This window comes from Ascaphus truei, chromosome 8, assembly GCF_040206685.1.
Source record: "Ascaphus truei isolate aAscTru1 chromosome 8, aAscTru1.hap1, whole genome shotgun sequence".
NCBI classification, from domain to species: Eukaryota; Metazoa; Chordata; class Amphibia; order Anura; family Ascaphidae; genus Ascaphus; species Ascaphus truei.
Genome location: NC_134490.1, coordinates 42,928,245 through 43,040,246, shown reverse-complemented (window position 1 = coordinate 43,040,246; position 112,002 = coordinate 42,928,245). Strand labels below are relative to the sequence as shown.

The 112,002-nt window shown below is 43.3% G+C and overlaps 3 protein-coding genes across 5 annotated transcripts; all 3 read right to left on the bottom strand.

Annotated features, from left to right (window-relative positions):
* Window positions 1-55,586: 55,586 nt before the first annotated feature.
* On the bottom strand, window positions 55,587-89,752 carry LOC142501612 (uncharacterized). The gene is made up of 9 exons (XM_075611704.1): window positions 89,708-89,752; window positions 88,538-88,622; window positions 79,160-80,027; window positions 65,740-65,835; window positions 64,955-65,097; window positions 61,402-61,669; window positions 60,007-60,185; window positions 57,962-58,020; window positions 55,587-57,264 (listed from the first exon to the last, which is right to left on the bottom strand). Exons 3-9 carry the CDS (start codon window positions 79,203-79,205, stop codon window positions 57,114-57,116), a joined length of 942 nt encoding a protein of 313 aa, XP_075467819.1. The 5' UTR covers window positions 79,206-80,027; window positions 88,538-88,622; window positions 89,708-89,752; the 3' UTR covers window positions 55,587-57,113.
* On the bottom strand, window positions 80,014-89,935 carry POLE4 (DNA polymerase epsilon 4, accessory subunit). The gene is made up of 4 exons (XM_075613039.1): window positions 89,708-89,935; window positions 88,538-88,622; window positions 82,505-82,546; window positions 80,014-80,027 (listed from the first exon to the last, which is right to left on the bottom strand). The coding sequence occupies exons 1-4, from the start codon at window positions 89,933-89,935 to the stop codon at window positions 80,014-80,016; spliced, it is 369 nt and encodes a 122-aa protein (XP_075469154.1).
* A 5,074-nt stretch (window positions 89,936-95,009) lies between these two features.
* On the bottom strand, window positions 95,010-111,717 carry CCL25 (C-C motif chemokine ligand 25). 3 transcript variants are annotated; one of them, XM_075611706.1, is made up of 6 exons: window positions 111,617-111,690; window positions 110,103-110,139; window positions 105,212-105,302; window positions 102,699-102,819; window positions 99,821-99,926; window positions 95,010-96,591 (listed from the first exon to the last, which is right to left on the bottom strand). In XM_075611706.1, the coding sequence occupies exons 3-6, from the start codon at window positions 105,276-105,278 to the stop codon at window positions 96,574-96,576; spliced, it is 312 nt and encodes a 103-aa protein (XP_075467821.1). In that variant the 5' UTR covers window positions 105,279-105,302; window positions 110,103-110,139; window positions 111,617-111,690; the 3' UTR covers window positions 95,010-96,573. The 3 variants fall into 3 exon arrangements, with proteins under 3 accessions (XP_075467821.1, XP_075467822.1, XP_075467823.1); XM_075611707.1 differs by lacking the exon at window positions 110,103-110,139 and having other exon boundaries at window positions 111,617-111,717; XM_075611708.1 differs by lacking the exons at window positions 110,103-110,139; window positions 111,617-111,690 and adding an exon at window positions 107,621-107,643.
* Window positions 111,718-112,002: the final 285 nt, after the last annotated feature.

The window sequence follows — 112,002 nt, the reverse complement described above, 5'->3', positions numbered from 1 at the left end:
CTTAAAGGGATGAAATATGTCTGTTTGGAGAAACGATCAATAATGACAAGAATGGTGTTCATTCCCTTGGAAACAGGCAGCTCTACAATAAAGTCCATAGACAAATGGTTCCACAGATGATCCGGAATGGGGCGAGGGTGTAATAGACAAGGTGGCTTGCTCCGAGGAGTTTTTTTGCGAGCACAAGTGGAACATGCTTTGAAAAATTCCTTAATATCTCCTTGAATGCCGGGCCACCAGAAGGTTCGTTCGATGAGATTGGTGGTTCTTCTGGTACCGGGATGTCCAGCAGACTTGGATGAATGATCCCACTCCAAGACCTTCCTCCGGTAACGTGGGGAGGCGAAGAGGCAGCCCTCTGGGACCTCGAGACCCACTGCAATATGGGATTTGTCCTAAAGGATGTTGTCCATTACGTCAAATGTGTTGGCGGATAAAATGTACTTAGAAGAACTGTCTCCATATGGTCCTCGGACTTGTCTTCGGTTAAGAACTGATGAGAAAGGGCATCGGCTTTCAGGTTTTTGGAACCTGGTATGAAGGATATGATGTAATGGAAACGGGGGGAAAAAAGTGACCAACGAGCTTGACGAGCACATAGACGATGAACACCTTCTATGTAGAGTAAATTCTTGTGGTCCGTTAAGATGGTGATTGGACTCTCCGTACCCTCCAACAGGTGCCTCCATTCTTCAAGAGCAAGCTTGATAGCCAGAAGTTCCCGGTTACCGATGTCATAATTCTGTTCAACCGAAGAATTTTTTTTCGAAAAAAAGGTGCAGGGGTGGAGCCTGGCCAGAGGTGACCTCCTTTGAGACATGATGGCTCCGGCCCCAACATCAGATGCGTCCACCTCCAATGTAAACGGCAACTTGGGATCCGGATGAATGAGGATGGGTGCTGATACGAAGGCTTTTTTCAGGAGATCAAAGGCTTGAGTAGCGCTGGTGGCCAGGAAGCAGCATCTGCCCCTTTTTTGGTCAAGGCTGTGATGGGGGCTACCATGGAAGAAAATTTCTGAATAAACCTGTAGTAATAATTCGTGAAGCCCAAGAAACATTGTATACACTGGCGACACACTTTATTCGAGCTCGGCTAGTCCCACGAATTCGGGTATACCTGGGTGTAATGAGGTTTGTGACTGTTTTCTGCCCGAGTGCATTGAGTTATTTTCCAGGCAGGGATTGAAGCATTTTATTCCTGCTGGCTGCAATACTGCACAGTATATATATATATACTGCATTACAATTCATGAATTTATGCCATCTGGTAGACACGCGAAGCATTGCAGCCTATTAAATCCTAATCATTATCATTTAACAGATCAGCCGCCCATCAGCCAGGCATGAACCCAGGCTGGGAAGGCAAATGCAACGGGGCTTGTCAGAGGTGAGGAGCGGCGCATTCCAGGTATCTGCCAGGTACATACTGGGTATTTGCTCGAATAAAGTGTGTCGCAGCAGTAGCTTTGAGAGTGGTGGGGCGTGGCCAGTCCATACCTGCCTTTAGTTTAGCTGGATACATGGAGAACCCGGAGTCAGAGATGATATACCCCAAAAATGCAGTGCAAGTTTGATGAAATTGGCATTTCTCCAATTTGGAGTAGCGATGGTTCTCGCGAAGGCGTAATAGTACCTGTTTCACATGACTGATGTATTCTGGAAGAGACTTGGAAAAAATCATTATGTCGTCAAGGTAGACGATGAGAAACTGATTGAGAAGATCTGGGAAGATCTCATTGACAAAGTCCTGAAAAACAGCCGGAGCGTTGCAGAGATCAAAGGGCATGACTAAGTACTCATAATGGCCATCTCGTGTGTTGAAGGCCATCTTCCATTCGTCCCCCTGGCGAATCCTTACCAAACTATAGGCACCACACAAATCTAACTTGGTGAAGATAGTTGAGCCTTGAAGACGATCAAAAAGTTCTGAGATCAGTGGTAATGGGTTTCCGTTCTTGAGGGTGATCTTGTTAAGCCCTCTATAGTCAATGCATGGGCGAAAAGATCTGTCTTTTTTCTTGACAAAAAAGACCCTGCCCCGGCTGGAGACGAGAATTTTCGTATGAACCCTGTAACAGGGGACTTATCCCTGTTCACAAATGTGCCTCTAATCCAGCAGTGTGGTGGTTAACTGCTGGTAGGCAATTAACGAACACCACCTGCCTGATTAGATGGCTTAGAAAAGCCTGTCTTTTGAGACAGGAAGAGAGACCTCACACCTGAGCTGAACTTGGAGACAGAGGAGAGATTCCTTAGTCCACAACTGGGCTGGACGAAGGAAAAACAGATGTCTTGAGCAACAAGCTGACCACAAGACAAAGAGGACAAGATTCTAAACTTGGAGCCTGACATTTCCTGTGCACACAAGGGTGCGGTTCCAAGAGAGCAGAGAAGCTTCCCCTACAGCAGCCCAGCTAACAGATAAGACTTTTTCGTATAAGACTATTATCTATGTCTGTGTATTGATAAATGTCTCCATGATTTGGGGCTGGTAAAGAGCCTAGCTAACCAACCCAGTCAAAGAGGGCTGAACTACATGTGTAGATAGTCTCCAAAGCAGAGATAGGTTTTCTTTGTTTGGCTCACTATTTTGCTTATGTTTTTTTTGCTGTGTTTTAAGCGACAGGCACAATAAAGCTTTGTTATAATTTCACCTTACAACAGTCTCCATTGTGTACCTCTGCACATGTCCTCCTACATATGGTGTCAGAAATTTGGGATGAGAGGTGGCCTTTGAAGTTTAAAGGGCCGGAGATTGCCTGTGGAATTTTTTTTTGTGCTTTTGCCTGCATACAGTCTTGCAAACAAACCTGAGCAACAAAAACAAAGATTCACCTGCAACAGAGATCAGAATTAAAGGGATACACACCCAGGCAGGAAACTTACACTGCACTGAAACCTACAAAACCACAGATGGACTCTTTCCCCAATCCCAAGAGGAGAGAGAGAAAGACTGCTGAAGCAGGTAAACCTTATTTGCCTATCACAAAGTGTAATATGGTCATTGAAATAGGGGTTTTGCCTTCCAGCCATAGTCAGGGTTCAAGAAGTGAATCAGCCTTAAAAAGGGATAGGTGTTTGTTGTTTTCAAAAAGTTTCGCTGAAGCAGTTACAGAAGGTGATCCACGAGCGGTACTGATTTTGCAAATAAAGGTTGCCACACCGCATAGGACTACCAGCTGTGAATGGAGTATATGCAGAAAAGTGTGAAAATTGATACAAGACTGTGCTGAAGCAGGGGAATTTTTAGCAAACAAATGCCGAGTGTAAAATTGCCCTACCAGGGAAAAAGGAATTGCTGAACTGTGTAAAAAGTATTCCAAAGCCAATTGCTGAGTGTTGAGTCACCCTGCCGGGAGTGAAAGAAATATTTCACTGCAAAGGATGTTTTTTTTTTCTGCAAGTATTAAAGTCTGTCTATGTATCTTGGGAGCAAAACAGACACCCAAAGTGTGAAGTGTGAATGCCATAATACCCAAAGATGAGACTGAAAATGACTGAACTCAAGCAGAAAACCAAATTCTGTTGCTGAAGCGGAGGGATTTCACCTAGCAAGTAAATGGTGTAAAGCAAACAGAAGTTTTTACCTAGCAACTACACATCCAGCATACTTAATGAGAGATTACACCTAGCAAGTAAATGGTGTAAAGCAAATAGACGTTTTTACCTAGCAACTGCACATCCTGTATACCTGATGAGAGAAAATGCGTGCACAGCACTGCTGATATTGTAAAACTTATCCAAGAAAGAAAAAGTCTACAGAGATGCCTGTGAGAGCTACGACCTCTACAAGCAAAATATGCCCACCTGTAGGACTACCACAATTGGGGGTTCTAGCAAGTACAGTGGCAACAGCGCCTCCTGAGGTCAGGAAGAAAACTACACCTGAGAGCCCCAAAATGGAGGACAAGATGCAGCGTTCCTGTAATGAACCCTACCCCACGGAAGAGTGGCCCTTCCAGTCCAATAAAGAGGAAGACATCCCTTACGGGGAACCCGAACCGAGTCACACCCACTAAACACCCCAAGAATGGTGGGGGTGCCTGAACTCGGCACGAACCGAAAAGACCGCTCTCTATGATGACGAATATGGTCGACAAGAGAAAGAGCGGGAGCAGCAGATCACCCAATATTTCTATCAGCTAAAGCAACTGCAAGAAAAGCCTGGCGTATATAATGAAGCTGCTAAAGTATCAAATAAAGAAGGAGACCCCAGTATTCCTGATGGGACGGAGTCATCCAAAACAAAAAAACGGAAAAAGAAAAGCGGTTCTTCACTTACCGTGGAAGGAACAGACACGTCCGCAGATCCTGTGGAGGAAAAGGGGGACAGAGTTGCCCTGCAGCCTAGAGAAAATGGAGAATTCGTCCCGCGGTTAACCGAATATCCAGAGGGCCCAAGGCAGAAGTCGTGTACCCCAAAGAAGTGTCTGTCTGGTGCCAACAGTGAGGAACCCTCAACCAACCATCCCAGGGAAGTGGAGCCGGAACCAGTGAGTGACGATCCCTTGACCAGCCCTGAAGATGCCCTGAAAAATGCCAGACATGACTGTGATATGCTCCGTGAACAATTGAAACAAAAGAAAGATGGTTACACAGAGCTACAGAAAAATAACGTGAGGCTACAAAAAGATGTGCTCACAATTTACTCTTTAGCCAGGACAGATTTGGACGATCTCAAGACTGAGCTAAACTGCAAACGCTACTATTTCTGCCATGGATGAAAAGCAAAGCCAATCTGATAAAATGAAGACTAAGCTGAAGCGGAAGTATGAGGAGGCACTGAAGCAGATGACAGTCTTCCAGCAAGAGGTTCAAACTCTTCGCATAGAGCTAAATGCCTCACAACAGGAGGTCAACAGTGTCCGAACAGAGGTGGACGTATCTCAGAAAGAGGTTCAGACACTCCGCAGAGCACTGGATGCCTCACATCATGAGACCAACAGCTGCCGCATAGACCTGGAAGTTTCCATAAAGGAACTACACAGTCTCACGGAGGAGCTGGACATATCTAAAGAAACTATTGTCAATCTTAAGACAGATCTCAAAGTCTCTCAGAAGGAGTTTCAGACCCTCAACCTAGAGAAGAAAATCTCATGCCAGGAGACTGTCATTCTCAAAGCAGATGTGCGTAAATGGAAGGAGGACTGCAAGGAGGCCCTGAATAGTACAGAGACTGAAAAAGGAGAAAATTTAAGATTACAAAGAAAAAAATTAAAACTCAAAGAAGAAAATTTTAATTTGACAAACAACGTCAAGAAAAAAAATGAAAAGCTGCACGAGCTTAAAGAAATAAATAGACTTTTGGAAGGTGAGAAGTTTGAAGCAGAGCACCGACTGCAGAACCAACTGCAAGGTCTGCGTACGCACCTCGAGAAGGCCGAGGAGAAGCAGCGAACTCTGCAGGAAGACAATCTGCAGGCTGTTAAAGAAATTCAAGTGCTGCAGGAACGTCTGATTACCCAGTATGTCCCCGCAAAGCAGCATGAGAAACTGAAGGCTACCCTGAGCGTCACCAAAGCAACGCTAAAGGCCAAGCTTAGAACCCAGGTGATGCGGCACAAAAGGGAGCACAAGAAGGTCCAGAAACTGAAACAAGTAACTGTGGCCCAAGCAAAGAAGTTCATAGTGCTTCACAATGCAATAAAAATGTGGAAGCAAGCTCAGAGAAAGCAAAGTACGCAGATAAATTCCCTGAGAAGAGACTTGCAAGACGCACTCAAACAGGTTGAGACTCTGCAGACCAGTAACTTACAGATTCCTCCAATACGGAAAAAGGTATTGGCTCTGCCCAAGCACCAGTATCCCACAGTAACTAATGCCCGTGAGGACAAGGGTACAGTGAGAGTTGGGGACTCCACGCACCTTCAAAACAAGATTACGAAGTTTGAGCCACCTAAGAAAGCACTAGCCAAACTTACAGCTGCCCAACAGACAACAAACAGAGGTAGGAGTGCAGAATCAAAGCCAGAAGAATCTTTAGCTGAGGAAGCTGAAAAGATAGGACGTTCTCTGGAAAGGGCGGTGGAGGTGCAACTCAGTTCCAAAGAAGCTGAACTGGCGACTCCGTTGTGTGGAGGAGGTGCAGAAAGACCGCTTCAAAAGCGGAAAACTCTAAGGGCTAGTCCTAACTGCTCTACAACTGTTGCCATACAGTTTGTCTACTAAAAGAGGAGTGCCCGACGCAACGGAAATCTCATGACCGCGCACTCTGTAAAAAGACTTTACTTGGAAAAAGTCCTCCTCGAGCGACTGAGGAGTGCTGATCTCAAGCACCTTCGGGAGGAGACAAAAATAAACTGGAGAAAGGGCTTCAATCCCAGCGGGACAGAGGGTTCTCTTCCTCCATCCACTCTCATTCAAGTCACAAAGATCTCGAATGAGAGTGGAAGGATGGGCTTTGGCCGTGGTAAGCCCGAGCTTCCCACAAACAGGGGAGGTATGTAACAGGGGACTTATCCCTGTTCACAAATGTGCCTCTAATCCAGCAGTGTGGTGGTTAACTGCTGGTAGGCAATTAACTAACACCACCTGCCTGATTAGATGGCTTAGAAAAGCCTGTCTTTTTAGACTGGAAGAGAGACTCCTTAGCTCACACCTGAGCTGAACTTGGAGACAGAGGAGAGATTCCTTAGTCCACAACTGGGCTGAACCAAGGAAAAACAGATGTCTTGAGTGACAAGCTGACCACAAGACAAAGAGGACAAGATTCTAAACTTGGAGCCCGACATTTCCTGTGCACACAAGGGTGAGGTTCCAAGAGAGCAGAGAAGCTTCCCCTACAGCAGACCAGTTAACAGATAAGATTTTTTCGTATAAGACTATTATCTATGTCTGTGTATTGATAAATGTCTTCATGATTTGGGGCTGGTAAAGAGCCTAGCTAACCAACCCAGTCAGAGAGGGCTGAGCTACATGTGTAGATAGTCTCCAAAGCAGAGATAGGTTTTCTTTGTTTGGCTCACTATTTCGCTTATGTTTTTTTTTTGCTGTGTTTTAAGCGACAGGCACAATAAAGCCTTATTATAATTTCACCTTACAACAGTCTCCATTGTGTACCTCTGCACATGTCCTCCTACAAACCCCCTTTTAAAAATTTCCTGGATGTAATCGTTCATGGCTTTAGTCTTTGGAAGGGAGAGTGGATAAGACCTTCCTCTGTGAAGAACAGAACCTGGAAAAAGATCAATCGGACAATCGAAAGGGCGATGAGGTGGTAAAACTTCGGATCGTGCCTTATCAAAAACGTCCCGGAAGTCCGCGTATATCTCGGGTAGGATATTTGTCTCCTCCCGAGGGGTGACCAACCCACAAATCTTCTGAATAGGAACCGCACAGCTGTCAGCACAATGAGTGTTCCATTAGATAGGTACATTGTTAGTCCAGTCGATGCGGGGATTATGGCGTTGAAGCCATGAAAGGCCCAGGATCATTTAGAAGGAAGGAGTGTGAATCACATCCAGGTAGATTTCTTCCTCTCCTACTAAAGAGAGAGGAAAGCCGGCTGTAATGGCCGACCATCGATGGCTTTCAATCCTACCGGGACCCTCTTGCGAGAACGTTCAGATCTCCTTTCTTGCAGGCGTTGGTCCACGCGGATGCAGGCAGCGATGAATTCTTCCAGATCCGTTGGACGCTTGAGTGGTGAGTTCATCCTTTAGTGACTGCGAAAGACCCTGCCAAAAAGCTGACGACAATGCCTCATTATTCCATCCCATCTCTGCAGCAGTGGTACGAAACTCTAAGGCGTATCTGGTGACCGGGCGATTTCCTTGGGAAATATGAAATAGAGAAGAAGCAGCTGTTACCTTGCGGCCAGGTGTGTCAAAAACTCTTCGGAATTCTTTGGCAAATTTTCCGATATCCTACATTAGATCTGACCTCTGTTCCCAGATGGGGGCAGCCCAAGCCAGAGCGTCGTCTGTGAATAAAGTTTGTGATGTATGCCACTTTGGATCTTTGGGAAGGTAAACAAGAAGGCATGATTTCAAATTGTATAAAACATTGGTTCAAAAACTCTCGGCATCCATGGGGATCTCCCACATAGCGGTTAGGAGTCAGGAGTCTAGGCTCAGAAGAAATAGCGTTAACCAGGGGAGTAGGTGGAGGACCGATGAGATCAGATGGAGTGGAAGTGGAGTAAAGTGGAAAAAATGGTAATAATCCAATTGATTGGCACAGTTGTACATCATGCCCATATAATATGGGCATGGTTAGCCACTATGGCAATGAATGGGCAAGCTTAAAAAAAATTAGGCACAAAATAAAATATATGACATTTAAATAAAACAAGCATTTCATTATAAAACCATTGACTGTGACTGTGGTAAACCATTCCCACAATATATCGGCATGGATTGCCACACTGACAATAAATGGGCAAACTAAAAAAAAAAAAATCACAAAATACAATACATAACAATTATATAGAAACAAGCCCTAAAAATAAAAATCAATTCCATAAAAACAAGCACCAAAAATACAAAACCATTAAATTAAACAAAGCCCTACAAATACAAAACAAATAAAAACAAGAACCAAAAATACAAAACATAACAATTAAATAAGAACAAGCATATACCAAAAAAATGCATTGCTTGTCACTGTGCTAATTTATAGCCCAAACGGGGCATAGATAAACACATTGGCAGTCAATGGGCAACCTAAAAAAAAAACATAATTAAATAAAATACGTTCAATGTTTTTCTTACCATTGATGTCGTCACCCCGTTCTATGTGAGCACCAACTTTTGACCCTTGATGCACTTATCCTCAACAGCTAATGCGAAGAAGTCTGTGATCAAATCTCGATTGAACAGATGTCTCCCGGTGAGCTCTTTATTCTTTTATTTTTTCTTCATTCTTTTCTTCAGGCAAAAACAGGCAAACACCACTGCCCACCAGCTCATGAGCGGCGACGTTGAGATGAGCGGTGCCGAGGGACAGAGGCAGAAGTCAGGCAAGGACTATCTTCCCACGCTTTGGAAGACCAGCGGTACCTGCTGTGCCGCTCAATGACAGAGCTGCCAGACCAGGTGCTGAGGGGGGAGACCAATAGTGCAGGCTGGGGAGAAGTATACAAGAAGGTAAAAACACATTGACAGCACCAATATATGCACCCGAGATCCCAAGAAAGCCATAACACAAATGGCTGACATTGTAGGCACACACGCAGTCGCTCTCCTGTTTTCCCACCATATACCTTGGCTTGCCTCCATCTTGTTTTCTCAAACAGTAGGGGAGCCAGATAGGTGCCATGAAATAAAGAAAAATCACATAGTGCAATATAGCTATGAATTGTGATAACAAAAATTACGTGGTCTATAAGTAATCTACTCACAAGTGGAGCAGAATAGTAGGCAAAATTCAACACAGTGTCAAATTCTTCCAGGGGTAATGCACAGGATCCTTCAGGAGCTCAAACAGAACAAGAGAACCAATAGTGCAGACAATAAACAAATTTATCAGCACACAAATACAAATGGAAGCTTACATGGTATCAGCATATATCGAGCATTTGGATAGACAGGGCAACACAGCCTGCAGTTCATCTCGACCTCACTGCGGCTGTTCCCTGCGTCCGCGGCTTCGATTGACATCACTTCCCCTTCCCGGATTGGACATCCACGCTGACACGCACACTGCTTCCGGGTTCCCTCTCCTCTCTCCTCTACAAATCCTACGATGGTCCAAAACTCAACGCGTTTCGCTGCGCTTGATTGGCAGCTTCATTAGGAGCTCTGGAAGAATTAGTGTCAGATAGAACAATAGTGATCAAACAGGCAGATGAAGGGGTGGTTATCATGGACCACATCTATTATATGGAAAAAGCATTGAGAATATTTGGGGATAGCACTACTTATAAAAAATTAGAACACAACCCCACAGAGATCTTTAGAAAACAGCTGAAACTTCTTCTAACAGCGGATAAAAATAAGGGGATCTTGGAAGAAGGGGAATTTAATTATTTAAATATAGAATACCCTAAATTCACTATATTCTATTTTTTGCCTAAATTGCACAAAAACAAACACCCACCCGGCTGGCCTATAATATCAGGCATAGGTGCTGTGACGTCCAGTCTGTCAGAATTTATAGATCATTTTCTCCAGAGCCTAGTAAAAGAACAAAGATCTCATCTTAAAGATACAAATGATGTTATATTATTATTAGATCAAATCCAATGGCAGGAAGGTTTCTTTTTAGTCACTACGGATGTGAATGCTCTGTATACATCTATCAGACACTGTGATGGATGTAGAGCAGTCTCCAGATTTTTGGAAAAGGGTACTATGCCAAAATCTCAAATACAGTTCCTTATAGAGTACATAAAATTTATTTTGAATAGGAAATTTTTTTGGTTCGATGAGTATTTTTATATTCAACTGTGCGGTACGGCCATGGGAACTAGGTTAGCGCCGAGGTACGCCAACCTCTTCATGAGTGCATGGGAGGATGACCACATTTGGTCATGGGCGGAATTCGACGCGAACCTAGTCACATGGCGCAGATATATAGATGATATTGTCTTCATCTGGAAGGGTTCTAGAGAAGATCTGGACCATTTCCTTGTATATCTGGATTCAAATACTGTGAATCTTAAATTTACATCAATGGTGAGCAACACAGAGATCAATTTCTTGGATCTGACCATATATATAGAAGACAATATGATCAAGACTAGAAATTATTTTAAAGATGTTGATAGTAACAATTTCATTCTACCTACGAGTTGCCACCAAAAAAACTGGATTGAGAACATACCGTATGGTCAATACCGACGTTTGAAACGTAACTGCGGAGAAGAAGATATTTTTATACAGCAATCAAAAATTCTGACTGAGAAATTCAAAGAAAGGAAATATAAAAAGACCAATATAGACGAGGCTTTAAATAGAACCCAGTCTTTATCCAGAGCCTTGATTCTTACTCCTCGTATTAGACCTATTGGCAAGAAGTTTATAAATGTTCCTTTCATTACACAGTTCAATAGAGAATCTACTAATATTATGCGTATTTTTTTTTTTTTTTTATAACTTTCATTTTTATTTGGTTTTACAATGCATACATTACATCACCACCCATTAGCATGTACTAATGAATAACCATATGCGTCAAAAAGAAAACAACATTTAGACAGAACAAAAGACTAACTAAACATACGACATATACAGACGAACCGGGACAAACGTGACTTACAGGACGTGTACGGGACACATAAGGGGCACCTGGTCGGGCAGGCGGGGGGAGGGAGGCACCGAAGGTTACTTCTGCAGAGGGCGGGGCTTCACCATGGTATGTATACCGTCTTTTCGAGCCTTGGCTAACCAACCTATTCTGCTCGGCTGAATCATTTGACCTGCTCTACCATATTATGCGTATTTTATTACGCCATTGGCATGTGTTAAAAAATTACCCCATTTTAGGAGTACATATATCAGATTACCCTCAAGTTCTTTTCAGAAAAGCTTCAAATGTGAAGAATAAAATTGCTTCTAGCGCATTAAAGAAAAATAGTGAACCTTCTACTTCAAATTGGCTAATGGTCCCAAAAGGTTTTTTCAGTTGTAAAAACTGACAGCATGTGGATTTAGTTCAAACTCAGGGAATACGTTTAAATCTAATAAGACTAACAAGATATATAAAATAGACTGACATATTAATTGTCAGTCAAAATATGTAATTTATCTGTTAGAGTGCACCTGCGGTTTACAATATATTGGTAAAACCATCCGTCCGGTACGCACTAGAATATTAGAGCATATTAACAATATCAAACGTAAAATATTAACCCATAGTGTACCAAAGAATTTCTTGAAATTCCACAATGCTGATCCAAAAGACCTACATTATATGGGCATAGAACAAGTCATGCCCTACTGGCGAGGGGGTGACAGAGATAAAGAACGAGTCCTACTGGATTTTCCAGTTAAAAACTCTGTCCCCTTTAGGTCTGAATGCTGATTTTGATTTGAATGTTTTTCTTTAATCACTAACATTTGTCTCTTTTCTGTCCTTGCAGACTGTATACCATTCACATAGGTTTAGAAATTAGTTTAAGTTTAGGTTCCTTTATCTATTAGATTGCTAATATGTTTTAATGTTATATTTTTTGGACTCTATGTATGTTTACATAGAGTTAACGATCACATATTCATGTTTTTTATGCCGTAATCATTTAGATTAAGCTTGTTTAATGGTGGCATTTGAAGAGAGGGGTCATCGGGAAGCGCATACCGTGTTGAAACAAAAGACAAATGCTTATAGTGCAATATTGTAAAGTCAATGGTGTGATAATAAACTGCTAGCTAGAATGAATATACAGAATACTCACAAACGTGAGGTAGAACAAAGGCACATAAAGGTATCTTTAGGTAGTGGTTGTAATCCGTGCAGACAGGATATCACCAGACCGGTACCCACCACACAGGACCTTAAGGTAAGACGATACTGGACATAGTGTAGACTGTATAACACATTTAATACAGATAAAAACAAATCCAATCAACTCACATGATGTGTAAGGTAAAAAAGCATATAGATCACAACATGGATCTCTGCAAACTCTGCAACCGGATGGGTCTTCTCTCAAGTTCCCTCTGTGCTGGCGTGCGTGTCATGAATGCGTATCACCGGCAGCCGGAAGTGACGACATCCGCATCCAGAGGTTCCGGTTGGGGCAAACAGCGTCACTCTACGCGTTTCATCTTCTCGGTTTCTTCAGGAGTGACGTTGTTTAGATGTGGGGAGCTTATATATTGTAAGCTCATCTCTCATAGGTGGATAATTTAAACAGGGATCGTACGGTGAAGGCTTAACTGAGATAGCCAAAGCAGATTGAATAATGGGCCAATTAGATATCATAGGCGCACCATAGGTAATGTGCAAAATGCAATTGTAAACAAATAATGTATTAGCTAGTGGACACATAAATTGTGTTAATCTTCTACATCAGACATATGTAGAATTCAAAAAGATTACAAACTAATTAAAAACTAATTAAAACTCATTGAACTAAAAAACTCATTAAAATTCATTTTAAAATTGGACCATAAAAGATCTATAGTATCACACATCAAATGAAAACAGTAGTGGGTAGTATCTATAGGGGAGATAGAAACGGAACGTTAAAAACATAGGTTAGCAGATTATAAAAATGGTTTGATATCAAATTCTAAGTTCAGACCAGAGGGGGACATGGTTTGCAACTCAAACATCCAAAATGATTCTCTCTTAAGGAGAGCTGAATGTCTATTACCACCCCTCCAGTGTGACATGACTTGCTCTATAGCTTTAAAAGTTAACCCCTTAGGGTCTGAGTTGTGCACTAATAAAAAATGGTTAGAAACACTATGTGTTGTGAGTTTCTTTTTTATGTTGCCAATATGTTCCAAAATGTGTGTCTTTAGGGGGCGGATGGTTTTCCCTATATATTGAAGACCGCACTCGCACTCAATGAGATAGATCACATAGCTAGATCTACAGTTGAGATGCTGTTTTATATTGTAAGTTTTTTGTGTAGCATGCGATTTAAAACTGTTAGTAGTTTTAGAACTAAAGTGGCAAGCAGTGCACATTTTGCAACTAAAAAATCCTTTCAAGGGGTTTAACCAGCCAGTGTATTTAGATGTATTTTGTCATCGTAAGGCACTAGGGGCCACAAAGTTTTTGATATTAGGAGCTTTTCTATACAACATTTTAACTCTATCTGGTAGATGTTTTCCAATAATGGGATCATTCTTTAGTATAGACCAGTGTGAGTTGAGGATGTTATTGATCTTATATGCATCCCTGTTGTATTGTGTAATGAATGGCACATGAACACTATTACTGGGTGGGTTTTTAACTGAAGGTTTCAACATTGATTCCCTTGTAGTATTTACAGTTTTTTCCAAAGCATTTTTGATGACAACCTCTTTATATCGTCTTTCCCTGAACTTCCTTGATAACACCACCGATTGTTCTTTAAACACATTATTGTCTGAACAATTACGTTTAAGACGTCTATATTGGCCATATGGAATATTTGTAATCCACCTATTGAGATGGCAGCTTGACTGTTAGATGTAATTATTGGCATCCACATCTTTAAAATAGTTTTTAGTTTTAATGATTTTGTCCTCTAAATAAATGGTTAGGTCAAGGAAGTTCACGGAAGAGGCACTAAAGGTGGATGTAAACCTTAGATTGAGTTCATTATTATTTAGGTACAGAAGAAATGTGTTAAGATCCTCTACGGTACCTTTCCACACGAAGAGGATGTCATCTATATATCTCCGCCATGTGACCAAATTTGCGTCCAGACCCATCCAAGACCATATGTATTGGTCTTCCCACATTGCCATAAGGAGATTGGCGTAACTGGGCGCAAATTTGGTCCCCATGGCGGTCCCACACAGTTGTAAAAAGAAGTCATCACAGAACCAGAAGAAGTTCCTATTTAGAACAAATTCAATGCATTTAATTAGAAATTCTATTTGTGTGTTGGGAATATTTCCCTCTTTTTCCAGAAATAGCCTGACAGCTCTGCATCCATCTACATGTTTGATTGATGTGTACAGAGCTGTCACATCAGTGGTGACCAGTATATAGTTGTCTTGCCATTGGATGTCACTTAACAGTAGAATTACATCAGTAGTATCTTTTAGATATGATTTCTGTTTTTTAACAATCTCTTGTAGATAGCTATCTACAAACTCTGATAAATTCGCCGTCAGAGATCCTATACCGGAGATTATTGGTCTTCCAGGGGGATGCATAAGATCTTTGTGTATCTTAGGTAGGAAATAGAAGACGGGGAATATTGGGTCCTCCACATTTAGGAATTGAAATTCATATTCTTCCAATATTCCCCGTCTTCTCCCATCCTCCAACAGAGATTGTAATTCTTTTTTGTAAAGGGTAGTGGGGTTATTTTTGAGTTTTTGATAAGTATTAGTGTCACCCAAGATTCTATTGGCCTCCAGAATATAGTAGCTGTGGTCCATGATAACTACACCCCCTCCCTTGTCTGCTGGTTTTATTACAATTGTTGTATCCAATGACAATTCATCTAACGCTATTTTTTCATCTTTTGTGAGGTTTGTATGTTCTCCACTCTTTTTATAAGAAAGGGCTTCCAAATCTTTGGTCACTAATTGAAAGAAAACATCCAGATGGTTCCCCTTGGCAAATTTAGGGAAAAACTGAGATTTCGGTCTAAATTTTGAATGTACATATTCTGGACCTCTCAATTCTGAAGTTGTAGGACTATCTGTACTGTTGTTATGTGTCTCATTCCAATTTCTGGTTTATGCTTCCTTACTCATGAAAAATCTCTTTAGGGTAAGTGACCTTAGGAATTTATGTGTATCTACATAAAGACCAAATTTATTTGGTCCAATAGTGGGGGCAAAGGTAAGTCCCTTACTAATAACTTTATTTTGACTGGCTGTAAGGATTTTCTTGCTGATATTAAAAATATTTTTATTTAATAAAGTTTTCGTGTTTTTCCGTGTTCTACCCCCTCGTCTCCCTCTGACATGCGTCTTTTGTTTCTTGGTTTTGTGCTTGTGCTGGGAGTCGTTAGGGGGTGAAATGGGTTCCTGGTCTCCCATGAACTCATACACCCCCTGGGTGCTAAAAAGGTGGTTGTTCCTTCTGTTGTCCAGTTTTCAAATTTTCCTTCTCTGAGGTATTAATAATGTCATTTATTTCTAAATGTTTGTTTTTTTCTTTAGCTTTACCCCCCACTGGTGGATTTTTTAGTTCCACTTTTTTAAGTAAAATCTGGGGTAGGAAGCCAGCATGATTTTTTGGGTAATTGTCAGTAAATTTCCCTCTGTACGAGGTATCCATAGCAGAGGTAGATACAGGGTGTTTTTCAGGAGGATCAGGACTAGACTGTGATTTACGACCATTTTTGGAACCCTTGTTCCACGTCCTCTCAATGCCTTTTGCATAATCATCCTGATCCCTCCTGAATTTCTGTAATTTAATTTCAATTACCTCTTTTTTAAAAACATCTATATTTTTCTGCATCTTGGCATCTCTCTCAGTATAGTCTTTAATGTTCTCAAGAGAACCTAGTTCTAATCTAAGGTCTTCTATTTCTTTGTCTAGTGTTATTAGATGCTTCTCTTGCTGTGACATGATTAATTGAATCAAGTTGAAGGAACAATCATCTTGAGCACTGTTCCATTTAGTTATAAAGTCATCGTCGCTAAGGTCCATGGATGGATTTTTTTGGACTCTAAGTCCTCTGGGTATTATTTTATACTCCACATATTTCCTTAAAAATAAAAGATCAAGCCACTTTTTGGTGTCGCGTATCAATGTGCGCTCAAGTTTGATGCAAGTGGCATTGATCTTATCCTGATCCTCTCTGAATGACAAATTTGCATCCTTAAAATAGGTATCAAGGTTTAAATTTCTGTTTGTCCTATTCTGAAAAACATTGGGGCTAGCCATAATAAAGTGCTAAAATAACTAAAATATAATGGTGCAGCCTTGGTGAGAAAGATAAACTGTGTATGTGGAAAAAGGGAGTTAACCAAGTGTGGCGCTCATATATATAGTGATCCTTAGCATAAACATGTGAAACACATAATATAATAAAAATGGTGATACTTATACAAACATCGGATGCAGCTATAACCCGGTGTAGGATTGCTTTCTCAATCCTTGTGGCAAGTGAAGAGAGGGGTCATCGGGAAGCGCATACCGTGTTGAAACAAAAGATAAATGCTTATAGTACAATATTGTAAAGTCAATGGTGTGATAATAAACTGCTAGCTAGAATGAATATACAGAATACTCACAAACATGAGGTAGAACAAAGGCACATAAAGGTATCTTTAGGTAGTGGTTGTAATCCGTGCAGACAGGATATCACCAGACCGGTACCCACCACACAGGACCTTAAGGTAAGACGATACTGGACATAGTGTAGACTGTATAACACATTTAATACAGATAAAAACAAATCCAATCAACTCACATGATGTGTAAGGTAAAAAAGCATACAGTATAGATCACAACATGGATCTCTGCAAACTCTGCAACCGGATGGGTCTTCTCTCAAGTTTCCCTCTGTGCTGGCGTGCGTGTCACGAATGTGTATCACCGGCAGCCGGAAGTGACGACATCCGCATCCAGAGGTTCCGGTTGGGGCAAACAGCGTCACTCTACGCGTTTCACCTTCTCGCTTTCTTCAGGAGTGACGTTGTTTAGATGTGGGGAGCTTATATATTGTAAGCTCATCTCTCATAGGTGGATAATTTAAACAGGGATCGTACGGTGAAGGCTTAACTGAGATAGCCAAGGCAGATTGAATAATGGGCCAATTAGATATCATAGGCGCACCATAGGTAATGTGCAAAATGCAATTGTAAACACATAATGTATTAGCTAGTGGACGCATAAATTGTGTTAATCTTCTACATCAGACATATGTAGAATTCAAAAAGATTACAAACTAATTAAAAACTAATTAAAACTCATTGAACTAAAAAACTCATTAAAATTCATTTTAAAATTGGACCATAAAAGATCTATAGTATCACACATCAAATGAAAACAGTAGTGGGTAGTATCTATAGGGGAGATAGAAACGGAACGTTAAAACCATAGGTTAGAAGATTATAAAAATGGTTTGATATCAAATTCTAAGTTCAGACCAGAGGGGGACATGGTTTGCAACTCAAACATCCAAAATGATTCTCTCTTAAGGAGAGCTGAATGTCTATTACCACCCCTCCAGTGTGACATGACTTGCTCTATAGCTTAATGGTGGCATTAACATGTGAGCACTTGCAACGCCCACAAGTGTTTACATTTGCATTGATAATTGTGTAATCAATCAGAGAGCTAGACATAGGTATATATGCCCAGGGCTAGCTACAAAAATCACTCCTGATGAAACCTCAGCAGAGGAGAAACGCGTGGAGTGTATCCTGTACCAAGAGGAAGGCTGATTACAGCGCGACCTGTTTTTGTCCAATTGCGGCACCCGTCGTCTGATGTCCTCCGGGGATTCCGCTGGAACGGAAGTAGACGGAAAGCGGGACCAGCTGGGAGAGAGGACAGGGTGTACTGCTCCAGCCACCAGGCTCCTGTTTGTCGGCGTGGATCATTTTATAATCAAATTGCTGTTTCATCAACTGACACCATGTGAGTGTGTTTTTACCATACTTTTAATATAAAGTCTTTATTGAAGTGAAACTTCTTTAGTGGCACCTCTGATGGGATAAAACTGGATGATGTGGGGCGAAATGTGAAACGGAAGTGACGTCACGTAATGGACACCACTCCGCTCACACCGCCCCTGTCACAGGTTGCGGCGGCGGCAGCGATAGCCGCCGGCGCCGCTCCTAATCACCACCGCACCCCCCCAGCCCCCTCCTCCCGAGCCCCACCCCCCCCCCGAGCCCCACACACTGACCCACCCACACCTCCCCACACACTGACCCACCCACCCACACCTCCCCCCACACTGACCCACCCACTGACCCACCCACACCTCCACCGACCCACCCACACCTCCCCACACACTGAACCACCCACACCTCCCCACACACTGACCCACCCACACCTCCCCACACACTGACCCACCCACACCTCCCCACACACTGACCCACCCACACCTCCCCACACACTGACCAACCCACACCTCCCCACACACTGACTGACCCACCCACCCACACCTCCCCACACACTGACTGACCCACCCACCCACACCTCCCCACACACTGACTGACCCACCCACCCACACCTCCCCACACACTGACTGACCCACCCACCCACACCTCCCCACACACTGACTGACCAACCCACCTACACCTCCCCACACTGACTGACCCACCCACACACACCTCCCCACACACTGACTGAGCCACCCACCCACACCTCCCCACACACTGACAGACCCACCCACCCACACCTCCCCACACACCCACCCACACCTCCCCACACACCCACCCACACCTCCCCACACACCCACCCACACCTCCCCACACACTGACTGACCCACACACCCACCCACACCTCCCCACACACTGACTGACCCACACACCCACCCACACCTCCCCACACACTGACTGACCCACCCACCCACCCACACCTCCCCACACACTGCCTGACCCACCCACCCACACCTCCCCACACACTGACTGACCCACCCACCCACACCTCCCCACACACTGACTGAACACCTCCCCACACACTAACTGAACCCACCCACCCACACCTCCCCACACACTGACTGACCCACCCACCAACCCACACCTCCCCACACACTGACTGAAACCCACACCTCCCACCCACCCACCCACACCTCCCCACACACCCACCCACACCTCCCCACACTGACTGAAACCCACACCTCCCCACACACTGACTGACCCAACCACCCACCCACACCTCCTCACACACTGACTGACCCACCCACCCACCCACCCACACCTCCCCACACACTGACTGACCCAACACCTCCCCACACACTTACTGTCCCAAACACCTCCCCACACACTGACTGACCCACCCACCCACCAACACCTCCCCACACACTGACTGACCCAACCACCCACCCACACCTCCCCACACACTGACTGACCCACCCACCCACCCAACCCACACCTCCCCACACACTGACTGAACACCTCCCCACACACTGACTGACCCACCCACACCTCCCCACACACTGACTGAAACACCTCCCCACACACTGACTGACCCACCCACCCACCCACACCTCCCCACACACTGACCCACCCACCCACCCACACCTCCCCACACACTGACTGACCCACCCACCCACACCTCCACACACACTGACTGACCCACCCACCCTCCCACACCTCCCCACACACTGACTGACCCACCCTTCCTCCCACACCTCCCCACACAGTGACTGAACCCACCCACCCACCCACACCTCCCCACACACTGACTGACCCAAACCACCTCCCCACACACTGACTGAACCCACTCCTCCACCACACACTGACTGACCCACCCACACCTCCCCACACACTGACTGAACACCTCCCCACACACTGACTGAACACCTCCCCACACACTGACTGAACACCTCCCCACCCACTGACTGAACCCACCCATCCACCCACACCTCCCCACACACTGACTGACCCACTGACCTACCCTCCCACCCACACCTCCCCACACACTGACTGACCCACCCACCCACACCTCCCCACACACTGACTGACCCACCCACACCTCCCCACACACTGACTGACCCAACATACACTGACTGACCCACCCACCCACACCTCCCCACACACTGACTGACGCATCCACCCACCCACCCACACCTCCCCACACACTGACTGACCCACCCACCCACCCACACCTCCCCACACACTGACTGAAACCCACCCACACCTCCTCACACACTGACTGACCCACCCACCCACCCACCCACACCTCCCCACACACTGACTGACCCAACACCTCCCCACACACTTACTGTCCCAAACACCTCCCCACACACTGACTGACCCACCCACCCACCAACACCTCCCCACACACTGACTGACCCAACCACCCACCCACACCTCCCCACACACTGACTGACCCACCCACCCACCCAACCCACACCTCCCCACACACTGACTGAACACCTCCCCACACACTGACTGACCCACCCACACCTCCCCACACACTGACTGAAACACCTCCCCACACACTGACTGACCCACCCACCCACCCACACCTCCCCACACACTGTGCCACCCACCCACCCACCCACACCTCCCCACACACTGACTGACCCACCCACCCACACCTCCACACACACTGACTGACCCACCCACCCTCCCACACCTCCCCACACACTGACTGACCCACCCTTCCTCCCACACCTCCCCACACAGTGACTGAACCCACCCACCCACCCACACCTCCCCACACACTGACTGACCCAAACCACCTCCCCACACACTGACTGAACCCACTCCTCCACCACACACTGACTGACCCACCCACACCTCCCCACACACTGACTGAACACCTCCCAACACACTGACTGAACACCTCCCCACACACTGACTGAACACCTCCCCACCCACTGACTGAACCCACCCATCCACCCACACCTCCCCACACACTGACTGACCCACTGACCTACCCTCCCACCCACACCTCCCCACACACTGACTGACCCACCCACCCACACCTCCCCACACACTGACTGACCCACCCACACCTCCCCACACACTGACTGACCCAACATACACTGACTGACCCACCCACCCACACCTCCCCACACACTGACTGACGCATCCACCCACCCACCCACACCTCCCCACACACTGACTGACCCACCCACCCACCCACACCTCCCCACACACTGACTGAAACCCACCCACACCTCCTCACACACTGACTGACCCACCCACCCACCCACCCACACCTCCCCACACACTGACTGACCCAACACCTCCCCACACACTTACTGTCCCAAACACCTCCCCACACACTGACTGACCCACCCACCCACCAACACCTCCCCACACACTGACTGACCCAACCACCCACCCACACCTCCCCACACACTGACTGACCCACCCACCCACCCAACCCACACCTCCCCACACACTGACTGAACACCTCCCCACACACTGACTGACCCACCCACACCTCCCCACACACTGACTGAAACACCTCCCCACACACTGACTGACCCACCCACCCACCCACACCTCCCCACACACTGACCCACCCACCCACCCACACCTCCCCACACACTGACTGACCCACCCACCCACACCTCCACACACACTGACTGACCCACCCACCCTCCCACACCTCCCCACACACTGACTGACCCACCCTTCCTCCCACACCTCCCCACACAGTGACTGAACCCACCCACCCACACCTCCCCACACACTGACTGACCCAAACCACCTCCCCACACACTGACTGAACCCACTCCTCCACCACACACTGACTGACCCACCCACACCTCCCCACACACTGACTGAACACCTCCCCACACACTGACTGAACACCTCCCCACACACTGACTGAACACCTCCCCACCCACTGACTGAACCCACCCATCCACCCACACCTCCCCACACACTGACTGACCCACTGACCTACCCTCCCACCCACACCTCCCCACACACTGACTGACCCACCCACCCACACCTCCCCACACACTGACTGACCCACCCACACCTCCCCACACACTGACTGACCCAACATACACTGACTGACCCACCCACCCACACCTCCCCACACACTGACTGACGCATCCACCCACCCACCCACACCTCCCCACACACTGACTGACCCACCCACCCACCCACACCTCCCCACACACTGACTGAAACCCACCCACACCTCCCCGCACACTGACTGACTGACCCACCCACCCACACCTCCCCCGCACACTGACTGACTGACCCACTCACCCACACCTCCCCACACACTGACTGACTGACTGACCCACCCACCCACACCTCCCCGCACACTGACTGACTGACCCACCCACCCACACCCCCCCACACACTCTGACCCACCCACACACCCCCACACACTCTGACCCACCCACACCTCCCCCACACACTGACTGACACACACACTGACTTACACATACACACGGACTGACACAAATACACATACACACACACACACACACACGGACTGACACACACACTGACTTACACATACACACTGAGTGACACAGATTCACATACACACTGACTGACATACACACATACACACACACACACACACACACACTGACTGACATACACACACACACACACACACACACACTGACTGACACACATACACACACACTGACTGACACACATACACACACACTGACTGACACACATACACACACACTGACACACATACACACAAGGAATTCACACTTAGTGCAAATAGCTAATACAGGGGATGTGTGCTGAGCACGCGCATTCTAAGTCAAATTTATTTGCGTTTTGTCACTGAAATTGTATTTTGATTTTTAATTAAAACATCACCAACACAAATACAATTTCTGTGACAAAAGTCAAAGAAGTTTCACTTACTATGCGCGTGCACAGCACACACAGCTTTTTTTTCTGATCGCACTATGGTCGGCTCTCTTGCTTTATTATAGCAGTAAGGAAATTATCTGTATGGAGAAGCCAGGCACAACGCCATAAAGATACCTTTCTACACACCACACAAGAGAGAGACTTGTGAGTACACACTTCACCAGAATCTGAAGAAAAAAATCACTTTAATTGAAAACACAGACATATTGCACTATATTTTGTGTGTTCTTTGTCTTTTTATATATATATATATGAGTTCCCCAAAACACCTGGATTTCTACTTTGCAGTGAAGGGTATGAAATCATTCTTGATTACAACAGGAGCTGCTGAATAGTCAGTGAAGAATATGTTTGTTCCTGGAATGGTTGTCTGAGAAGCAGCAGTGGTCACATCAGGTACAGCCCAGGAATCAGAGAACGATATGCTGGTCTCTGATGTGGGTATTTGGGAAACAGCAGGAACTGGACTAGGTACTTCAATTGAATCAGAGGACATTGTGCTTGTCTCTAAAGTGGGTACTTGTGAAACAGTAAGTTTAATGCTCGTGCTGCCCGCAAACCTGACAAGACCCCGATACTGAGGTGGGGAAGGGGAATACCACACACCCACAGCCACGGGGGCATGCCCGGAGAGTGTTATTGAGCGTAGTTGGGACCTGGGCTGTAGAGAAGGGTTAGTCGGGTACTTGCCGGATCCTGGGTTGTAGAAGGTAGCATGGTCGAGTCCGTAAGCCAATGGTCTAGGAGTAGAGAGAGCCGCGTAGTGAGTATCCAATTGCCAAGTCCAGGGATTAGAGAAGAAGCGTAGTCAAGTCCGTAAGCCAATGTCGAGATCCAGAGGGGGTAATCAGACAGACCGGGTCAGGAACGAGGTAACTGGAAGACAAGAAAGAGCTAAACACAAGACCAGACAGCACAAGGCTGCAGAGGATTATGCTGAGCACTGACTGAACGCGGGGACAGGAACTAAATGCAGTGCATATGCCAATGGGAGAAGGGGAGGAGCGAAAGCGCGTCCTCAGAGCGGCAGGGATAGCGAGAAAGGGCCAAGGGGGAGGATCAGGGGCAGTTGCACTGCTTGAGCGCGTAGCGTGGTGTCCCGCGATGGCTGGGGCGGAGACAGGTGCAGGAGATTGCCGACAAGAAGTGTGGGTCCACACGCACCCTGCAATGCTGTTGGGCTGGCGTGCGCAGCCCAAGTGGGACTCGGCCGGCGTGGGGATGAAGGAGGGACCTGCTCACGCCGGAGCAGGAGGGAGGACCGAGGCAGTGATGGCTGCGGGGACCGGGGTGAGTGAGGAGGGAGCACGTTGTGCAGGACGTGCCCCCCGATCCCTTACAGTAAGGACCAGATTAGGTACTTCAATAGAGTCAGAGGTCATTGTGCTTGCCTCTGAAGTGGGTAATTGTGACACAGCAAGGGCTAGACTAGGTACTTCAATTAAATCAGAGAAAGTTGCGCTTGTCTCTGAAGTGGGAGCCAGAGGGTCAATAATAGGTATACCAGAACCTGTGGGGATTTTTATGGCAGAAATCTTAGAAACAGAGAAAGGTTTATCCAAAGCTGCATGGAACCCAGCAATAGGGGTACTGGTCATGGAAGAAACAGAACTAGGTAACTTTAAACATATGGGAACATTGGTGGAAGGTCTGCTAGTCACTGAAGTGGGTGTCTGGGAATCCATAGTATGAATACCAGTTACTATGGAAAATCTTGTGGCATGAGTCTTAGAATCAATTAAGGAAACTGCAGGCATTACAGGCATATCAGAGAAGGCACTTTTTAAAACAGGAGTTTTAGCATTAGTGATAGGCTTACCACATACTACAGGAGAGCCAGAGAAAGGGAAGCCTGCTTTTACATCAGGAGTTTTAGCAGTAGCACAGGTTAACACAGGAAGTGTTGGAGAATCCTTAGATGCAGTAAGGGGAGACTCTGACTTTATTACTAAGGTATCATAGACAGATAAGCTGATCTCTGAAGTGGGAGATTGAGAAACAACAAAAGGGGAACCAATTGCTGTGGGAGGCTCTAAGGAAAAATGGTTTAGAGTCAAAGGCAGGCATTTCAAATGTCTGAGAGGCAGAAGTGGTTATCCTAGGTGTGGCAAAGGTTTTAGCAACAGTGAATTTAGCGTACTGGCTCATAGCTATGGCGAGATATCTGTTAACACGGGGCTGCATTTGGGAAAGGGTCTCAGGAGCCCCAGTAGCAGAGGCCTTAGTGGGGGCCGGAATTTCAGATGTCTAAGAAACAGAAGTGATTGCCCTAAGTGTAGCAGAGGTTTTAGAGAAAGGGAAATTTGCGTACTGGCTCATGGCTAGGGCGAGGCCTCTTTCAACCGGGGCCTGCATCTGGGAAAAGGTCTCCGGAGCCCCAGTAGCAGGAGCCTTAGTGGGGGCAAAAGGTGCTAAGTCTGCCTTTAAACCTAGGGGTTGAGAACTAGCAAGGGTTAAAGCAGGCACAGCATTAGAGCCAGAGAAAGGAAAACTAGAGTTAGAAACTAGAGACATAGAAAGTTCATCCTTAGGCTTCAGACATGCAAAATCAGCTTGGTAGTTCCCAGGAGAGGGAGGTACCCCCAAGGGTTTAGCAACAGGAGTAGAAGCGCAGAGGGGCTGCTTCGCAACAGTATGGCTGGCAAGAAGGGGGTCCTGCTCATTTATGTATACATTTATGTAAAGGTCCATAGATAGGGACAGATTGAGGTGGGGATGTGAATACACTGACCTTAGGCCACGGAGTCAGGTCCGGAGTGTGGATTCCGTGGTCAAACGTAGCCGGGTCAGCATCAGAGAAGGCAGGGTAATCCGTGGACAAGCCGGGGTCAGGGTTGGAGAAGGCAGGGTTAACGATATCCATGCTGGGGTTCGGCAACAGGAAGCTTGAGCGAAGCTGCTTCAGCGTAGAAGAAAGTCCAGAATACAGAGAAATGAATCTCCCGATGGGTGCTACAAAAATCCTGAATAGATGGCTGCAATATATCATCTGGGTGGGACATATATTATATATAAACCCGCAATAACTGTGCATTTGAGGAAGACATGGCATTGGGCAAAATCCTGTGTGTCCTCAACAGTAAGGAATTTGATTTTCTTTCTTGTAGACATCCCATTGTCCCCATCTTTCACCATCTCCCAAAGATCCACAAGTAAATTACCTGCCCTCCAGGCAGGCCTATAGTGGCTAGCATTGGATCTTTGGGAGATGGTGTCTCCTGTTACATTGACAAATCTCTTCAACCTTTGGTTCAACAGTTACCTTCTTTTTTAAAAGACACAAATCAATTGTTACTTGATTTAAAGGATTTCAGGTGGGAGACATCGTATTGTTGGGTGACTATGGATGTCATGTCCCTCTATAGTATTATCCAGCACCAACAAGGTATGGATGCAGTTCAGCATTTTCTCCAATTATCCAATTTATCCACTTCACTAACCACTTTCCTATTGCAAGCTATTTCTTTTTTGTTAACACATAATTATTTCACTTTTGATTCACAGTTTTATCTACAATTAAAGGGCACTGCTATGGGTACTTCATTTGCACCGTCTTACGCAAATCTTTTTCTGGGCTTCTGGGAATCTATTTTTATTTTTGGTGATCAGAATTTATTTAGGGAACATATTAAATTTTATAGGCGTTATATTGATGATTTGTTTTTTATTTGGGATGGTGATTTTTCTTCATTTCACTCTTTCTTTAACACTATTAATATTAATGATTACAATCTCACTTTCACCTATGAAATCAATTATCAACACATTTGTTACTTGGATATTATGCTGAACATTGATATTAATAAGACCATTCAGACGGACTTCTACAGGAAGCCCAACTCCCGCAATGCTTTTCTTATGTATGATAGTGAGCATTCTAGGCCTCTCAAACGAGGCATCATCAAGGGTCAGTTTATGAGACTTAAAAGACTCTGTTCAACTCAAGAGTCTTTTGAGATACAATCTAGAGACCTAGAGCAATGTTTCTTGATGAGGGGATATAGTCAGTCACACATGACAGAAGCACTGGATGGGGTTAAGTCACTTAATCGGGGAGATCTTTTCTCTCGTGTTGGTACACAACGTTCACAAGGGAATTCAAATGTCCCTTATTTTGTCACTAATCAATCTAGACAGGCTGATCTCATTAGGAATATCATCCACAAACATTGGGATACCCTTAGTTTGGATAAGGACTTGGCCAATTATGTACTAGAAAGACCGAAAATGGTTTTTAAAAAAGCTAAATCATTAGCTGGCTTCTTATCACCGAGTTTATTTGACTCACGCCATCAGAGACCAATTTCCAATATCCCAAAGGGTTTTTACAAATGCAGCCATTGCAGTATTTGTCAATATGCCATTCATCTCAATAACATTAATATAGTTGCACCTAAGCGGAACATCAAGATTAATACCTTCATTAATTGCAATACAACCTATGTTATTTATATTTTGAACTGTGGTTGTGGCAAACACTACATCGGCCGCACGATAAGAAATCTAAAGATCAGAATTATGGAACATGTCAGGGCTATTAAAAAACATACGGCTCTACACCCGGTCTCGAGACATTTTTCACAGTGCCCTATGGGGGGTATCCAGGGCTTCTATTTCTCGGCTGTTGAGCATGTTTCACCCCTCATCAAGGGGGGTGATAGGTTAAACATGCTCAATAGACGTGAGATGTTCTGGATATATAGCATGGATTCATTATTTCCTGCTGGAATCAATCAAGATTGGGAGCTCATTCATTTTTTGTAAAATGGTTATATTTTTTAATTCATTATAATGTTTCATATATTGAGCTTCTTTACTGTTTTGATTTTCTTTGTAATGATTTTTTTCATTTTTTCCTTATTTGTCATGTCATTATTTCTCTACACTATCAAGTATTTATTTGTGTATTCATATGTTATATTATATTTTATAGAGTTTTGCACAGTTTGGTTATTATTTTTTCTTAATATTTATACATGCACATTATTTATCTTCATTTTCATTTTTATATTTGCTTAATGCATATTTTTTCAAACAACTATTCAGAATTAGCAATGGTTTAAATATATATGTGCATATCTTCATATAATAGGAGTTTCTCTATTAGATATTCTTTAATTGTTATGTCTGTATAAAGTTGTTGTTTTAACTTTTTTTCACTTGTTTATTATTGGTCACCATGGTTACTAGAGGTTCCGTTTTTTATTTATTTTTTTGTTTTGTATAATTTTTGGTAAGGATCTTTTATTTTATTGTTTGATCATTCTTTCTTTTTCTTGTTTTAATATATGATGTTCTGTCCCTTTAGATAATCTAATAGTTATCAGTATTCTATGTATGCTCATGACTTCCTTGTTTTGCACTCGAACATGGAGGTATTTTTACCCTCCAGAGCTTCCATAGCTCCTCCATCACAGTCTCTTACCATCTGACGTCATGATGGTTTTGGCACGAATTTACTTCCGTGTTCGAGCTGCTACATAAGGTAAGCAAAGCGCACAACACTCATCGTGAAAAATGTAATAAACAGTGTTTTATATATAAGGTGTTTCAAGGTTATGCGTACATCAAGATTGATTTAATCAGGCATAGAGCCACAGTGTGGCAGTTACCGACAGCTGCAACCAGGAACTGCCGAGATTTCTCTCCCCCTTCCACGCACTAACGTCAGGTGCAGATCAGGTGGAGTACCGGAATACTGATGTCTCGGCCACAGTCTCATTGTCCAGCATATGGCGCTAATACGTCCGATGGATCCTCAGGGAAGAGATGTCTTTCTCTCGCAGATATCCTCCAGGTTCCTTGCTGCAGACCTCACTACACATCCGCACGGGTCAAACAGCGTGGTGGCGTGGTCCCGTGGTCCCGTCTATGACGTATGGACGCTCAATGCGGCTCGTAAGGTGTTCAGATCTACTCTGTGTAGGAGTATTTGCCAGTCCTACTTCAGACCTCACTGCGCAACCTCAGGGGCAGGCGACGGCACATGCGCAGAGGATTAGAAATCCACTCGGTACTCAGATAAATCGAGTGACTTCACAAAATAAAATATACCTTGGAATATAGATATTAAAAAATATATAGGTTGGACCTATATATTTTTTAATATCTATATTCCAAGGTATGCGTTCATCAAGATTGATTTAATCAGGCATAGAGCCACAGTGTGGACCTATATATTTTTTAATATCTATATTCCAAGGTATATTTTATTTTGTGAAGTCACTCGATTTATCTGAGTACCGAGTGGATTTCTAATCCTCTGCGCATGTGCCGTCGCCTGCCCCTGAGGTTGCGCAGTGAGGTCTGAGGTAGGACTGGCAAATACTCCTACACAGAGTAGATCTGAACACCTTACGAGCCGCATTGAGCGTCCATACGTCATAGACGGGACCACGGGACCACGCCACCACGCTGTTTGACCCGTGCGGATGTGTAGTGAGGTCTGTAGCAAGGAACCTGGAGGATATCTGCGAGAGAAAGACATCTCTTCCCTGAGGATCCATCGGACGTATTAGCGCCATATGCTGGACACTGAGACTGTGGCCGAGACATCAGTATTCCGGTACTCCACCTGATCTGCACCTGACGTTAGTGCGTGGAAGGGGGAGAGAAATCTCGGCGGTTCCTGGTTGCAGCTGTCGGTAACTGCCACCCTGTGGCTCTATGCCTGATTAAATCAATCTTGATGTACGCATAACCTTGAAACACCTTATATATAAAACACTGTTTATTAAATTTTTCACGATGAGTGTTGTGCGCTTTGTTTGTTTTTGTTGTTACTAGATTCTAGGGTCTTGGGCTACCCTTTTGCACAGCAGCAGACGCTCATCTACATTGGTATACATTTATTTACCTATTGCACTTCTATCACGAGGTTGGGTGTATTTGATTTAATTACTATCACAATTAACACTTTCTATTAAGTTAGAATTCTTGTGCGCACTTATCTGTTTTCTCTATTTGTTCACATAAGGTAAGCACTTGCTAACGGATAATACCCATTGATAAAGCGCCCCACGGCGTGAAACGCGTTAGGGATACCTACTTCTTTTTTGTTCACCTTAGCTTAGGCTATTATGCATCTTAATTAAAGCATTTTTATATTTTTCTACTTTTTGCCTCCAGCCCCTCATTATTTTGCAGTGCGCTATCTTTTCTCTCTATTTTGTCAGCGTAGAAGAACTTCAGAAAGGAAGGAACAGGAACAGGGGATCCAGTGCTTCAGCACAGAACACCTCTCCCTTGCCGGGTACAGCTGTGAGTAGCGGAGGCAACTGGAAGCAGTAAGATTGCAGAAGGTATAGCACAGAGGATCCAGCACTTCAGCACAGAACAGCTCTCCCTAGCCGGGTACAGCTGTGAGTAGTGGAGGCCACTGGGAGGTCACTGGGAACAGGAAATGCAGACAGGCAACAGTAACACTGATGCAGGCCTCTGCACGAGGGATATGCAGACAAGTAACAGGAACAATGATGCAGGCCTCTGCAAGGAGAATGTGCAGACAGCTAACAGGAACACCGATGCAGGCCTCTGCACAAGGAATATTCTGACAGGCAACAGGAACAATGAAGCTCTAGTACTGGGGACTTCAGCGCTTCTGCACGGGAAACAGGAAAGGCTAAGGCAGAGGTGTTTGTGGCAAACACCGTTACATCCATGGAGAACTTGGTTTATGCTCAGCAACTTCCTGGAGGGAAGTGCTGACTCTAAATAGTATAGCTAGCGAATAGGCACAGAGCTGCACAGGAGGCATGCAGCCTGCAGTGATTGTAAGCACAGGTGATGCTGATTGTCAGTTCAAGGAGAAGTTTGTCTGAAAGCTCCATAGCTCTGTAAGATTGAGTTCCAGCCAAACCCAGGAGCGGATTCCTTAGAAATAGTTCACATCAAAATTGGGACATGGCAGGGATGCCCCTATCACCTCTACGGTTTGCCCTAACGATCTTGCAAGTGCTCACAAAGCTGACCCAAACATATCTGGGGTGGTGGTGGGGAAGAAGGAATATAAAGTGATGCTATTTGCGGGTGACATAATCCTGACCCTAACACATCCCCCTGACATCCCTTCCAAAGTTCGGGTCACTTTCAGGGTATAAAGTCAATACCAAAAATCGGAAGCTCTGAATTTATGACTCGCATCCTGTCTGAGCTCAGCCTTATACTGCATTCGTTCAGAATAAGCAATAGACACATTTTATACAATGCATATATACATCCAATGCGAGGATTCTTTCATAGGGATTAATGCCATTATATGTTCATTATGTCTAATTACTTTTAGATGTTACCAATTTCGTAGGAGGGGCTATATTACTTACCTTTGTACCTGCTCCTATAGACTCCTTGAGAAAGCGCTGTATAGCGTGAAACACGTGGGAGGAGAGTTTTTTTCCCCCCTGTTCTGTCACTAGTATGTTTTTTGTTTTTTAATATGCAACCCAATAAATCTTTTTTATTTTTATATAACTCAGTGAGCTGTTTGGTTGGACAACTGAACAGACAAAAAAGCACCAATCTACAGTTTTTTATTGTGCAACTCTTCCGATTGGAGTGGCGCTTCAACAGTTGATGCAGGTTCCGGTGTCTGATTACACACATTAGCTGACCCTTGAGGAGTCAGTGATTGGATTCATAGCAGCAACACACCTGACCGCAACGCAACACCACAGAGGCTCCGGTATACTGGGAGTGTTTGAATCAGCTCCAGAGGTGACGGTGGTTGCATCCCGACGAATTGGGACTGAACGGAGATGGAGGTAGGACCTCCTATTTGGTTTAGGGGCTCCAGAGGTAATTAATCTTTCCCCTGTTGTGCATATACCCCTACCAGTCGTCTAGTAATACCCTGTTGTTAACTCCGTTAGTCCTTATCACAATCAAGTTTATTGCCGTGATGATACCGGATACTATACTATACCTGCTCGTGTAACTGGTGAATATACCCAGACCACAGTACTCTATATATTGCAACAGCAACACTATACAGGACTTTAAGAGTCTAAATATATTCCTCAGGCAGTTGTTGGAGCTATAAGTGATTCATTTCGATCTATCCAATCGGATTTGAGCTGTACCATCTGACCCTAAAATGTAATGTCACAGGCTCTATATAATGCCTGTTCCGTCTCATTGTAGCTCAAGCAGACGACGAGGCAACTTCCGTTGCTGGATTTACCATCGGATACTTTGGATTACAACTAAAGAAGATAGAACATTAAAGAAAAGAAGAAAATAATGACAGAAAAAGATAGAAGAAGGAGAAAGATAAAATAAAAAAGATTTTTGTACCTGATGCTGATCTTCAAGGAGGATGGAGTCGGATTGCAGTGGATGACGTCGCGGGTCTAGAGCTTCCTGATATGCCGGGATTCAGAGGGTGAAGACTTCTAAAAGGGAAGATAAATATTAAGTGTATGTAATTGTCTTTTTTTCAGGTTTTTTTATTGTATTTATTTCTTTTTATGTTTTTCATTGCCCGTTGACTGCTAATGTATTAATCTGAGGGTAGAGATAAATACAGTGACATTTATACTTTACTACTATTAGTCCTTGTTACGTGTGTGTGTGTGTGTGTAAATGTCGGATTACCTCACTTATCTAGAAAAAAAAGCCTGATATTAATGACTAGTCTGGATGCCCCCGCTTCACGAAAGAGAGAGAGAGAGAGAAAGAGAGAGAGAGAGAAAGAGAAAGAGAAAGAAAGAGAGAGAGAGTGTGAGTGACAGATTGTGTGTGTGTGTGTGTGTGTGTGTGTGTGTGTGTGTGTGTGTGTGTGTGTGTGTGTGTGTGTGTGTGTGTGTGTGTGTGTGTGTGTGTGTGTGTGTGTGTGTGTGTGTGTGTGACAGAAAGACTGTGTGTGAGAGAGACAGACAGAGAGAGACAGGGTGGGTGAATGGGTGGATGATAGGGTGAGACTGGGTGGGTGACAGGGTGTGACTGAGTGGGTGGGTGACTATGACTGACAGGGTGGGTAGATTACTGACTGGAGACAAGGGGAGGCATGGGAGACTCGGAGGGGGCCAAGGGAGACATGGGGGGGCATCGTTAGACACAAGGGGGGCCGTCGGACACAAGGTGCACACCTTAGACTCCTCTCCCACCCATGCCCGTTCAACTTAAGAGCCCTCAAGACCTTCATTTTGTTCAGGGACTGTTGCAGGGTACATGCAACTACACACGTGGGTTTCTTGACAAGGCTGTTTTATTCAGCCTTAAAAGATATACAGCACACAAAACAAAAATAGCTTTTCATCAGCAAAAACGGCTTTTTCTTCAGCAAACCGAACAAAACAGTTTCTCTTTAGCAGACAGTTTATATATATAAGGCAGCTAACCTTTTTCTATGCAGGGGACAGACAGTTCACAATACAACTGCTTTGCTACTCAGACCTAGTTTTCAGGAATCTCTTTACTTCTTACTCCTCTCTCATCAACAGCAGGCTCCATGTGTCTACAGCCTGGGTTTTAACACACCTTGATTAGGCAGCTCGGATCCAACTAATTGTCCTGAGGTTCCCAGCTGAAGTTAACCTAGTCAGTGCTGCACTGCAGACTAGACATAGGTTTTCCAGGCATATAACTGGTGGCTTTTATTTACCCTGTCACATTCCTCCCCTGTTAGTGTGTGGCTGGGGCTACGCACGGCTGAAGCTCGACCATCCACCCCTTCTCTAGAAAAGAAGTCAGCATTTGCGTTCTCTTTTCCCGGCCTGTGCTGAATCTCAAATGAGAAGGGTTGGAGGGCCATATACCACCTAGTCAATCTAGCATTGGAATCCGTCATGCTATTTAACCACTTCAGTGGAGCATGATCCGTCACCAAAGTAAAATGGACTCCTGCCAGGTAATGCCTCAAAGCCTCGATTGCCCACTTTACTGCAAGGCACTCTTTCTCAATCACTGAGTATTTTTTTTCTCTTGGGAACAATTTCCTACTCAGGAAAAGGATAGGATGTTCAACTCCCTCAAACTGTTGTGACAACACTGCCCCTAGCCCTATCTCTGATGCATCTGTTTGCACTATAAAAGGGCTGTTGAAGTCTGGGCTTCTAAGGATGGGACCCTCTGATAGATACCTTTTTATGTCCTCAAAGGCTCTCTGACAATCCCTTGACCACACCACTTGTGTAGGGGCACACTTTTTTGTGAGGTCTGTTAAAGGGGCTGCCACTTCCGAATAGTTGGGGATGAACCGCCGGTAGTACCCTGCTAAACCCAGCAGAGAGCGTACCTGCATTTTTGTTTGGGGGGTCGGAACTTCTTTCAGGGCAGCTACCTTGTCGGCTAGTGGCCTTACTTTTCCACCTCCCACTGCATACCCTAAATATTTGGTTTTCGCTTTACCCAAGGCACATTTCTTAGGATTGGCTGTGAGCCCTGCCTCTCTTAGAGATTTGAGGACCGCTTTCAGCCTATTTAGATGGGCCCGCCAGTGTTTACTATAAATGACAATGTCATCTAGGTAGGCTGCGGCATAAGTCCTATGGGGCCTCAGTACCTTATCCATGAGTCTCTGAAATGTGGCTGGGGCTCCATGCAGTCCAAATGCCATTGTCACAAACTGGTATAAACCCATGGGAGTGGCAAAGGCTGTTTTGCATTTGGACTTTTCCTCTAAGTGTATTTGCCAGTATCCTTTTGTCAAGTCCAACGTGGATATATATTCCGCGTTACCAAGGGCATCAATTAATTCGTCCACCCTTGGCATCGGATATGTGTCAAACTTGGATACCGCATTGACCTTTCGGAGGTCCACACAAAATCTTACCTTCCCATCGGGTTTAGGGACCATAATTAGTGGACTACACCACTCACTGCATGATTCCTCAATCACTCCTAAGTGTAACATTTCTTGTACCCTCCTTCTCTACCAGAGCCCTATGACTTTCAGGCAACCTATAAGAACGGGAACGTACTTTTACCCCAGGTGCTGTCTCAATTGCATGGGAAATTAAGTTAGTTTGTCCTGGTAAGTCAGAAAAAACATCCTGGAATTGTGTAATTATTGCTAACAAGTCCCCTTTTTGTTCAGAGGACAACTGTTTACCCATTGGGATTTTATTGTCACTCACGATGTTCTCCCGTGGAGACTGAGGACCCAAGTCCGTTTCCTCCTCCACCGGGTGGATGAATAGAGACCGCTGCATCTTCCAGGGTTTCAGCAAGTTCACATGGTAAATTTGTTTACCCTTCCTGGACCCTGGTTGAGCGATCTCGTAATCCACATCACCCGTACGGCGGAGTACTTCGAATGGGCCCTGCCATTTGGCCAGGAGTTTACTCTCGCAACTGGGTAACAATAAAATCACCTGGTCTCCTGGGTGAAACACTCTCATGCGAGCATTCTGATTGTAATGTCTCTCCTGACTGTCCTGGGCTGATGTAAGATTCTCCCTGGCAAAATGGCCGACCACATCTAGGCGCTTCCTAAGGTCTAGTACATATTGCAGGGTATTCTTAGAAGGGGACTGCTGTTCCTCCCAGGACTCCTTTAGGAGGTCAAGGATACCCCGGGGTAGGCGGCCATAGAGCAATTCAAATGGGGAGAATCCCGTGGAGGCCTGGGGAACTTCCCGCACTGCAAACAGCAGAAAAGGGAGAAGTTCATCCCAGGCTCTCTTCTCTGAATCTACAAATTTCCTCAGCATCCCTTTTAGAGTTCGGTTAAATCTTTCCACCAATCCGTCAGTCTGTGGATGGTAGACCGATGTCCGAACAGACATGACCTCTAGTAACTTTAAGACATCCTGCATCAGTTTAGCCATGAAATTTGTACCTTGGTCTGTCAACATAACCTGGGGAAGTCCAACCCGTGAGAACAGTTCCAACAACTTGTTGGCTACTTGCTTTGCCGTTGCTGTTCTCAGGGAGAACGCCTCAGGATACCTTGTTGCATAGTCCACTATTACAAGGATAAACCTGTGTCCTTTCGCATAAGGTTCTAGAGGTCCTACCAAGTCTACCCCAATCCTCTCAAAGGGAACTGACACCAAGGGTAGAGGAATCAAAGGGGCTGTTTTTTGTCCTTTTGGACTAGTTAGCTGGCACTCCGGACATGCTGCACATAGCTTAGCAATATCACTATGCATCCCTGGCCAATAGAATCGGGATGAAATACGGTTCAATGTTTTATCCCTGCCCAGGTGACCACCCCAAGGGGCAGTATGGGCTAGAGTGAACACAGATTTAACAAACGCCTTGGGAACCAATATCTGTCTGGTGACCTCCCCTGTTTGTGTCTGCCTATTCACCCTATATAGGATATCCTTTGATAGCTCAAAATGGGGGAATACTATCACCCCCTGTGCATCTAAAATCTGTTCATCAATTTTCACCACCTTGTCATACTGTCTAGCAAGGACTGGGTCTTCCCTTTGCTTCTGGTGAAAGTCAGGGAGGTACAGGTCTGGTAAATCTCCAGGGCCCATATCCCCCTCCCTTTGGCCATCCCCAGCCATCACGTGTGACCTCTGACTACTAGAATGGTCACCTTGAGACCCAGATTTCTGCAACCAGTCCTGTTTGTCCAAGCGTCTTTGCTTCCGAGTCTTTTGAACCCGGTGTCTACTGGGAAAAAGGTCTGCCGAGAAGGGGAACAGTTTGCAAGGGTTCTCCTGAGCCCTAGAAGGAGGCTCCTCGTGAAAGACTGGGGCCATTATGTCCGAAAAGAAAGGCCAGTCCCGACTGAGCACAACGGGGGCAGGGAGCCAAGGAGCGACTCCTACTTCGAGGTAAGCCTCCTGACCTTTTACCTGTAGCCGGATTTTGGCCGTCGGATAGCGTTTTACATCGCCGTGAATACATTCTATGCTCCATGGGGAGTAAAAAGAACACACGTTGGGTGGTAACAGTTCCTGGAGGACCAGAGTTTTCCCAGAGCCCGAATCTACAAGGGCCTGGACTTTTTTTCCCCCAATCAGGGCTAGAACCAGCCAGGGCTTGTAATTTTCCTCAGTAAAAGCCGAGGCGACGGTTCTGCTGAATGAACAATCCATCAGTGGACAGTCCACATACCGGTGGCCTTGTTCTCCGCAGGCGAAACATGGAGAGGGTTCCCTCGAAGGAGGGGGCTGTGGATAGCGCTCCGCTGGACCGGTTACTGGAGACCAGGCATCTGGTGGGTCCTGTGCGCGACGTCCTCAGAAGTTCCTCTCATTTTGTGACGAGCCGACATCCGGAAGGAGTTGAGGGTCTCTTCGGGGACCAGCATTTGGACTCCGTCCTTGCTGGAACGACTGCTCCTTCCGTTAGACTTGGCGGTTTCGTGACGGGCCGTATGTTCCCCATTGATCCGACCTCCCTCTTTGGGCGTCCGCAAGTGCCGGTGGAGTCGGGTCCAGGACACTCGCCTGCTGCTCAGCCCCAAGGAAGTTCTCCACGAGTCGGACCACCAAAGCTAGGGTTTCAGCAGCGTGGCGTTTTACCCACGAGCGTGTGGAAGGGGGTATTATTTGTAGAAATTGTTCCAAAATCACCTGCTCAAGAATTGCCTCCTTAGTGCACTCCTCGGGTTGTATCCAGCGCGTACATAAGTCCAATAATTGCTGAGCGAGGACCCGGGGTCTCATCTTAGCGGTGTACTTCATGTTCCGGAACTGCTGCCGGTAGGTCTCTGGGGTCAGACCTAAGCGATCCAGTATGGTGGCTTTTACTTGTTGGTAGTCCATTGCCTGATCTGCTGGGAGACCCTGATATGAGGCCTGGGCTTCTCTTATGAGTAGCGGGGCCAAAGCAGTTGCCTAGCGATCTGTAGCCCAGCCCTGAGCTTCGGCAACTCTTTCAAAAGTCAGTAAAAAAGCCTCTGGATCCTCGTTCGGAGCCATTTTCCTCAGGAGTATCGGGGGTCTGCTTGCTAGTTCTGCACTGGTAGACCCTTGGAATTGGGTCAGCAGCTTGGCAATCTGCTTATCCTGTACTGCTTGTAGTCTTTCATCTCTCTCCGCTTGCAGCCTGGCCTGCTCCTGCATTAACTGTCCCTGCTGTCTGGTTTGCTCGCACAGAAACTCTTTCAACATTTCTTCCATTCTTGTGTGTGTGTGTGTGTGTGTGTGGCCCTTTAACTGCAGGAGCCTTTTGAAAAAAAAACCTTCCCAATTCTTGACACCATATGTTGCAGGGTACATGCAACTACACACGTGGGTTTCTTGACAAGGCTGTTTTATTCAGCCTTCAAAGATATGCAGCACGCAAAACAAAAATAGCTTTTCATCAGCAAAAACGAAAATGGCTTTTTCTTCAGCAAACCAAACAAAACAGTTTCTCTTTAGCAGACAGTTTATATATAAGGCAGCTAACCTTTTTCTATGCAGGGGACAGACAGTTCACAATACAACTGCTTTGCTACTCAGACCTTGTTTTCAGGAATCTCTTTACTTCTTACTCCACTCTCATCAACAGCAGGCTCCATGTGTCTACAGCCTGGGTTTTAACACACCTTGATTAGGCAGCTGGGATCCAACTAATTGTCCTGAGGTTCCCAGCTGAAGTTAACCTAGTCAGTGCTGCACTGCAGACTAGACATAGGTTTTCCAGGCATATAACTGGTGGCTTTTATTTACCCTGTCACAGGAACGCTCTGCAGATTTTCTCCTCTCCCTCCTGGTGGTGCTCCCATGGGACAGACGGTGCTCAACTCAGCTCTCCCGCCCCCTTCTGGCACATGGCATCGCACACATACTCAGAATCTCATACACGCACACACACGCAGTACCTTGCATACATAAACACACAGCAACACACACACATTGTGGATCTAATGCGGGAGACAAAGGGGAAGGCATGGGAGGGTACTTATGTTCTCTGTAAATAGAATTAGGAATGGCAGACTTCACTGATAGAGCCTGCACGCCAAAAAAAAAAAAGTCTTGGCAGCGCAACAACTCGTGACTGGCCAATCAGGTAGGAGGATTTTTTTTTTGGCGCGAGCAGGGGAATTGGAAAAGAACCACGTGTGCTGCAGGGGCGGCCATGATGGGTTGCCAGTGGCCCAAATCTAATCGCCGGTGGTGACTGGGCGAACGGATTTGTCGAGCACTGTATGTATATATGTGTATATATATATATATATATATATATATATATATATAGTTAAGTTATGGTGGGTAAAAAAGTGACAAAAACCTTCCACAGCAAATGGAAATATTCCTATATGGTCATTTGCATGTCTTAGACAGGTCTGCAACCCCACCTTTCACCATTATCACCCAGCACACCCACTGCAGCAAGGGATTCTGGGAAATGACATGCAAATGGGCACACAGTGTCACCTTTTGCTTCAAAACCATTTTTAACATGGTTCCCTATAGGCTTAAGGTTGCTGCATGGTCACAGCTTTAAGCACAACCAGAGTTAAGATGCATAGCCAGAAAACCCACCCACAGACAGCCATTTTGACCTTAATGGGTCTCATCAGTGTGGGGTTGGTTAACTGGCTATGCAATGAAGCAATGAGGATGGGGTTTACCATACTTAGTTAAGTTATGGTGGGTAAAAAAATGACAAAAACCCTCCACAGCAAAGCATATAGCAAATGGAAATATTCCTGTATGCTCATTTGCATGTCTTAGGCCTCGGCCATGTTCCCTGCTTGCTGGCGGAAGCGCGCTAACGTGCGCCCCAGCTCAGCACTGAGCCCCTACAGTCGCAATTAGAGCGGCTTTAGTAGGGGCTCACCTATGCTTCCGCAACCGCGCGGAAGCGTAGGTCTTAGGGGAATTTAAAATTCCCCCGCTTGCCGGCGCGACAGGCCGGTCACGTGAGCGGTTCGCCCAATGAGGGCGAACCAGCTCCGTGACGTCACTGGCCTGCCCCCGGCCAGTGACGTGCCTGCCCCCGCCCCGCCTCCTGACGGCCCCCTGACAGAGCGTGCGGTAAGCAACCGCAAGGCCAGGGAAAGCACCCACTTTCCCTGAGCCTGAGCGCGCCTCAGCGAGCAAGCAGGGAACCTGGCCGAGGCCTTAGACAGGTCTGCAACCCCGCCTTTCACCATTATCACCCAGCACACAGCACTTCCACTGCAGCAAGGGATTCTGGGAAATTACATGCAAATGGGCACACAGTGTCACCTTTTGCTTCAAAACCATTTTTAACATGGTTCAGGAATACAGGAATATTTCCATTTGCTATATGCTTTGCTGTGGAGGGTTTTTATCACTATTGTACCCACCATAACTTAACTAAGTATGGTGAACCCCATCCTCATTGGGGTTATATTTTGTAATATTGCACTAGCTAAGATCACATTATTTTTCACTGGTTTCACGAGTGGCGCTACTTTATTCACTCTTTTTCCTGCATATATATATATATATATATATATATATATATATATATATATATGAACAACAAAAAAAGAAAGCGCCCGATCCTAGTGCAATATGAAAAAAACACTTTTAGTACAATCGATTAGGTCCAACAAAAATACACTCACAAACAAATAAAAGGTAAAAGCATGTAAAGAGTATACTCATTCGCCTCCACGTGCTGCTGTAACTCCGTTTGTAGACTGCTCTCTCTTGGGTGAAGTGTGTGCTTCTCCAGTAGCCCTCATCGGTGCAGGAACTGTGAGAGCCTCTGGAACCGTGACCTCTACTGGCAAACCGCTCCCTTCAAGGATAGAGCTCCGGCCTTTCCCGTAGTTATCCGGTGGGTATCGGGGTTGGAACTGTAACCCGGAAGTGTATTCGCCCCCTCTGTGTAGACCGGATGCGGAGCAACGGATATGCGGCCCCGCTGTTGAGATCTTATTGTACCGGCAAAGTTCCAAAGTCCTGACACAACTGTGCAATAATAAAAGGCAGCAAAACGGCAGCGAACGAGTAATAATAAAAACTGGTCTGGATACCAGTAAAAAATCCTCCCTACGCGTTTCTTCACTCAGGGTGATTTCATCAGGGGATAACTACGGGAAAGGCCGGAGCTCTATCCTTGAAGGGAGCGGTTTGCCAGTAGAGGTCACGGTTCCAGAGGCTCTCACAGTTCCTGCACCGATAAGGGCTACTGGAGAAGCAGACACTTCACCCAAGAGAGAGCAGTCTACAAACGGAGTTACAGCAGCACGTGGAGGCGAATGAGTATACTCATTACATGCTTTTACCTTTTATTTGTTTGTGAGTGTATTTTTGTTGGACCTAATCGATTGTATTAAAAGTGTTTTTTTCATATTGCACTAGGATCGGGCGCTTTCTTTTTTTGTTGTTCGCAGATTCCTGGGAGGTCGTTGGTCCTTGTGGAGAGCTGCCAGATCCTATTTTTGAATCCCTTCCCCTTTTTTAATTTTTCATTTTTTCATTTTTTCTTTTTCTTTTTATTTTAATTTTTATTTTTATATATATTTTTTCTTTCACAGAAATTTGTATTCATTATATTATTATATTACTTATTTCATGTATTTGTATTAGTGATTTAGGGTTTTAGCTATTTTAGTTTATTATATACAGGTCCACAATTACACTCATTAATTTTAGTTTAGCATGTATAGAAATTACCAGTAATAATTCAACTATTCTATCAGAAATTAATTTATGTATAGTCAATCAATTTTACTAATCAATACTGTTTATTAAATACATTTAGAACTCTATTGCCTGTTGAGCGCAGTCTTTTTTCTGTCTATATATGTAGCCAGGTCACCCTTTGCCCCCTGCGACCCCCTCGGGAGCCTCCGTGGGCACAAGCGATGCCGGGTACTGCCGGAGGCCAGCGGCAGACCCGACGGCCATCCCAAGGGTGGGGGCCGTTGCAGGGAGCGGTGCGCTGTCTCCGCGAGCAGGCCGGTTGCCGGGGACGCGATCGGGCCGTTGCTAAGGCCGCGGTCGCGTCTCTAAGGTCCCGGCGGCCGGCGAGGAGAGCGCCGCCATTACGCAACCACTCGCGCATGCGCAGTGATCGCGCGAGTGTAGGAGTAAGCCGACAGAGTCGCGCATGCGCAGTACAGCCGCCAGAGGCAGGGAAAGTCGCGCGAGGGCCAGAACAGAGTAGGGAAAGGTTGAGGAAGCCCCAGATAGCTCGCGCCTGCGCAGGAAAGGCGCGCACGCGGCCCCAATGCCAGGATAGGCTCTATGGGACTACAACTCCCATGGAGCATAGCGAGGGAGGCACCAGGTGCCTCATAGGAGCCAATAGGGCTGCAGGACTGCCCTGGAGGAAAGGATACATTTCGCGGGCTTGCACCACGCTAGTCAGTCAGCGGAGGGACCCTGTGAGGGAAGGAGGTAGGGTACAGGAGAGAGGGACTCCCCTGTATTAGGCCAGCACCCCCTTTGGTCCAGGATAGCTCAGCTCCCCAGTAAGGTGAGTGTTGCCAGGGGCAGCCCTCAGGTTAGGGACCCTGCCACTTATATTAGTGGGAGCTGAGAGAAGGAAGTCTGCAGTTAGAGAGTTGGAGTCAGGGAGCTGTTAGGGAAGTAGGGTGTAGGGAGCGAGTGCAGCTTCTGCCCCATATAGGTACCTACACTCCAGGTAGACCCCAACTCCCCACTAGTTGGGTGGGTAACTGTTCAGAAGGTGATAGAGAGTTGGAGCTAGGAAGCTGTGAGGGAAGAAGGGTGCGGGGAGTGAGAGCAGCTCCTGCACCCCATAGGTACCCACACCCCAGGTAGGCCCCAACCCCCCGCTAGCGTAGTGGGTTAAGTACTGAGGGAGGCCCAAGATAGGGACGCTGCCCTTAGTGTTGTTAGAGTGCTGCATTGTCAGGGTCACAGCGAGCAGTGCTGTGAGGTCTGATAGGCAGGCACCTTGTTGCGCAGCACGTTGGCTGCAGCCTCCAGTGAGTTACAGCTTGCTGCGGTAGGCGCTGGGACTAGTCAGAGAGTAGTGGGTCTGGAGAAGGGCTATAGCTGTTCTAGTCACCTTGAGGTAGCGCTAGGGGTAGGATGCCTGAAGGGATAGCCTGTTAACGAGGTCAGGAATTCTGGAGAGGATCTGCACTAGGCTAGCCAACAGTAGGTAGACGCCCAAGTACTGCATGGAAGAGTACTCTAGTCCATTCCAGATCACTTACGAAGGGACTTGGGTAGTTGGGGGAGTGGGACAGGTCATTACCCCCTGCAGGCCCTAGGAGTTCCCCAAGCCACTACAGGTTGCTGTACTACAGGGACAGGCCCTAGGTTAGGGTTCCTGTCACGTTAGTACCACTTATATAGATAGGGACACAGCGGCTGCTGCTGTTCCTGTGGAAGCGGTTGGACCCACGTTGGGGTCCTCAGAGACGATTCCAGAGTGGGACCGCCCTAGCGGTCCGCACGTGCAAGGAGTTTGGTTGGAGGATCAGACGGACTCATCACACGTCTGACCCTTTGAGAAGATTGTTGCTGACCCGAGCACCGGAGTGCTCGGCAGGTATTATACCATCACATGTGCACCAACAGGCCTAGAGGTTCCTAGTGACTGCGCAGTCACCCATTGACTATCTCTGTAGGAGTACGGGACATTGGGTGGGGTTCTTGGGACACTGGGTGGGATCACCTAGTGTTTGGGAATCGTCCTGCGAGACGTCACTGTTAGTGTCTCACCGTGAGAGAGACACAGGTTATCATTATTATTCGTTAGTAAAGTCCTTAGTTATATAATCACTGTGTGTGTGGTTTCTGATTGGGTTCCTATGTAGGGTCATTCTACACTTCCATAGAATCCTACACAGGTGGAGGCGCTGAAAGAAGATTCGTTCCAGAGGATTCACCCCAGGCTCTCACTAGCGGAGGCTCAGACTTCCTGTGAGCCTGCAGGTATACGCACCACACCGGTAACACCGCATGTTCTACTCACCCACACTATATATATGCGATTGGGTGGGGTGGAATACCCGTTACATTTTGAGGCGCTGCTGAGATACACCTGGGGTGCCCTGTCCATTTTTTCTAAATTGTCCCGTCCCTATTTTTGTCGCCATGTTTGTGAAGTCCAGAGACGAGGTCCTTGCCTGGGCTTTGCGGCAGTATATGGAACCTGGCCAGGTAGTGGCGGTAGGAGGCATACCCGCTAGTATACCCGCAATGAAGGTCCGGGAGGGTATGTGTAAAATTCCTGAGTGGCCATGGACATGTGTCTTAGATGAGGAGCAAGATCCCATGTCTACATGGAAAACCATTCTTTTTGTAGTAACCCACACTGAGAATATATGCCTGGCAAAGGCACCGTCCGCACTGTTCATGCCCGGGGGCCCCTCAGAAGGGTACCCCCTAGTCTACGCAGACCAAGCAGGATGGCGTTTCCCGCCAAATCAGGAGAGCGCACGTGCTGCTGACTGCCAACCTGCACAGCAAGATGTTGCAACAATCTGTCCGGGATTGGCGCGAAAATCAGAGCCCCTCCCCAGTGATGTGAGTGACTCAGAGCAGAGCCAGAACTACTCACTTGTAGAAAGTGCCCTTCCTACAGATTCCACCAGGGGGAGCAAACACTGTAATCTGCAACCATACGTTGACGCCGTGCTAGACTGTTTGATTTCTGAAGAGGTGTATTCCGATGTTGCGGACCCTGCTGTGGGCCCGTGTGCCCTTCGATGGTCAGTCAGACCTACTGCAGAGGTACCATCGGTCCTAGGCTTGGGACCAGTACCTACAGACGACAAGGGTGAGTCGACTGCCTCAGGGGTGTTGGGGGTGAGCCTCCAGGTGACCGTGGAGCACGATGGCTCCTTAAGTCTGGTCGCCCGGGCGAAGGGCTCCCCTCGGCATCGCGTCCTGGCGGAGGTGTCCTCATTAGAAGATAGCTGTCCAGTGGTGCGAGTGGACCAGTGCCCACTGCCTATCGTGCCAGAAGAAGAGAAACCCATCGCAAGCCAGCCGAGTGGTAAGGAACCCCCTTGCCCCCCACAGGCTCCGATGGAGGTGGCCGTGAAGAAGGCCAGAGTAGCGGCTTCTGAGCGGAGTGTGAGCCCGTGTGCTCCGACACAAGTGGTCCCAGGACTGGGATCCAACGCTCCCGAAGTTCGAGTCAGTGAGTGGGCTGTCCCAGAAGAGTTGGGGACAGGTCCCGATAGCACCAAGGTGGGAACTGACAGCGTCCCCGAGGACCTGTTGGCCACCGTGAATCACCGCAGTGGTAAGGTATCTACCCTTTACCCCCTGCCAGGTGAAACAGAGACTTTGCTGAAAGAGAAGCGGCCCATCCGCCAAGTAGTGGACCGTGGGAAAGTTCTTGGCCGCCTGGCCTGCTGTTTCCAAGGCGTGGATGACCAGGTAAAGACCGGGTTGAAAGACACTGTGCTATTCCTTCCACCAGGGGGAGGAAGTAGTACTGAACCAGTGATTGTCACCCCAGAGTGTGCTCTTCAAGAGAATTTTCTGAGAGAGGCTCACGGACGCAAAAGTGAGGTACCCCCACCTGATCAGTTAGGGGCACCCCACAAATGGTCTCAGCTAGCCTCGGGAATTATGGGGTGTGATGTGACATGTGTTGGTGAGGTTAAAGCCGATCTGTTAAGTGTACGGGGTATGCCATGCCATTTGTCAGTGTGTGAAATTGTGCCCTGTTATGTCGTTCCCCAAGCGAGGGCGTTGGGTGTTTCACCAGGGGGAGAGTGTAGCCAGGTCACCCTTTGCCCCCTGCGACCCCCTCGGGAGCCTCCGTGGGCACAAGCGATGCCGGGTACTGCCGGAGGCCAGCGGCAGACCCGACGGCCATCCCAAGGGTGGGGGCCGTTGCAGGGAGCGGTGCGCTGTCTCCGCGAGCAGGCCGGTTGCCGGGGACGCGATCGGGCCGTTGCTAAGGCCGCGGTCGCGTCTCTAAGGTCCCGGCGGCCGGCGAGGAGAGCGCCGCCATTACGCAACCACTCGCGCATGCGCAGTGATCGCGCGAGTGTAGGAGTAAGCCGACAGAGTCGCGCATGCGCAGTACAGCCGCCAGAGGCAGGGAAAGTCGCGCGAGGGCCAGAACAGAGTAGGGAAAGGTTGAGGAAGCCCCAGATAGCTCGCGCCTGCGCAGGAAAGGCGCGCACGCGGCCCCAATGCCCAACTCCCATGGAGCATAGCGAGGGAGGCACCAGGTGCCTCATAGGAGCCAATAGGGCTGCAGGACTGCCCTGGAGGAAAGGATACATTTCGCGGGCTTGCACCACGCTAGTCAGTCAGCGGAGGGACCCTGTGAGGGAAGGAGGTAGGGTACAGGAGAGAGGGACTCCCCTGTATTAGGCCAGCACCCCCTTTGGTCCAGGATAGCTCAGCTCCCCAGTAAGGTGAGTGTTGCCAGGGGCAGCCCTCAGGTTAGGGACCCTGCCACTTATATTAGTGGGAGCTGAGAGAAGGAAGTCTGCAGTTAGAGAGTTGGAGTCAGGGAGCTGTTAGGGAATTAGGGAGCGAGTGCAGCTTCTGCCCCATATAGGTACCTACACTCCAGGTAGACCCCAACTCCCCACTAGTTGGGTGGGTAACTGTTCAGAAGGTGATAGAGAGTTGGAGCTAGGGAGCTGTGAGGGAAGAAGGGTGCGGGGAGTGAGAGCAGCTCCTGCACCCCATAGGTACCCACACCCCAGGTAGGCCCCAACCCCCCGCTAGCGTAGTGGGTTAAGTACTGAGGGAGGCCCAAGATAGGGACGCTGCCCTTAGTGTTGTTAGAGTGCTGCATTGTCAGGGTCACAGCGAGCAGTGCTGTGAGGTCTGATAGGCAGGCACCTTGTTGCGCAGCACGTTGGCTGCAGCCTCCAGTGAGTTACAGCTTGCTGCGGTAGGCGCTGGGACTAGTCAGAGAGTAGTGGGTCTGGAGAAGGGCTATAGCTGTTCTAGTCACCTTGAGGTAGCGCTAGGGGTAGGATGCCTGAAGGGATAGCCTGTTAACGAGGTCAGGAATTCTGGAGAGGATCTGCACTAGGCTAGCCAACAGTAGGTAGACGCCCAAGTACTGCATGGAAGAGTACTCTAGTCCATTCCAGATCACTTACGAAGGGACTTGGGTAGTTGGGGGAGTGGGACAGGTCATTACCCCCTGCAGGCCCTAGGAGTTCCCCAAGCCACTACAGGTTGCTGTACTACAGGGACAGGCCCTAGGTTAGGGTTCCTGTCACGTTAGTACCACTTATATAGATAGGGACACAGCGGCTGCTGCTGTTCCTGTGGAAGCGGTTGGACCCACGTTGGGGTCCTCAGAGACGATTCCAGAGTGGGACCGCCCTAGCGGTCCGCACGTGCAAGGAGTTCGGTTGGAGGATCAGACGGACTCATCACACGTCTGACCCTTTGAGAAGATTGTTGCTGACCCGAGCACCGGAGTGCTCGGCAGGTATTATACCATTACATGTGCACCAACAGGCCTAGAGGTTCCTAGTGACTGCGCAGTCACCCATTGACTATCTCTGTAGGAGTACGGGACATTGGGTGGGGTTCTTGGGACACTGGGTGGGATCACCTAGTGTTTGGGAATCGTCCTGCGAGACGTCACTGTTAGTGTCTCACCGTGAGAGAGACACAGGTTATCATTATTATTCGTTAGTAAAGTCCTTAGTTATATAATCACTGTGTGTGTGGTTTCTGATTGGGTTCCTATGTAGGGTCATTCTACACTTCCATAGAATCCTACACAGGTGGAGGCGCTGAAAGAAGATTCGTTCCAGAGGATTCACCCCAGGCTCTCACTAGCGGAGGCTCAGACTTCCTGTGAGCCTGCAGGTATACGCACCACACCGGTAACACCGCATGTTCTACTCACCCACACTATATATATGCGATTGGGTGGGGTGGAATACCCGTTACATATATATATATATATATATATATATATATATATATCCCCTCACTCCCTCTGTGTATATGTGTGTATATAATGGTGAAAGGCGAGGTTGCAGACCTGTCTAAGACATGCAAATGAGCATACAGTAATATTTCCATTTGCTATATGGTTTACGGTGGAGGTTTTTTTGTCACTTTTTTTACCCACCATAACTTAACTAATGTGTGGTGGATACCTATCCAAGCTTCAAATTGCAAAGCCAGTATAACCAGCCTCACACTGATGAGACCCAAAAGGTCAAAACAGCTGTCTGTGGGTAGGTTTACTGGCTATGCATCTTAACCCAGGCTGTGTTGAAAAGCTGTGCAATGCAGCAAACATAAGATTATAGGGATCCATGTCAAAATGGATTTGAAGCAAAAAGTGTGCTCATTTGCATGTCATTTCCCAGAATCCCTTGCTGCATGGAAGCACTGTGCTGGGTGATAGTGGTGAAAGGCAGAGTTGCCGACCTGTCTAAGACATGCAAATGAGCACACAGTATGTATGTATGTATGTATGTATATTCAGGTAAACCCCGTTATAACGCGCCCGTTATACCGCGAAATGGTTATAACGCGGTTTTCACGTGGCTCCCGTTTAAAAAAAACAAAAAAAATTTTTAAATTTAAAAAAAAAAATTTTTTTTTGCACACTGCACACTGCACACTGCACACTGCACACTGCACACTGCACACTGCACACTGCACACACTCTCCTCCTATGTCAGCAGCCCCCCACCCCTCTTCTCCCATGTCAGCAGCCCCACACACCCCTCCTCCCATGTCAGCAGCCCCCCACCCCCCTCCTCCCATGTCAGCAGCCCCCCACCCCCCTGCTCCCATGTCAGCAGCCCCCCACCTCCCTCCCATGTCAGCAGCCCCCCACACCCCTCCCATGTCAGCAGCCCCCCTCCCATGTCAGCAGCCCCCCTCCCATGTCAGCAGCCCCTGCTTAAGCCTCGCGCATGTCCTCCCTCACCTCGCGCTCCCTCTTTGCTGCGGCTCCTGCTGAAGCTTCACCAACCACCCAGGCCGCGAGACACAACCGGCTACGAAGACGGCGACAGCGAGATCACCCTCCCCGCTGTCTGTCTCTTTCGCTGCGTCACGCACCCGAGAGACCAATCAGCGGCCGGCTCGCCCAGATGACGCCGCCCCGCGTACAACGTTAGCTGCGGCAGTGAAGCGCGAGGGATGCGCGCTCTAGCAGCAGACCCGTAACTTCCGGGTCGCGCTACACTGCTAGAGCGCGTCCCCGTGCTGGAGGAGGGAGGAGGTTAGGTTAGGTGAGAGCGCGCGCTCCTACTGGAACGCGTCCTTTCCCTACCAGGGAAGGGGGGTTGAAGGGGGTCCGTCGCGGGCCGCACGGGGTGCCCTGGCGGGCCGCATGCTGTGCAGCCCTGGTGTAGGGCTTCCGGCCACCTCTTCCTTCCTTCCCTCCTCACTCCCTCCCGATCAGGCGCGCGGCAGCCATTTTTTTTTTTAAATTAGCGCGACCCCGTTACTAACGCGGTGGTCTCGGGGTTTACCTGTATATATAATGAAAAACTGAATTATTAGGACCGTGCCTGGGTCAGAACAATCTCGGATGACAACAGTATGTGATTCAATCTATTAGTTATTAGTAATGACTATAATAACTGTATTAGAAACTACTGACACTAAGTGAGGTATTTTAGCATTGACCAGTGACTATAGGTAGCTAATGATAATGACAATAGCATTGAATTGGAATAACAAAGTAAATCAACTGCTTAAGCCAAAAATGACTTAAATAAATAACATAAAAATGTTAATATATATAAAATAAGAAATGTCCAGAAAATGTAGCATAAATTCCGAAAAAGTTCACGTGAACCATAGAATTCCACCCCAGGTCGTCCTCTGGAGGCTGGCAGCTTAATCCACAGATACAACCACCTCTTCAAACGAAACCTGAAAAAAAGAAGAAAAAAGCGTCCACTCCTAGTGTAAAACCAATGGGGTAGTTTTATTTTCTGTACAAATAACAATTGCACACTCACAAACATAATTGTAAGACAGGCAGTTTATGCGTAAAACTCATGCTCCAAAGTAGATCTCATAAACGTGGCTCCGCCAGATCTGACGTTGTGTGTATCTCTTGAAGAACTCCACTGGCTCTGCCGCCCTCCGAATTGAGTCCTACGGCAATCCACAGTGGCTGAAAATAGGCTCCACCTCCAAGACGCTCGTCAGGATCAGCTAACCGACTCCTTCTGCAGCGTTGTGAGTGCTATGCAATGAATGTAGGCTAAAAGCAGCAACCCAACGCGTTTCTTCAGCTGAACGCTGATTTCATCAGGGGATGATGCTACCCACTCCTGATTACCCTTAAATAGTCCCATTGTCCAATAGGGAGAGTGTGACAAGGAATAGGTAATAGATCTACTTAATACCAAATAGATTCATCCTGGACTATGGGGGATGGTTACATGTAGAGGGAAATAACATATTAAAGGGTGCAAGATGACATTACATTGTAAAAGTGTTTTGATACAAACAATATATAGTACACATATACTAGTTTAATTTATACAAACATGTTAAAAAGTAATCAGTAATCATATAGGTCAAATTTATTGAGAATTCCTGAATAGTATAAATTACTAGAAAATTACAAACTATTGACTATTGACAATCATTGGCGAAAGAATGATGAAGAAGAAGAACAGATCCACAGGAACCATGCCAGAAAAGCAAAAAACATGATTGTTGTATATATTAAATATATTGCTGCAATCAAATTAATTCGTGTAATTAATTATACCATGAAATGTGTATGAGAATGACTTAAAAGCCAACTAAGCATATTTAATGGTGTTATGGTGTTATAGTGAATAATATATGTGAAAACTTCATTAACTAAAGATGCCTACGTGATATATTCATTTGAAATGTGAATGTCTCAGTATATTTAAACAGTGACTATTATGTGAATATAAAGTGTTTATATAAATTTGGAATGTGAATATCTTAGTATTTAAACAGTGAATATAATGTGAATGTAATACAAGACCTCATTCAGCTAGGCAACAAAGGGAGCGTAAAATGCTCAAACCAGACCTCCATTGCCATACACCGACAAGGCGGGAGGAACTCAAACTCACACTACTGGAGGTCTGGTTTGAGCGTTTTGATGCACCCTTTGTTGCCTAGCTGTATCCGGTCTCGTGGTGGGAGTCTTTACATTCACATCATATTTACTGTTTAAATATACAGCTCAACCCCGTTATAACGCGATCCGTTACAACGCGAATCCGCTTATAACGTGATGCAAGTGTGGCTCCCAATTTTTGTATTTATGAATACTTTACAACACGATTATTTGTATCTTAAATACTTTATTGTACAATGCATACAATTATACATTATTTCTAACGCGATCCGCTTATAGCGCGATGTGATTCTTTGGACCCCAAGCAGAGGTTTATAAGGGGGTTGAGCTGTACTGATAAACTCACATTTCAAATTTATATATCACCTAGACATCTTTAGTTAATGAAGTTTTAATGCATATTGATGAAGAAGACTACCCAGAGTTCCAAAGGCAACCCCTCTATTGGCCAGCAGTCTGGGAGATGGCTGGAGCTGATTTTAGTTGAAGCTTATGGGGTATTCTTAATTGTCTTTTTGCAATTCAACATGGCCCAAAGTATGCCAGGTATAATACATTTATTTATTTTTTACAAATAAATATTTCAAATATGAATTGCATTGGGCAAATGGGAGCAACATTTCAAGCTTTTCCATCATTTATGGTACTTTCTGTAAATGGAATCATTTCCTTTATTCTACAAGTCTTGACACTATCTAGCGCCCCCTATATTACATTTGCTACTATACACCTTAAACTACTTTTAGGTATCATGAGGGAGGGGGATATTTAAGAGATGATGGGCTCCAAGTATATAAATCAGTGAATGTTTGGGGTTTAGGGCCACAAGAATTCACTTTCATGGAAAACCACTCATTACAACCTCATTGAATTGTATGACCCTGCTGATGCTGAAAATCAGTGAAACCGATTCCAAATCATCGAGACATAAGTAAAATCAGTGCGTAGACATGTCTGTATCAAAAAAAATTGAATTTTGTATACTTTTTTATAATTAACACCATGACACCAGAGGGGCAATTTCAGGGAAGTGCCTAGGTTAAAAAGCACACAACCAAATGCATGCTGCTTTTGTTAAGAGCCTAGTTTAAGGATTATACTTAGTTTATGGAAGAATGCTGCAAAGATTCTAATATTGAAATTATATGTTAAAAGGTAGCATACTCCTTTAAAAATACCAGTAGCAGACATTTTAAGAGTCCACGCTAAAAAAAAGTGGTCATTCAAATTGAAGATAGCTGTTGAATTTTAACGTGTATTAAAATAAAAGTTAAAATTAAGGCAATTTTATAAAAAGACATAAAAATAATATTTTTTTTTAAAATCTGGGCCCTGATGTTTTCATAAGATTTGGTACATTGTCTATTACATTTCATAGGCAGATAAATAGTTTAGCTAAAAAAATGACTACATCTTTATTACATTGATTAACTCAGTGTGATTCTCATTACAAACAGTGATAACATCTTAATGTAATTATGATAAAGCAGAGGAATCCTTTGTAAATTAGAGTAATTGGTACAGTGTCTGTAATTTATTTTAATCCAGTTTTACCCCCAGGGATTTATCTTGTAATGAGCTAAAATACACAGTGAAGTAATTACATTTAAATTCCTCAGGATCCATCCATTTCCATGTGATTACATTACAGTCCAATTTAGTTTGCCTACATATCTTTGCACAAACTTTATTTATTTAATTTTTTTTAATGTTGAAGAGTATCACTGTATGCTCTGTGTGTAGCACACACGTTTTTGCATGCGGCTTCATCAAATGTCGGAAACTTTCATCAAGATTTTCACATTTAATGCATACATTTATTTTTTTTGAAGATAATGAAAAAGAGGGGAAAATGATTAACAGAGACAAATACTTTTAAAGTCCTATTAGAATATCCTGCATCTCTTTCCTAACTTCTAGTAACACTCCTCAACAGAGGCAGCGCTAACTTTTTATAGATCCCCAAGAGCAAATAGTCTTGTGCTCTTCACATGCCTGTCAGCGCCCTCATTTTTGTTCACAAAAGCTTCTGGTTTGTTTAAAGCTCATTGTTACAATGATTCTCTTTCTCCCAAAACGACAGCAACTCCACAACTGTTAAGCATGGCAATTGGTGCCAAACACAAATGACATATTAATGGAATAATCATTTAAATGACTCAAAATGAAAATGTTCCTTATGAGCTTGTTGGGAGTCCTAAGCAGTTGCTCAGTGTATCCCCTAGTGTCACATCTGCTTCCTAAATCACCAGCAAAATAAATGTCAACTACCTTGGAACATTGGGGTTCATCTAACCCTTATAGTGCCGTAGTGCTATTCTGAAAACTACACATGGTTTGGCACTCAACGGAGGCGTTTGCAGTGTGGCAGATCCATGGTTCTACTTATATTGAATGGGGGACTTTGAGAGATGGAACCTGCCACCTCTGCCCAACAGATCAGATCCTGAATTTTGAATACACAACTTTGCGGGAGATACAGCACAATCCTGCACCATAATTATCATTTATGTATCCATTTGTTATTATTCCTAAACAGCTACCAAATGTATACAAACAGTCTTAGTCATGGGAGGCCAGGCATTTTACATCACCTTTTGTTTCATTGTCTATTGCTGCTAGAGGGGGAAAGAAGGCCGCAGAATGCTACCTACTCAAACATTTGCATACATATGACAATCAGTCGCAGACAGTTTATACGATGAATGAGAAGATCCTCAGTAGGGGAAGTGAGCACTGCCATACAGTACAGTAGATGTTGCATTTACGTTCCCGTTTATCCTCCGTAAATGCCTCGTTATGAAATCATTCAATTGTTTTCTTGTTTGGAGAAATATTGATGTAAACATATTTTCCCCTGGGCCTTTGGCAGCCACTGATTTACACTGCGTAATATTAACAAATTAAGTGACCGTTAAAGGCAGCATGCAGTATGTAGCTGGTGAACAAGAAATATATCCCAGCGGTGCACCTAGTGAAATCAATACATATATAAACTACAAAAACTAATTTGACAGGAGCAAATGGTAAAAAAAAAAAAAAAAAAAGCACTCCAATTCCCTATGCACTCAATATGCAAACAGACATTAACAATGTTAAGTATAAAAAAAATAAAAATACAAGCAGTAGAATAAGAAAGATAAAACAGAAAAGACCCATGTGACTACACAATAAATAAATCTGGCTACTACACAATATATAAATTCATCAACAAACTTATTTCATGGTTTTAGTAGAAATAAGCCTTGTGCATCATCAAAAAACCAGTGTCTACCAAAAACTTCTTGTAACTTGAATAAAAGTCAGTAAGTGCTTCTAACGGCAGTTGACAGAACCGGAACACGATGTATAGTCTTCGCCATTACACCAATGCCACCTGCGGAACACAACCTTGACATCCATTGTAGTAGAGTGTAGAGAGACCCTTTCCACAACACTGATACATGCATTATCGGTTACACAATAAACCCAGTCCAATTCTCATTCAGATTCTTAAATGGTGCTCAATAGTAACTCAACTTGCTGTTTCCATGTGTTTAAGGTGGGCAGAAAACATCATCACAATGTAATGTACTTGCTGTATCAGTCCAAATCAGATACCGAATTGTCGACTTGGTACACTATCTGCACACTTGTTTCCAGCAGCCTTTCAGTGTCTCACATGGCGTTGCAGCCAGAATGACATCACAAGTCACGTGCCTCAAGTGTCGATGTGCATTTCATATCAGCTTCGTTAGAGGCATGCCCTATTGTGTGATCACATGGGTCTATTTTTCTAACTTTCCTTTTTTCCTGCTTGTACGTTTATACATTTTTGTACTTAATAAACATTGTTATTATTTGCATGTTGAGTGCCATAGAAGTGGAATACATTTGACCTTTTTGAGCGTCAATGGGATGTGTTGTAGTTTACACTGCTTAATAACGTATCCCTGATAAATTAAATGTTTGTATTTTGCTTAATTCTTTCCGTGGTTAAGTACAAGCTCCTAAACAACTAAAAGAGCAACATATATTGTATATTGTTTGATATTTTTGAGGTTCAATGACAAAATCCCTTAAGGTTGGAGGAAAGGAGATTTCACCAGCAACAAAGGAAAGGGTTCTTTAAAGTAAGGGCAGTTAAAATATGGAATTCATTAACCATGGAAACTGTGATGGCAGATACAATAGATTTGTTCAAAAAAAAGGTTGGACATCTTTTTAGAAAGGAAAGTTATACAGGGATATACCAAATAAGTAAACATGGGAAGGATGTTGATCCAAGGATTAATCTGATTATTGGAGTCAGGAAGGAATTTATTTTTCCCCTTATGAGACATCATTGGATGATAGGTCACCGGGGTTTTTTGTTTGCCTTCCTCTGGATCAATATACTGTAAGTACGGATATAGGATAAAGTGTCGTCTAAATTTAGCGTAGGTTGAACTTGATGGATGTATGCCTTTTTTCAACCTCATCTACTATGTAACTATGTAAAATTCTCTAAGCTAATAAATTAAATGAATCCCAAATTATGACACAGCCATTAAAAAAAGTTAAGAACGTATTATATTGCTGAGGGATTTCAATGTATTGCAGTTTCCTTATATGCTGCCAAAGTGGGACATCCCTTTAAAAATCATAAATTGCACAAAAAGACGTTTTTTTTTTTTTTTTAAACATACATTTTATTTACACAATGCTCCACTACACCTATACTGTACATGTTTTGTAAATCAGTTCAGATATATCTACCTATCTGAATCCAAATGTAAAATATACAATCTCATATACAAATGTACAACTCCTACTCTTTAATAGGACAATATACAACCACATTTTACAACCTATAGAAAAATAAAAATTTTCTTAGAAATTGATTAAAATATTCTACAAGAACAGAACACGTACAAAATCCAACTTCCTGTGTCCAAAGCAACGTTTGCCTGGGAAAAAGCGCTTCGATAGATTTTCATAATGCTTAAGTTACATGTACGTTGGTCTTTATGATTAACTTTATCAAAGGCTTTGGGAACAAGTACGATAAAATGTACAAGTCTCCTCGCTGTATAACTGGTGCAATTAGCAAAACAAACCAAAATTGGATTTTTTTTTTCTTTTTGATACTCCATCTTCTGGTTTATAGTTCTGCAGCTGAGAGACCGTAACAAATACCTTCATGATTAACACTTTAGTATTTATTAACTAAGCATAACATTAGTACCAAGAACTCTTTGGGTATTATATATCAAAGTCTACTAACTGCAAAACTTGAGCAAAACCCCCCACGCTGAATCAGATGGAACAAAGAAGAAAATCTCCAAAATCTCAATGGGAACATTTTTCCTGGATACATCTGGGGCGGTTTCTTTGCCCCAGTTTTGCAGCCAGCAAACTTTGATAAGTAAACCCCCATAATGTCCGTGACGTGAATACTTTGATGATTAAGGGGAGTATACATTTAACATTATCCATTCTGCTAAAATTACAAATCATTTTTATATTTAAGCGTGAATTTAATGCTGGGAACCAGATTAAGTAAAATCAAAGTAATCCTTGCGCTAACACTTTGGGTTTAGTATGAATATACCATCTAGGCCCCTATACAAGATACCATGAAGCAATCTTCTCCTTTCTAAGGAAGCTTTACGCCTCATTCAAACTATTGCTAGGAAAGATATAATATCTTCATTAGCAAGGATATGACAGGTCACAGCATGTTGAGGAGGGGTGAGGGCTTAGACCCTTAATATTCACAATATTGCGTATGTCAGGGCGTTTCTCAGTTTATCATGCATAGAAACAAGTCAGTGACATCACTTTTTGCCATCAGTCTCCTGGTTGCAAAACGGAGGCAGAGAGTGCACTAGATTTATTAAAATAGAAAAGGCCTGATGCAGTTCTCTGCATTCTTTTAACACCTTGACAAATTTGATAAACAACCCCTCTGTCTTTTTATTGCAGCCAATTATCTGGTTATCATTATGGTACTTTATTAACCCATTAAGTGTCAGGTGGGCTTACATTGCATTCCAGACCCATTTGGCCTGAAGGGGTTTAACAGTAGTACAGTGAAGACTTATTTCAACTAAAAGGAAACTGACCATTTACAACTCAATAGCATATGTGACAGTCCTAAATCAAAGCAATTTCATATTGCAGTTAGATTTTGAGTTGACAGCTTGTTTAATCTCTAGATCAGTACGTTAGAATAATCTAACAGGTCACAGTTTTATGTCTGGCATTTGCAGATCTTGATGGCAAATATGGAGCGTATGTGTCCATTCCTGCTCCTGAATGTGTGTGTCTCGTATTCCTGGGGGACACATCCGTTACTTGAACCTTCTGCCCAAACTAAGCAGTGATCCTTGTTACGAGAATCTCTATTAAGATAAAAAGGTAATTAGTTATAATGTAATACTCCAAGCATAACCCTTCTTACTTTCCTAAAAAAATACAATTGCAATATTCTTTTTTGCCTTCACTTTCAATAGAAATTATTTATATTTCAAAACGTTATTGGTAACAATTTTAATTAATCACTTGAACCATGTTTATGTTGGAGAGAGGCTCTATAGCTTGGAAATGGAAAATAACTGTATTTTTTAGTTAAATAGTTGGAATTACTGCCTTAAATCCTCTCTCCCACTTTGTAACATACATTTGATTTGCAATAAAGTGTCTTGTCTAGCATTTGTAACGTGTGTCATAGTTAAAGATATGTTTAATAGCTATACATAGGCTACAAATTCTCCCTTTGAAAAACCCAGTAAAAACATGGAATATACAATTCATCCAATTTAAAGACATACATGAGGCAAAAATGATGCGTTGTTTACAGTAATCAAGGCTGCAGTATAGGGCATTTCCTCCCTGGGTAATTTGTTTTACTGTACTGCAGGAATTCCACATTATCACACCGACCTGTGATAATATGGAAGATATCATCATCTTCCGTTAACTTATATTGGGATAAGTTTAACATTCTCGCTGATTAAAAGGGAGCATGTATGTGTATTATACAGAAGTGCTAACGTAAATCAGAATAAGGGGAGGGGATGCGGAAGCAGCTGTGCTTACTTGAGAAGACAGTGATTTCCTGATGAACAGCCTCCCAAGCACCTTCCCACATCAATTTCCTGGAAGATTTACAAAACAAAGAAATGAAAAGCACATCCCATACCCTACTGACAATTCAGAAGAAAAAGCACAAAAGCCACTGGCTTAGGATAAACTACTCTGCATTTGAAATACTTTGCTTTTCTTCAAGCTACTCCTTACACACATCTGAGTCACCAACTAAGTGGGGGTTCCTGGTGCACAACATTTGTAGTTTAACCCCATGAATGTAGCAGATGTAAGCAGCTTGCTGGTTTGGAAAAGCGTATTTGAAATTGTGAAACAACTGATAAAAAATGGTTTCACACTTTGTTGTTTCATGCTGAGTGCTTTCACATTATTGTATTTTGCCAATCTGGCAGTGAGGACATTCATAGAAAATATTTTAATTTAATTAAAGCCTATAAGGCCACAGATTATAATATTACACGAGACTGCCTTACATTGAATACATTTGCTTCCCAATTCAGTCTCACTTTCTATCTAGTTGAGACTGCATATCTAGTGGGTAAGGCGTGTAATATAGTCCTCGCGCATGCGCTACCGTGCACGCGCGCGCGTCAATTATAAGTGTAGGGTTTGAGCCTGCAGTTGCAATACTTTGGACGTGCGCACGCACAAAATTGTATTTTCGCGCTGCTGCCACATGGCGAACCAATCACAGCATGGCCTAACACCTGCGTGCGTCACCGCTTGCACCCTAGCAACTAAACGCGCACGCCACATGCAACGCTGGCTGCGCGCTCGCAGCGAGGACTATATTACACGCCTTAGGGCTGTTATATACAGCATGCGGCCGTGCGTTCCTATGCGAACGCGCGTGCACATGCCGCATGCTTTTCCTGTCTATAGAGCCACAGGGGTGTGTGTGTGTGTGTGTGTGTGTGTGTGTGTGTGTGTGTGTGTGTGTGTGTGTGTGTGCATGGAAGTGAGTGAAAGGAAGTCCTAAATAAGATTTTTTAAAGAAAAAAAAAAAAGTTTAATAAATATTTTTTTTTTAGTTCTGCAATTATTGACACACACACACACACACGCACACGCACACGCACACGCACACGCAGGCAGCGGCGCAAAAAGATTATTTTCCTCATCTTCGCCGCTGTCTGTCGGCTCCCCTCTCCCTGCCGCGCGCGCGGCCCTTGTAAAAATCCGCGCGTGCGCACAGCATAGCACGCGCCCGGCACTATAGAACATGCCTAAGACTGGCTTTGAAATGTTTAGACTACATTCCAATGAGCAATACTGTCTTCTATTAAGTGTGACTACCTTTCTTTGGGTGATACTAATCTTCTGGTGATAAGCAGACTCAAAACAAAGTTTAAGGACAACAATTGAAAGATGCTAGTAAAATTACAGTCATTACAGAATTACAATCATTTATTTCTCATAGAACATAAATAAGTGAAGTTTCAACTTTTAGGGCGATTAAATCATTTTAAAGGAAGCAAGTTGTGTCGAGTGTGATGTTTTTTATCTGCCAATATGGACTGCCCCTAACATGCCTACTTACAGTGAAATTATTTTTAGAAATATGTAAAATATTTGAACACTTTAAAGAAATTTCTTGTTTTTCTTTTTACCCCACATTAAAAATCATTAAATAAGTATGTAATCACACAAGCCTCACCCCTATTACTTCTATGGAAGGAGAATGGCAGCTATTTTACAAGTGGCCTTAAATATTTGAAGTGGTACACATAAAATACATCTAAGAGGGACCGCTCTTAATTGCCTTACTGTACATGGTTTAATGGGGCAGTTTTACATAACAAAATATACCAAATAAATCCTTATCCACATTAAGGGTTATTTCCTAATTTAATTTGATTGATTTTGCCAATTAAAGCAGCAATTCCCCCCCCCCCCCATCCCCGAGTTCACAATAATTAAATTAAAAAAATGTCTTCCTCCAAAACAGAAAACTATTGCAATGATTTCAAAAGGAGACACATAACCAGAATATAAAAGTCAATTAAGCTTGTATATATATATGTGGCTGAACTTACCTTAAGTCTCTCCTCTTTGATGCCATTGGAATTGTATACAATTTCATAGTAATATTCCAGGTAGCTGACTCTGTAACAAGTTTCCTTCATTTCACAATTTTCCACAGTTTGCACAACTTCTGCTCCATTTGGACTACCAACAACCACTGTGTCAAACTTAGTGGGGGAACAGTGGAGCCCTGTAAACAAACAGCATACCATAAACTAATGACTAACTTTGTATTTTATTTTTTCCGTATTAATTCGACTTTATAGTAACATTAAGCCCTTTGCTGCCAGATCAGCATGTTAAACACCATTCTCTGTTGATCCAGTTATAAAATCAACATTATGGGGCTCATCCTATATGTGCGAAGCAGACGTTTGGGATGTTTTGGGCCGAAATTCCAAAAATTCAATGGGGAATTTCAGTTGAAAACAGCCTGATCAGTCTCTTCGACACACATAAAATAAACCCCCATACTGTAAAAAGATTCAAAATAGGCGACGTCTCGATTTTGCTACATTACAAATTAGTCCAAATGTGATTTACATATATAATAGGTTCTGTAACATCTTTATAGTATTACTGTATTGTCTGAAGCTTTAAAATGTTGCTATTTATAACTAACAGTTTTCAGAAATAATGGGAATTTTTGTGCCATTGTAGCATATAAATAATATCCTTCCTCAGTAAGATAAAACTGTTTAAGTGCAATCACTACTGTTTTCATCGTATGACCAAACTTGTCATCATACATTGGAGCTGAAATAAAGTGAAAGCATCTAACAGTTTGACCCCTTCACTGCCAATGGAGCCAGCAATGCTTTGTAGGTGCTCTGCCAGCGACATGGTTAGTAACACGTTTGTAATTTAAGATCTCTTTAATAGCTTTGCAAATGTTAGCCTACTTGAGCTTTCTACCACAAAGCTCTTGCACAAATATCATGTGTACAATAGATAATGTTTGCGAGGAGCTACTCAAATATGGTAACAGTAATTCCACAGCTCGGGCTCACTTGTGACACATTTCTTCGAAAATTCCAAATGCCAGACATTTTTTAAGAGGCCCAGCACAAATTACTTTACATCTGTATTTGGATGTATTTGCATATTTTAAATATATCTTATGAGAAAATCGTTCACAGCATAGTCTCTATACAGTGGGAGCAGCAAAAAAAATTACATTATTATTTGATATATATCATGATATACCCTACTCTACTCAATTTGAGCCACCTGGAGTGACTCCATAAGGAGCTTCCATTTTGACACTTTAGGAAACAATTATTCCAAATGGTAGACAGTGTTACCTGCCTTTCACTATATTGCCTTCATTCATTTTGTGCCAGAGGGGCTAGCAAGGCACTGCTCTACAGTAAAGGCGTTCAGTGTGCATTGGAGACTGTGTATACCTGTAGTAGCTATGGGACTAGAGCATTTTCCAACATCCACTGTGGATTCAAAGGGGGTGTCTGGAAAGAAGGTTTTCAGAAATGGCATTCGAATGCACTCTTCTGGGGTCGGGTTGCACTGACAGTCCTCTATCACTTCCACTTCCTGAATTCCTTGGAAGAGCAACACCCTCTCCAGTCCAACTTTAGTGGGTTGGCAGCTGGACTCCAGGGGGCATGAGGGCTCAGATCCAGATGTAAGAGGCGGGTCTGGCACCCTCTCTCGCAACTGTAAGAAGATTGATAAAATAAGTCAACAACATTATAAAGTGTACTATGGACACAATGTAGAGCTATAGATTAATTGGTCATGTAGAGGTATAGGTTGGTGGTGACACTTTTTAATGCACCAATTTATTTATTTATAAAAATGTTTTACCAGGAAGTGATACAGAGTTACCTCTCGTTTTCAAGTATGTCCTGAGCACAGAGTTATGATGACAAATAATACATGGTTACAAATACAGTTACATAAGTGGACAGGTTTATACATTATATACAAGACATTGCATGCACAGTTAAAGATAATATATTATAGGCGTATGTAACAGTTACAGACCAGATTAAAATGTGAGACAGCTTTAGTTTTGAAAGAACTTAGACGGTTGGCGGAAGTGAGAGTCTCCGGTAGACTGTTCCAGTTTTGGGGTGCACGGTAAGAGAAAGAGGAGCGGACGGATACTTTGTTGAACCTTGGGACCATGAACAGTCTTTTGGAGTCAGATCTCAGATAAGTGCTGCATGTGGTAGGGGTGAGGAGCTTGTTCAAATAGACGGGTAGCTTGCCCAGAAATTTATAGTGCAATGTATTAATAGCCTTTGGGGCCCGAGCTTTTAGCCACACTGCTCCCACTCATTGAAACAGTCTATCTCATACAGTTCACAAGGCCCCTTCTGTGGAAATCAATAAAAACAGCCTCAAGACCTACCTGTTTACCCAGGCATTTAATTAATGAACCACAACCTCTCTGGCATTTAATAGCTACAGTACCGTCCCATCTTGTATTGTTTATTTCCTTTTGTCTGGTCTCTTATCACCTTAAATGTTTTCTTCTTTATTCCTTTTTATAATTGTGAAGTGTTTTTAGTCCCATTGGGAGAAAAGAGCTATACAAATAAAGTTATTATTATTAGTAGTAGTAGTATTATAAGTATAGATTAATTAAGGGTTGTGATATATTTTTCATTGGCCAACAAGAGTGCTTCATAAATTTACTAGTGTGAATAGAGCTTTCATCTTCACAGGTATGTTTTTCATGTATATAAAAAACTACGTGCATGATTCCTTAATATAAATTTTAATATAGTACTGATGTTGGAACACGAGAACACATTAGTTAAACTAAATACAAGGGTAAGCGATATAGATGTAAATGGAAAAATGAGGGGAAATAAAAAAAAAAACTTCATAGAATGATGTTGAAATATTATCTTGTTTAAAAAAAACTAGGATATATAACAATTTAAATCTGTTTTTAATTTGTTACCATGTTATAATGAAAGTAAATCAAGGAGAGATAAATGTAAGATTACGTTCCATCAGCTGAATTTAATAGGTTATCATGGTTCAAAATCTTAATTCAATATTCATATTACGCATTTATTTTCATTAATGTTTATGTTTTTCCAATTTGATAAAAGATAGAAAGCCAACTGAGATTCAGTATGAATGTGATATGTATTAAAAGAAAGTCCCACAAGAGGTCTACACAGAACAAAAAAGAAAAATATTACAATACAAAATACCAAAATACAACTTACAACAAGTTAAAAACGGGTGTGAGTGAGGACCGGGTGATCCGGTATGGCAGCCAATGGAGTAGATGTGAGAGGTCCGGAACCCCAGGCTCCGTCAGCTATGCTCACTACCTTGATCCATAGCTGCACAAACGGCAACTCACGTAACAGCCTCCTGACGAAGCACGCAGTGCGAAGCGCGTAGAGGTCACGAGGGACTGTTACGTGAGTTGCCATTGGTGGAGCTACGGATCGGTTGGAGAGAGCTAGTCAGCATAGCTGATGGAGACTGCGGGTCCAGACCTCAAACATCTACTCCATCGACTGCTAAGTGAGGACTCCCGGGCCTCACTTGCACCCGTTTTTAGCTTGTTGTAAGTTGTATTTTGTATTATTGTCATATTTTTCTTTTTTGTACTATGTAGTCCTATTGTTGGACTTTCTTTTAATACATATCACATTCATACTGAATATCAGTGCACTTTCTATCTTTTGTCTTTGTGTCACTTTGTGAGCTCCCCCAGGCGGGCTCACTATACAGGAGATTTTGGAGCACTCCTGCTGACGGCTGCACGGGAATTTCAGTTTACACTACATACATGGGACAGCGCCAGCACCAGGCGGACTTCTTTACTTTTCGTTTTTTCAATTTGATGAAGCTTTTTCTGTCTTTGATTTGCCTATTGGATGCTGTACAGACTATGAAAGCAATGCACCTTGTATGAATATTTGATTGACAGCCAATACAACGATCTTTGCTTCCCTGTGGCACAGGCTAAGTTTCATACTTCACAAGCAATTAATATGAATAATCTTATTGGTCCTGGAGGAAAAAAAAGCTGGAGCAACTTTTATTTTCTATAAACACTACAAGAAACAATGTTCTCCAGATGTTATGTGGTCTCCAAAGCGGATTTACAAACAATACCCATGATGAACATGTATGTTGAATAGAGATGAACACATCATTTTAAGAGGGCAACTGCCCAGTGTTCTTGGGAATTCTCCTGTGGCTTGTGGTTGTATCAGGGGACTGTGCATTCCCAGAGGGGGTTTTAGAGTGGGGCAGAGAAAGAGAGTTAGCACAGGATAGTAGAAATACATATATAGCCAGGAGAGGGTAGAAAGGGAGAATAATAGTGAGTGGCACAGGGGAAGAGAATGAAAGGAGGTACAAGAGCAAGCATGGGATAGGAAGAGGGCAGCTGAGATATTCTGGGAGAGGGCACAGGATTAGAAGGGGGAGTAGGAAATAGCATCTGTGAATGAGGCAAGAGAGAGATGGAAGAAGGTGCATGGGCAGATAGAGTGAAAGGTCAGGGGGAGAGATGGGAAGGAAGAAAAATTCCAGGAGGAAAGGAAAAGAGCACAGGGGTAGTATGTACAAAGAAACGGGAGTATGTATGGGCAAGAGAGAAAGAAAAATAAAAGACAGACATAAAAAAAAGGTCACACCTTCACAGTGGGAAACAAAGAGATATTCTCACTTTTGCATACAAAATGTTTGCTTATTCTGTGACAATCAATTATACAGCAAAACATCAGGTTAGTGTCAGCATAGTTAAAAACTGCAAGTTGGTGTTTTCCCCAGTTTCTGCTGTGATCTGCTTATTTAGTGGGAGTGAGTCATATAACTCGTGTGCATACATTCTGGGAAGTGTGATAGGAAACAAACTGCATGGTAAATAGAGATGTGTGAATAATTGTTTATGCTTCACTTTGATGAACAACTTCCCTATAGCAGTGAATACAGTTAAAGATAATAACATTGACCCACCTTTTTATTTTTCAGGAAGTCCAGCATAGAGGAATGCTTTGAAAGTCCTGGGAACCCAGAACTGTAAGAGTTTATTCTTTGGGGGACACCACAGTGAGACCTGCACAGCCCAACATCCACACTTACTGGGCTGCCAGATATATCTGTAAAATAATACACACACAATAAACAGATGTCATCTTTTCTTTGAGTCTCACTCATCTGGAGCATTGTCAATTATATAGACTTCAACTGATGCTCACCTTTCAGTCGAATCATGCATTGAAAACTCCATATGGCCAGGTTTCCCTTTTAAATGAAGTTTGTTTCACTACTTGCATTATTATTTCCTGCCATGCATTGCTTATTTTGTAAAGATATGCAAACAGTGTGGGCGATATAAAAACATAAATATACATACATAGAAATCCCACTGATTTCTGCCCTCAGAAGTTGACATATATGCTTTAAAATAAAGCTCTATGAGACCAATTAGTGACTAAAAATCAATATTCTACATATCAATTCTGGTGCATGTTTACAAAATAAATACAAGTAAATTATATATAACACACACACACAAACACACACACAGACAGACAGTATCTACTTGCAAAATCTGAAAAACTACAGATTAAATTCAATTACTTCACCACTCATGGCATAAAGCTATAAAACGATAGTTTTATTGCATTGCTTTAAAATACTATTTTCTTGTAGTAAAGCTTTCTACTGCACTACAGCATTTTTCAATGTCAAAAGGAAATCTTTCCTCATTTTAGAAAACAAATTTTTTTTTAACCCACCTTGTCCAATGTAAACAAAATTGCTTTGCCTTTTACAACAGCCTCTCTCTGCAAACAAATTCCTCCTGTCATTCTGCCTGCTCACCACTCCAGCATCTACAAGAGAGCATTTGGGTGACATAACCTTGTACATTCTGTATAAACAACTAAGTATCACTAGTAATAAAATAAAAAAATTGAAATTCAGTTTTAAATACTTGAGGATTTGTGTTGGACAGAAATTAGTAATTTGGGGATTATGATAATCTCAATTGTAAACAAGACACATAGTTTGGGGATTTATAAGCAAATCAAATGGAAACACAAGGTTATGTTAAATATGTATATATAACTATGTAATATAGCCTTATTTGACATGCATTTAAAAAAAACAGTTGTTAATGCATTAAATAATACTTACAAACTGTACAAATTAAGCATAGCAAACTGCAGAGATGAATCAAAATGGCCAGTGAAAGATGCTCCATGTCTGATGACTTCTCCTGTTTGCAAGATACTGGATATATGCCAAGATTTCCAACCCAGACTTTTATATCCTAAGGGCCCATGCAGGGGACAGATCTAACATGTATATTGATGGCAAAGCTACACCAAGAGGTTTCTTAGATTACAATCTTAATACAACACAAAAGTGGTGTCAAAACCCTAAACTAATTGAATTTCCACACTTAAATGTCTCAGGGGCAGTGATCCAAAACACTTCAAAGAGTTGTTTTAAATGCCAAGTTATCCCCCCATGCCGGGCCACCTTTTGCATTTATTTACTTGCTCTGCTTGGGGTGTTTGCTTTAACTGCTTGCACCAACCAAATTAAGCCCTAAGTAGCTTTGAGTCTCCTTTAAGTCTGTTCATTTGAAAGGAAACAAAAACACTTTAAAGTCATACAGACAGCTCAGTTGTCTTTTATCTACAGTTAAAAGCTTTCATGACACAAACTTTTAAACTCACAGCAGTTTTTTGATTAACTGAGTTTTGCAATTGTAACAAATAGGACAGTCCAATGCAGAAATGTATACTGAAAATGCAAGATATTGACAGCCCACAGGGATAGAACTCATTTCCCACCATTACGGTTTAGATGAGCAGATGTTAATCTGAAATCCTAGCTGCAAAAACAACTATAATACAATACATAACAAATAGATTATACAATACATGGTGCTCTTGTTAATGCCCTAGACGCTCCTATATTAACTGAATAATTCAGCAAGATTTCTACAGTTGTAATAATCAGAGCTAAATTATTTCGACGTTTTCAGAAATCACAATGGTGGCCATCTTTAATAAACCCAAGAGAAAGTGTTTTAGATGAATATTTCTTCAAAACAAAACTTTTGAATGATTTCACATGATGTGTCTAGGGTGAAAAAAGGAAAATAAATGCCATTTGTACACTTAACATTTTTGATTGGCATTGCGGGATTGTCCTGCCTAAGGCTGGTTCTATAGTGCGTGCGCGCACTACGCCGTGCGTGCGCCACGCCGTGCGCGCCAGTTTTAGTTGGCTGAGGCGAGTCAGCCATTCTATAATGGTGCTGCACGCGCGCACGGCAGGAAGCTTGGAGCGGACCGACGAGGAAGATGAAGAAATTAATGATTTCGCGCCGCTACCGGCGCTGTAATATGTGTGTGTGTGTGTGTGTGTGTGTGTGTGTGTGTGTGTGTGTGTGTGTGTGTGTGTGTGTGTGTGTGTGTGTGTGTGTGTGTGTGTGTGTGTGTGTGTGTGTGTGTGTGTGTCAAAGTTAAATAAATAAAAAATATTTTTATTACATTTTTTTTATTTTAAAAATATTATTTAATACATAATTCACACTCTCTATACACACACACACAAACACACACAGTGCCTTTACTCACAGCATACACACGAAAAGCATGCGGCACGTGTACGCACGTTCGCATGGCCGCAAACAGTATAGAACGGCCCTAATGTGTTGCTGTCCACTGTAGCATCAAAGGGGTTAATGGTATAATCTTGTACCCTTGCCCTTAATAAAATGTAGTATGGATTGTGAATTCTGTGATATTTAGTGTTGTGCTTCTGTACAATAAGTCTTTCGAGGCATATATTTGCAAACACAATTAAACATATATTATTATTATTGAAAAACATTAACATTAGGTTAAGTGACTTGAGTTGTATCTGGATTTTGTTGTTTTTAGGGTTGGCCTAAATGTTGTTGAAATCTCTAAGAACTAGCAGCTCACTCTTTTCATTCAGAGATTAAATTAAGCTAAGAAACTGGGTGATATTAGTCAGGGATTGTAGAGGGGCTTTAGGGGGGCGGTAGATGCCAGCAATCAAGATGGGCTTAGAAAAGGGGAGGCAGATTTTGCCAACTAGGATTTCAAAAGAGGGTGGGCTTGGGGGGCAATTTAGCAGCGTAAATTGTAAGGTGTCTGCAATATAAAATAACACCCCTTCTCCTCTCTTTGACCTATCTTTCCTAGAAATGGAGTATCCCTGAATGGCGATATTTGCATCGTGAGTTTTAGGGGTTAGCCATGTTTCTGTGAGAATGATGGCTTTGGGTTTATGCATAAGGCACCATGCCCTTAGTTCATCCAGTTTGAGCAGCAGGCTCAGGATATTTATATGGACGACAGATGGACCTTTTTCGGAATTTGAATGGGGTATTCTCAGGTGTATGGGAACAGAGCTGAAAAGGGAGGGCCTGGGTTAAGTTTAATATTCCCAGCTAAAGAGAGTAACAGTGTAAATAGAAATGTGAGCAGTTTGCAAGTTGTACATTTGTGATGTTTAGAATGATTAGTGGTTGGTGGGCTGGTTTTCAGAGTTCTCGACCAACATTCAGTAGAGAGTGCAAGGCTTTTTAGTAATCCAGGGTATACTGTATGATGATGTTGGGTGTGGGCCAGGAGGGAGTTTGTAGTGGATAGAGAGAGTAACATTTCCATGAGGCCACAAGAAAGTTGAGATAACTGGCAGGAACATTATCAGAGGTAGGATAGGCTGAGACCCCACTGCACGCGCCTGCCTTGCGACGTGGCGGAGCGTGCAAAATGCTATACCGCCATCTGCGGTCTACAGGCGGCATTCTGAGGTGCGGGGAGCGTGGCCATGAGGGGGCGGGGCCATGACGCCAGCCAAACTAAAAAAAAAAACATGCCCCCGATCACACACACAAAACACAGCTCAGCAGACTTCTCCTCCCACCTCTCGCTCTCCCCCCCACCGCTCTGATTGGCTCCCTGCCACACCACGTGACGCGACGCCGCTCAGGATCACAAACTGGTTGTAGCCCCTGCCGGCTGACGCGTCACAGTGTGCAGGGATCCTGGGAGCGAGGAGGGACTGGGGACAGCCAGGAAACAGGTAAGGAGCTGGTGAGAGTCGCGCGCACGGCCCCCCAGCTGCACTGGGGACCTAGCCTACGTTGCATGAAGCTGTTGTGAGCCAAGTGAATGTGTGCAGACTAAACAGCAGAGGTATGCCTTTTCCTTGACAAAATGTTTTGCTGCATTTGCAATGCTAGGGTCTGTTCACGGTTTGCAGACGAATTTATTGGGGGGCTGGGAGAGGCAATTGTGGGCAGTCAAGTGCTGGGAGAGGCTCCAGTAAATAAAGTGTACAGGGGGGGGGGGGGGGGTTAAAAGTGCAGGCTAACAAGCATGGGCAAAAGGGTGAAAGTGCGCTGCTAAAACATGATTAAACAGTGTATATGGAAACAGTGCAGTGTGAAAGTTTAAATAAACAATAAATTGACCTTGTGGGAAATAACACTAATGTGACGTCTGCAGCCTTTCTTGAGGGGTGGCTCGACACCCCTAGGGGTATAGAAAAAACAAAAAGACAGAGCGCACAACACACATAGTGAAGCACAATTAAAAGATAATTTTACTAAAAGATTAAAGGTTCTGCGTACATCAATATAATGAAAATCAAGCAGTGGGTTAGTGGGGTTACCATACGGAAGAAATGATCACAGCTCTCCACTGGAACGGACGCGAGGCACTGGATACCAGCAGACGACATCCAAGGCAGCAGCTTCCGTGAGACCTTCAGTCAGGGTAACCAGATGTTGGGGACCGGTGAAGAGTCCCGTGTAAAAGTCCCGTTATGAGGCTCAGAAGCCTCCGTCAGTCCTACAGCAATGCAGCTCCAACAGCTCGCCGCTCAGACCCGTGGTGCACCTTCTGATGACGTCACGACACTCTCCTTCTCACATGGAGCGGGGGAGAGAGCATGGAGCGGGGGAGAGAGCGTATCGGCGAACAACACACAGGGCAGGCAGGGTAGCAATAGTAAACACCCGTACCGACAGGCAGTGAGGCAGGGGACCGGGAGGCACCAGCCAAGAATATACTTGACAAACAGTATGGTGCTGCCTTGGATGTCGTCTTGGTATCCAGTGCCTCGCGTCCATTCCAGTGGAGAGCTGTGATCATTTCTTCCGTGTGGTAACCCCAGTAATCCACTGCTTGATTTTCATTATATTGATGTACGCAGAACTTTAATCTTTTAGTAAAATTATCTTTTATTTGTGCTTCACTATGTGCGTTGTGCGCCCTGTCTTTTTGTTTTAACAAGCATGGGATAAGTGTGGTCAGATAAGCTCACTGTTTGTTGCCTTGTGTAGAAGAGTTTGCAGAAAGATCCAGTCCCCAGTCCACCTCTAGTCAAATTATAGTCTAACTATATATTTTCACTTAAACATGTTCACTTTAAAATAAAGCACTCTTAAGATGCTAAGACGTCCCTTAAACTGGTATTAAATTTATACATCCAAACAGTCACAGGACCCTCCCCACAATAAATGTGCCTGTTACAAGATGGGCAATTAACAGCACACAATTAACAAATCAACTTTTGCTATTCTAAACATACCAGAGATTAATAATACAGACAGGGTGGGGTGTTGCTTTAAAGCATGATGAAGGAATGGAGTGTGAGGGGGGAATGGAGGCGGAATGGAGTGTGAGAGAGGAATGAAGTATAAGGAGGGAATTGGGGGATACAGCATAAGTAGGGGAGGGGGAATGGAGTGTGAGAAGGAGGAATGGAGTGTGAGGAGGGTAGGGGAGGACTGAATGGAGTGTGAGGGCAAATAGAGTGTGAGGAGGGGATGGGGGCATGGCGTGTGAAGAGGGGAGGGGCAATGGATTGTGAGGAGGGGGTAGAGTGTGAGGGAGGAGAGGAATGAAGTGTGCTGAGAGGAGAATGGTGTATGAGGGGAGGGGAGAATGGGGTGTGAAGAAGGGAGGGCGGAATGGGGTGTGATGAGTGTGAGTGTGAGGTGGGGGGGGGCTTGATTGTGGAGGGGAGGGAATAGAGAAGGTGAGAAATAGAGGTGCGTGGGAGCGAGGTGGTGTGTTAGAAGGGAAGAGAGTAAGAGAGGGGGGTCTCACAAGGCCGCCGACACTGGGGTGGCAGGCAACAGAAACTCTAGTTCTGGGCCCCCGGAAAGCTTTCTGCTGCCCTGACCACAACCAGTCACAAACATAGAACATTCAATGCTAAATGATCATACTGCTGCACATCCAGGAATGTGGAATATATGATTCAATGCAGCAAATGTGAGCAAAAATACTACATCGGTGAAACCAGATGAAAAGTTCAAACCAGAATGAACCTACACAGACACAATAATACACCATGAAGAAGATGCTTCACTCCAGTGAAGCATCACTTCTCATAGCCAGATAGTTCCATAAATTATTCAAAAATTAAATGCATCTTATCTTGCATCAAATGGGGAATGGATGGAGGGGAAGTAAACATAATTATGCCCCTCTATAAAACATTAGTAAGACCACACCTTAAATATGGAGTACAGTTTTGGGCACCACTCCATAGAAAAGACATTATGAAACTAGAAAAAGCTCAGCGAAGAGCCACCAAATTAATAAAGGGGATGGATAATCTGATTTATGAGGAGAGGCTATCTAAATCAGATTTGTTTACATTTCAAAAGAGGCGTCTAAGAGGGGATATGATAACTATATACACATTTATTCGGGGACAATACAAAGAGCTTCCAAAATAATTATTCATCCCACGAGCAGTACAAGTAACATGGGGTCATACGTCTTACAGTTTCAGGAAAGGAGATTTCACTATCAACAAAGGAAAGGGTTCTTTACAGTAAGGGCAGTTAAAATATGGAATTCATTACCATGGAGTCTGTGATGGCAGATACAATAGACATCTTAAAAAAAAAAAGTAGGACATCTTTTTAGAAAGGAAAGGTATACAGGGATATTACAAATAAATTAACATGGGAAGCATGTTGATCCAGGGAGTAATCTGATTGGCAATACGTGGAATAGGAAGGAATTTATGTTTCCCCTTATGAAATAGCATTAGATGATATTTCACTGGGATTTTTGGTTTGTCTTCCTCTGGATCAATATACTGCAAGTACAAATATAGGATAATTTATCTGTCTAAATTTAGCATAGGTTGAATTGATGGACGCATTTCTTTTTTTCAACCTCCTCTACTATGTAACTCTTTAAAGCTGCAGACCCAGCAATATCCTATGTGTGCTTTTTTTTAAATTTTAAAATAAACCAGTTCTGTATTATGACAAACTACTTGTAGCATTTAAAAAAAAAAGTGTGTGTGAGAGACAGTGTGAGTGTGACATAGTGAGTGTGTGTGTGTGTGTGACATAGTGAGTGTGTGTGTGTGTGTGTGTGTGACAGTGTGTGACTTCTTTGCTCTGTGTCCTCTTCTCCTTTGGTGCTGCTGCTGCCCATGCGCGACGAGCTGCCGAGTTCCAGAGGCCTCTGCACATCTGCATCGACCAGAATATTCTTCTGCGCATGCACAAAGACCGAGGACCCTTCTGTCTTTGGCCAACAGTTTGAAGCGTAGGATAGCTTCTGTGCATGTGCTGATGGTACGCATGCGCAGGGCTCGTGCCCCATGTGATGGTACGCATGTGTTGGGAAAATGAACTATTGGCACATGCGCAGTGATAGTCTCATCATGCATGCTGGATGGGCGAGACGAATCAAGGAGAGAGGACATGCGCAGATCGCTGGATGGAGGAGACGGAACGGACTGTAGGCATGGAGGTGAGTGTTGGTCAGGGCAGCCAGACGGCCTTATCTCCAGCACTGACGTCACTTCCATTACCTTCTTCCGTCTCCTAGAAAGTCGATTTGATGCCTGCAAAGAAGTCTCACTTCAAAAAGATGACTTACCTCTACGACTGATGTGGGGTTTCTTACACAGGATCAGATTTTGTTTTATGTTTCTCCCTGACTGTTAAATTTAACAATGTATCCCCTTCTCTCCCCCCCCCCCACCTTCACACTGTTGATGGATGTATGGTTCTATTTCTGACTATTCCTTTCATCTATTTATTGCCCTTTCTGTTTAATTACTATTCTCTCTGCCATTCTTTCTCTACCTCATCTGCCTTAGGTTATCTCGGATTACATTTGTGTTAAACTCATGTGGGCCTATTCCAGTAGCCTTCATAACCCTAAAGGGGCACGGATTAATACATTAGCAGTCAATGGGCAATGAAAATTAAAAAAAAAAAAAATACAATAAAAAAACCTGAAAAAAGACAATTACATACATTCAATATTTATCTTACCTTTAGAAGTCTTCACGTCATCCACTGCAATCCAACTCCATCCTCCTTAAAGATCAGCATCAGGTACAAAAATCTTATTTCACAGTGCGCTAACCGAGATAGGTGCATGTGACTAAATAGTGCACTGTGATAAAAACACTTAATATGATATAGTGTATTTAGGAGGCTGCCAGTCAGTGAATCTGACCACCCAGATAAGATAGGGAAACTATAGTGAAAAACAGATACTGTGAAGAGCCTAGTGCTAATATAAACAGTGTACCAATTCACGAGTAATGACTTGCAAGTGTTGCTAATGCAGCTAATAATACAACCGTGAACAATGTCCTTCAATAGAAATGTCCAGTTGCTCCGATGTTTGATGTTAAGATCAACGTAGAACTCGGCATATGAAATGAGAAACACATACCAAACTTGGTGTAACACTGTATAATAAGAACAATATTTAACCTTATGTTTAGTGATTAATGAAATCCTCAGAGGTAGGAAATAATAAAGAAGATATATATTTTTTTTAAAAAGGGCATTTAATAGACAAAAACAATCACATAGCTGTCACTACAATAGTATCCACTCCACACGCTAGCAAAAATTGAAATCCTACTTACAGGAGGTAGGTAGGTATTGTGCATTGAATTGCACATCTCTGCTGGCGGCAGTTGCTTTTCTTCTCCGGCTAATGAATCTGGAGTCCTGGGTACGGCTTTTCCAGACCAGCTGGTGCGTGCAGGTTCTCCTGTAGCCGCCGAAGTAGTGGCACTGCCTCTCCTCCCTTCTACTGGCGTCCTGCTGACTGACTTGTTGTAATCCAGAGTACTGCACCCTTCGCTGGATGGGCGCACCTTCTCGTGTGCAGCTTTAGAGGTCTGGAACTCGCTACAACCAGCGCTCCGGTGTATATCTACTTTTCCACTGTTTCAGATTCGTTGTAAGACTTACCTCTTCCTTCTGGCTTTCCCTGGGTCACACGTGGCCTATGGTCAGACAAGAAGAATATGTACACGGTATACGAGTAATACAGCTCTACCCCGTTATAGCGCGATCTGGAACAACGCGGATCCACTTATAATGCGGGCTGAGCTTGGCTCCCAAACATCACCAACCTTTTTTTCCCCGGCCGCCTGCACCACCATTGTGCGGACGTGATGTAGGTGTGTGTCTGTTACCAATAAAGATTTGAGTAGATGTTTAAAAAAAACAAACATATATTCAAAGCTTTATTGGTAACAGAGACGGACACAGACACACAGACACACAGACACCACCCCCCGCGATGGCTGACCCGTGGTGTTGGATCCCCTGCACCAGGTAAGTCATGATCACAGCGGCCATTTTCCCCCCGCGATCCCAGTTCTAACGCGGTCTCATTATGTGTACCCCGAGCACCGCATTATAACGGGGTTCAGCTGTACAACTAGTCTACTTATCCACTACCAATTTGGGCATCTTATGGCTCTCTGCCGAGGATCACTACACACAGTATACGAATACAATAACGCTGCATGGGTGTGAACCAATGTCAGTGGTGTATTAGCCACCCAATTAGGGTTTATTGGTTTATGACACTGTGTAAGCTGTACTGTTGCATGTACCTTGGTAGCCAATGAGGGTCCCCTCCGATGGCGCTGTAACTCTCGACGGCATGACCCTGTACCTCTCTTCTCTTGCTGCCACATGCACTCTCCCCAATCATCGACTGAACCTGATAGCACTCAGGTCTGCGCAGATCTGACTCAGCATGGCAGCCACTCACTTTAAATGCTCCTCTCCCTCAGTCGACTCCTCTTCTACAGCTGTTATTATTGGCTGCTCATGTCCATTACAGTCACATGTCCACAGCCCATTGGAGAGGAACCCACAAGGGGGCAGTGTCAGTGTGTGGATCTTTCCACACGAAGTTACACAAGTAAAACATGTTTTTTAAAATTAACATTTAATATGCCACTGCCATTACGTCTCTTTAGTCCTAAGTGGGATTGTACCCTTCAACAGAATTTAGCAAAACAAAAGAAGCTTTAGTTCAAATCAGCACCCTTTTAACAACATAAACACCCATGTATTCTAACCAGAATACTTTTTCAGTTAGTTTGGCCACTGGCATACAATAGGAGATCAAATTGCTTATTGTATACAGTATTAGATGTAATTGTTTTGAGAATTTAAGTCAGGTTTTACGGAAGTGTGAATTGCCAATTCAATTCAGTAGATAAATGGGGGGCTAAAATAACTGAACAATCCACATCAAAGCCTGTTAAATGTAACACTTTAAGTAGAGAGGCCCATTGTAGCTACAATAAACAAACAATAATCCATATAACACCTCAAATGTGATACTACGCCATTGTAAGCCTAATGCTTAAATATACCCAGAACTAAAAAGTCTCTATACAGTATGCTGGACAATATGTTAAATTACTCCTATGTGGGTCAACATTTTTATGTTCCATATTTTGATTTACCATTTCCATCCCAATTACACCTATCTTTGTCATCTTCCACATAATATAAATGAAGGAGAAATCTTAAATATCGATACCATTGTGAATGTTCTAAGCAATAAGGTAAAAATAACAACTCTTTTAGTTATGATACCCTAGTAAGAAGGACCAAAGTGAGTTAAACAATCCAAGCAATATTGTAAGTGTTTTTTTTTTTTTTTATTTAAACAAATCAATTCTGTAGTATTATATAATACTGTACTTAATACCTGTTTTTTTTTTAAATCTTAAAATTCAACTCTTCATACCATTTTTTAATGCAGTTTTACTATACGGAGCATCTTTTGATTTCTATAGCAGGTTTTAACACAATTACCCAGCAGTGGAAGATATTTGCAACACTTTCCTGTGTTAATTTGTTAACAATATTCCCAGCAGTTTGAGCTGTAAATTGTTACTTTAGTAATATAAGAATACATGGTAGCTGCCAAGTTACATTGACTGAAGGATTGATTTAAAACTGAAATGCAGCCATTTAGTGAACCCTGGGAAGCAGAATTTTGCTAATCAATCACACCAGAACAAATCAATCGCCAATTTACGTAATCCATTTCAATAAAGGCTGGATATATATATATTATTTCTTTGATTGCCTCTTTAATAATAATGATATGTTTAACTGGTTTTCCCTTAGTGTGCTTGTGTATTCTGACAATGGCAATGGAATATAGTGGGAGGGGTCAGTCATGTGCGCTTGACCCTGAAATTATAATGTAAGTGGCACATTGTGCCACAAGGTATTTTGGCACTGAATGGAAAGCAATGTAAACCAGTTGAAGTATTTTTACATTTAGGGCTGCATTCACTATGGTCCGAAGCAGTGACATTTTTTAAGCCATTGACAGTTTTTGCTGGTCGTGCTGCAATGGGCTACTACATACTAGATACCATACGTAACAAGGTCCTTGATATAATTTTTTTTTAAATTTAATTGTTATATTGATCAGTGTGGCTGTAGGACTTAGTTTGCCAGTGGGTAAGTGTCACCAGCTTCATCTGTTCCCATTCGTCTCCCTGGGAATGAATTTTGATACTTTCAAACCGCAAACGTTCAAGGACAATAAAGACTAACATAGGAATTATGGAATTCCGAATAACAAGCAATATATTATATTAATGAAAGCTACAAAACTGGTAGATTGTTTATTTTTTTGGCATGCTAAGCTACAATCCAATACAGACAATTGCCCTGCTTTTATTTATTTCCTGTTACTTCATGCATCGAGTATTTTACCTATATAAAGTTTTGTGCATTTGCTACTATTTGCACCCTTTCTTTTTGAGGTACTTCACTGGAGGATTGGTTACCCTGTTACTTGGGCAGCATTGACAGCAAATATCCCCAATTGGACGGATATTACCAAGGACTCTTGCAACACAGTACCAATTGTAATTTTCTCTCACTAGGTTATATCAGAGAACACTTGCTGTGACCTGTGAGTGGGTTTACAGTTTTGAATTAGGTTCATTTCTTTTCGATCACCAACCACAGTGGTACAATATTAATACTGGTTCATGTCATATCTATTTATCTTCTTACAGCAAGGGATATTTCCATATGCACCTATGAGTTGATATACCCAACCCTGCAATCCAGGAGACCACACTCCACTTAAAACTGATTATACCCCTCCCTACACCACCGTCACCCCAACAGGTGGGGCGCAACAGTTCCACTGCACAGCTGATCTTTGCTGTGCACACAGGTTACTGTAATTTAGCGCACACATTTCCATGCTTTTCTATATAGAATTTAGTTATAGAGTGGAGAATACTTAGCTGGTTCTTAGCTTGGTGTTAAATTATTTGTATTGATAGAAATCAGAGTGCACTCTTTATAGATTTCCTTAGACAGTCTAAACTATTTAACTAAACTTTGATTTCAAACTCAAGACCATATACTATTCAACTCAGCAGACATTAAAACATACCACGTTTCTAAAATCACAAAAAGCATTTCTACACCTGCCTGTCTTCAGACTGATTTATCTGATCTGTGCAGAGGCAGCTGATAACTTTCCAATATAATTTCTAATTTACTACTAAATTACTTATTCTAACTAGTTACATGCTGAATATATAATGTATATAGACCATATAACATCTTTATTATTTAGGCTTGAAACGACTTATCTTCAATGGAAAGCTAAAAAAAAAAAAACCCAATACAATAAGCTCAACCATTTTTTCTCAACTATTCATGCATGCCAATAGAAAGAATGAACGGGTGACGTGTGACATTTAAAAACACTATTTTGTTTCCCCTGGAGGGGACAGAGACACTGGTACCTTCATCCATAAGCATCTCGAACTTTGAGGGCTGAGCTGAAAATAACAGGTTCGGCTCTGGAACCCCCAAATTCCATCCATATATAAAAAAAAATGTGGGGGGGGGGGAAAAAAACCTGCCGGGATTGCTGCTCTTATTGGGGAGCTTATGGCTAAAGTTCACTCAAAGGGAATGCATACGTGTGCTTGCATGTATGTTCAATTGGTTTAATGTGTGTGACATCTTTAGTAGCCCTGCGCTTCCCTCAGCGGGAAAACTTAAATTTCTCTGTCGGCTTCAATTCCACACGCCTCCGCACGCCTGCGGAAGCGCCGTCTAAAGCCGCGCTGATGGGGATAATGTTTCCCCTCAGCGCGGCTCAGCACGGTCTTTTTGACCATGTCCGAGGCCTTAGGAAGATTCCGTTTTGACTCACTACTTGTGAGATATTAGAAGCGGGATAATGAAGCTTCCTACATTTGGCGTAGACAGTATCAGGCAGGGAGATACATGTACTGTGAAACTTGTGAAAGATTTTTGACACTAAAAACAAAATAAAAGTCACAGAAGTTGATACATCTTGTAATATATGTGCATTCCTTAAAGGTGCAATTCCCATTTGAATTTATGGAATCAGGCACATGTGCTTGTAAATATTTCAAGAGGGTATGCAGAATCCTTTCATCTATAACCCGTGTTCTAGTGCAGGAATCCCTGCGAATTCCCATGCAAAACACGCCCTGTGCCTTCATCGGGTAATGAGTGATTGGTCACTGTTTTTATGGAGCCAATGTACGAGTGCATACCCATCCTTCAGCCACTAGTGAGTTTCACTAATGTGATAGGAGCAGAGTAGTGGGATCTTCCAGTCTACAATTGTGTTTTTGTTTTTCTCTTACATTCAATTAAATGACAAAATTGTCTCCATATATACGTAGGTTCCTACTGTTTATCATACTGTAGGACATACAAAAGCGATTTAGTCAATAGTGAATATATTGGACTGATATTTATCTGAAGTGACACGTGAGAAGCTGTATTATGTGTACTTGGAAGTTATTTAAGTATTTATCCCATACCTTTTGGGTTGTTTCCGCTTGTACAAATGTGCTCGAGAACTTCCATTTAACATAATTCTTCTCACAAGGACCACTCTGTAAGTGTATTTGGTAATGGCTATGGATGATAAAAGAAACATCTTAATATTTCAATTATCAAACCTGCAGGGAATAGCTCACTATTCTGTGAAAAGCTGTATAAATGGTTGCCTTTATATATAAAAATTGCACACGGGAAGTATATTTTCATTAACCACAAATTTGTGTACATTAAAATATATCTCCATGGTGGGTGGAAGATAACTTTCACCACGTCATGGGGTCTTCCACTCCAGGGGCACCATGACATAGTGCCTACGTGATGGGCTTTCTGCTCATTTCCTAAGGGAGATCATGACATACTGGAGGGGCTGTGGCACCTTGGCCACCCAAAGGGTTAAAACAGCCTTTTCATTTTTGTTTCATAATGGGAAACCGGAGTCTCACACAACTGAATGATTTTCTTGGCTGGGGTGACCAATCTGTTTTAGGTTGTGGTTCTTTTCAACGAACATCTTCTAAAAAAATCCATAATTATCATAAAACCGTAGGGTCCCCAAAGCGTCTGATTGCAAGAGAACACGCGCGCACACACACACCTCGAGGTAAAAGATATTGAAATTTAAATTAAAGAAACGAACATGGTTCTGGGATCATGTTTGAGAAGAACTGTAATATGTCAACATCTGTTCCAAATTGACATTCTATAATACAAGCACCTGCAAAGCCTTTATAAAAATATACATTTAAGATATACATAAATATTACAAGCAAGCCATACATATTCGTTTGTATGATTCTTCATTCTTAGTGGTTTCAATACTGTGTTCAGAGGGTCAATCTAAAGCACCTAAGGAAAAATAAGACAAATGTAACATTTAAAAAAGGAACAATCTGCATAAGTATATATTATTGAGAGTTTCAAATATTTCTAAATGGATAATATAAGTAATTATTTGAAACAAATAAAATGTCATTTTAGAACAGTTTTTATTTAATGGACAATATACTGTAACTGTGTTTTAAAGGACAGTCCTACTTAGTAGGCAAACAAAAACATTTTTTAACAACTTTATATCTTCCTTAAGTGTTTAATTAACCTTTAAGAAATGTTCACTAATTTGCATTCTGTGTAAAAATTAACATGTTTCTATTTTATTCAGCGCCACACATTGTATAAGTTATGGTATGTAAAAAAGTGACAAAAACCCTCCACCGTACAGTAAATAAAAATATCACTTGTGAGCACATTCCCATCTCAGACAGGTCTGCAACCCTGCGTTTCACCATTATTTCTTGGCATACAGTGCTTCCAATACAGCCAGGGATTCTGGGTAATGACACGCAAATGAGCACACAGTGTCACCTTTTACTTCATGTCCATTTTAACAGGGACCCCTATAAGCACATGCCTGCCATATTACACAGCTTTTTAGCACAGCCTGGGTTAAAGACGTGCACAGCCTGTAACCCTGCTCACAGACGGCCGTTTCAACTTTTTGGGTCTCTTCGGTGTGAGGCTGGTTATAGTGGCTTTGCAATGTGAAGTTTGAATAGGTTTCATCCACACATTATATAAGTTATAGTGGGCAAATTGAGCTCCATGTAATTCTATTCATATTTAATTATTTTCCTTTCTGTTGCCAATGTTGGCAGCATAATTAGTTGAAATAAAACAAGTATAGATCAACATTTTACGTTAGAAAAGTAGATATCCTGCAATGTATATACAGTTTCATCATCAGAGATTAGGAAACGATTGTAAAAACACCCAAGCATTTGGTTACTAAGGAAACATTAAAATGTATGTCTGATTTACGTAAACGGGTATCAGCACCTATATTTAACCAATTAAAATATACCACTGTCATTAGCTCACCTTGGTCTTCAAAGGAACTGCCCCATTAAGGGAACATAATGTCGTTATGTTGTGCACAAACTTGAGCGTTAAAAATTGTGACTGTGTAAACCCCCCCCCCAAAAAAAGGACCTGAAAAGTGCGGTTTACCTAAAGCACAGGTTCCCAAATTTTTAGAGCATAGACAACTTCAGTTTTAGACTTCTAATTCAATATATAGATATACATATATGTATAAATATATTAAAAACATGTAAGACATGATGTATCCCCATCTAAAAAAACAACCTTCAGCATTTAATAGAAAATGCACACATACAATGGGGCAGCCTGTAATGAATTTTGAAAGGTTTTAGTGACCACCCCTAAACTCGTGGGAGTAACAAGCAGCCCAGGAATCACAGTACGAGAACCAGCATGTTGCTTTTCTTGCATTACATATCATTAACTTGTCAAATATAATCTGTTTTGGTGACGCCTACCTAACCAATTGGTGCTGCATAGTCTCTCTCTCAAAATAAATAAACAAACCCAGTGAGTGTCAGATGGTTGTTAAAAAAAAAACAAAAAAAAAAACAAAAAAAAAAAACAACATTGTCTCATTCAATGGAATACAGAATACCTACTGCTTGATAGGACAATACCTATATTAGTCCTGATGTCTGCAACATTTACATTTCCGTTGTATTTTTTCCTGATAAACCAGTTTTGAAAAAAAAAAAAAAAAGTTTTTGACACTTTACAACAGAACAATACTTCAGAATTTCATAGAAAGTCTCTCAGCAGGAGAAAAAAAAGCCAATAAAGAAATGTATAGTCTTAGGCCTCGTCCATGCTCTCTGCTGGCGTACTGAGGTACGCTGAGGCGCAGGGAAAGCGGGTGCTTTCCCTGGCCTTGCGGTTGCTTACTGCACGCGCTGTAAGCGGGCTGTCAGGGGGCGGCCCGGGGCAGGCGCGTCACTGGCCGGGGGCGGGCCAGTGACGTCACGGAGCTGGTACGCCCTCATTGGGCGAACCGCTCACGTGACCGGCCTGTCGTGCCGGCCAGCGGGGGGATTTTAAATTCCCCTAAGACCTGCGCTTCCGCAAGCACGCCGACGCGCAGGTGAGCCCCTACTAAAGCCGCTCTAATTGCGGCTGTAGGGGCTCAGTGCTGAGCGGGAGCGCGCCTCAGCGCGCTTCCGCCAGCAAGCGGTAAACATGGCCGAGGCCTTAGTGAGACTGCACTTTTCAGAAGAAAATAGGGTTTACACTGCCCTCTCCTGGTTATCTTCCAATACTGTACAGTGGTGTGAGGTGTTGAAAGGCCTAAACACAAATGTAATCTGTGAATAACTCTCATTAATCCCCTAAAAAAAGTATCACAATAAGTTTACCTCTCAAAAGTAAGACATAGCCTGTGATCCAAAGAGGTATGTTTATGAAGGCAATAAAAAAATTCATTCAAAGTTATCACACACGCAACTTACCTTCAAGAAAAGCAAACTCATCAATGGCATCTATTGCATTATCTGCAAACACAAATGTATTTATTTATAAAATGTTTTACCAGGAAGTAATACATTGAGAGATACCTTTCGTTTTCAAGTATGTCCTGGGCATAGAGTTATAATGACAAATAATACATGTTTACAAATACATAGTTACATAAGTGAACAGTGTATACATTATATACAAGACATTGTATGCACAGTTACAGATAATATATATTATAGGCATATGTAACAGTTACAGACCAGATTAAAATGTGAGACAGCTTTAGTTTTGAAAGAACTCAGACTAGTGGTGGTTATGAGTCTCCAGAAGATTGTTCCAGTTGTGAGGTGCACGGTAAGAGAAGGAGGCGCGGCCGGATACTTTGTTGAACCATGGGACCATGAACAGTCTTTTGGAGTCAGATCTCAGGTAAGTGCTGTGTGTGGTAGGGGTGATGAGCTTGTTCAGATAGATGGGTAGCTTGCCCAGAAAGTATTGGAAGGTAAACTTTACGCCTAGACTCAAGTCATGACCAATCTAGTTCTTTGAGCATTTCGCAGTGATGTGTTGTAGTTGCATTGGAGAACAAAACTGCATATTGAATTGTAGATGGTGTCAAGTTTGCCAAGGTGGGTTTGGGGTGCCAAGCTGTATGCCATGTCCCCGTAGTCTATAATTGGCATTAGCATCTGCTGTGCAATGCGCTTTCTGACCCGCAGACTTAGGGAGGATTTGTTCCTATTAAGTACACCTAGTTTTGCATAGGTTTTGGATGTCAGGGTATCAATGTGCATTCCAAATGTTAAATGGGAGTCAAACCATAAGCCCAAGAATTTAAAACTAGTAACAGGGGCTAGGATGGTGTTAGCGTTGGTTCTGATTTGGAGCTCAGTCATTGGAAGCTTTAAAAATTTAGCCTTTGTCCCAAATACCATTGTTACAGTCTTGTCAGTGTTTAAAAACTGTTTGTTTTGGGAAATCCAATTGTCAAGTCTCAAAAAGTCAGATTGAAGTACGTGTTCAAGGTCGGAGAGGCTAGTGCTGTGTTGATATAAGATTGTGTCTTCTGCATACATGTCTATTGAAGCTCCCTTACAATCTGTAGGAAGATCATTGATGAACATTGAGAAGAGTAGAGGCCCCAGAACAGAGCCTTACGGGAAACCACAGAGCATATCCAACGGGTTGGAGTTAGAGCCTGAGATAGACACATGTTGGGATCTACCTGATAGGTAGAAATGAAACCAGTTTAAAGCATGCTTCCCTATTCCAGAGCACTGGAGTTTGTTTAGCAAGATAAATTGATCAACAGTATCAAAAGCCTTTGCAAAATCTAGGAATATTGCACCAGTCAGTTGTCCCCGTTCCATTCCACAATGGATCTCATTGCAAACTTTTAGGAGGGTAGTTACCGTGGAGTGTTTGGGGTGAAAGCCAGATTGGAATCGGCTAGGGAAATTTGTCTTGGTATAGTAATTGCTTAATGCGACCACATTTTTCCATGACTTTGGATAGTATTGGGAGAAGAGAGATTGGCCTGTAGTTTGAGACAGTGTTTTTGTCCACACTTTTGAAGATTGGGACAACTCTGGCAGTTTTCCAGATCTTGGGGATATGGCCTGCAGACAGAATAGAGAAGATTATGGAAGCAATTGGTTTAGCAATGGCTGGGGCACCAAGTCTTAGGAACTTTAATTGCAGTAGGTCAGGTCCACATTGGCTGCTTAGTTTTAATTTGAGGAGCACTTGTGTAATCTCCTCTTCAGAAAATGGGACAAATTGAAAATTGCGGGCAGTGTTGAGAGAGGGTGAGGCAATAGGGGTGCTCTCAGAATGAGGTTAATATTTGTGGTTTGGGTTGCGTTTTACTAATATATGCAAATCTTTATTTATATAGCGCCATTAATGTACACAGCACTTCACAGCAGTAATACACGTGACAATCTTATAAATAACAAATCATTTAAATAACACATAAAGAGAAGAAGTGCTTCAGACATAAAAGTACTATTTAGGAAAAGAAGTCCCTGCTCCGAACAGCTTACAATCTAATTGGTTGGTAGGAAGAACCTACAGAGGGACAGTAGATGGGTGTTCTGGTAAGTGTGTCTGCAAGGGGCCAAGGTTTATGTATGAGGTGTTAATTATCAGCCATGGAGCTACTCATACGCTTCCTTAAGCCGGTGTGTTTTGAGGTGGGTCTTAATGGTTGATAGAGAGGGCGCTAGTCGGATATTGAGGGAAAGGGAATTCCAGAGGTGTGGGGCAGTCTGTGAGAAGGGTTTAAGGCTGGAGAGGGCTTTAGATACAAAGGGGGTAGAGAGAAGACATCCTTGAGCAGAATGCAAGAGTCTGGATTGTGTATAGTGAGAAATTAGGGCTGAGATGTAAGGAGAGGCAGAAAAGTGTAATGCTTTAAAAGTGGAGGAGGAGAATTGAGTGTGTGATACAGGATTTGATAGGAAGCCATGAGAGAGATTTCAGCAGGGGAGACGCTGAGACAGATTTAGGAAAGAGTAGAGTGATTCTGGCAGCAGCATTTAGGATAGATTGTAGGGGAGACAGGTGAGAGGCAGGGAGGCCGAACAGCAGGAGGTTACAGTAATCAAGCCGGGAGAGAATGAGGGTCTCTGTCAGAGTTTTTGCAGTCAAGCAACAGAGAAAAGGTGTATCTTGGTAATAATGTGGAGGAAAAAAAAGACAGGTTTTAGCTACCTTCTGAATGTGTGAGAGTAGTCGAGTGTGACCCCTAAGCAGCGTGCTTGGGTTACTGGGTGAATGATAGTACTTCTAAAAGTAATGTGGAAGGAGGTAGTAGGGCAAGGGTTTGGGAGCAAGTACGAGCTCTGTATTTAAGTCGGCATAGGGCCATCCAGGATGATATAGCAGAGAGACATTCAGAAACTTTAGTCTGTACAGCAGGTGTAAGGTCAGGGGTAGAAAAGTAAATGTGTGTCATCAGCATAGAGGTGATATTTGAACCCAAGAGATGTGATTAGGTCACCTAGAGCAGGGGAGCGCAAACTTTTCCAGCTGCGCCCTCCTGTCTTCCCTGCCTAGATGCTGGCGCCCTCATTCCCTACCTTAGAGCTGCGTCAAATGACGCTCGGGGTCACGTGACATCACGCCACCCACTGCGTCATTTGACGAGTGTGACGTAACATCACATGGCCCGTGGCATCATTTGATGCCGCGTTGCCATGGCGACGCGTCACCGAGTGTCTGAATCAAGGTAAATATACGGTTGCAGAGGCCTCACGTGATCCCCGGCATTTAATTAAATGCCTTGGGGAAGTGTGCAGGGCCTCTGCAACCGCCCGCGCCCCCCCCAGACAAATCTCCTGCGCCCCCCAGTTTGCGCACCGCTGACCTAGAGAGTGTGTAAAGAGAAAAGAGAAGAGGTCCAAGGACAACGCCCTGGGGTACCCTCACAGAGAGATCGATAGAGGTGTTAGCAAAAGAGACATTGAAAGTATGATGGGAAAGGCAAGAGGTGATCCAGAATGTCTTGTATATGAAAGAGGGAAGCAGGGACCAGGTAACAATGTATCGCCTGTGTCGGACCTAACCTTTGGGAATTACCGCGTCAGGCAGTGACTCTGATACACTCCTGCCGATCGGTATACTGTCGCTGAGAAGGTGACGTCATCACGCAGCGTCCCGTGACGGAGAGGTAGCGGTACACGCGGAGGTTGCTCCTGCAGCCATCAGGCTCACCCCCGTGTGCAGCAGTCTTGATTGCGGAACCTCACGAGCTGCTCCGGTTGAGTCAGGACTATCGGTGGACCCACTGAGCACCATCTCGTACTGCGGAGCCCAGCTGTTCTGGAGGGCACCCCCTGTGGAGACGCCGACCGCCTGATGATCCTATGAGAGCCCTGCTCCGTAGCTGCTGTATGCAATACCTGCTGTAAGAAGCTAACATCTGACTTCCACACCAGCTGTCGCCGAGTGGTAACCAGTGTTTATACACCAAACGCTTGTTTTATTATATCTGATGTACGCAGTATAATTATCCCTTTATTAATACACATTTGTGTTTACATATTTCACTATTGGCGTTGTGCGCTGTTTTTTTGTTTCCATTGATCCAGAATAGAGCTTGGTTACGAATGCCAAGAGTATGGAGAATGTGAAGGAGAAGAGGGTGGTCCACAGTATCAAATGCTACAGAGAGGTCGAGTAATATGAGCAGAGTGTAATGACCTCTTTCTTTGACAGCATGGAGGTCATTAGTTAATTTAATGAGGGCTGTTTCAGTGGAGTGAGCAGTGTGGAAGCCAGATTGTAGAGGGTCTGGGAGAGAATAGGTGTTCAGAAAATGTAGCAAGCAAGAGAATACAAGACGTTCAAGGAGTTTAGAGACAAAATGCAGGCGGGAGACAGGACAATAGTTAGAAAGACAGGTAGGGTCAAGCTTGCTGTTTTTGAGTAATGGTATGACTGTTGCATGTTTGAAGGAAGAGGGAAAAGGTACCAGAGTAGAGGGAGGAGTTAAAAATGTGTGTGAGCGTAGGGATTATAGTAGGAGCAAGAGGTTTTAGGAGATGGTAGGGAATGGGGTCAAGAGGGCAGGTGGTAGAAGAAGAAGAGGAGATCAGTAACGACACATCCTCCTCTGACAGCGGGGGGAAAGAGAGTCAAGGAAGGCAGGAGGAGTTAGAAAGAGGTGCAGGATGGGAGGGTGATACAGAGGGGAAGACCTGACGTATGGATTTCACTTTTTCCTTAAAATAGTCGGCAAAGTCCTGAGGTGAGATGGAGGAAGAAGAGGCAGCTGAGGATAGTCTGAGTAGGGAGTCAAAGACAGAGAAAAGTTGGCGTGGGTTAGACTTGTGCATGTTGATTAGTGAAGAAAAGTAGGTTTGCTTAGCGTGAGAGAGGGCAGAGTTGAAACAGGATAGCATAAATTTGTAGTGAAGGAAATCTGCGAGAGTGTGAAATTTCCTCCAGAGGCATTCAGAGGAATGAGTGCAGGAACACAGCATGCGCGTGTGGGAATTTAGCCAGGGTCTGGGGTTAGAAGGGCGAGAACGGCAGAGAGAAAGCGGGGCATGTAGATCAAGAGATCAGGATAGAGCAGAGTTGTAGTGCCTGGCCACGTTGTCAGGGTCTGGAGCAGAACTGAGGGAGGTTCGTAAAGTGGAATGAAAAGCTGGTAGGTTAATAGAGCGCATGTCTCTGCAGAAACGAGGGGTAGACCGAGAAGTGAGAGAGAGAAAATTAGATGAGGTGATGGTCAGAGAGAGGAAGGGGGGGGAAAATGGAGAAAATCAGAGAGAAAAGGTTTGAGTGAAAACCAGATCTAGGTAGTGGCCATCCTTGTGGGTGCTGGCTGCAGACCACTGTTGAAGGCCAAAAGAAGAGGTTAGAGAGAGAAAGCGGGAAGCCCAAAGGAGAGAGGGGTCATCATCGCTAATAAGTTAGTAGCACACCCCACAAAGTATTCATTGCAAATGCATTCAATGTCAGTGGGATTTGTCAGAGTAATATCCTCCTTAGGCCTCGGGCATGGTCAGCGCTTAGGCGCTGACCCGTGCTGAGGCGCGCTTACGCTTACCAGTGAGCCCCTGCAGCCGCAATGAGAGCGGGTTTAGCAGGGGCTCACGCACGCTTCCGCAAGAGTGCGGAAGCGTAGTTCTTAGAAAAATTTTAGTTTCAAGCGCTCACGTGAGCGGTTCGCCCAATGAGGGCGAACCAGCCCCGTGACGTCACTGGCTCGCCCCCCGACGGCGCGCTAACCAAAGCCAGGGAAAGCACCCGCTTTCCCTCAGCCTGAGCGCGCCTTCGCACGGCTGTTGCAACCCTGGACGCAGCCTTAGTGATGATGGTTAGAAGGATGGAATACATTGTTGATAACTTTCCAGAAGTTAGCTGGGTTTGATGTATCTAAACATTGTCAGAGTAATATTGTGCTTTTGCTTGTCTTGTTTGCCTTGTGCACATATTCCGCAGGCATCTGTAGTTATTAAGTGTACAAATACATACATATTATAAAAGCAAGAATTGCAAATAGATATTCTTACCCAAGTCTTTCCGTTGAAGAGTTTTTCTCTTTCCTTGCTGAGAGTAAATATATGCATCTTTGGCAATGGTTTCAATGAACAGTTCCTGAAAACAAATGATTTAATAAATCATACCAGCAACCAAAATATAATAATTAAAATATAATAGCCTACAAATTTGGTCCATTATATCAATTTCCACAGCAAGGGGGGGGGGGGGGTGCAGTGTAAGAAAGACACAGACCGCCAAAGGGGGACGGGAGATGCCATAAAGGAGGTAAGGGGGGATGTGGGGGGGGGGAGAGAGAGAGAGACTAGGCACGAGGGGGGGACAAGGCACTCGGAGGGCAACGACCCCCAGGCACGAGGGTGGGACGAGACACGAGAAGGGGATGGCGATGGGGGGGGGGGACAAGGCACAAGAGGGGGGACACAACCAGGCACGAGAGGGGAGGACAAGACACGAGAAGGGGATGGCGATGGGGTGAGGGAGAAACATGAGAAGGGGGGACGGTGAGGGAGAGACACGAGAAGGGGACGGCGAGGTTGGGGACGAGACACGAGAAGGGGGACGAGACGAGGACAGAGAGGGAGGGGACATGACAAGGGGACGGAGAGGGGGGACACAAAACACGAGAATGGGATGATGAAGGGGGGGACACAAGACACCAGAAGGGGACCCCCTGAAATGTACCCACTTTTTAATGACATTTCCCCATTTTTTTAATTTGACATTTCTTTGATAGGCTGTATGAAATATATTGTGGTAGAAGAGATGAGATTTGTGTATTCTTGTATCTTCTATGGTTGGGATGAGATTATATCTATTCATCAGGTTTTTAGGAGTACAGTAGCATGATACAGTAGGAACAGTAATAACTGCCAAATAAGCTACAAGTGATCTCTCATTTTATTCCAAAATAGGAAAGCTGTCTTTTAATAAACGTCTCTCCACCGAAAGCCTGCCTTTAGGTAAATCACAGGTGCACTAAACCATACCAGCATTTGTATACATATATACTTTGTAAGGCCTATAGATAAACATATACTATGTGGTTAATAGCGTTCAATGTTCATAAATAACACTTCTATTGCACTTAATAACGTCCCTCCCCCGAGTGTTACACCCTCTCCAATAAATGACCCTATTAGGTCCCACTATGATTAGGAGTTGCGGCCAGGCCTCCTTACTGTCGCCTTGGCGATAATAAACACGGACTCCTGGCTGGCTAGGGACACGTCCGGATCCGCCTTCATTAGCGCCTTCACCCGCGCCAGCGGTAATTTAGCCTGACGTTGCTGTCCTGGAGCTGGTGGAGCTGTTTGAGGTTGCCCGGGCTCCGCCTCTGGCTGGGTCCCTCCCCCCAGCGCCGGTTCCGTTTCAGCCGGTAGCAGAGACTCTGTCACAAGCGCCGCCATCCTGCGAGACATAAACAAATCTCCCTCCTCTCGCCCTGCGCACGCGCCAAGGAAAGTCACGGCGCGCGGCTTCCAGCGGGAAGGGAGGAGCTGGAATAAGTCACATGACTAGTGTCATTCAACGGATCGCCGACAAGGTGAAGATGTGGGACAGTTACTGTCACACAGAGTCAAAGACAAGTCAGGGAGCTGTTATTTGTATACATATTTAGTTTAAATTGTCTACTGTAAAAAAAATTTAAAAAAAAAACATTCATTCTAAATACATATATAGATTTATAGTATCTATTAAGGTTGAAATTTACGCCGAGGGCACCGCCATCTTGGATGGGCGCAGAGAGGTGTGGTAGTCGCAGCGGCCATTACAGGCGCACGGATGCGCAATGGCAATAGAGCAGCGGTGGCCATCTTAGATATAGGGCTCCGCGGGGACTACAGCCCCCAGAATGCAAAGGACCGGTTAGGCATGAGAGACAGCACAGCCAATAGGGCTGCAGCCTTCCCCCCTGCACAACATTGATACATTTGGCCACGAGTCAGTTGCAGCTGGGACACGGTATGGTGAGGGTGTATGTGCAGGGTGTCTGTGGCCCCTGCACTAGGCCAGAGACCCCCGCCCCCCTGATAGGACCCAACTCCCCTGTAAGATTGTGGCTGCTACAGGGACACTACCCCATTAGCTGATCAGTGTGAGGGACACAGCAGGATGCCACGCAGCAGTTGCTGCCTGTGGTCTGGGACGAAACCACCATCGCATATAGAGACTTACGGTAGGACCCTCCAGCTGGATACCACCCCACGTGGAGGCGGACACCATTGCTGACGGTGTTGGGACCGGACGGACCCCTGTCTTCAGTCGGCGCTACCGGGTGTGGGAGCATACCCTCTAAAAGTGCACCAACTATAACACTTACTGTGGGCAGTGCTGTCACACACATTGGGTGGGTTGGTTCCTGTGGACACCGGGTGGTTTAAGTGCCCAGGGCACCTCAGTACTTTGGGTAAACCCCACCAGGGTGTGGACAAGGTGGTTGGGAGCACTTTGGGGTTATGGCCGTGTGAGTCCATAGTTATACATGTTGTGGTATAATCATATGTGGTCAGTGAAACCTGTTATCTTAATTTCCTTTGGAATCCAGTTGAGTAACTTCTTTGTCCAACGATGGTCATTTCTTTTTCTGTTATGTCTGGCCCACTGCCATTTTAATTCCTTCACCCTTGTGATGTCACAGACTTGTTTGCTTTCAAAAATATTTTTTCATTTTCTTGTAATTTGGGTAATCTCTCTCTCTCTGTCTCTCTCTCCCCATTAACGCTGCCTCTCCCCATTAACGCTGCCTCTCCCCATTAACGCTGCCTCTCCCCACCCCATTTAAAAAAAAAACATACATAGGAAGCTGAGAGTCTCAGGAGCTGAACTGTCTATTTGCTACGAGACATACATACCAGAAAAGGTGACGCCAGTACTTTTTTAAAGTTTAAATCCTTTTTTCTTATGCATGTAAATAAGAAGTCGTTACGGTTTCCTTATGGCCCACATGACACTGGAGATTTAACCTCCATTTTGTTTCCTCTGGAGGGACAGTACCGGCAGCATCTACTCTGATGTCATGAGGGAGACTCCTGAAGCGGGTAGGACCTCAGTGGCCGGAACAGTGGGGAGCAAGCAAGGATTGTGGTAGGCGTCAAGCAGGAACGTCAGGGTCACACACAGAGTTCGGCAACAAGAAGGCAGGAGCAGGCCAGGGGAGCAGGAACTGAGACTAGGGAGCAGGGAACAAACAGGGACAAGCCAGATTACTAGCAACGGCCTTTAATAAAGGTACAGGACTCCAACCCGGAACAGAACAAATACAGGAACAGAAGCTGTGGCAGAAGCATGGGCATAAGGAGTCACACTAAACAAAGGCAAGGGAGGAACAGGAAATAAGAACTATAAGGACACAGGACAGGAGCAACAAGAGGAGACAGACAGAAGGACAGAGGAACCCAGAGCAGACAGAAACCAGCAGCAAACCCAGTGGACAGAGAAAGGAACTACGGCTAGGAGAAGGATGTCTGGGAGACCCTCACAATACTCCCCCCCTCTCCAGCTTTCTCCGAACGATCCTCCAGGCTCTTCCCCGAGGCCTTGATGAAAGGCGGACTCAGTGTGACCCACCTCTGGTGGTTTGTTGACAGGAAAAACACTTGTCTCCACCGCGACGGCGCAGGAACCAGCAACCAGCAAGGAACCTCCAGGCGGGTGCGTTCAACTTAAATGCAGGGGCATGGACATCAGAAACACGGGCACCAGGAATGGGCACACCAGGCTCTCTACGTGAGTCAGTGGGGACATAGAGTTCACTTTCCGTGGTCTCTTCTTGTGACCAACACATCTCTCTTAGTTTTGGAATCAGGAACTTCCCAATTGGTACGTTCAACTCAATCGCAGGGTCATAGCCATCAGGAACATGGGCATCAGGGACGGGTGCATCAGAGTCTCCATATGAGTCAGTGGAGACATTGAGTTCACTCTCCGTGGTCTCTTTTTTTGACTGCTGTTTCATGGTATCACTTCAATTCTCATTAAGACCAGCTATTTGAGTTTTCAGTTCTTGAAGCTGTCCTTCTGCATTTCTTTTCCCACTCAATGCAGTTGCCAGTTCAGCTTCTTTGGAATTGAGTCGTGATTTCATATCTCCCAGTTGACTCAGAGCAATGCTTACATTTGTCTCCTTTTCTTTATTTCTGACCTGCAGCTGCCGATAATCCTCCTTGACCTTGTCCAGCTCCAGCAGCACCCGGGTCTTCTCACAGGTTGTGTGGTCCAGCAATCCGCAGGCATCGGCCATTTTGATCTCATAGCGCAGTTTCAGGCCAGGCACTTGACGGGCGGACACCTCATCTCCCTCTCTTTCTTTTTGGTGAGCTGTATCTTGAGATCAGCGATCTGCGGCTTCAGTGCTGTGAGCTGCTGGGATGTGTGTTCACTTGCCAGCTTTAGCTCTTCCACTTCCAGGCTTTGCTGCAAGTTCCACTCCTCAGCGAGAGACCCCTGTTTGAGTGCATCCTGCAATTCTCCTCTCAGGGCCTTCAACTCTTCACTGTGCTCACTCTGAGATTGCTTCCACACATCCTTCATTACGTTTTGGATCTCTGCCAATTCCTTTGCTAAGGTCCAAGCAGCTTGCCTTTTCCAGGTTTCTTTCTCCTGGGTGTACTAACTGTTGGGGATGGATCAGTGTCTCTGCTCCTCTAGCTCTTGCTTCAGTTTCTGGACTGCCTCGTACTCCCTCTAATACAGAGTTACCTGGCCTCTAAGCTCCTCCTCCAGCGAGGCTCTCGTTATGCTCAGTGTGGGACACACTGGGTACTCAAATGCTCTTGCAGCATTTTTACTTTGTTAGCAGTCTGGATACTTGCTACCAGCAGAACTCGCTGCTTGTCCTCAGCATACACCTGTTTCTCCTTGACGTCCTGCAGACTCGCACGCAGTTCTTGCAGCTGGCTCTGCAGCATATTTTCTGCTTGTGAGACACCTTCTTCTTGCAGCACTCTCTCCGCATTCTGCAGTCTGAACATCTAACTTTTCCTGAGCCAATGTTTTCTTTGGACTTGGTGAAGCTTCTCAGTCTCTTCACTGACCTGACTAGTCAGATTCATAACCTCTTCCTTCAGGTTTATGTTCTCTTTCTTTTATGTATCTTCTACAGTATCTCCTCCAGCATGTCTTTCTCTCTCCTCTACCCAACATTTCTTTCACCACCCCCACAGTATGTCATTCTCTTTCCACTCTCCAGCATCTCATTCTCTGTCCTCTCCCCCAGCATGTATTTCTCTTTTCTCCCCAGCATATCTTTTTCTCTCTTTTCCCCATCATGTTTTCTCCCTCCTCTCCCTAGCATCTTTCTGTCTCTTCTCTCCCAGCATCTTTCTGTCTCTTCTCTCCCAGCATGTCTTCCTGTCTCTTCTCCCCCACCCCAGCATCTCTCTCCTCTCCTCACCCAGCCTGTCTTTATCCTATCCTCACCCAGCCTGTCTTTCTCCTATCCTCACCCAGCCTGTCTTTCTCCTATCCTTACCCAGCCTGTCTTGCTCTCTCTTCTGCCTGCCCCAGCATGTCTTGCTCTCTCTTCTGCCTGCCCCAGCATGTCTTGCTCTCTCTTCTGCCTGCCCCAGCATGTCTTGCTCTCTCCTCTCCCCTCCGCCCCTCCAGCACGTGGGGGTCAGGCCCTAGTGCAGCTGATGTGGCTGCACATATGGTAGATCCGCCTCAGCTTTTCCCCCTCTGCAGTCCCACCTTTCCCATCCTCTCTCCAGGCCCATCTAGGATATATACACTGAAAGATAGAGAAAAAATATTCTCTTTATGTGTACTGTGCAAATCAGTAGTTCCTTTGGCAAATATGTTTCCCTCTCTTTCCTGGCATATCCTCCAACTGTACCTTTTAGCATCTATTTGTTATGTCCTGTACATTAAAACCAGCTGTACCTCTTGTACTGATTTCTGCCAGAGGAGAGTTATACTGCCTCTCTTTGGTTGAAGCTCAGATCCTTCAGCTCATTTCAGCAGTAGGCAGATCAATGACTGATTAAATGAATGATCAGCGGTTTATAGGGAATGTGTCACTACTATTTTATGTATATATTAGTACATTCATCCAAAAATACAAGTGCATTATTGGTAACATGATCTGTACATATGATACATTGCTTGTGTTGTGGTGCCTTTTATAGATGATGCTTACTGCTTGTAAGTTATTATCTTTTTATTGGGCTAATTAAATGTTATATGTACAATTTTCTTACGAAATAAACTCTCTTCATCATACTCTATCTTAAATTGTTATCCACAGATACAAGAATATGACTGCTCAAGGATAACTATAATCAGCAATATAATTCACAACATCTAGGATAGTAGTGTGAAATATAAACAACATTAAAAAGCCAAACCCTTTCAAATGATGTGCACACTAATATAGTCTAAGTTAAATCAATTACAAATGAGGAACAGTTATATAGGTATAGGACAAACCCAAGTGGATAATAGTGTGGGAAAAGGGAACAAATAATACAGCAGAAAAAAACAGAGGATAAAACCTAACCTTTATTGGGTAGCATTAAAAATAAAATATAAACGAATTATTATTCAATCTAAAATCTAGCCGAAAGGGAAGTGGCGTAAGAGGAAAGGAGGTCTGAATAGCAGTATAATAGTAATCATTATTATGATTTTGACTTTATTGAACCTTATCATTCATTTGTTTTATCATTTACAATAAGTACTTAGCATTGTAACACAACATCACTATAAAATAGCTAAGGTGATTAAGGGGTTAGGGTTTTTGGCATGTTAATAAATTATTCCAATTAATGGTAAAAGTCCAGCATTCTATTCCGACATTGCATTTCCCTGAATATTTTTAAAGCCTTCTTGACAACTACTGTAATTTTGCCAAAATTCAATGCTGTTTTATAGTAGTTATTGGTACAAGTACAAAAGTACAAAGACATGCCAGGAAGGTTATTGTATAAAATTAAATTCAAGGAATCGGGGAGGGGGATTTTATTTTCCATGCTATAAAAACTGATAACTGATAAACTCTGATAGTACAGTATGTTTAGCCTGTCTAATTTGAGCATGATCACTAAGCCACACAGAGATGAATGCATTTGCTTATCTAGTAAATAATCTTTATTGATTTGATAATAGTCCAGAGTTCACTGTAATTATTATTACATATCAACATTTTTCTATTGCGTATATAAGTGAGACAAGTGGAGGCGTTTTATAATATAGTTTGATTTAGATACAGTAGCATTGGGTTTTCTCTTATCCCCCACAGTGTATATATAGGACAGTTGTAAGCACTACTGGCAGGAAAAGGGTCCTGACATCTGTTTTGTTAGTATAAATATGCTACTTCTTTATTGGCATTTTTGACTTGCACTTGGCGCGAGCTATAGCAAAATGTGCAGACACAGTGAGACAAGTGGGTCTTATCTGACGTCAAATTCTATGTTTCTATAGCAGAGAAAGGGACCTTGCACCCCTCATATACGGTAGTTTGAGATGCACAGTGAACAAGTACCGTGACTTCCTTTCAGAGCACCACAGTATATAAAACTGTATTTAAAACAAATATAGAAATCAAACATAAAAAAAACAATACACAACAAAAATGGGTTACTTCATATACAATTCTAATGATACACTAGGGGCCATATATCAAGTTTTGCAAATGGCAGTCTTGCTGGTAAAATAAAGTCGTCAGTGTCAGTTTCATGTTGATTCTCCCAGCGTCAACCTGCAACACATTTACACTTCTCCAGGACCAATACAGCTATTAAAAGCATTGTACGTTTATTTACAAGCACTAATGCAATTAGCTATTTTATGAGTGGTAAATGCAGTTAGAAGAACAGGGATTTGGCATACTATTTAAATGTATAAATTAGATTGACTATAGCAACTCACTTATGAATACATTAACCTTAGTCAATACGGTGAAATTAAAAATAAATGCTGCTATCCCAATATTTTACAATGCACATTTTATTTACAGCAACCATAGCAACCTTTAGTACATTTAGGCCTATATTTCAATGTTCTTGATTTGTTGCTTGTGCCACAAAGGTCAGAGTTCCATGATTTACCCATCCTGTCTTGCCTGAAAACAAAAGAATAGTTGCTTATTTTTTCATAGTGTATGTCAAGGTATAGTTAGTTAGTGCTAGTGATTATTACATAGTGATTATTACATAGTTACATAGTAGATGAGGTTGAAAACAGATATATTTCTATTAAGTTCAACCTGTGCTAAATTTAGTTGACAGATACTTATCCTATATTGTATTTATAGTATTTTGATCCAGAGAAAGGCAAACAAATAAAAACCCCAGTGAAACATCATCAAATGGATGTCTCATAAGGGGGGAAATACATTCCTTCCTGACTCCAAATAATGGCATTCCTTCCTGATTCAAAATAATGGCAATCAGATTTCTCATTGGATCAACATCCTTCCCATGTTTACTAATTTGGTATATCTCTGTATACCTTTCCTTTCTAAAGAGATGTTCAACCTTTTCTATTCTTGTCTATTTTATCAGCCTCAAGGGGTAATGAATTGCACATTTTACATGACCGTACAGTAAAGAACCTTTTCCTTTGTTGCTGGTGAAATCTCCTTTCCACCAACCTTAAGGGATTACCCTGTGTCATTTGTACTGCCCTTGGGAAGATTAGGTCTTTTGAAAGCTCCTTGTATTGTCTCCAAATATATTTGTATATAGTTATCATATCCGCTCTTAGACGCCTTTTTTCTAATGCAAACAAATCTAATTTAGCTAGCTTCTCCTCATAAATCAGATTATCCACCCCCTTTATTAATTTGGTGGTTCTTCTCTGCACTTTTTCTAGTTCCATAATGTATTTTTTAAGGAGTGGTGTTCAAAACTGTACTCCTTATTCAAGGTGTGGTCTTACTAATGCTTTTTCAAGTGTCATAATGATTTTTACGTCCCTTCCATCCATTTCCCGTTTAATGCAAGATATGATCTTATTTGCAGTTACTGCATGACATTGGGCACTATTACTAAGCCTGCTGTATGCAAGCACTCCTAAATCCTTCTCCAACAAAAAAATTACCACATTTTCCCCAAATGTAATGTATGTTGCCTGTTCTTGTTTCCCAAATGCATAACCATACATTTATCTGCGTGTGATTTGGTGAGATCAAACTGAACTCTTGTGTATACATATATTACATCAACCTGGATTGACTGATACATCTCTGTTTACTCTGGACTACATTGCTTTCTTACAGGACACTTTTTTCATATGCTCCACCTCCCCTGTGCAGTTAGGTTTTTTTTACTACTGAATGTCTGCTTCACATATATTTTCATATATCCTCTTCAATTGAATTTCAGTGTGTGATGGGTCCTATTGTTTTTTTAATTTGTTGTAATTTGTATATTATTGATACATTCTACCATTCTCATAGTTATCAACTAAGGGTATTAATTGGCTATTTTATTAAATTGTTATATTTTATATTTCTATTGGTTGTTTGCGCTCTTTCCCCCTTCATCTTTATACATTTATCTGTATTAAACCTCACTTGTTATTTACCTGCCCCAGTTTCCAGTATAACCAAGGCCTGGAGAGAAATTACATTCTGCTCTGATTTAGCCAGAACACAAAGGAAACTCGGCCCAGCCCCAACTGACGTTGTTCCTAGTGGGCAGTTTGAATTTGTTACTATCCTAAACTTCTGTCACCTCCCACACCCATATTGGCCCATCACTGGCGAGCCTTCGCTCTGTGATTGGCTGACATAGCTCAATCTGTGATTGGCTGATGTAGCATTCGTGCTGTGATTGGTCGACACGTAGCTTTCGTCCGCTGATTGGTCAGCAGTTTCATAGGGAGGTGGAGGTCTATGTAAACCCCTGCCGATCTCCGTTCCACAAAACCCTGCGGAGAGTGGAAGCTGACCTGGGTAAGCCTATTGAAGCGGTGCCCAGCACCTGTAATCTTGTATCGTGTTGTGCCTGTTGACTCCGGTCAAAATAAACTTGCTTTATTTAACTTCTTCGTTGTGTCTAGCGTTTGCAATCCCGGTGTAAATTTTCCTGGTCTCCCGTGACAGTAACATTTGGCAAATGCAACAGCAATAGTCTGACGTTATCGTTAATTCACTTAGTCTATTAGCCCCAGAGTTTGAGATCAGTTGTAAGAAATACAAAAATAACACATCTTTTTTATACATTTCACAACAGTTCAAAATGGTGCCTGATTTTTTTTTCTTTTTGTTTTAATAATTGCTACAGTTCCTTGCCTTTATGGCAATGCAATTATCTATGCTGCTGATCGACCCGTTCTCCTGTGATCGATCAGCGAAGATCCTGCTTCCTGGGGCACTCAATATGGCTGCCAATTCAAAAGAGGAAGTGGTGCAGCTTCCTTTAGGAAGTTGCTATAGCAATCCAAGGAAGCTTAATACATTACAAATCCTGATATATACAGCACCTGTGATGACCAGTCTATTGAGAGACTTCTTCTTCTGGAGAGGTATAGAGAACATGTCCATGCAGTGTACGACTTATTTATTTTATAAAATATATTACCAGGAAGTAATACATTGAGAGTTACCTCTCGACTTGTATTAAAGGGCTAACCATGATGTGGTTGCAGGATTAAAATGCTTTGGCAGGTGAAAGAATTGGGGTGCTCCAACCCGCAGCTACTCCATCCAATATATTGAATAATATTATTATTGACCCTGGAGAAACCAGTGGGAGTGGGTAGGTACTTCAAGACTTGTAAGTATAAGTGACAATCAGTCAAACTTAACTATAATAGTCTAAACCAATGAACCCCACTCACGTCATCTCCAGGGTTTCCTCTGCCAGCGTGCAAGCCCAAAAGGATCCAGAATCCAGAAGTATCCAACAGCAAAAAACGAATGGCGCACAGCCAGGGAGCCAGGTGTGGAATAAAAAGTTTTCTTTTATTTCAGCATGGTAAGAGACAATATCACCCCTTGGGGGACACAGGCAGGAACCTCCTACGCGTTTCGGACCAACGGGTCCTTTATCAAGGAGTACTTTTTATTCCACACCTGGCTCCCTGGCTGTGCGCCATTCGTTTTTTGCTGTTAAAATGCTTTGGCCAAAGGATTGACTAATGACCTTTACTTATGAGATATTAAGTTAAATACTAATTTTTCATGTTGGATGTAGCATATGGACTTTTTTTGTCTTTGGTTGCATACAAGAAAGGAGGAGAATGGTGAGTTATCTAATAATACACAACTGATTTCTTTAAAAAAAAAAAAATGAAATGCTGTTTTAAGTAGCAATATCTCATCTTTATTTATTTTTTCCTCTTACCTTGCTGTACTGTTCCCGTACAGTGTCGACGTGTTTCATTAAAATGTGCACCCATTTTTCTTGAGGATTAGCACAAATTACTCTATTTCGTCTTTTTAAATAAAATCTGACGGAAAATAAACAAATGAAATCTATTTTATTTTGTGATCAATACAGTATGGTTGATTATGCTTATGAGCCAAGCACAGTGATAAGCTTAATGGTTAATTGTTAATAACTAATACCTTTGAAAAGACCATTTAAAAAATAAAAATCTGTTAAATCCTCCACATTTTGTTTCTCTTACAGCATGTTCTGTATAAATACCTCCAGCATATACATTGAGAATTTGCAGGAACAACATTAAACTTCATACCAAAACGAATATCCCAAAAAAATTTGGTTCGAAAACGTATACGACTTAAAAGTCATTTAATGTACCTGCCCCAATTTGGGGCTTTTTGTCAGCCAAAATGTTGCACTGTTTTTATAAAACAAATTATCTTTGTTTTGCCTTTTTCATCCTCGTTAGGTTTTATTGGAAAGTTCTCGAGTCCTTCAAAGTTGTCATTTTGTAAAAACCACAGCGTTAATAGCTACTGCACATGCTTCTCTCTGTTAGGTATGATCCCTAATGGCCTCTAATAAAAGCAGAAGGTGTTGTATATTCTGTGTTTGTTATTTTATCCACAAGTTTTTTCTACCAAAATATTAAAGCAGCAGTCCAAGCTGCCGGTTTTTTTTTTTTACATTTTATTTTTTTCCCCTTTAATATTTGCATCAATACAATCCACACAATGATAAGTAATTAGCTAAGTTGCCGATCGATCCGTTCTCCTGTGATCGACTGGCGAAGATTCGGCACAGGGTTCACTAAATGGCTGTCAGTGCAGCAGAAGAGGACTAAAGAGGCAAAGTTCTGTGGGGAAGGTCATGTGACCAGGCAGTCACTAGATATAATTGATGCATTTCTAGAGAGAGGGCAGGGCTCAAAAAGGGGTGTGCCAGAGCGTGTTGCAGAAGAGGAAGGGGATGTGACTTTATAAATGGTTGCTATAGGAACAAAAAATGCTTGTTACATTATAATACATTAAAAATGTCATTCAGAGGTATTAAACATTTTTTAAAGGGTACAAGTATTGTCTCAAAGTACAGAACTGACTTATTAAAAAAACACACGTAGGATATTGATTGGTCTGCAGCACTAAACATATCTTAAATTGTTAAACAATTATTATAGAACATGGTTTTAGATGCATTCCCTTTGATGCAAATCCTATATGTGTTGCCGAGTTGTTAAGATGATCTTGAAAGCATAAGCTTCTTACACATGATGCCAATACAAACATTTGTTGTAAGTGATACCTTTTACCAACACAAGAGTTCTTCCTAGATACATTTATAGTGTGCAGAGATCACAAAATGTTGCCGCCCATAAGCACTTACCTTTTTTCCCCCGCCCCTAACCGTGGCATCTCCTCAGCGCTGTTGCGGCGTCACGTTGTCATGGCAACGCGGCACCATGATAACAGGACGCTGTAGGAAGAGATGCCGTTGGACAAGGTAATAAGAACGGATTCAATTTATATATATATATATATATATATATATATATATATATATATCTCTCTAATCTATCAGATAAGAAATGGGAAATTTGCCGCTCCCAAATGTTGCTATTCTAGGCCCGGGCTTATCAGGCCTATTCGGAAATCCAGCACTGCCCTAACTGTATCATTATACTGTTTTGTTGCACTTGATATGTGCAATTTCATCATCTCTGTACAATATAATTACATCTATGATGAATTCCTATAGTTGGTCCATTAAAATATAGAATTCACAGATAACATAAAACACTTAGGGCTTATTCTAGCATCTCCGATGTTATCACTGCCAAATCGAACGGTGTGGCAAGACCCTACCTCACGGTCTGACATTTGTGTTGCATCCGGAGTCCCAGCTGTGGATGACCATATCCAACAGCTACAGGAGCTATGGGGGAAGATCCAGGAAAACCTACGTAGAGCGGAGACCGTGCAAAAGAGGCAGGCAGGCCGGCATCGCTGCAATGTACCAGCATACCATCCTGGTGACATGATATGGCTTTCCACTAACATCAGGTTGAAGGCACCCACGGCAAAACTATCACCCAGATTCATGTGACGTTAGCTGTTAGCCGCCAAGGTAATGAAGCTGCCTGTAAATGTATTTTTATTACATAGGATGGATCAGGGGGTCTTTGGAGCTGATATTAATGCAGGGCAGCTCCGGAGACTCCCGGCTTCAATCAGATGCAGTAAAACTAAAAAAATGTCTTCAGTCACATCGCGGATCCAGACATGAGAACCTGTGAGTTGCAGCTGTGATGTGAATCTCGAGCTACTAGAATAGCTAGTTCTTTAAAAAAATGCAAGTTTGAGAATTTTTTGAGCTCCCGCACGGTTTGTCTGTGCGGGAACAAGACAATCGGGAAGAAGCTCTTCTCGAGCAAGTTTGGCATATTATCAAAGCTTTCTGAATAGCTACATATGCAAACTCGTTCGAGAAGTGCTCAAAATGCTTGATGAGTCACTTATCGAAGCTACTAGAATAGGCCCCTTAGTAATTTCAAAGTTAATATAATTTATATTTCAAGATATCACCACCTGCAATAAATTTAAAATTCTTCAGAATAAAGGGTACAAGCAAATAATATTACTTAAAACAATGAAAAGCAAACTTTGAATTACTTTCACATAAAAAGCTACAAAATGCCTAGCAATGTTAATTCAACATTAAAAATATATTTTTTAAGTTTGATGATTAAACTTAAGATCCAAGCAAAAGCCTTTCTGCAGAATGATTGGTTCTTTTCATTTGTAAACACGAAAAAAAGTTCAAAGACAAATATACTTACACAACAGCTCTCATATTACAGCTTTCACTGACTTCTTGTTGTTTGTAATATTTAACATGCTTGTAAAACCCAGTAGGATTAATCATCTTGGCATATGACAGACAGCAGTTTTCAAAGTTCCCTGCATAAAATATATTTTGGTTAATAATAATACTTTACGAAATATTGTACATAGGTTGAACTCGATGGATATACTGTGTCTTTTTTTTCAGTTTCATCTACAGTACTACAGTATGTAACTATTGCATGTCATTTTGGGGGGGTATATATATATATATATATATATATATATATATATATATATATATATATATAACACACAAAAAAGTATGTTGCTCAACACATAATATATATGGTTAACTCAAGCCCTAAAATTTATGCTGACTATGAGGGTAAAATAAAATATAAACCCCAAATGAAATCAGCTTAAAGAAAATATAAAAAAAGGGAGAACCTGATGGTGCTAGGGGATAATGAAAAATATAGAACACACAAATGAAAAGGACAAAGACAATCCCCTTAGTAGCACTCTAAACATGAAGTCAGAAACATGAACAAGGTTTTCCCAATGCCATGATTCACATCATATATTTTTCATCTAGGCATTTATGCCAGTAGGGTTATATAAAATTTTTGTATTGCCATTTTTTGTTACATTAAGCTTTTTTGGTGTCATTATATATTTATTATAATTTGATTTAGACACAATCTAGTTTTTTTGTTTCACATATAGAAAAAATCCCCCTTTTTTTGATTCGTAGTCCTTTACTATATATTTTTGATTTATTTTTTCCAGGCTGTCTTTAGTATATTTATGTTTTTAAGTTAGTGTGTCTTGCTGTAATTTCAATAAAACCTTGTTCATGTTTCTGACTCGGCAGAGCATCTGGTTCTTTTAATATAATCTTTATTTGTAGATTATTTATGGTGTAATTTAGAGTGCTACTAAGGGGATTGTCTTTGTCCTTTTCATTTGTGTGTTCTATATATATATATATCTATATATATATATCTATATAGATATATATATACATACCCCGCATTAACGTACGCAATGGGACCGGAGCATGTATGTAAAGTGAAAATGTACTTAAAGTGAAGCACTACCTTTTCCCACTTATCGATGCATGTACTGTACTGCAATCGTTATATACGTGCATAACTGATGTAAATAACGCATTTGTAACAGGCTCTATAGTCTCCCCGCTTGCGCACAGCTTCGGTACAGGCAGGGAGCCGGTATTGCTGTTCAGGACGTGATGACAGGCGCATGCGTGAGCTGCCGTTTGCCTATTGAGCGATATGTACTTACTCGCGAGTGTACTTAAAGTGAGTGTCCTTAAAGCGGGGTATGCCTGTATATAGAACCGCAAAAGGGCAGTATGACTAAAACTACCAACCATCTTTTAAATAAGGTATTGACAATGTACTGTATAAAGCAGCCTATTACTCTGGCTTACGGTAGGTCAATTTTATAGCTGCAATTGCATTATAATGTTAAGATCGTGTCAATTTAATTTTGCCTCCTTTTGCAGCAATGTATGAATATGTCTGTGAAAAAACATAGTCACAACAAAATAGGAGCATTTAGGAGAGATAAGGAGTGGTTATGGGAAGAGTTGTTCAGTGTCATGGGATGTATATGTTTGCATCTTTAGCTGCAGGGGACAGAGAGGGGCGGAGAGACATAAAGGAGAGGGTGTGCAGTTGGTGAAGCCATTTGTATTATAATTTTTTTTTTTAATGTGTCTTGGTTTTTGCTTTTGTAAATCTGGTCACCCTAGTTGTGATACCTTTTAATGGACCAACATATCAATCATACAGATGAAGTAGCTCACTCTTTCTGGGACCAATTTGTCTACTAGAAATGTTTAATTTATTATCAAGTGAAAAAAGACTGGTGGAGCACTGCCTGTGAAATTAAAGGGCTGGTTGAATATAAAAATTAAAAATGCTTTATTCTAAGGCATAAGTAGTCATAGCTACAAAACTAGGTCCTCTAACGCGTTTCACGCCGTAGTGGCGCTTTTTCAAAATGCTATTACAGCAAGGCTATTCTAATGCTCTAGCCTAGGGATATATATATTGCTCCCATTAGTGGGTGTGTGGTGGGTTCTCTTCATTGCGTATTCATTTCACACAGTCACTGTGGGGCTTTTTTTATCCTACTTTTGAGTCCCATATCATGGCTACATTGTGAACGTTTATGCCTATATACTGCACATACTATCATATAGAAGATATACTACCTCCCGGATTGTAAGCTATATTGCTACTATTATTCGAGATATTGGAAGCACCTACTGGGGATTCATTTCCCATCTTCACTTCATTTATTATCAGAAGCAAATCTTTTTGCCAAGCAGGCACATAGAAATGAATTTAAAATGTAACAATTCCTACAAAGCCCGCCATGGACATGCATGCATCTATTTACAGTTAAAGAGCATAGTACAAGTAAAAGAAGTCTCCTACTCGGTTCGCACGACTGTTTTTCCTAATGCATAACATACCGTTGCCATTTACGCTATGTATACAAAAACAAATACATGTCACCAAAGCCAGGAGTCGCACGTGCATTTTGAAAACTCTGTGGTACCTGTACTGTAAAGAAGAGATAAAGAACAATAATTATACAACATTTTCTATATGTATTCAGTTGGTGTAACAATAATCATTCTATTAGTAAATCTGCATAGATTAGCATGCATGGAGTTTTACTGGCATTTTAACTGTTTCAGTCCTGGTTTATATCTTAATCTATATATTCAAATACAAAGTAATGTACATGATCATGTACACTAGGCCTCAAATGATTAAATATGCATCTCTAGGCCCATATTGAATATGCTGTGAAATAGCTTTCTTGTGCTTGTGAAGACGTTTACGGGCACATCAATGCACATGAAAACCTTGTTTTGACATACCACCAATGTTGCTCCAAAATTCCATCAAAAATACCAAATTTGTTATTCCAGCTACTTATATAAGGCACACATTTTTAGACAAGAAACGTAACGTCACCTCAGACTTGTTGGATTTTGGGGCTTAAATTGAAAGAAAAAGTGATGCACTGAGGCACACAATTGGATACCTCATTATCAGTAGCTCCTCTTTTTGACACTTCCCATGAAACAAACAGATGCACAAGGATCAAAAACTGGGGCAAACTCCTTAATCCATTGGCACAAAGAGATGCAAAAAATAAAAATAAATAATGATGTAATTTGCACCAATTTTGCTACAAAATTGCCTCAGTACATGGCGCCCTTAGTCTCATTCATTTGGATGGAGTGAAACTCTTCTCCAGCCACTCGGAAGGTCAGCTGCACAGTATAATGAATAAGGGCCCAAGGTAGGCCCTACCTCAATGTGCTGTGAAGCTGCTTCGCTTTTGCATTGACGCCTTTTAGGTTCCAGTCAAGTGAATGGTACTCAAGAGCAGGGACGCCGACGAGGGGAGAGCAGGGACGCCGACGAGGGGAGAGCAGGGACGCCGACGAGGGGAGAGCAGGGACGCCGACGAGGGGAGAGCAGGGACGCCGACGAGGGGAGAGCAGGGACGCCGACGAGGGGAGAGCAGGGACGCCGACGAGGGGAGAGCAGGGACGCTGACGAGGGGAGAGCAGGGACGCCGACGAGGGGAGAGCTGGGACAACAGTTCCGGGCTTGGCTGCTACGCGGGTCCCAGCCAGCGCTGGCAGTTGGGCTGGCTGCCAAGCCTCTGATTGCTGCCGGGTGTCCAGCTCTCCCCAGCTACTGCTGTGGCGGGCCTTCCTCCCTGCCGGAAGTTGGTCCCGCCCAAGGTAAAAGGGTGTGTGAATTATGTTGGGGGGCGTTGTGTGTGTATAGTGGAGAGGGGGAAATTGTGTCTGTGTGTGTTTTGTGGGTGGGGGGGAAATTGTGGGGGATTGTGTGGCCATTGTGTGTGTGTGTGTGTGTGTGTGTGTGTAGGGGGGGAGGGAATTGAGTGCCTATTGTGGGGAGGGAATTGTGTGGCTTATGTGGGGGTGGGTTGTGTTACTATTAGATAGGGAGATAGGGACTGGGAAAGTGAGTTAGCCCTTACAAAAGAGATTGGATGTTTATTTATGTGTGTACTTCCTTAAAATGTATTGCTTAAAGCTATGGGCCGAATAAAAGCCATGGTTTATTTTTCCCAAATATGTCTCCCTTGTCGTACCTCTGCTCATGTCTCTTACAAAGCCTAAGAGTAAATAAGCCGGGAGTGATGAAGCCACAATGCGGGGACATCGAGCCCGATCTGCCGGTAACTGCCATTGATTTTAATGTCCCACATTGCAGCTTAATGACTTCCGACCTATGGCCTCTATTCAATAAGCTTCATTGTGCTGCAGAAGAGGTCCGCTCCATTACAAAGAATGATACTAAAATCTGCACTGACACAATGAATGTAATATATCAAGGTTATTTGCATCTCTTTTTCCTAGAGTGAATTAGCTGTTAATTTTGTGAGGGCGTGTGTATATATATATATATATATATATATATATATATATATATATATATATATATATATATATAATAGTGGATGATAAAGAACCATAGGTACTCCGTCTGAGAAATCAATAGAATGGGTGCAAATCCTGTATGGTATAAATAGGCAATACGATACCGCATGTAGACGAATATCAAAGGCAGCACTCCAGATGGTTGTCAAAAATAATGTATTAGATCAACAAGACATCATTCCAACGTTTCGGTCCGCGAGCGGGACCTTTATCAAGGTATCGTATTATATATATATATATATATATATATATATATATATATATATATATATATATATATATATATATATATATATATAAGGGAAAAAAGAGGAGAGAGTGCACGCCCATAGCGTAAAAAAGTTTTAATGAGGGGAAGGGGGGAGAGAGGGGGGTAAAAAACGCACTTACAAAAATGCAATAAAATCAAGCATATGTGATAATAATCACCACCATCCGGTTAAACTGTAGACTCTTGGGGCAGTCCCAGGCTCCGTTGCTGAAGGAGCGACGTCACAGCAGATTCCCAGGGCTGGTATACACCATCCGGTCAAGCTGCAGACTCTTGGGGCCGTCCCAGGCTCCGTTGACAAGGAGCAACGTCCCAGCAGATTCCCAAGGCTGGTGTGAAGGCTGGGTAATAAAAAAGCAATTTGTGATAAATATCACCGCCAATCCGCATCCAGAGTCCACAGTTCAACTCTCACTTGATGCTGCAGAGATGGTAACTAGTGCAGAGATCCACAGGCTCCTTGAAACAGTCCAAAACCAATTGCAGGAGCTCCAAATAGTCTCTCCTGTGGTTGCTGGGCGAAATTCTGAATCCGCACTCTATGCAGCCTCGTCGTGCACATGCGTGATGACGTAATATCGTAGTGACGCTCCCTGACGCATTTCGGCACTACGGGTGCACTCCCTTGATAAAGGTCGAATTGGCAAATGGGCTGCTGGAGAGGGGGGGAGCGTCTGGTATAGCAAATAATTGTTGCACGCCTTACATCAGGGAGTAATCCTCGACTGGCACATCTCTCACGGCACTGTTGATGTCGAGTGTGGTGTCCACGCCTCCCGCGTTGCTAAACTCAACTCTGTAGCGGCTCTCACAACTCCGCGTCACAGCCAGAAGTATTCAGCGTCAGAACCCTCAGACCTCTCTGCCCAAGCTGTGTGATGTCATCTCTCTCAATGGATGGGCAGAGAGGTCTGAGGGTTCTGACGCTGAATACTTCTGGCTGTGACGCGGAGTTGTGAGAGCCGCTACAGAGCTGAGTTTAGCAACGCGGGAGGCGTGGACACCACACTCGACATCAACAGTGCCGTGAGAGATGTGCCAGTCGAGGATTACTCCCTGATGTAAGGCGTGCAACAATTATTTGCTATACCAGACGCTCCCCCCCTCTCCAGCAGCCCATTTGCCAATTCGACCTTTATCAAGGGAGTGCACCCGTAGTGCCGAAATGCGTCAGGGAGCGTCACTACGATATTACGTCATCACGCATGCGCACGACGAGGCTGCATAGAGCGCGGATTCAGAATTTCGGCCAGCAACCACAGGAGAGACTATTTGGAGCTCCTGCAATTGGTTTTGGACTGTTTCAAGGAGCCTGTGGATCTCTGCACCAGTTACCATCTCTGCAGCATCAAGTGAGAGTTGAACTGTGGACTCTGGATGCGGATTGGCGGTGATATTTATTACAAATTGCTTTTTTATTACCCAGCCTTCACACCAGCCTTGGGAATCTGCTGGGACGTTGCTCCTTGTCAACGGAGCCTGGGACGGCCCCAAGAGTCTGCAGCTTGACCGGATGGTGTATACCAGCCCTGGGAATCTGCTGTGACGTCGCTCCTTCAGCAACGGAGCCTGGGACTGCCCCAAGAGTCTACAGTTTAACCGGATGGTGGTGATTATTATCACATATGCTTGATTTTATTGCATTTTTGTAAGTGCGTTTTTTACCCCCCTCTCTCCCCCCTTCCCCTCATTAAAACTTTTTTACGCTATGGGCGTGCGCTCTCTCCTCTTTTTTCCTTTATAGATATCTTGTGGACGTGGTTGGTCCACATTGAGAGCTGCCGGAGACCCTGCATACCAGCACCTATATCATTCATTGGACTATTTGAGGACTGGTTTATCCTTTTTTGCTTTTTTCATATATTGTTGTTATATGTCTGTATGGGCCTAATTTATGATTTTAGGTCCACATAATTTCATGTATATATATATATATATATTGCTTATGTAATTGAGGTATTTTTATTATTATTTACATCATTATTGCTTCAGCATATATATTTATATTGGTGTATGTTCCTTAGAGGCGCAGCTTTTTTCTTTTTTGTTTGATATATATATATATATATATATATATATATATATATATATATATATATATATATATATATATATATATATATATATATATATATATATATATATATATATATATATAATGTAGAAAATTCTGCTTCTCATTCTGTCATTTGTGTGCTCCAAATTTATTTTTCACCGGGCCTGACTTGCTGTAAACACCTGCGACTAACGAACTGCATCAAATGTAATACGGTTTTTAAACTAGTTTATTACAGACGCAATTGGGAAACAAATTCTGGTGTTCTGTGTCTAAATTCATTTTCAAACACTTTGCATGTATCACTTGATGTGTTTATTTGCCCAGAACCTTACTATCTTTAGTTTTAAGACTCACTTGAGTATCTTTTCACTATGACTAGTGAATGTATGCTATTTTGTGATCTTTACAATACTAAAATAAATAAATAACAAAAAACAGAAATGCACAATAGAATATACACTAAACAAATTAAAGGATACACAAATAGAACACTATCTATATTAAATGCCTAAATCTCTCCCTGCAGCTGGTCCAAATCTCACCCAGAGAGAAAAGTCAAGTTGTGATGGCAAAAAGGACCTATAGCGCACAGGAGAGAAGAAAACAAATTAGATTATTGGTGCCATCTACTGGATGCATTTCTATACGTTGTCTTCCAGGCACAGGAGATATAGGACAGGAGGGAATTCACAGATACAGTGATGTAAATGGAGCCCAGCTGAGCCTATCAGTCCAGAGGAGGCTTCTACAAGGGAAGAAAATCCCTTCTGACTGAGCCTACTTTCTGCATCTCTATGGAGGGGCTGAATGAAGTTTGGTGACGTGGATCCCCTTTATAACGCATCCAGCTAAGATTATTTGCTCTGCTTGATTTTAATTATTATAATCTTGTAAGTGCATCTCTTTACAGCAGGAAACTTCTATCTATTATTTACAGATTACACTATGTTCTGTTTTTGTTTTTTCTCTCCTGTGCCCCGTAGGTCCTTTTTGCCATTAATGTATTCTTAAAACTTGATATACATTTAACCAGGTACGGCATTGCAAAAATGCTTGTTTTCTAGGGGATGATGGTGTTGACCCTTGATCTCCGTTTACATCACCGGGGGTGGTTATGCGATAGCTTCTAAGGCCGCTGAACTTTTACATTTTTTTCTTTTAATAATAGAGCACTAGCATTTTTATAGTCAAAATAAATACTATACACAAACGGGTTTAGAACTTAATAAATCACACATTAGCTGTAGGGCCACTCCTATTCCTCCAACTTCTTTAAGAACACATGTATACATTATGCTTCATTTTTAGTGTTGTTGCCATGTCTTAAAGGAGATTTATTTGAAATAAAATGGATTAGCAAAATGATTAATGCTTAGTGTAAATCAGCGGAGTTTGTGACTACTACAATTAATATTACAAGGGCAAAATTAAAGTGCTAGGCCTCAGAAATCCAGCCTGGGAGCTATATATTACCACATGTATTACTACTGTGAAGCGCTATGTACATTAATGGCACTATATAAATAAAGACATACAATACAATACAATATATATTTTTACACCAGCTATGAACTAGTTTTGCAAACGAGGTACCTTGCAAATATCTGTTGCTGGGTTTTTTCCCTCAAGGTATCTTTTTTGACAATGTTTTTCTCTTCAATCAATCTGAGTTTTTTTTTTATTGCATTAGTGCATTTCTATTTTTCATTTTATTATTGCTTGGTAAATATGGCCCAAAATTACAACCACATTGTATTATGACACTTTTCTGACTGCATGGGGTTTACCGATCAGCCTACACAACCGAGACAACACTTGTGCAAGAAAGTAGCAACAGATAAATAAATCGTTACTTTTCCATCAACCCTGCCAGGAAAGCTAGCAACATGTTGCTGCATGATGCATTGTAGGCCCCTGTGGCAGCAGAAGGGTTAATAAACCTGGGTGCAGTTGTTGTTTTTACAAGATTTTCAGTCAGCAGATTTTGATAAATAACACTAAGAATTTCATTTGTAAAACCCACTTTGAAATATCGAACCAAATGCCAACTACTTACAGTTGTGTATTCTTTCTGTTGAGCACTGCTCCGTCTGCCTTCTTATCCTAACTGGCTGTTTGCAGTGGAAGAAAGCTGCCTTACCCTTTTTATATTTTAGCCCCACCTGTCAGCACTTTGAACTCGGAGCATATCAGTTTACCTGTATTAACTTTAGAAATATGGAAAAAAAAAAATTTCCCCGCATAGTGTTCATGGTCTGAGCCCAAAGCAGAACTGGCTTTGTCAATGTGTCATGCTACTTAGCAAGCAAATGCAGATATATGTTACAGTGACGGCATTATACTTATCACTGGTTTTTATCTCTGTGTTTTGCATTGACATTACATCCATAAAGGTATATTGCTCCTTTTATAACATGTGGCCTTTAAATTAAATCTAAAATA

Excerpts from the sequence above, each read along its gene's own strand:
- LOC142501612 (XM_075611704.1), bottom strand. The coding sequence starts at position 79,205 with ATGGAAGTTCTCGAGCACATTTGTACAAGCGGAAACAACCCAAAAG. Across the intron at positions 58,021-60,006 it reads TCAAAGAGGAGAGACTTAAG|GAAATTGATGTGGGAAGGTG; the intron begins GTAAGTTCAGCC and ends TAAATCTTCCAG. Across the intron at positions 57,265-57,961 it reads GGAAATCACTGTCTTCTCAA|AGATTCTCGTAACAAGGATC; the intron begins GTAAGCACAGCT and ends TTATCTTAATAG.
- POLE4 (XM_075613039.1), bottom strand. The coding sequence starts at position 89,935 with ATGGCGGCGCTTGTGACAGAGTCTCTGCTACCGGCTGAAACGGAACCG. Across the intron at positions 88,623-89,707 it reads TTATTATCGCCAAGGCGACA|GAACTGTTCATTGAAACCAT; the intron begins GTAAGGAGGCCT and ends ATTTGTTTTCAG. Across the intron at positions 82,547-88,537 it reads TCTTCAACGGAAAGACTTGG|ATAATGCAATAGATGCCATT; the intron begins GTAAGAATATCT and ends TTGTGTTTGCAG.
- CCL25 (XM_075611707.1), bottom strand. The coding sequence starts at position 105,278 with ATGCACGTGCGACTCCTGGCTTTGGTGACATGTATTTGTTTTTGTATA. Across the intron at positions 102,820-105,211 it reads ACATAGCGTAAATGGCAACG|GGAACTTTGAAAACTGCTGT; the intron begins GTATGTTATGCA and ends TATTTTATGCAG. Across the intron at positions 99,927-102,698 it reads TGTAATATGAGAGCTGTTGT|ATTTTATTTAAAAAGACGAA; the intron begins GTAAGTATATTT and ends ATTTTCCGTCAG.